Source organism: Rhinolophus sinicus, chromosome 2, assembly GCF_057876585.1.
Source record: "Rhinolophus sinicus isolate RSI-liver-muscle chromosome 2, RSI-T2T, whole genome shotgun sequence".
Classification (NCBI taxonomy): Eukaryota; Metazoa; Chordata; class Mammalia; order Chiroptera; family Rhinolophidae; genus Rhinolophus; species Rhinolophus sinicus.
The window spans coordinates 49586766-49730944 of record NC_142502.1 but is presented as its reverse complement, the minus strand read 5'-3'; the positions used below and the strand labels follow the sequence as shown (position 1 = coordinate 49730944).

General features: G+C 35.3%; 1 protein-coding gene and 1 pseudogene across 5 annotated transcripts; one reads left to right on the top strand and one right to left on the bottom strand.

Annotated features, from left to right (window-relative positions):
* The first annotated feature begins 37189 nt into the window (after positions 1–37189).
* On the top strand, positions 37190–38809 carry LOC109449064 (piezo-type mechanosensitive ion channel component 1 pseudogene; annotated as a pseudogene).
* A 6439-nt stretch (positions 38810–45248) lies between these two features.
* On the bottom strand, positions 45249–139360 carry HACE1 (HECT domain and ankyrin repeat containing E3 ubiquitin protein ligase 1). 5 transcript variants are annotated; one of them, XR_012496697.2, is made up of 25 exons: positions 139017–139359; positions 132665–132719; positions 131746–131835; positions 131092–131196; positions 125088–125163; positions 119709–119840; positions 108597–108679; positions 100094–100190; positions 99155–99256; positions 98418–98524; positions 93194–93440; positions 87193–87527; positions 86005–86073; positions 85668–85755; positions 79500–79611; positions 79307–79404; positions 79035–79122; positions 74779–74928; positions 74065–74261; positions 65386–65517; positions 59843–59941; positions 59499–59569; positions 50029–50142; positions 48410–48474; positions 45249–47023 (listed from the first exon to the last, which is right to left on the bottom strand). XR_012496697.2 is itself a non-coding variant. In XM_074333343.2 (24 exons), the coding sequence occupies exons 1-24, from the start codon at positions 139090–139092 to the stop codon at positions 48465–48467; spliced, it is 2733 nt and encodes a 910-aa protein (XP_074189444.1). In that variant the 5' UTR covers positions 139093–139359; the 3' UTR covers positions 45249–48464. The 5 variants fall into 5 exon arrangements, 4 of the variants coding, with proteins under 4 accessions (XP_074189444.1, XP_019590562.1, XP_019590563.1 ...); XM_074333343.2 differs by having other exon boundaries at positions 45249–48474; XM_019735003.3 differs by lacking the exons at positions 45249–47023; positions 48410–48474 and adding an exon at positions 48646–49490 and having other exon boundaries at positions 139017–139358.
* Between the last annotated feature and the right edge of the window lie 4819 nt (positions 139361–144179).

Here is a 144179-nt window from a genome sequence, read left to right as displayed (position 1 = left end):
ACAAAGTGAAGACCAACATTATTAGCTTGTTACCACTTTTGTAAAAAGCAGAGAATATATAAATATAGATATAGATAAAGATATATAGATTCCTTATATATTTAGAGACTTTCTAGAAGGAGACTAAGGAAACTAGTAACAGTGGTTAACAGTTGGGAAGGTTTTGAGAGATTGATAGTTTTTGGTGTATAACCTGTTTTGTTTTTAATATTTAGTCTTGGTATGCACTAATATTTTAAGTAAAAAATTATTTAAAAAAATTAGTGTCTCACCACAATGACACAAAGAAAACCCACATCAGCTACCTATATTAATCAACCTTGTTCTTTATTCATAAATCTGAGCAATCAAGCATTAACAATATCTGAGGAACAGCAGCAGTCCACAAGAAAAGAAACAAGATGAGCAAAGGAAACAACTGACATAATATGAAACAGAACTACTTAGTATTCCCAGAGATATTTAAGATGATATTATAATCTTCCTGCTCCCTTCCAAAAAATAAGGAAATAGAAAACAAATTGCTCTTGAAAACAAAAACATGATTGATATATATTTTAAAAAATCACACATATTATACAATCAAATCAAAAAGAGAAAATATGAAAGAAGAGTTGATGCATAGATACAATCCTCAAAACATGTATTTATCTAATAAAAGTTTCAGAAAATAACAATAAAAGCAATAGAGATAAAATAATTAAATAAATTATTGAAGGAAATCTCTTAGCGCTGAAGAAAGACACGCGTCTTCATACTGGGAGACCCAGTGAAAGCCAAACAGAAGACAGGAACAAATGCTCATGAAATGTAAGAAAAACAAGGATAAAGAGAAGGTTCCAAAAGATCTTCCTATGGATGAAACAAACCAACAACAACAAAAAGTTTCTTACACAGGAAAGAGAAACAAATGGCATCAGATGTATCATCGATTAGACCACAGTTGGCATCAGAAAACCAAATAACAGTCTCGAATTCAGAGAAAATAATTTTGAACCTGAAATTCAATACCCAAGAATCCTATCAAATGTGAGGGTAAAGGAGATATATTTTCAGATATTAAAAAAAAAAAAAAAACTGAGAAAGTTTATTTACCTTGTACCCTAATATGGTTCCTACTATGGCTAATCCATATTAAAGAAATATTATAAGTAAGCACCTGGACAATCTTAAGATATGATGTCTTTCTTATATAAAAGAAAAAACAATCAGAAATGTCAGGAGAAACAAACAAATATAAAAAAGAATGTGGTCCAAATAAAAAGTGGCATGATTTTAAACACTTGATAAAGAGTGTCTGAAAAAATTAAAGTCCATTTGAGCTCTGTGCTTAGTAGAACATTCTTTTATGAACCCAAGTTTTGTGACATTAAGATTATAGCTTCTCCATATTCCAATCATATTATTTGGTTCTGCAAAAAAAAATATTTACATCATCAGATTGTAAAAACTTTACTAATTTTAAATTTTTAAAATCAACCTACAGACCAACATGGAAGATGTAAATATAATTAACAAAAAGAACATACATATGATATATCTTGACAATATAAATGTTGCAACAATATCTGATGATAGCTGAAGTTGGTTATATGGGAAAGGGAATTGGAAAGGATAAAAGTGCTAATGTTAATCGTGGGGAGCCAGGATTTTGTCTAAAGTTTGACAGATTAAGAAATAGGGCTTCAGTACATAATTTAAAGATATAAAAGTACTCAACAAAAAAACTAAAATGCAATTAACCCAAATGGGGTTAGTGGGATAGAGTTAGAAAGAAAATATGAAAGTAGGCTACGTTTACCAATTTTTATGACATGGAGTCAATTGACACTTTAAGGTTGATAAATCATCTTAATAAGTGGAAGATATTTTACATAAAAATGTTAAAACATTTCTCAGTCGCTTCCTCTGGGAAGTGAGGTTAGGCTATGGGCAACGAAGTCTTTTCCTTTTTGTTTTATTCACATTTATGCTGTTTGAAATTTTACTTCAATGTTCTTGTGCTTTTTTTTATGTTTTGGAAAATGTATTGCTTGTATAAATTGGCTGCCTCATAAAATCTAATCATGATATTTATATAAGTATTGTTATTATTGATTATAACAGTAATAATGAATAATCACTAAATTTTACTGAGGACTTTTTATGTGCTAAAGGTTTAATGAAGACTCCTATGGAATCATCAGAATTATGACATAGATATTATTATCTCCTACATTTTATGCACCAGCAAAATAAGACTTAGAGGTCATTTCCCAAATAAGAAGAAATGGGATGTAGGGCTCAAACCCAGGGTTGTCTGACTCCAACGTTCATGCTTATAGCCACTAAACTCCTGTACTTATCCTGTGATTTTGAACTTGCATCTTGCAAGTCTATTGTTTCTGAAGGGTATATCTGCTCTATAGATCTTTATTTGAATTCAAGTGTGGCTCCTTTAACTAGAGACAGTTTCCAAGACCAGCATTTTATATATCAGTTGCACTCAATGCTAGAAGATAACAGAACAATAACCACAAATTCAGAGAGGAGATGATTTTGACGAAAATTCAATATCCAAGGAGCCCATCAACCGTAAGGGTGAGACAGATATATTTTCAGACATAAAAAGGACTGATAAAGTCTATTTACTTTGTACCCTTTCACAAAATTTACATGAAGATTTATGCCAGAAAGGGGGAATACACGAGTCTGCACAACTGAACCTCTCAAGTTGAAAAAAATTCTGTCATTCTCTTCGTAGGTTTACAATCAGAAAAACAAAATCAGCCCGTGTTACTTCATGTGACAAATTACTTAGTTTCTATTTTTTGCAAATAGGAATGGAGTCTGGTAATTCCATTATTCGACAAGTGTTTACAGTCATATTGCTTGGTGCTGGGGATATGACAGTGAACTACAGTTTTGAGAGACTCACCATAAGCCAAGCAGTGGCTTGAGGGGTACTGGAGACCCCGTCATCTCACCAGCTCCCATGGCTACCCTCACTACCATTCTTCTGATTGTTCACAATTATTTTAGTACTGAAAAAAAAAAAAAACTTCAAGCCCTTCACTCATTTGCCTTTCAAAGCTATTGCTGCCCGAATCCCATCCCATGTAAAAATTCAGAAACCATCATTAGAGCTTAGAGTCCAGTGGCTGACAAGCAATTAACCAGAATTACACAATTCGTTACACATATATGAGTGATGACGTAAAGGGTTCCGAGTTTCTGATCATAAGATTTTATTATATTAAGCGGAAGAACAAGAAGTTATGGGCCAACCCATACAACATAGTTACAAAGTAAAGGATAAGAATAATCAATTACATTTCTTTTCTTCAATATACTTTAATAAGTTATGAATTGCATTTTTACATTTCAAAAGTATTGACAATCTCCATGTTCTCATATAGGTATATACTGTAACACCAAAATCTCTTTTGGAAGTATGCTTCTGTTTACCAACTTTAAACAAGCCTCAGGATAGTACATATTATTAAGATAACACAAAATGCATCCTTTTCTGAATTCTTTTGATAAACTCCATGGCCTGATATTTTGCAGAAGGCTCTTCAGTTTAAAATAGAAATTCTCTTCTAGAGACAGCTAGAGAAAGATTTGAGATGAAGATTAACCTCTCTTTTGTGGGTCACAGCATTAATGTGCTTCAGCCCTCAGAGCACAGCTGAACTTTTAATCATTGACTTAGTCCCATTTCTTCTTTCCCTCAATGTCTATAAACTGACTTCATTCTGGCACACTGGTTTATTTACACATGAACCCATATATGGTATATTCATTTGATAGTTCCAATCCCTTCATACTTAATACTGATGTTTGATTAGAGATGGAAAAATAATGCTACCCATTTAAGAGACCAAAATCCAGCCCTCTCCTCCCCTTTGCTAAAAGGATAATGCATTGTTTGGGTGCCCCATCTCCTCTGTATATCCTGGCTCTCAAGAGAGTTGGGGGCCGACTCCACATCCCCCGATTTACTGTTCCCATTGCCAAGGGTTAGTTTGGACATGGGCATGTGGTATAATTCTGGATGCTGTGATATATGGGAAATCTGGGAAAGGCTCTCTCCTTATTAATAATAAAAAATGATAATTGGGGATAAACATCCCCTGCTATGGGATGTCATTGTACTTATTATGACTTCAGGAGCTGAGGCAACCGTCTTGCAACCTCATGGGTAACTAAGTCAACAGATCCAAGAGGGCAAAACAGGAAGATGCGAAGAACTTAAAATTTCCTGCTCTTGTTGATTAACAAATCAACCAATCTGGAGCTGCCTCACATTCATTCTTCCTGTTATGTGAGATAATAAATGTTCCTCCTTACTTAAGCCATTTCGAGCCAGGATTTACTCTCACGTAGCAGATATACACATCCAAACGGGTACATATAGGTTAGTTCTCTCTGTTATCCCTCTCTTCCTCCACTCTGGCAACATTTTAAATATTCTGAATATAGTTTGATTGGTATTAACATTTTTACATAGGTAGACTTGAGCTTTCCTTGGTGATAAATTTAAAGTTATCCTCACGTTTTACACTTTACCTTGGCAAACTACTTTAAGAAACTGAATCTTATCAAAGATATCTGGTTACCATACCCATGGGGCACTAATTATATTCTTAGATCATGGAAATAGCAGTATGAGACTACACTGTTTTTTGATGGACCAATAAATCCATTTTGACCAAAGACACATTTCCCCTATTAAAAAGAAAAGAAGAAAGAGAAGAAAATTATTGAGTTATATGTGGAAGCTTTCTAAACCTTATTTGAAATTTTTTTGATAGATTTTCATTACAGCAACTCCTTGAAGCCTGACTATTTGGCTTTCACAGTTTAATTTCTCAGCTTTGAGTTAATATTTTTCCCTTAATCTCACTAATCCCCTAAGGAAGATGAACATAATGGTGAACTTCATATAAGAAACAGTCTATTAAATTTTGAAATGATTAAATTGTATATATAAAAATAAAATACGAATCCACATTGAATTTATATAACTTCCTGCCCAAATTCCTGAATTTTAAGCCATTTTCCCCTAATACCATCTCCAAATGTCTCCCTATGTGACCTTCATCACGTGTCAGAATTCATAAAATCAATCAGAATAAATTGAAAGGTCTATGTTAATTATAAATCGTAATACAAGTCAAGGTTAATCACAATTAGATTTCAAACGTTTTGCTTGAGGGTGCTAAGTTTATTTAGTCTGAAACATATTTTTAAAAAGTAGATGCTTATGTATGAAAGATATACTACAGCTGCAGAGGTGGGGGAGGACGCACTATGTAGCACTATTCAAATATTACACATTCATCTAAAAAGTAACACAAAGAAGCAGTTTGAATGTAAATTATTCTCAGGCCTTTTTAGCTGTTAAAAGGAAGTGTAAAGGCCATAAATCTCTTAAGCGCTTCTGGGCACTAACAATTTTTTAAAATTCTAACTGAGATGAAGTTAAAACGCCAACATTCATTTTTGGAGTTTGAGGCCAATTTTGTCATACAAGTGCTTTACTAATATTTTTTCACTCCTGCGTTCTGTTCTAAGAGGAGTTCTCCAGAACAAAGCCTTAAATTTAAATCAAAGGCAAATTATTCAGAATCTACCCTACCATAATTCTAGTGGCTCTCTAGTTCCTTATAAGGAAAAATATTGGAGATGGGATTAGAACTTTTAGATGTACCTATTAAGGATGTGATGTGACACAGAATAATCTCACCCAGTCTGGAAAGTGGGCATGGGATTTTTAAAGTCCAAGAATAGCAGAGTCTAATATGAAAGTGAATCAAGATACTCCTTAAGAAAAAAATGAAACACTTCTCCTTAAGGAAGATTGGAAGGAATTTTGAAAATTGTAGTTTAGTTATGCAAGATGTAAACATCTGATGGATCTGGGTGGAAAATGTACAGAGCTCTTATTTTTGTAATTTTTTTAAAAGTGTAAAATTATTACAAAATAATTTTTTTGAATGCTTTAAAAATATTACTATTTTGGCGTAAGAAATTAATTTAATTGTCTAAAAGATTTTACTTTTCTAACCAAGGTCATACTAGTTCACAAGACTATTGTGCTGGAAAGCCTTCCATCAGTTGTCCTGGGCCTCAGTTCTCATCTTAGTTCTCAGTGGTAGTTAAAGACATCAATCCCCACAGATAGATAGATTTTTATTTTCACACAACTGAGTTCTACATAGAGGAAACACCAAGAAACTCAATGTGATGTATGTCAATTATTTTTCAATAAAACTGGAAAAAAGTTTCATAAACATAAGCATGAGTTTGGTAGGCATCTGGAATCTGACTTCAATGCATTAATCTTTTATTTGGTGGTTGATTGAGTTCCTTTCAAATTACTGCATAACATTTCTACGTTGAGTCTTCCTTAAAAAGAAATCACAAAATTATAGTTTGAAAATGACCTATAATTATAGACTCATAGACTGTAAGAGCTCAAAACAATATGATAGATCATCCTGCACAGCCCAGGAATGTAAAGAGACATACACAAGGTCATACAATACAACCTAACACATCACATCACACAACATAACACGTCAGCCAGTTGCAATGCGGGAACCCAGAGTGGCTCATATAAGAGACATTCTTGTAACAATTGAAGGAATTTCAATATGAAATGGCTACTGAATAATGTTATACAATCATCATTAATTTTCTTAAGTATAATAAAGTATTTCCATTGTTTTTACTCTTAGATGATGCATGTTGAAATATTTACGACTTTGGAACTTACTACTAATTTTCATATAATATAGTGCCAGTGTGTGTATGTGTTAATGTGTGTGTATGTTATTATATTGAGAGGGCAAGATAAAGAAATTATGGAAAAAGGTTAACAATTATTTTATTTAGGTAGAGGGCACATAGGAATTCAAATTTTCCGTATGTTGAAAATACACGGTAGCATAATACTTCACCAAAAGCCACAAAGGCTCTCATAAAGATTGCAGTAAGGACTTTTCTTAGCACTTTACTCTTTTTAAACAGACAGTTAACAAAGTTGATTTTTCTGTTTTTTCTAGAGTACAACAGATTAGAAGCAGAAAGTTAAAAGAAAGAAATGGATGTTAGAGACAGTCAGGATCCATTTAACAAACATTTATAAGGAGGCTATTAGACTTAGGAGACATCACTGGCCAGGATATGATACTGGTCTTAAAGGAACCCACAATTCAGCTGGCGACAGATACATGCAAACAAGTAGCCATAATGATAACTGAGATACTTAATATAATATTAAGCTGTAGATACAACTGTGTTAACAACCAGTGAGCAATACAACTCTCAATGATGATCCCAAGTCATAAGGAAAAGGTCAAATTGTAATTCATATACATTTAGAAGTTTAGAGAAATTAACATTATATTTCATAAACATTGTTGTGAAAGTATTTTATTATCTAACTGTTTAAAGCTTACAAACAAAGCGCAAATTAGTAGACACAATATAGCTATGGGGATATGAAATATAGTATGGGGAATATAATCAACAATGTTGTAAAGATTATGTAAGGTACCAGGTGGGCACTGGACTTACCAAGGGGATCACTTCATAGGCTGTGTAGATACATGACCAATGTGCTGTACAACTGAAGCTGAAGTAGAATAATATTGTATATAAATATTGTATGTATGTGTGTGTGTGTATATATACATATATATATATATATATGGTCACAAGAGGCGGAGTACAGCATAAAGAAGATAGTCATGGTATTATTGTAACAGCTATATAAGATGTCAGAGGGGTAGTAGCTTGGGGGAGAGATTACCACTTTGGGAGGGGTGTAAATGTCTAACTATTATGTTGCTTTGTATACCTAAAACTAATAAAAATAAAAAGTTTTTAAAAAGCTTACAGATGAATGTTTTTACATGTTAAAAAATGTATTTCCCTGAATAGGAAGATTCAATATTCTTAAGATGTCAGTTCTTCCCAAGTTGATGTATAGATTCAATGCAATCCCAATCAAAATCTTAACAAGTTATTTTGTGTGTTAACAAACATATAAAGTTTCTATGAAAAGACAAAAGGCCCAGAATAATCAGCACAGTATTGAAGAAGAGTGAAGTCTAAGGACTGACACAACCTGACTTTAAGACATACTATAAAGCTATAATACTTATCAAGACAGTGTGGTATTGGTAAAAGAATGGACAAATAGATCAATGAAGCAGAATAGAGACCCTAAAAATAGACCCACACACAAATATAGTCAAACAATCTTTGACAAAGGAACAAAAGCCAATGAATGAAAAAGAACAGTCTTTCCAACAAATGGTGTTGTAACGACTGGACAACCACATGTTTAAAAAGAAAAAAAATCTAGACACTGGCCTTACATCATTTGCAAAAACTAACTCAAAATGGATCACAGATTAAATATAAAACACAAAATATAAGACTTCTAGACGATAACACAGGAGAAAATCTAAGTGACCTGGGGTTAAGTGATGAGTTTTTATATTGAACACCTAAAGCAAAATCCATGAAGGAAAAAAGTGATAAGTTGACTTCAAGAAAATCAAAATCTTCTCCTCTGCAAAAGAGAATGTTATGAGAATGAAAAGACAAGCCACAGACTAAGAGAAAATATTTGTAAAACATGTCTGATGAAGGACTTATACCCAAAATATACAAAGAACTCTTAAAACTCAACAATAAGAAAACAAACAACCCAATTACCAAATGGACAAATGATCCAACCAGATACCTCACTAAAGAAGATATACAGGTGGCAAACAAGCATATAAAAAGATGTTCAACAGCATATATTACTAGAGAACTACAAATTAAAGCAGTGCATACCTAAAAAAATGGCAAAAATACAAAAAACTAACATCAAACGTTAGTATGGATGTGGAACAACAGGAACTCTCATTCATTGTTGGTGTGAATGCAAAATGGCACAGCCACTTTAGAAGACAGTTTGGCAGTTTTGTACAAAATACATAGTTTTTACCATACAATCCAATAATCACACTCTCAGGTATTTACCCAAATGAGTTAAAAACTTAAATCCACACAAAAACCTATACACAAATGTTTATAGCAGCTTTATTCATAACTGCTGAAAAAACTAGAAGCAAACAGAGATCCTTCAAAAAGTGAATGGATGAACAAACTTTGGGACATCCATAACAATGGAATATTATTCAGCAATAAAAGCAAATGAGCTATCAAGCCATAAGAGAGTATAAAAGACACAAAGGAATCTTAAATGCCTATTGCTTAGAAAAAGGAACCAATCTGAAAAGTCTGTCTACTATATGATTACAACTATATGTGTAACACTCTGGAAAAGCCAAAATTATACTGACAATAAAAAGATCAGTGGTTGCCAAGAGTTCAGAATGGGGGAGAGATGAGTAGGTGGAGCATGGGATGTTTTTGGGGCAGTGAAATTATTCTATAGGATACTATCATGATGAATACAAAACTTTATGCATTTGTCAAAACCAATGAAAGTGTGTAACACAAAGAGTGAAACTTAATGTAATGTATGGACTTTAGTTAATAATAATATATCAACTACGGACTTTAGTTAACCATATGGAATCAATATTGGTTCAATTGTAACAAATATACCACACTAGTACAAGATGTTAATAAGGGAAACTGTGTGGTGGGCTGGAGGGGGGGGACAGAGTATACGGGAACTCTACTATCTGTTCAATTTTCTGCAAACCTAAACTGCTTTACAAAATAGTCTATTAATTCTTTTAATTTATTTTTTGTGTAATACTCATTTTCCCCAAATGCCAAATAACAAAGCTCTATTGGAATAAGCATGTGTTGCTCACAGTTAAGTCTTTATCTACACTAAACTGACTTTTTATGAATTGTCAGTCACTTTTAGATATGCTCAATAATGAGCACATAAATTATGAGTAGGCCCTGGGCAGTTTTTAAAAAGTATGGTCTTTAAACTACCTGCACCAAAATCATTTGGATGCTTGTTAAAAATCATATCCCTACTAAATCAGAACCTCCAGGGGTGGGCAATCTGCATTTTTAACAAGTTCCCTGGGGATTGTGATACACGACAAGTGTGGAAAGCACTACATTAATAGTGTATAAGGATACTTAAGGAATACTCCTATTTTACTGCTTATAAAAAGCAAACAATTAAAACACACCAGCTGCCCAGTAATTGAGAACAGGTTTCCCTTCATCTCCCTGGCACAAGATGTCAATCAGTGATTCATTTTGCAGTTTCAGGAATTTCAGCCATAAGGACTAAATTCTCCAAAAGCACTTTATTATATAACATCATGTTTTTAAAAATGCTGGTTTTTCAGGAAAGAAATAACTAGGTGGGAAATACTAGAATGATGCGTCTGGCCCTTTTGTACATTTTTTAATTGAAGACTTATGAATCATAGTTTTATTAAAGGATTAAAGAAGAAGCTTTCTGATGCTTTATCATTTATTATTCCCCAAATTGAATAAATATCTTTAATAAAATTTTCAGATGACATTGCCAATTCCTTATTTCCCCTAAGAAAATTAATTTCTATGAAATAATTTCAGTCTTGCTCTTTTCAGGAAAACATAATTTTACTGTCTATATCAAAGAAGGTCACAGAGTCAGAATACAGGGCAATGTTTCACAGTGCCCTAGAACAATCACAGAGTGGGCCTGATCAATCCTAGCTGTCATCATTTCTTTCAGACTCTCCACCTTGCCCTTTTGTGACCTTGGCAATCCACCTTTAAGCTGTATAGTCTTGTTACTACCCCATTTATCCAGTAGTCAAACTTCAAGAAATCTTAGCCATGCTGAACACAGTAGACATGTATGTGTCTTGCAAATCTTTGCCTTACCTTTCTGGATCCTTTTCCTCTCCCACCAACATGTCCGAGTCCTTCCTCAGAGGAAACAATCCCATGTGAGTCACTCACAATTTAAGGCAGTGCTGCTGAAACTTGAGTGTGCATCACAATCACCTGGAAAGCTTGTTAAAACACAGGTTTCTGAGCACTACCAGAGTTTCTGAGTCAGTGGGCCTGAGATAGGACGTGAGACGGTGCATTTCTAACTAGTTACCAGGTAATGCTGACGCCTCTAGTCCAGGAACCACTCTTTGAGAACCACTTACATAAGGTAATTTGCCACCTTGGTCCAAATAATGTTGTGCCAGGTGTTGTGATTTATGTAAATTGTTCCAAGACTCATCAAAGTAAGAATCCAAATTAACAACCCCTAGAAGGTATTTTAGAGATGATACAAATTGACAACACCTTTTGACAGTGATCAGGGCTACCATACATAATTATTTTTCTATTTTCCCAAAGACGATCATGCAAAAAAACATTTCAAGTTAGCACAGGAGAACTTTGGCCTTTTATTTGTTAAACAAATCTTAACTAGCCAGATTGCTAGTCTGTCTGGCCTAAGCACTTTCACTCAATTTCCCATTGCCTACCTCGTAGTCTTGGCTAATCTGTTGGACTTGGACCCACTCATGAAGACCTGTCTCTTCCCATCATGAATCGATACCCCCACTGCCACCCCATCAAACCCAATCTGCCTTTCTGATCTCTAGTCATGGATCCTCTCCATCTTGGCTCCCTGAGGACCTGAGAAGTTCCAGCCCAACTCCTTTTAGGGCCCCAGGCTTCTAGGTGTGTGATAAATCCCTGGCATCAGCCCTCTTGGCTGCCTCCTCCAGTGTGATTTGGAGAAGGATGTTAACTCTCTTTTAAAGGGAACTAGAAGAATGCCAAAACAGAGGTGAGGCAAAGGCCACCATGGGAATTGGGTAAGTGAAAGTGCCCCCTCAAAAGATGTCAGGAGAAAAGGTAGCTTTCACACATAGGAGCATATTGTTGAAGAAACATCATGTCCTGTTTTCTTTGATTTTCTCTGATTTTTTCCCTTAGTGAAGTGCCAACCAAAATGGCTGCTCGCCTTCATAAAAGAGTGGCACTTTCTGCCGAAAGATATTGCACGAGGAAGATCAAGATGAAATCCAGAGGAAACCAAGCAATAAGAAAGGTCGGCTATGTTGCCAGCAGAGGGCGGCAGACCCCATTACAAGAGGGACCCCACAGGAAGTCCAAGTCTGTAACTGCTGGTAACCATGGGGACGCCCAAGGGAGTAAATACATTGAACTATTATTCTTGCCTCCATGTTTTTATTTCTCATGGCTGGAATACTAACAAGGAAATGTCAGTATTATATAAGAAAAGAGCACAGGACTTGGAGTCTGAAACACGGGATTCCAGCATTTTCTAGCTGTTGAACTTGGCCAGCAACCCAGAGCGTCCATTTTCTTAACAATGAAATGGTGGGAAAGAAAATAATACAACCAATAGCAACCGCCTCTAGCTCATCAAATGCATAGGTTTACTTTGGGGGCCAATAAGTAAAAGGAAACAATCTGTATGCACAAACATTAGTTATTTCCCAGGTTGTGAACTCAAAACAAAGGAAGTTTGTTAACCCCAAAAGGCCACCTCTGCTCTTCATTCCACAGGTTTTGATGCCTGAGAATTCTTTAACCTTATTGCAACTGTGGAAAGATATTCTGGACATTGGCCTGCTGAGATAGAGGGGATTTCTAGAATAGGAGTCCATTCAGGGAGGCAACAAATCCCGCTCAGCAATTAATGGCACAAACCACTTCGCCCCAATCCCAGGTACTTAAGTGAAGCTGGCAAAAGAGAAACCAGGAGTCACAGTGCAGAGAATTGAGGGGGAAAGATTTAACAGGAAGATCACATGGAGGGCTGTCTTTTCTAAACAATCACTGGAAAATTGCAGAACCAGTCCGCCCCAGGATACCTCAGGGAAAATATTACTTTGATTGTGTGATTGCACCTTTCACAGAGCACACAAGAGCACTGCTGGGCACTGCAAAACAGGCTAAGAGATCTGGTAGTTATATTATGCCTTTATGGGGTTGCTATGCTTAGCTAATGTTGAAAGAAGCACAAAAATTTAAATGCCGAAGTTAAAATCACAAATTCTGGACTAAACTACAAAACAGAGTTCCAGATGATTTCATGCTATTTTTATGTGACAGGCTATTAATTGCAGTCACTGCACAAAATTTTTATTTTAGGACAGCTAAGGATTCTCTTGCCTCTAAGTCCCAACGAACATTGTCCCCTCTGCTGGAGAAATTTCTCTAACCAATCTTTCTGTCATTTGCCTCATGGGCTTGTTTAAATTGACAGTTGAGAGTTAATTTACACCTTCCTATTTTAACAAAAACAAAGGTACCAAATGATCTATCCCATTTTAATTTAAAGTATAAACTCTGCCACAGATTACTAAATGGGACCCCTTAAGGGGGCTGCTCAGATAAACTAGGAAAATTTTTCTACCCTTTAAATTATTTTCTCAACATATCTGTGCTGGTTACTTTCAAATCTACCTCTATCTCTTCCTTAAAATCCAGCTAACAAACAAATTATTACAAATATTGCCTTTTTAGGGAAACAAAATATATCATCACTGAATTCTTCTATAAGGAAGTCCTTAATGTAGGTAACTGAATTAGAACAATCTCTAGAACAATCTCTATCTTTTTTGTACCTTATCTTAAGTCATATCTTTTTTGAACCTTAGGACAGAACTAGGGACCTTTTCAATTGCAGCGAAAATGTATTGTAATTTATTAAAACAAAAGCATATTTTAAATCAACATAGTTTTCTTTTAAATACATACTATAATGCTATTTACTGACACTGCCCGTTGCCTGCCTTTCCGGAACATGGGAGGAACACACTTCCTTTCCCCTGTGAAATTAGGCAAGGCGAAATGAATTGCTTTGGCCAATGAAATGAGCGAGGAAATGCACATGTCACTTCCTGGCAGAATGCTGTATAACAGCCAGTGTCTGACTGGCCCATTCCCTTGCCTGGTGATAGTGTCCAGCTATGCACACCAGGCTCTGAGAGAGGAAGTCATGAATCAAGGGACCCTCAGAGCCAAAATGGACACACGGTGCCAAGGACTGATAATAAATCTTTGCTGTTTTAAGCCACTGAGATTTGGGGGTTGTTTATGTCCCAGAAATATCCAGCCTACCCTGATACCGTATCAGAAAATTTTACCTCAATAATGCACAGGACACAGCCCTCTGTACCTGGCAGAGGTCAGGAAAAATGTCACCACCAGGCATAACTGTAGAGGGGTTTTATTCTCAAAAAATGGTAGGGAACTGGAGGAAGAGCTAGGCTTTTAAAATCGAGACAGTCCAAGTTCAAAATCTAAATCTGATACTTACTACCCTTGATTACACAGACATCTTCGTAAATTCTCTGAGCCTCGGTTTCCTCTGTCATAAAATTAGGGTAAGAATACCTTTCTTAAATGAGAACCTACATGCAAAATACCTTTCACATAGTAAATTTTCAACATAGATTAATAATAGCTGCTATTATTATCACTTGTTCTTATAGAAAAGAATCAGAAAATGGGCAGTGCAAGAACAGGATAAACATTTCCGCTTGTTCATCTTTGAAAAATGTTATGTTAAGCACTGCCATTCATATTTTCTAGTTAAGCAAACCCTGTACAGGAAATATAAATTTTATTAATAGCAGTCGTGGCATCTTACGAATGCATAAAATAATGAATATATAGACTTTAAGTACACAGAAAGTCATGATAGAAAAGGACTTATTTATTTACTCAATTTATGAAATTGTGACCTTGAAACTCTTATGAAAAAACGCCATTAATCCCAATTTGTAAAGTACATGAAACTAGCAACAGAAGTGGTAACATAGATAAAGAACAACACAAGAAGAATTAGAATGGCTTTTAAAGCAACATTTCTGTGCTCTGTTCTCATTAAGCCTGTTTTAAAAGGTGAGGTATATTCCTGACCTTAAAAATTAAAATTTCTCACCCCAATCAATCTGGTTTGGTACATTGAGATATATTGCCTTCCTCCACAAGTTCTGAAAGATTTCATAAACCCCAGGGTAACCAGAGATGAATTTCTTAATAAAAATTCAATTTGTAGGGTTTAGATATTATTTACTCCTTGATTGGAGAGCAGTATGTGAGCCTTACCTAACATGGCTACGTAACTTCTTCGTCTGGCAATAGGAGTAAAATTGATTGGATCTGTTCACGGACTAACACATGGGTTGATCCAATTTTTTTTCTCTCACATCTCACATATCGCCTTGCTATTTATTTTCTGTCAAAATAATCCTAGCACACCAGCCACAAGGCAAAAACATAGATTTTTATCTAAGAATTTTCATCTTTGTTTAGTAAATGATTCTGTCTGTAACAGATTTCTTCTGCTCACCAAATCCACATAGAACAAAAACAAAAACTCAGGCTTGTCCATTTGTTCCACCTTAGATAAAAATTTGCTGACCCAAGTGCTTGCTTCACATTTGTACAAAGAACTCCTTTCCTCCTTATGTACTTCCAGGGCTATTAGTTCTCTTCAATAATCACTCAGGGCTTAATTACCCCCTCAGAGCCAGAAAACACCATCTACTAGGCACAGCCATGTGACTGCCTGTTAGTGACATGGGCCAAGTGGAGGCCCTGATGCTTTGGACTCAGCAATGTTTCACGAAGCACTGGCCAGACAAGATAGTCCATATGGTCACTGCCACGCAGGACTTGCAGAGCCTAAAGGAAAATAAATCCTATCATGTTCTCTCTGAATTTATCAGTTCAGGTCATAAATATTTGGACAGAGCCCCTCTTTCCCATGAGGGAATCATTGCCAGGAATGGTAAGCATGAACATATGTGGCTCTGCAATGGCATTCTCAGTAAGCTGGGATGTCCCTGAATGATCTTTCTGACCAACTGTTAATCACTCAGCTAAACTTAAATGGGGGAGGGGGTGGTGGGGGGAGAGAATAGCAATAATGAAACTAAAACACTCAACTCTCATAGCACCTTTTAGGAGAATATCATACAGCACCCATATGCTAAATAATGTAGATAGGGTATTTCACAGTTGAAAACTGCCTTTGAGTCCCTCTGGGGCTAGGACAGTGGACACAGTAAAGGAGATATGTGATAGAAACTTCCCAGAAGGCTCCAAGTGCTTCAGGCTGAAAGTTACCAAGCACGATGTGGAAATTGGCTGGAGAGTCTGCATTTCCTTTGGGCCACATCCTGGGAATCTGGTTGTAATCATGGTTGTTAATGACCAGCACTGGACTTTGGTTGATGATGTATGAAGTGGTATAAGGATGTGGGCCCTTGCGTGCAAATGTACACACTTCATTGACTTGACTCTCAAGTTCCCACACTGTGCTCATCAAAGTGGTATAGGAGCTGCCCCAGAGAGGAATATCCATCCCAAACAGTCAGTTACAAGATAGGCCAGGGAGACTGCAGCCAGAGAAAGGAATTCCAGCATGACAGATGTTTGACTGTTAGAAGTTCAGAAAAGCAAAGAAAATGAGAAACAGAAGCATGAAGCTGAGGTTAGAAAGCCTTCTCTCCTAAAGGCCTAGACCACAAAAGCAGTTGCTCAGAAAGCACAAGTGGCCATAAAGGCACCTCTAAGAAGATAATCAACAAGAAGGCTTTCCCCTAAGTGCTGAAAATCAGAAAACGGCAGGTGACTTGGTCCCATCTTATAAGATCATAAATCAGAGCGACCTGGCTTATACACCTCTGGTAAGAAATGATAATAGTTTACTTTGAGAACATGCAATCCAAATAGAGTTGTGCCTCCTCCTGCTTTAGGACTAGCCTCACTACAGATCTATTAAAAAAAAAAAAAAAAAAAAGCCTAACTCTGGATCATTACTGAAGATTTTCATTAAGGGGGCTGGCTGGGAAGAAACAGAGGTATAAATTACAATACACACCACACAGCAACAGCTTCTAAAAATCCTCTCTACTCATCTCTGTCCCCCAAGTCCTATTAATTGGCACAGCTGCCCCATTCTCATTCTCTGTCTCTTAACATATTCCAACATTAGTAAGCTCAACTTCTCACTAACCTGTCAGCGTCTTTCCTTTATTACTTAGACAGTTTCAGGCTCTTTCTTATGATCAGTCGTCAATTCTCTGCCGGCTTCTTCGGTCTTTATCGCCAATCATTTCCCCAAAAAGATTCAGTATCTCTGCAAGGAAGAATCCTGGCTCCTGACAAGAGAGAAGACGGAAAATGTTTATAGGTGTAAACTGCTCTTTGAATATTCATTTTTTTCATTATATACACACACACACACACACACACACACACACATACACACACTGGTACACACTACCGATATACCACAGTTATAGGCTATATGGAGAAACTAAAGTCATTAAAATATTCAGTGATGATCTGACTCTGTGTAACCCACGCTCCTCATAACATCATCTAGCCACTGCCGTGCTTTCTGAGGTCAGCATTTGGGTTAGCATCTGGCTGTATTCATTTCATCTGACTACACACTGAGTGCCTTAAAACACCACAAATGTACTGTCTTACAGTTCTGGAGGTCAGAGTCAGAAATGAGTCTCGAGGGGCTAATATTAAGGTGTTGACAAGGCTTGTTCCTTCTGGAAGTTCCAAGGGAGAATCCAGCCCTTGCCTCTTCTCACTTCTAGACCCGGCAGGCGGGTTTCCTTGGCTGCTGGCTGCATCACTGCAATCTCTTGCTTCCATCACCACCTTTACGACTCATTCTGATCTCCCACCGCCCTCTTACATGGACCTTTGTGGTTACAATGTACTCACCTGAATAATCCAGGATAAGATCTCAAGAGCCTGAACTCAATCAGATCCGCAAAGGCCCTTTTGCCGTATAAGGTAACATTCACAAATTCTAAAGAATAGGATGCTGTCTCTCTGTCATAAAGGGATTGATAGACTGACTCAATGTTTAGACAGTGAACTGTGATAGAAAGATCAAGAATGTGAGGACAGCATCCAATCTAGGCCCTTTTCAAACTATAAGTAAATCCTGAGCCTCGGGGGGAGGGGGATTATTCACAATATTAGATGTCACAAACTTTATAAAAATCTGTACAAATTCAATGTAAGACACTTGCAAACTGAAACTGCCAGACTTGCACAAGATGAATGAATTCATAAAGTCAACAAAAGTTATGGGTAAGACTGCTAGAATTATGAGCAAATCGTTGACAAATGATGATTCAGCAGAGACAGAACCCTTTACAATTGAAAAAACAGAAAATCAGTAGGCATGATAACAGCTGGCTACAGCAAAGAAAAATTATTTAAATAACACCTGATTAAGAAAGAATCTTGGGAAAACCGATGAATCCCTCAAATTTTTGCTTATGATGCAAAAATGTGAAATAAATGATATTTAATGATAGAACTGTCTTAGCAAAAATTTTTACCAAAATGAATCAATCCTGATTAATTTCTTGTTCAATCTTTTATCATTGTAATTATCATGTTGATTTTTTTTATTTCAATAAGACTTATTTTCATAGTGCTTAGTTTTATTTTCCAAGAAAAATAACCTTTTTCACTATTTACTATAAAGTTTTGGTCCCTAGTCTGAGCAGATTCATTTTAAATAGGTATTTGCTAGTAAAAATTGGCCTTAGCTTCCAATGAAGACAAAATGTAGTCCACAACGGCAGGCAAAAGGCCTGAAGCCATAAAGCAGCTGAATAGGGAAAGCTATGGAGAGCAGGACCACGTGCCACCTTAAACAGAGCCCTTTTCCCTATCTGAGCCAAAAAATTCCCCTTGCTACAGCCTGAAACTTTAGCTGTGGGGGGCGAAAATCACTAGTCTGTTAAACTTCACAGTACAAAGTGATCATAAAAATTACAATGTCACATGGGAAAGTATTAACATTTCTCGAGGATGGAAAAACAACCAAACAAACATTTATTGAGTGCCTCCAACGTGCAAAATAGGATAGGTGCATTCTCACTAATCCTCTGCATTTTAAGTACCATCCATTTGTTGAAGAAGAAGCTAAGGTTCTACAAAAGTTGAATAATTTCCCTGAGATCTCACAGATAGGAAATAGCGAAGTCAAGGGAGAACTGGAGTCTTCCCCATCCTAAATCTGTTTTTACTACACCATGTTTCCTAGCATGATCACATGCCACGGCAGGTGCACCCTTCGTCTCCAGAACCTGCCTCTCCCTGTCATAAAGGGATAGGTTGACTGACTGGATGTGTAGAGAGTATACTCTGATAGAAAGATCAAGAATATAAGAGAGAACCTCTGATCTAAGCCCTTTTCAAGACTTGTCATTTTTGAAGAATAAGAATGTTTGGAGCCTCTCAGAAGACCTCTGCTTCCTCTATAAAATGAGAATATTATTAATACTTGTCCGCATAGATTTGTTGACTTCAAGAAAACTCACCTTAAAATTCAGATACATAGCAGTAAGACTCAGTATTAAGTTAAAGATGTCTATTTCATTCTATCCCAATAAAGACATCAGCAGAAATATTTGGAGGGAAGCAAGCTAATTGTAAAATTAATATGGAAAAACAAATGAGCAAGAGTAGTCAAGAATATTCTGAGAAACGAGAGTAATGAGAAACCAAAGAGGAAAATATATTATAAAAGTACACTAACTAAAGCAGTAAGGTATGATGCCTGTAAGGATAAGACAATAGAACAGAGCAGAGAGTCCTGAAATGGACTAAAATACAAACAGGAATTTAAAATATGATAAAAATGTCTATCTAAATCAGTAGGTAAAAGATGAGTTGTCCAATAATATTGTGTCAGAACAACTGAGTAGCCATCTGGGGGAAAATATATATCTACTTCTGACCTTACACAAAAATAAATTATGGATGGATAAATAATTTCAACATACAAAATAAAACCATTATAATTGCTCAAAGCTAACGGGAAAAAACTTTTACAATCACAGATTAAGATAGTCTTAAAACTACTTCAAAACTTAATACTTTCCTATGTAATATAAAAAATAAGGACTTCTACTGTATAACAATTTTTACTTTCTACTTGAAAAGAAATAACAAAGTGGAGAAAAGTAGCCCATTGTTCTTTCTATTCTTCTTGCATACCCTCAGGGCATTTTTCACTTGCTGCTCTTTCTGCGTGAAAATGCTCTTTCTCCACTGTGCAAATAATAAACAGGAGAAAATATTTTCAATACATATAAAGATTCCAACAAATCAATAAGAAAATATCCACAGCTCAAAGGAAGAATTGAGCAGAAACAGTAAGTCATCGAAAATGAAATACAAACAGTTTTCCAAAATGTTAGAAAATAGTCAAGCTTACTCAAAATAAGTGAAACTCCAAAAACACTATGATTCCAGTTTTTAACTATCAGACTGGAGAAAAACAAAACTTTTATTGTATTTTATATTGGAGAGGTGAAATAATTACTTTCATGCAATGTTGGTGGGAATATAAGTAGAACAACCTCTTTATAGAGAAATTTGGGAGTATCTATCAAAAATATATGTAAATCTACAAATTTTTGACATACAAATTACACTTATGTCAACATTAAATATCTGAAAATTTACATGTACATATTCTTTTTATTAAATTTATTGGGGTGACATTAGTTATTAAATTATACAGGTTTCAAGTGTACAATTCTATAATGCATCATGTATATATTGCATTGTGTGTTCACCAAAGTCAAATCTCCTTCTGTCACCATATATTTGTTGCTACTTTACTGTCTTCTGGTAATCGTAAACTGTTGTCTGTGTCTATGAGTTTTATTATGCTAAGAGAAATAGGTAAGACGGAAAAAATTGAAAACCATATAATTTCACTCATATGCGGAATATAAAACTGAAAGTAACAAACGAAGAGAAAACAAACACGTACATAGTCTAATCCTAATACATCCTATAAAAATACTCACATATATACGTAAGTATGTAAAGGAAAATGAAAATGTAACTTTTTTTTTTGTAATAGAAAACAATGAGATAAAAATCAAATACCCTTCAGTTGAGGACTGGTTAAATAAGTGATAACACATTCATAAAATGAAATATTTTTCAGTTGTTAATAGGAGTGAGATATGGTAAGCTACCCTTTACTTTTTAAGGGATATATGTATACAATTACATGTATACTTTATAGGATCAAGGATTCATAAAAACTTGAATGTTTTTATCATGTTCATGTATTATCTATTCAAGAAATTGAGAAAGAAATGTTCAAGCAAGGCATTGAAACGTTTGGGCAATTGCCTGTGATGTACTATTGCTGGCACCACTTGGCTTTGTTGTTGACATAGATAATGAGGAACTGACTGTATATAATCCTTTTTTGTTTATTGAGCATTGAATTCAGTGAAGTCTGAAATTTAATAGGAGATAGTATAATACAATGCAAATGCATAGTAAGCATTTGGAGTTAGAAGACCTGTGTTCAGTTCCCAGCTCCATGTCTTAAAAGCTGTGTGATATGGGAAAAGCACTTACATTTTGAACTGCAGCTTTTTCAACTATCAATAGGGACAAATGCTATCGGGGCTTCTTGTGAGGTTCCAATTGGGTGGTGATAAAATTGAAAGTGTCATGTAAACTTCAAGTGACATAAACACGCTAGTTAAAATCTAATTAATAAATATCTGAATTTTTCCCTTTTCTTTTCTTTTTATTGTATCTATATGAGAAGATGCATGTTAGTTGAATCTACTGTGGTACTCATTTCACAATAACTGTAAGTCAAACCGTCATGCTGTATGCCTTAAACTTGTACAGTGCTGCATGTCAATTATTTCTCAATAAAACTGGGAAATAAGTAAATAATAGCTGAGAATTTAGTGTCCTATGAACTTAAAGTGACATAAGCAAGCTAGTTAACATATGATTACATTTTAAGAATTAAGAAACTCAGTAGCCTGAGGAAAAGACAATAATCTGGAAAATCTTGATGAAGGCCACGTGGCAATGAGGATAAATAGAAAATCGTCAGCTGCAGCAGTCAAAGATGTTCAATGAACCCAAATACAGAGTGCCATTCACACATTTGTCCAAAGGGGTGGGAGTGGGACATACATTTTTTTCTTCTCTCGTTAGCTTGAACTCCAACCAAGACGTTATTCTTCCTCGTCAAGGAATCCATCTGCCCTGTCAGATGTTGACACAAAAAGATACAACTCAGAGGCAGCTGGCCAGAGAGCAGAGAGTTCACCGAAAGGCAGAAAACTGACAAGCCATTTCCAGGTGGGCCAGAGCATATCGTCAAGAACATCTTAAACTCATATTTCCATACAATTGTTAAAGACATGTTATTTAAAATCTAAATTTGACTAACCTCAAATAAAAACCGGGAATAAAAATGTGTGAAGAGTACTAAGGAGCCTAATATAAGGAAAAGATAATAATACACAGGAAGCAAGAATGAAGAGAATGCTCAGCAGAACACAGACAAGTCAAAGAAAGAAGGAACCAAAGGAATCTGGATGTGAGGATTTTAATACATGTCTGCAAATTCTCTGACACTCTTGTCATCAAAAGGTGGGTTCTATGTTTCCTCCCCTTGAGTCTGGGTTGACTTTAGTGACTGGTTCATCAATAGAATCTGGTGAGAGTGACACTATGTGACTTCCATCGTTGTGGGAACTATGAAGTTCATAGAGGGCTCAGAAAGGTTTAATGCTCTTCTGTTTCAATCTGGAAATTCTTCATAGTTTCTGAACAAGGAACCCATGCTTTCATTTTGCATTGGGTCCCACAAATTATGCAGCTAGTCCTGCTTCTGAACCTGGGTCAAAAAAGCCAACGTGGCTCCTGCTTGGTTCTCTGGAACACTGGTGCTCTACCCTACGCCACCACAGGAGCACTCTGAATTACCCTGAGGTCACCATGATGGGAGGAAATCAAACTATCCCACCCAAGGAGACCACAGGTGCTCAGACTGCATGAAGAGAGAGGTGCCCAGCCAGCCCCCAACTGCTCCAGTTCTAGCCACCATCTGATTGCAAGAACAAGAGAGACCCAGAGCCAGAACTGCCCGGCTGAGCCCTTCCCAAATTCCTGATCAGAAACTGTGAAAGATAATAAAATGGTTATCAATGTGCTAAGTCTTTAAATTTTAGGCTGCCTATTTTTTTCCCAAAACAGCAGTTGACTGGAACATTGGATTATGCCATAAATTCTTAACCTTTGGGGGAGAGAGGAGTAGGTAAGAAAGAGATTTTCTTTAGATTTTTTTTCTCTAGCTATTAGACATTAAAACAAGAGAGGGAGGTACTTTAGGGGAGAGACTGGCCTGGAATCCAGGAAACAAGGCACATTCTGACAAGTCACTGCTTGTGATGAAGCCTCCACCTGGAGCCTGGTGAGCCAGGCAGGGATGCGTCAACTCCAGAGCCTAATTGAATGAGGTAAAGAGAGTGAAAAGGGACCATATCTTATTAACCTAACTAATCTCCATTTGGTTTGTGTGTCTCCTGGGATCGACCCTCACACTGCAGGACCCGCCCACAACTCCATCCTCTGACACGGTCTGCAGGGCTAAGCGATAAAGGCCACTATTCATCAAGGACTCATCCTGAGCCAGACTCTCGACCTACGCTAGTTCTAAATCCACGAGCAACTCCATGGGGAAGGTTTTACTGCCCCCATTCTGGGAGTTAGGAAAGGAAGCTTAGCGTAATGAAGTAACTTTTCAAAGCTGGCATCTATTGAGTGCTGATTATGTGCAGGCTCTGCTGAGCGCTCCCTAAGCATTATCCCACTGAATGCTCACAGCTGAGCTCTAAAAAGGGAATAACGTCACCCCCGTTTTACAACAGATGTACCTAGTTTCAGAGATGCTCGGTAACTTGCCGAGGGTCACAGAGTAGTCTTGAGAGAGCAGAGACGCTGGTTCAACACCCTGCTCAGAGCCTCTCTGCTACGGCAACTCCAAAGGCTAGGCTCAGCCCCCAGGGCATGTAAAGCTCCTTCTTCAGGAGAGGGAGGCAGTGACCTCAACAAGAATATGGTCTTTGGAGAGGGGAAAGGGATATACCTCCCTCAACTCCCAAGGCCCTCTTACGAAATTGTTGAAATGCATGGATGTTACAGGCTGGGGGCTGCATGAAGCCAATTTTATAACAGATAACATCATAAAACTTCAGAGAGTTCATTTTGTGCCCTACCAAGGCTCCCAACAACAGAGTCTGCCATTCAGACTCTCTGTAACTAACAGTGTAAGATTTGGCAGCGGCCTGGAAAAGGCTCTCTGGAAACACACAGGCTCATCCTCCCTCTACCTGTGTGAAATGTCTTTGTGTGGTTATAGACCTGAACATTGTTTGGTTCCACTTCTCTCAGAAGAGCAAGGCAGCACCTCTGAAAACAAATGCAGTCAGCTGTCCTGTCCAGGCTGTGCCCTGTCACCATTACAAGGGTAATGTGGATCGACACAGACCCTAAGCTTTACCTGTCTCTTTGGCTTATAGTCACAAGTTTTTTATAACTTTCAGGGCTGATTATGCTGTCAGTTCCTAAGGTTAGCAACATCACCCCCGATCAGACACCTCTTCTCCATGTCCTAGATGGGATCTAACACCATCTATTCTCAATCATGGCTTCTTGCTTATTGTGTAAATTGCATTTATCACTCTAACAGGACTTGAAACATCTTGACTACTTTCTCCTATGTGGAACTTGAAATGCATCGATTTCTGTTGCTACAGCCCTAGCTATTGTTTATTATCTGTCAGTTCTAGTTTACTTAGAAGTTGCCTCTACAGAACCTCACAGTTTAAAACTAGCTGACAAAAAAAGAGACTCAAAAGCCATATTTCACCCACATGTTGACACTTGCCGTTGTCCACCTTCCCAATTGTACTCAATTTGTTTCTACAGGAAAGGCCCCTGGCATCTGAAGGTTCTCTCTCCTTCAGTGGCCAGCAGACAGGCCCTCTAAATGCTTCCCGTTGCTAGAAGAAAACAAAGTTGTCATCTTGTGATCAAATTCAGAACTTCTTGTTATTGCTGCCACCATCATGAGTGTATGTCACACAGCAAAGCCATGTGAGCTTCAGTTTCCAGGACTCCCATAAAGTCAGGAATATGCTTATTCCCAAGTCGGTCCTGGGGAATCACCTCAGAGAAGTAAAGGCAGGTTTAGAGCACAGAGGGGGGACTTTGGAGCCAGAGAGACTTGTTGACAAAGTCTTTTAATTTCTCTTGATGGGTAGTTTTCTTCTCTATAAATGGGGATGATAATAGCTCACTTTCAGGGTTCATGTAAAAATTGGAAATAATGTCTGAAAAAACGTATTTTCATGCTTAACAGATGGAAGGTACTCAGTAAACAGTAGCTGTTATTGTTAGGAAAAGAAACTGCTATAACACCTTTCTTTAAAATGTTAGTTTTATTTTTAACAAAGTTACACATGCACATTTTTTAATGGTCAGATGGGGCTATCAGTCTTATTATAAAAACACTACCCCTTCTGTATGCCTACTTTCTATGCACAGGCAATACCAAACTATTTTCCAAGTTGATTGGATCTGTTTACACTCCCACACTCCATGGGCTCTTTGATTCTAGAAACTCCTGTCCTTCAATACTGGGATTTTTTAAAATTATTTTTTGATCTACATTCTGGCTGATTTCTTCAACTTTGTATTTCTGATCTTCCACTGAATTTTTATTTCTTCTTTCACAGTTTTATTTGTCTAGATCTCTTATTGTTTTCTGAATGTTACATTTTTATAGCCACTATTTTTTGTCTATGGCTGCAATATCTTCTTTCATCCCTCTGACTATATTAATAACTTTCTTTGGTCATATTTTCTTCTCCCTGTTGCCTTTCCAGTGCCTACTCTCTCCAAGATGCTTCTTTAGGTTGTTTCTGTCTCTCTGCCTTATTGGATGCTTTCCTAAAATCTCTGAAGATGCCTGGTTATCTGCCTCTATTTAAAAGTGTTGTACTAACAAGTTTATTAAACTCTGTGTGCATGGGCAGGGCTTGGCAAGTTCGTTCTTTTGTGTAGATCAGTCTAGACTGTTTCTCTGGCAAACTCAATGTCAGAAGATAAAGGTGTTTTCTCCTGGGCTGGTCAAATTTTTCAGACAAGACTCTTCCAGGCTCCTGCATGTAGGTGCGGCTGGACTCTACATTCTGGGAACCCCTGGGAGAAATAGAGGGAGAGTGGAGTCAACTGTCAGTATGTAAGCATTCCCTTAATCTCCCCGTTTTTAGTTATGGTCCTGCATAAAGAAACCTCCACTCTCCTGCCAAGGTTGTACAGAGAAGGAGAAAAGATGTTAAGATCTGTTTCTATGTTCATTAGGAAGATAGTTTATTCCTTTCTCAAAAAATAGTTCCGAAGTAGGCAGGTGGTCCTGGATGGGTACACGTTGCTCCATGAGATGATCCAAAGATCCTAGTATATTCTATTTGTTGCTGCTCTTGTCCTAGGAAGTCCTCTTCATCCACATGGTCAAAACTAACTCATCACCTGATATCTACATTCCAGTCCACCAGAAGAGAGGAGAGATACTGAAGGGCAATTAGATTCTTTTCGAAGGGCCTAACCTATCACATCCCATTAGCTAGAATTTATTCATATAGCCATATCTCTCTACAAGACTGGGAATGTAATTGCCAGCTGGGCAATATGTGCTCATCTAAAACGTGATTAAGGGATTCTATTCTAAAAGGAAGAAAGGGAGATTGGATTTGGGGATAGTAGCTTTCTCTTTCACAGCTTCTCAAACAGATTTTCAAGCAGTCCTATTCTTGGCCCCACCACACTTCCCCTTCTAGAAGAATCTGTGACACCAATTCTGTGGCTTTCTTGGGATTTTGCAGTGCTAATCAGATTGCTTTTTTAACTTTCCCAACTCTGGGTCAGAGTTCAGATTTCTCAAATCTGCTTTGCCATTTGCAACTAATCCATCTGCTCTCCAGATTCCAGAATTTCATGGCTGTTGTCTTCTTTCTCCTTTTCCTTGGAGATTTATTCCTTGTTAAAGAAAACCTTTCACTCTTATTTTAGTGCGGAGGTATTTGGGGAGGGAGTGGTGGTTAAATATAGGTGCTCAGCAATTTTAAACAATTCTCATTTCACCAATTCTGACTTTTAGTCAGGATTAAAGGTGATACGTAGGCATCTGCTTTTGGTCTTTCACTGGTCATCTTTCATTTGCTCATTTATTCATTTTATAAGTATATATTAGGTGTTTGCTATATGGCCATCATTGTGACAGGCACTAGAGATAATGGCTTTATTAACCTCATAGCCCAGAGGCAGAAACAGATAATAAATAATTAAGAAGTAAACGTAAAAATTAAGAAACATGAGATAAAGAAAACAAACATTACACTGGAATGGACAATAGAGATAAGAGAAAGCCTCTTTGAAGTGGTAACACTGCAGAGAAGCAAGGTGCATGTGCTAAATTTGCTTTGTTTGAGGCACAAAAAAGACTCCAATAACTTTATGGCTTTCTAGCTTTACAACTTCTTACTTTCTGACTTCTAAACAGTTCTGTAAAATTTCCTTTTTTTCCTTCTCAACTTATACGTGGTAGTGTTATAATGAATAGAACATTACGCTTTGACTGAAAAGACAAGGGTTCAAATGCCAACTCTGCCATTTTCTAGCATGTGACTTAGCCAAGTTATTCCACTTCTCAGAATTTAATGTCCTCAGTTGAAAAGTGAAAAATTACAAAAGGCTTCTAGTGAGAACTAAATTAGATCATTCACATGGAAGTGCCTGGAGTATAGTACGTACACAGAAATTGTTGAAACTAAATCTGAATACTGAATACATTATCAGCTAACATTAAACTTGGATTCTCCCCCAAACTGGCAAAAGACTCATGAATTAGTTTTCTACTCAGATGAGGAAAAAAAAGAAAAACGCAAATGTTACAAACAAGTATCCTAGGTAATGAAACCAGAATGACTGCATCAGATCCATGGCTTCTCCATTTAGAATTAAATCTCATGGTGACTTACCAACCATACTGTGTATGGCAGAGTTATGCCTTTGGACTTCTATTTCAAAGGTAGGGATGTAACATGCCTCAACACTATCTTCCCATAACCTACTACAGAACTACAATTAATGGACTTTCTAATGTGTTTTAAGTAATTTTTTTTTCATCACATATGAACTCTTAGAAGACATAAAAGTTTGGATTTGAAGTACTCATTTATTTTTCCATGACTTAATGTCTTGAATATCATGAAATGCCCCTACTGGTTTTATTTACTGTTAATTCAACAAACCCTTGTCATTCATCTTGTAGATATATAGAATACTATGTTAATGTGCTGGGAAGAATACAAAAATGATCCCAATATTTGTGGTTGAAAATATAATACAGATTACTCCAAAGTCTTTTTTTTTTTTCAGTGATTCAGAGGGCACTTCATGATCTTACAACATCTCAGAGTAATCATTATGAACAAAATTACAACTCTGTATGAACCTACTTGTAAAGAAAGACTGAGTAAGATCTATAAGACACAAAATATTGGCAAAAGAGTGAGTTACTCTTTTCTCTGTGCTGCCACAGCACTCTGTTCGGTATAGAATTTGGAGATTTGTATTGTAGTACCCCAAATATAGACTGCCCCCAGATTCTGTTCAGTGGCCAGATCTGTGTCCTGTCCGTTTTTACATCCACAATACCTAAAGTCAGGTGAGTCATGCAGTGTACACTCAATAACTACGGAGCATTGGATGGATGGATGGATGGATGGATGGATGGATGGATGGATGGATGGATGGATGAATAGATAGATGGATGTGTAAAGGCTTTTGCTTTCTAATTATTGCCCTAAAAAATGTACAGTAGTAAATGTTGAAATTAAAGACACCCTACTAACAGAATGAAGCTTAGCATAGCATTAGACAGAGTGATGCTACCATTTCTCAGCAGCATATGTGAATGTGAATAAAGGGTTAATATCAGGCCTGATGGAGGCAGGCCTGCCTGAGAATGACCTCAGTCTCCCATTGCCCTGTTTCCTTGGAAACAGCAGAGTTAAGATAAATGGGGAACAGTTGTCTCTCCCTCTGTATTGTATGAAACAAAACCCTGCTTTGGGGGATCTGTGAACTGGCATGCAGACTTTAGGCTTGATGAAAACCATATACGAGATTGGTGGGGGAAGGGGACTGTGGCCTCTCTGTGACAGGTGACCCCACACACCTTGGTTCTCACACCTTGGCCCTGACTGGGTGAGCAGCAAAAAACAACAACAAAAAAAAGGGGAAAAAAAAGAAAACAAAACCTATACTAGGGTAGCTGCTGTGCCTCCTCATCAGTTGACCTGCTATATCTCCTTCCTATCTTCCGCTGTTTCCTTCCAGAAAGCTCAGTAAGAGTAGTTATTAGACAAAAGCCTATCTGTCTATGTCTCCCGAGTGTGATTTGCCAACTCTGACTCATAACAGCAGCTGAGGTATGGCAGTCAGTAATCTTCATGCTTGGCTTTCCTACTCCCAAATGTCACTCGCAGCACAGAGAAAAGGGATTTTAAAAAGAAAAACAAAAGAGAAGAAAGATCTCCAAATACTTTGTTCCCAAGGATGGAAAATAAATTGTAAATTTGGGATACCATGAATCCCATGCAAAACCCAAACTGGCTCCCAAACCGTCAACATCCTTGATGGTCAAGTCCCAGCAAAATTAGAATGGAAGGGATTAAAATGTATCCAAGTGGCAATGTCTGAAGTAAGTAAGCACTGCACAATTTAAACTGCAGCACCAAAGAAAGGCCATTTGGCAAAGGAAGTGCAAAAGAGAAAAAGCAGGATGAGGGTAATTTGACGACTAGGAAAAGGTCAAAGGGGCATATTCACTGAAGGTCCCACTGGATTGGTGAAACAAGAGGGAATAAAAGTATATGCATGTTCGTTGAAATTAAAAACCCTTTTAGGTTGTCCTCTCTGCTAAATTCTTATGGCTTGAACATGATTTTAAATTGCTAAAGCAACTCTTGCCCCTCTGAGTGAATGTTTAGACACTTAAGATGCTTTACCTGGGAGTTTGGTATGTGCCTTAAGCCAGGAAAAGTTTTAACAGGGTTTAATATTCCTTGCAGGCATATATTTTTTTCAAGCATCAAACAAACAAAAGAATCCATGAAGCCTAATAAAGCCTAAAGAGACCACATAGGTGACAGAATATCCCACGAAGCACCTGGCTCAGAGCCCTTGGAACTCACACCCACTAGGCTGACCATCTTCACTATCATTCATTCATTATCATTCTTTTTATAAATGTATTGAAAGTGCACCATGAGCAAATCAAATTGTCTCTAAATTTCTTTTGCTTCCTTTATTCTATGTGTTTAGTTCCAAAAAGAAGTGCATTATCGGTCACTACTCTCCATATATTTAAAAACATTTAAACAACCTGCAGTGGATTAATCCAAGAAATACTGATAATTTTAGTTACATCAACATAAAATTAAGGTAGATGTGAAATGATACATCTTTCTCCAATCAAATCCTAAGTGCAATATATTCAAAGTAGTCTATACATACTAATATTGTTTTAAGTAAAATTGCTTATACTCCTTTAATCCTTTATACGCCTAAACATTTTGCATAAATCATTTCATCTGACACTTTCAATAACCCTGTGATATAATAAGGCAGATATTATTATTACTTTTCAGCTCTCTTGGAAACAAAAAAGTGGTTTAAAAATGTCCATAGGAACACAAAGTTGTTAAACAACCTTAAACTACAACCCAGATATTCTGACTTCTAGCAAAATACCTTCTATTATAGAACTTAATAGAATTAATACTTTTTTCAGTTCATGTCTGCAAGATTTCAAAGTTAGTAAAAACAAATAAAAATTGGTAAACATCTCTCTCAGTAATAAGGTAAGTAAGCAATTCATCTGTAAGCTATTAATTTAAAAATTCAAGCTTTTGAAAAATATGTAACCATTTTTGTGAAGTTACTGGGTGACGAACTTATTCTATTTCTTTTTTTTATTTCCCAGGAGGGATTTATTAGACAAATACCAAGTTTAAACATTCATATAATTCAAGCACCAGTTCAAAAAATTTAATTCCAGCAATATGAATACTTTCATTTCCTGAGAATAAATTTTTTTTTTTTAAATCAAAATTGGGACCTTTGGTACTTATTCTAACAGTTCACCAAGGTCTGTATTTTGTTTCAGAACAGATCTAGTGGGCATTTCAACCCATTGAGGTAATCTTCAGATTTGCTTTAAATTCTTCTGGAAGATTCATACTTTTATCGTTGGGAAAGGAAATTAATAACTTCTGTAAAGGATAGAAAGGAAGTATTTATAATGGAATGTAGGGCAGGAGCTTTGCAATTAAAAATACCATTTAAACATTCTACTTAAATCCAACCAAACTGGAGTGTCAGCGCAATTCTATTCGTTAATTTTGACATGATTTACTGAGTGTAATCCCCTTAAGTCAGAAGCTGACCTCAACAGCATTCAAGCTTCCTGTGGGATCAAAAGGAATAATAAGAAACATGTTACTACTGTAAAATAAGCAAGTCTGGTGTTGTGTGCAGGTTTGTTCCTATGTTGTCAAGTAGACAAGCATGCAGCAAATACTCAGCAATAACAAAATAAATGTCCAGAGAGCTTTTTCCAACCAATAAGCCGACAACTCAGCAACTTCAAACAGATTTTTTTTCTTTCAGAGCCAATTCACTTGCAGTGTAGGCTGATAAAGCAGTATTAATCTCCTGCTTTAAATCAAGTTTCTGTCACTGGGCTCCATTAATCTCCCCCCTGTTATCAAGTGTCTCCATGGCAGGAAATTATATTTCTAAATTGAATTTTGTTCTGTTTCGATGTAGTAAGAAATATTTTCCAGACTACTAATAGGATGCATAAAGATGGTGACTCTGACAATACCGTTAGATAAATAAAAGCTATAAATTAAAACCACCTACATTCTCTAGCCACCATAATAGAAAAATAGAAAACATTCATTACCTGAAAAGAGTAATCAAATAAAAGATTTTAAATGAAAAGTAAGGTAGCAGATGGTTAACTTTTTAATTTACCTTTTTATAGCAAGTGCCCATAAAGGTAAAAAGAAAAAAAATCAATCCAATGAGTCTCTTAGTGCTAATAAAACACATATTGATTCTTAGTGCATATGCTTACTCTATAGGGCGCCTGAACTTGGTCTACCACCGGTAATGGACGCAGATACTATTTACGAGCACTTCAGTGGAGACAAATTTACAGTAAAGAAATGTCTTTGGGCTAGATTTATTATGAAAGAACAAAAACTTATAACTATAAGCAACAAAGAGATTTCATTTTATGGGCAGAGATTCACTCACAGTAGGCCAGGACAATTCAGCCAAATGGCAGTTCAGTGACGGGAAGATGCCTTCAAAATTAGTCTCCTTTTTTGTCAGTGAACAATACAGTGATTTCAATAAAGTTTGCATTTTTTTCCATTGATATAAATTGCTTTGTACTGCCTCCTTTAATGCAGGTCTAGGTTCTCTGACAGTAGCAATTTGGGGAAAGTCTCTCTAACATGTTGAAAGCGTCGTCCCAAGGCAGTCCATTTAAAACTTCCCATATTTAAAGGAACCTTGCATGAAAGCAGCTTCTCATTGTGCATCAGTGTAAGGAGTTTGTAAAACATGTAATTAGTGCTACCTGTATCAAGAAGCTTAAAGGATAAGTAGGATTTGATAAATACAGACCAGAGGTGCCCTTGGCACCCTTGAGACCCTCTGTATACAAAGGAATGGCGGAAAAGTTTTCCAGACAATAAAGAGATGAATGGATAGATACCAGCACCTCTTTCCCACTCTAACCTATAGATCTTGGCCTGAAGGGATATGTGCATCAAATCACTATACCCTCTTCAACTTCACATTCAGAATATTTCAAACCGAATGATCATGGCAGACTTAAACCACTGTTCTACATACTATCTTCATCAATTTAAGTGTGTTGAAGCTTCAATAGATTAAACACATAAAAGATATTTATAATGGATAAAGGAACAACAATAATTTTAAGTCACAGACCTTAAGTTTTACAAAACTAAAATTAGGAATATAATGATAATTATGGAGAATACCTTCAAAATAATAAATAAATATTAGTCAAAACTGGAAAGCAAGCTGAAATGGAATAAATTACATTCAGAAGAGGGAGAAATACAACATGTTCTTTTTTATAAATAAAAGCAAGTGATAAAAGGGAAGTCAGCATTTGGAAAAAAAATTCCTCCTTTACACATGGAACAGATATATCTCTATGCGTGAGAAAGAAACTGCAGCATCCCAGAGTAGAAGCTGCAGGTCACATTCCTTAAGAGCAACCAGCTGAGAATGGCATGTTTAGAAAACTATGAGGCTTGCATTTTATTATATTATTATTATTATTGTTATTATTATTTAACTGAATTTTGACAGGAGAGCAAACAATAATATGCTCCTGGGAGGAATGGGGGCAAAAGAGAATGACAGTCATTATTTTTCTATATGCTGCAATTTGACAATGTGTTTTGCATAAACACCACCATATGTATGGCCTCTGGACTCACTTTTTATCAGAAAGGTCAGCCATTTCATGAAGTATGATGTACATTTCAAACATTTACACCATGCTCTGTTTAATGACGAAAGGTTTGGTGGGGTTCCACATGGAATTAATTGGTGATCCTGAAAGCCAGTTTGGGACAGTTGCAATTTTATGCTAAGTTCCTCTGCCAAAATGTTGCTTCACACATGAATGTACTTGCTAGTGACTGATTTTCAGAAGTATCTCGTAGCCACCTATTGGCATATAAAATGTGTATACTTCAATTGCTATTCATTAAGGGCGAAAACATCTGTATTACCTAAACAGAGTATAAAACAGAGGTCACAAACAAGGGTGCAAACGCACTTCTATCTTTCAATAGAGATTCTTACACTGCATTTATTAGTGTTCTCCAGCTTCAGGCATTCTCCTGGGCTGAATGTTCAAGATTTTCATTTTCACCATTAAATGGTCCCATTTTAAAAGGATTGCCTTACTTGGCAAAACATCTTTAGATATCCAGTTGTGTTGGTGGAAAGGCTTCTAATTCTGTTTACAGGTAGAAAAGAGAAGTGTTAGGCACCTACTTCACCTTGCCTTTTTCTGAGAGCTGAAAAAAGACTGACCAACCACACACTAGAACATCAGGATGTGGCCAGAGGCTTCCTTCTTCTGCCATGAGACAGTTTCCTCAGGAAGGACATATTAAGTAAGAAAGGTATCAGGAAACTAAGGACTATGGCAATCACCTGGGAAGAGCTCAAAATCCTTCAGAGAGCAGAGTGTTCAACCAAGCTCTTTTTCTGAATGGAGAAATTAAATCCCTAAATCAGACAAGGAGAAAAAGATCACAAGAAATACTCTACCTCTAGCTCTCCCCCAAAATGGCACCCATTATCCATTTTTAAAACATCAGTATCTTTAGTCACTTCCAGTATGGCTTTAAATACATTGAGAGCTTTGCTTTGAGTGATGGTGCTGGGGGGATTCTCCATGGGCAAGTTTCCCAAGCCACTCTCTTTGAATGTCAAATTGTCCGGGATGCTTCTTATGAGAGCCTTACTTCCAAAAGGTATCAATCCTTAAAGCTTGAGCTGAGTAGAATAGATGCTTGATTTTAAAGCATTTCATCAAGTTCTAGCTGAGTAGAAGGGACAACACCCAGGGCTACCATAAAGTGTCTTTGAAGATCCAACTTTATAAATGACGAGTTAATCAAGTGTGAAAGCTTAAGGAGAGAAGAAAGTTCACTGCCATGACTTCTTAATAGGCATCTGGTTCCAAATAACCAATATTTATATTAAAAGGCTGAAGCTAATCATTTTTCTTGTCTGCATCAGTCTTAAAATCTAGCAAGACCTACAATCGCCTAGAATCCCTTTAACTATACTCTTCAACGACACCTGTTACCAATTGACGATATGCTGAGGACAAAGGAAGATGCAAATAAACTAAAAGAACAGGGTCCTGGACCTTAAGAGAGTTTTAAGAGTTTTGAATTCACTGCTGCCATGTAGAATAAAATTTTGGAGATTTCCCATAAATATCCAGAGTTCTGGCTTTTTTTAAAAGTTGGAAGATCCAGCATCACTGGGTCCTTATTGCAGCCTGGCAATAATTGATTGGCACTGAGTGGCTGCTGCTTAATCCTTGCACCACATAATCTCCAAAATCCTTCCAGAAACAAAATTCTGAATATTAAAATATAACTGCAGTAAGTTTGGTATTCAACTTTGTATTCAAATAGAATTAACAAAACAGAATTCATAAGTGGACACCAAGAACATTTCTCTGAAGTTAAAGTGAATTCCAGAATTGTGATTATTTAGGATGACAGGGCAGTTCCTCTTATACCGAACATGATTACCATGGCCACAACACATCGTCAGTAGGGTAAAAGTAACCTGTCTCAGCACAGTCTAATCCCAACTCATGTTCCCCAATAGTGGGTGAACTGCCCAATGGCTGGTGAATTTTGCTTCACAATGATAGTAAGAACCAACACAGAAGGATCAAAAAGCAAACTCACCGTGAACGCTTTGCCGTCACAAGCCAGTTATCCCTGTGGTCACTTTTCTGACACCTCTTGCTTAAAACCCAAAAGGTCAGAAGAATCTGAGGCCCCACTTTCACTGCCTGTATTCATACTGAAAATCAAGATCAAGTGAGCCCTTCTGCCGGGTGGGAGGTTTCTGTCCTCCCTGAGCTTGCTTTAAGATAACTACATTATCATTTGATAGGTGTACCCTCCCAGTCTTGGACAGCGGCCTGCTGGCCTGCAGTGCCAATGTTTTTGGAGATGATGTGGGGGGAGGGGTAGCGATTCTTAGTACTCCATCATGTCGAACAGGGCTGAGGCACCATCTTCCTCCGGGTTCATCTGCTCAAGATCTACGACCTTGAACTTCAGCCTCTTGAAGGCCTCTTATGGTCCAGCTTCTGAGCATTACTCTTAAAGCTCCACACACACCACTCCTTCACAACAGAGAAAAGAGGCAGCCGGGAGCTAGGAGGTGTAGGAAGTTGTGCTGACCAAGGTGGACCAAGTGGCCCCAAGGCTAGCTGTTCCAACACCCACAGTGCTGACACAGAGGCCGACAAGTGCACGACCTGACTGGCCACAGTCTTGTCCGGCAGTGGCCCCTGCACCCCAGGCTGGCTAAGTCTAGAGAGACATGTCCACTGCACGGCCTGGGCCACCTCATCATGGGCTGGGGCTATGTGTGTGCCCACGTCGCCATGATGGTGTGGAACATCACCTGCCATAGCTAGCTGACTTCTGTGCTGTTGTTCTGACCCTCGCTCTGCACAGATGCCACCCACTGGCATGCTCTGATGGTCCTTCCTCCTGCTCTGCAGGCTGGCGCTACATGTGGGCCATGGACCTGCATCCCCAGCTGCCCACCACAGTGGGTCCCATCAGCCTGCGCTAGCTGGGGCTGGAGCAAACCCACTCCCCCTGCCTAGACCTCAGTGCCATGTTCCTTTCTGCTATGCCAGTTTGTCAAGGAGAAGCTGCTGAAAAAGGTGAAGGCCCCCACTGCACTGATGGAGGTCACGTGGCACACACGGAGCCCTTGTGGACACAGATGCTGCTCCGGTTATGGGTCCATGCCAAATACTGGGTCTACACGTATGCCGGCATGTTCATGGTGGTCAGCTTCGCTGGCAGCCTCATGGTCTACCAAACTGTCCACATTCCTCTTCCTGCTGTGCCTCCTATGGCCTGTGGCGGAAGCCGTTCAAGGTGTTCTGGTGGCTGGTGTTGGTCATGCTCGTGCTCACTGCCATCTGCCGCTTCCAGTTCCAGGACTTCCCCCTGTGCTGGCACAGTCTGATGCGCTTTGCTGGTAAGCAGATGGGGAAATGGCCTGGAGCAATTCAGCGTGTCCGAGCGTCCTCTCGAGCATCCTCTCGAGCATCCTCGTCCTGGCTGCTTGTGGCACACCCACATCCTGCAGCTGCACTACTTCCACCAGCCCTTCCCGCAGCTCACCGACCTGATGCATGTGTCCCACCCCTGCCCCTGCCCAGTGCTACCTCCCCCACTGGGCTCACAGGAGGTACAGGTGTAAGACCACACTGCTCTAGCAGCAGGAGGAGGCCCCCAGAAATGACAGGCTGAGCATAGCTAGCCTCTGTCAGGCCATGCAGGCCCTGGAAACTATCGCTACAAGTGGGGCCTGCTGGCCAAGTGGCTGCTAGACCAGGCCAAGGTAAGGCTTCTGACATCCTTATCTGTGCATGCAGGTGTTTATGCAGCACCTGTTGGAGCTGCACATCTTCATGTTGGTGGCCCCGTATACCATCTAAGTGGCCCCGAAGGTGGTGCTGGTGACGTCCCTCCTGCTGGTCCTGCTCTGGGCCTTCCTGCTGCCCTCCCCGCACCTCTGGCCCATGGCCCCCGGCCTGTCCCCCCTATGGACCTGCATCATCATCGTGTGTAAGATGCTCTGCTAGCTCAGGATCCTCAGCCCCCTGAGGACTCCAGCAACTGCAAAGAGCCCCCCAACAGCACCAACCTGCAGAAGATGGCGATCAACCCAGTCCTTGCTGTACTGGTGTCCCATCAACCCCACAAACTGGTTTATGGTGCAGAAGGGCTTCCTGAACCTAGGCTACATCCAGAACCATCTACAGATCCTGTTGCTGCCAGTGTTCCATGCATGGTGTACGGGTGCCAGGAGCACCACTGCCCACAGCACCTCTGGTCTCACTGCCCGCCTAGGCTGTGTCTGCGCTGACAACACTGCCAGCAGCTGGACCGGGAACCTGCTCAGGTACCTCAAGTACTTCATCAAGTTCTTCCACAATTCGGGGTTGGAGATCTGCTTTCTGATGGCTGTGAACATGACTGGGCGGCTCATGAACTTAACAGTCATCCTGCACAGCTGCTGGCTGGTGGCCGTCCTCACCCACTGGCACTGTGGGCCATCCCCCCCTGTGGCCCCATTACTGCCTCTTCCTAGCACTCTTCCTGCTGTCCCAGTACCTGGTGTACCTGGGCATCTCCCCTGCTCTGTGCACGGACTACCCTTAGCACTCAAGTCAGACCATCCCATAAACTCCACACTCATCAAGTGGCTGTACCTGCCTGACTTCTTCAAGGCCCCCAAGTCCACCAACTTCACCAGTGACTTCCTTCTGCTGTTCTGAGCCTCTCAGCCATGGCAGCTGTTCTCCACCAAGTGCACTGAAGAATGGCAGTGTATGGTGGGTATCAACACTGACCACCTGGAGCGTGAGGGGCGGGGAGCCCAACCCTGTGCCTAACTTCATTCACTGCAGGTCCTCCCTTGACGTGCTGAAGGTGGCCATCCTTCGTTACCTCTTCTCACATGTGCTGGGGGGTGGTGTGCATCAAGGGAGCCCCCCACATCAGCATCTTCAGGCTGAGCTACCTGCTGGCCTGCTTCTACCTGCGTCTCTTTGCCCCCAGCCTTCAGTATTTCAGACTGCAGAGTGGAAGGGACCGAGTCCTTCTGCTGTGACACCAGAGGGGTGTGTGTAGGACAACTGCCCTGTGTCAGCTGCCAGGGACAGCCACTGCCCATGAGTGACTGATGTGAGTTAATATTAACCTTGTTCTGTCTCTTCTGTTCTGTGAGTAAAAGTGTGGCTCCATCCAGTGCTCAACCGTGTTGTTTTCTCCTTGGAGACACTGATACCAAGATGTGGTGGGCAGAAGTGTTTGGACTTCTCTTCCTGATGGCTGGCGTTGTGATGGTCTTTGCTGTCTTCCATGTATTTGGAGTCCTCCCCAGGCACTGACTACTGGTACAGCATTCCGCTTGACAGACTGCTATCGGATACCTGGGTTTCTTTTGGGTGATGAAAATGATCCAAACTTAGATCATCATGGTTGCAAAACTCAACAAATACACTAATAGGTGGACACGGTAACAATGTTTTTTGAGAAAAATTCACTAGAATGAAAACTGTATAACCAATACTTTCTGTAGTCTACGTCCATGTAAAGATTATACTCTCAGGGGACTTATACTCCAAAGAAAGAAGAGAGAAACTAGCCTGGCTTCTCACCTGCTCCCCTTGAAACATTCCAGTCAGCCTCCATGTTCAAAGAAATCAAGGAGCCCAAATGTCACAGGACACCGTGAAGAACGGGAGGTATGTATGAGAATTTCCTCTTCCTCATACTAGGTTCAACACTCTATGTATTTGCTGATCCACAGGAGGCAGGTTGTGTGTCTGCCTAATGTCAGCTCAGCCTCCACTTTAGCTCATGCCGGCTAGGAATGTAATATTAGGCATTAGACTTAAATTTCACTTAAATCAGATATTTGTTTTTTAAAAGGTGATTTCAATTTTAGCACACTTCTGTTTCAGTCCCCTTGATGGCTTTTGTTTCTTCTATTAAATTCCTGGGCCCATTCAGAAAGAGGGAAGAGGGAGATACCTATGTCCCAAAACACTGCATTGTCCAGCCCAGAAAGCGAACCTTTCTCCTCCAGTTCTAATGGTGGTCAATGCTATATGAATGTGGAGCAGAGTGATACCACAAACAGTTATAGACTGAGCAGGACACTGGGCACAGATAAAGTTGCAGTTAAAAGCAACATACTCTTCCCTCTCTCACATATGCCTGGCGTCACTTTTTGTTTGGCACAAACATTCCTTCATGTTATTACAAAACCATACCTCCAAGTATTGCTAACTCAGTTTTCACGGCATGCGATGTAATTTTCACATCAAGTGTTTCTATAGACTGGACAGAGTTAGAGTTCAGCTTCTTCTAGCCAAAGTGTTTAAATTTGACTAGACAGCAGCAATTGCTTTTTAATCTAAGCAAACTGATCTGTCAAAGGCAATCAACTCAGGGAAGTTATTCCAGGAGGACCCTAATAATCCTGATGAATCACACTGCCCTATATGAAATTCAGCCGCTGAACTCTTGACATAGTATGTCACAAGTACTTAGAGGAATAAGTACATACAGCTGAACTCTGTGTTGACACACACACTCTAGCCTCTGGTGCATAAGTTAATAATCACCGCATTTGGTCTGGCAGAGGAGCACACTGTTGTGTGTGGTGATGCCAATTCATGTTTAATGATGTCACATCAACTAGACTTCATGTTGCATAAACCCAGTGTCCTCACAAGCATTTATCAACAGTGTGCTTGATTCCTACAAATGTAAATAAAGGTTTGTTATTTTTTAATCACCTCTTATCTTTTAAATGAGGGTTCCCACCCAACCTCTTAATAATGCCCATACCAATTTAGGGCTTCACAATAACCCAAATCTTTCAGTACTTTATTTTGTTTAATTATCGCAACACTGGGAGAGGTGAGTAGAGATGGTAGCATCATTTACATCATTAGTAAATTACAGAACTGAGACTCAAACCCAGATTTGATGGCTTCAGTTTTTGCGATCTTCCCAATGCTGCAAATGTTGTTATTGAAGCTTTTGTTCTAGTGTTAGGATTCCTAGGGTAGGTGGGGTAAGGTGAGGTAGCAGTATTCAGAGTCCCATCCCTGAGTAGGGCAGCAGTGTCAGAGAACACCTCACAGAGAACTCGACCACACTTTAGATAAGGAAACAGAGAGCAGATGGGGAGGCAGCAATAATGAGTGGGTCTGGTGGAGGGCAAGGCTGAAAATTCTCCCTTAGAGATCGAACAAGAGTTCTTGGAGAAAGACCTCTTATTACGAATTGGAGGAGAGCTTTAAGAGAAATAATAGCACCCACTCATATTAATCAAAGGACAATAAAAAGACTAGATTGGCTAGAAGGTAAGCTTTCAAGAACAGTATTAATAATAGCTAATGTATACTGAACACAGTATTTTCCACCATTCTAAGTGCTTTATGTGTATTTATTAAATTCTCATCACAACACAATGAAATAGGTACTGTTGTTCTGAGAGTAAACCGTGGCAATGGGGGGTTGATAAACTTACCTGTGACCACACAGCTAGCAAATGTTAGAACCAAGATTCCAATCTAGGCAAAATGATTCTCCAACTTGTGTGTGATTATTCGGTGGCAGTAATGATGAATTTGGAGACTTCCTGAATTATTAGCAATTTTACTAGCATTTCTGACTTAAAAGCAATAATGAATATTTCCATTTCAGGCAGTATTGCAGCCTAGATAATCTGACTGAGAACACCCAAAATTGATGCATAAAATTAAAAGGAAAAAATATTTTTTAAAATGCTAATAAGCTGGCAAGGAAGGAAGAAAAACGGAAATGCCTAAAATTACATGAAAGTGTGGATCCAGAGACGTGAGCTGATAGTTTTAGCAGCTATTGCAGGTAGTATCTAATTTCCAATTAAATTTTCTGATTGGTTAATGCCAATAAAGACTAATGCTATCCTTCTTATCTCCCATTAGCTCTAATAGTTTTGTTCAATCCACTTATTTCTTATGTACGTAATCAGAGTATCTGCAAATAGTTGCAATTTTGTTTTTCTTTCCAGTGCTGATTTCTTCTTTTCCTTACATCATAGCACTGGCCAAACTTTCAGTGTTATATCAAACATTAATAGTGATAGTGAGTATTCTTGTCTTGGGGCAGATCTTGAAGAGCAAATTTCCCACAAATATGGTTATTTGCTGTAGAATTTTTGGTATATTGTCTTTATCAAAGTAGTTCTTTAAAATTTTGAATTTTATGAGCTTATTGATGTAACCATATGATTTTTCTCTTATTCCAATACTGTTGACATCCAGAACTGTTAAGATAATAAATGTGTGGTTTTAAGCCACGAAGTTTGTGATAATTTGTTACAGCAGCAATAGGAGACGCAATATGTAATTCTTACAATTTTACATCTTGTTTATAAATTGTAGCATGCAGAGGGGTTAAGAGATGTACCCAAGGTCATACAGCTGGAGTCCGGCTCCTAGTTAAAAACCCGTGTGAATTTTCAGATCTCTCCAGAAGCAATTACAAAGGCTGTACTTGGCGGCCTCCAGGGGGACGGCTGCCCACGCTCCCGCCACACACACACACACCAGACTCGGTGCACAAGCGAAGCACTGCAGTCTCTGAAGGCAGTTGCAGTCAACCCAAGCTCCCCTCACCAGTCACGCTCATCGCCAGTCACGCTCTTTGCATATTTCTAGCCCTGACACCTTCATTCCTTAGTCTTTTTATCTAAGGCCTTGAGCAGAGATCTTCTTCAAGTGCGTAGGCTGCTTCTTTATAAGGGGAGAAGGAACTGTGGAAAACTTTCCCACTCAAGACTTTTCCACTCCCCCTTCACTCTCTTCAACCATAGGGTACATAGAACTGCTGGAGCTTTTAGGGCTTCCTTAACACAGATAATCCCCACGTCTGTGCTGCTACACCTGACTCAGGATAAGTGCACCCTTCCATGGGGAAAGGGAAAAGGTGGGGGGATGCTTTCTCATTTGAGACTCCCCCTTATACCACTGCCATAGGTGATTAAAAGGTTAACTCTTTCATTTTTGGTTTGTTAATCAGGTACTCCAACAGCTAACATACCTGACAGCTCAACTCTCTCCCAGCCCAACTGAGCTCCTGACAACAGGCAATACTTTCCAGTATTCAAACACAGGCCGTGTAAGTCTGTACTCCAACCATTATGCTTTATTTCGTTCTTTTGTGTTAAACCACTGTAGTCCAACAAACTGAAGATGGCAACTTGGACAGGGAAACAGGAGTTGACTAAGATATATTAGACAGGTAAACTCAGCAAGAGTTGGTGATGGCCTGAATGTAGAAGATCAGAGAAAGGGAATAAAGGATGACTTCTTGATTTGTAGCTAGACCGTAGTGCCCATCTACTGAAATAGGAAAGATTAGGATAGGGTGACAGATGGCAGGTGGCGGGGGACAATGGGGAAACAAGAAATCCTCTCTGGACATATTTATGGTTTGAGATTTTTAATAAACATCCAAGTGAAGATGTCACATAGGCCACTGCATACAGAATTTTGGAATTTGAATGCAAATATCCATTTTACTTTTTTTCTCTATTCCTAGATATTAGGAAAAGAGAATACTGTACAGACACCAATTTAAGCACCCTCCCCACTCCTACAATAAGCTTTTCAGAAAGAATCAGATATTGACACTCTTCTAAGAAAAATGGAGAGCCACCTTTCAATATGATTGGCATATGAGCACAACAGTCTCCAAATCATGGAAACTACCAGATCAGAGTTCTCAAGGACCTAGAACTAAGCAAGCTAATAATTCACTAATTAAAAATTTGAGAACTCAATGACTGCCACACATTAGTCTTATTTAACTGTTTTTTTAAAAAATCTTTTCACTTATTTGTTCAATCAACAGGCTGATCAATGTATTAGTCTCCATTCTAGAGAGCAATTTAATAATCCAGTTAGGCCGAATATTTGAAGCTGTCTTGGACACTCAGTTTATATTAAACGCTTCTTCCCCTACACTAATACATTTCTGTAGCTTTTCTGTAGGCTTTTCTGTTGGTTTTTACACTTAATCATATGCTACACTGCACAATCTTAAAACCTATTTCAAATATGTCTTCCCTCTAACCAAATGAATTTTATTTCCTTTGAGAGTAGGGATGGGTCACAGTCCCTAAACCAGTATTGAATACATAAGAGGCATTTAAGAGGAATTTGTTGAATTGAAGTTTTCTCTACTAATTGTATACCCAGCACCCACCTAGGACTACTTTCTTCTATTGCATTCAAGGAAACTTGATTCACTCACACATGTATACAGTAATAGTCATTGTGTTTTCAGTTTGTGGTTTTAATGGTTTTGCAACATTACATGAACAACGTATTTCCAAGCACCAAGTATGCTTAAAATTGAACATTTTTATAAAGATAATAAAAGTTAATGACTATCCATGATCTATGATCTGACAATACATCTGTTCTTTTTCATCTTGAGATGGTAAAATACCCGCCCTAGCTTATTGTCGCACAGTGGGTAAGAAGAAATATAGTCCTATTAATCACTCTTAACTATCAGCTTATTAAGTTATAGTTTCCCAAAAGGCTTATCCTACATGACTGTTAATAGGCTGCAGGTGTTTTTCTAAAAGAGTCTTTTTATAATGCAGTTATGTCATAAAGACAGCATGGAGTAAAAGAAAACCTAGTGGAGTAAGAATCAGAAAACCTAGGTTCTAAATTCTAGTTTGGTTAAGTAGCCCTGAAACCTCAAGCAGTTACCACCTCAATGGTCTCCAATTTTCTGATCTGCAAAATTAAAGGACTGATTATAAATAAATTTGTGCCAAATTGCACCAGACTAACAAGCAGGTAACCAGGACCTAGGAATTTCACAAAGGACCTTCTAATAGAAATGTGTCCACATTAAAATAGCTTAAACAAAACTATAAAATTGGGATTTCTGTTACTATTGTTAACCTTAGAAGTAAATTTTGTTGACTAACAACTATGGAAGTACACAGGAACAGAGAAGCATGATGTTTCTCATGAAAAAAAAATGACTCCTAATATACATTGATACACCTAAACTGTGGTAAAAATAACCAAAAAATATTTTTTTTTAATATTAGCTGAATACCCACTCATTAGAGACAGGTATTATAAATACATTCTCCAATGGACAAAAAGATTGCACTTCAAAAGCTTGTAAGTAGGGAAACTTTATAAATGGAGGCTAGGGGTTTCCAGTTTAACCCATAAGAGCATAAATAACCCTTGATATAGCTAAACTATAATATAATGGAAACAAATGCTTGAGTTTGGGGTCCTGAGAATGGGGCTTATGCCATATAAAAGACGAGTTTCCTCCTGTTCTCGGGGGAAAAAGACTGAAAGTAAGCAATTATTAAAACTAATTTAGTTTTGTTACACGTTTCTATCTAATTTTCTTATCCTTTTACACTTTGAGAGTGCACACAGCCCTAATTGTGCTGCTGGAACAATCCTATCTGGTCCTACCTACCAAAGGTTCTGCGTTCCAACAGCCCTTTCTTGAGGCTTCCAACAGTAATTCCGCAACCATGGAGCAACTGATAAACATTTTGATAAATAACCCAGAAAATGTGGCCACTCCTAGACTGTAGTGCTGAAAGAAACCACATGTTATTTATAAAAGCAAAGTATTAGAAATCTAAGTGTTAAAAATTTTAGAGACATGGTCAAGGAAATTATGATACATTGATACAATAGAATACTATGCCACCATTTGAAAAAAAGTTCACAAATAAGCTGTAATAACATGGAAAATGTTTAAAAGATAATGCTGAATAAATAAAGAAGATACTAAATGCTATGTTCTTTATGAACTCAACCACGGAAAAAAATATGCATTGAGAAAAACTAGAAGAAAACACTATTGTTGGGAAGAATTATAATTTATTGCTTTTTTTCTAGCTAGTACACAAATCCATGCTTAGCAGATTTTTCCATATTAAATAAATACCACTTTTGTTATTTAAAATAAAAAGTAAATGGGGGAGAAAGTGTAAATTCAAATAAATCTCTACAAGTAGAATTTTAGAGAGCTATAAACAGTGCTAATTATCAGGCAATGTGGAAATAGAGCTTTACAGGCAAGGGAGCATTCCTTTCTTTTTCACTTTGTTTGCAAAAGAGTTTAATTGTAAGACTTATTTAAAAAAACACATTATAAAATAAGTTGTGATTATGAAAATACTGCTTATCACCATGGTTACTGCATTTTATAGATTCAATAAAACCTATTGCTGATACTTGTTTCCCTTGATTAAAGATAATGGATGTTTCTTTTAATGTATCTATCATATATTAATAGAAAATAACACAGCGTTGAGATTTAGACAAACAGGAAAAAAAGGTTATATATTGAAAAGGTCTTTATCCCATTTTACAATGGTTTCAAATCTTTATCCCAGATACAGGCATAGTCTCTGGCCCCAAAACTTTTCTTGAATGTAACCATTGTGTGTATATTGTATTTACACACAAGTTGCTGTTCTATACACCTTATTTTCACTTACCAACTTAGAAATATTTACATATCAGTATGTATAGACCCTTCATTCTTTATAAATACTAATTAATATTCTATTGTATGGATGTAACACAATTTGTTAGTAACCCCTCACTGAGAGACATTTAACTTATTTCCAATTTTCTCTGTAACAAACAAGGCTTCAGTGACATTCTTGTACAAATATCTTTATGTACATGAACAAGTATATCCTTAAGATAAATTCTTAGAACTGTTGACTCAAGTAGTATGTGTACATTTTAAAATATCTGGTATTGCCAAATTGCCTTCTAAAGAATATGCACCAATTAATACTCAAGGGGAACATTTCTAATCAACACAGATTTTTTTTTAAAGCAAACTCCCATGCTGTCAATAGCCAAGAAGGTAAATTAGTGAAGCAGGCTGGGGTAAGAAAATGTTTAACTGGAGAGCACATTAGGTCACTGAAAGCAGCAGCTTCTACTCAAGTCCAGCCTCCTAATAATGCCTTCTAGGAATCTGTGCTCAATGTTGTCAGATTGCCTAAAAGCCAAAAATCTGGACATCTGCATGAAGTCTCTAGATTTTTTTTAATGTTGATAACTCATTAAAATTTTAAAATTGGTATAACAAAACACATGTCTGAGTGGGAATATTAGTACGAAACCTGGGGAGCTTCCCCGGTGAAATCTGAAACCAGATTCTACACACAGAGGGCAAGGAGAGACCCAAGGAAGAGGAAGACCACTCCAGATTGGTAGGTGCCAGCTTTAACAAGCAAGTGAACTTACTTACTAGCTTGTCTTGGGCGGCTGCAAGATAAGTAGATCTTCATACCCACCTGCCAAATCCTGGAAGTTTATATAGCGGCCTTACCAGGGCTCAGTCACATATACCTTACAGATCGTCTTAACACATTCTCTCAAGACTATGTCCTTGACAATGGATCTCACTGTGGCAATGGTGGGCAAAATGTACATTCCAAGGAAAGGGGAAGGGGAGAGGAGCTTCTGACTGCCCAGGTCCACTTCTCAGGCCAGCTGGTGGCGAGGTCTTCTCGATTACCTCCTCCAACAGGGAATCATCATTGGACCTCCAACTTGTGACCTATGCTTTACAACTTTCATTCTTCCCCATGCGACATCCATGGCAATAGGCTGCATTCAACATAGTGTTTTAAAGCTGGGATTTCCTTAGAATACATTACATTTTGTTTTTGGATGAACTATAAGATAGGTTTTATTAACTACATGGTCACTAACCACTCAAACTATTTGAATAACAACTCTTGCCAGATGTTTTCATTGATCAGTTTCCTACAATATGCTCCCTTGATTTACATTTCTATTCCTTTAGAGTGCTGTGTTTCTGTTTTCTTCCTTATATGGAACTACCACACTTTTTAAGACTTGAGTTATTTTCCTATTAGTGCAATCTTCTTTTACCCAAATGGAAAGAAAATCTTTAGTCATTTTTTTATACTACCTTCCATTCAATATATCCATCTATTTGCAGAAGAAATTGTGGAAGTAGAGTAAATTTAAAAGACTTACTGCCTCCAGTTTAAATATTGTTTTAATCCACATAAAATCTTTTTATATTAACTATATTTTTATAGTTTAAAAACTAAAAACAATGTATAAGAATAAATCCTAAAACTGCTAGATCTATATAAAAAAATATTCAAATTCATGGATAAAATACCACGAGATTTTTAATGTTTTATCTCTTCTACATAAATATTTGCAAAAGGACCAATCTGACAAAAAAATGTATAATTATAAACAGAAATTAATGTTTGTAAACACTAAAATTATAAGCAATGTGGTATTAAAGAAGTCAGTTACTTATTTGAAAAGACAGAAGGCAAATGACCTCTTGTACAATTAAATTTTGAAAACCAAAATTTAAAAAATTAACTTCATTTACTATAAAAAAAAGCATATGAATCTTGTAAGAGATAATAGTAATTTTTAAAGAATTCCTAGTTTTTAATGTAATCTGTGGAGAGATATTTTCTTAATATTAAAAAAAGAAAACAGCAACAAAAGAGGACCTAAAAACATGTAATAGAAAAGCTTTATAACTTAGCAAAATTTTCAATTTGTATGTCCATATACATACTACCATGTTTCGCTGAAAATAAGACCTAGCCAGACAATCAGCTCTAATGAGTCTTTTGGAGAAAAAATTAATATAAGACCTGGTCTTATGTTATATTATATTACATAAGACCCGGACTTATAGTGAAATAAGACCGGGTGTTATATTAATTTTTGCTCCAAAAGATGCATTAGAGCTGATTGCCTGGCTAGGTCTTATTTTTGGTGAAACACGGTACATATATACATAATACGTATTTGTCTATACGACATATATATTGTCTACATTTGTCAGTGACAAATATACCAGCTGCTCATATTAGAAAATATGCATGGAGATGCATATCCATGGATGTGCTACTTTCAGTTTCCAGATACAAGGACCTAAACATTACAAATTCCTCCATTAGCATTTCTCAATATGTACATGTTCCTACTTACCTTTAAAAGGCATGCTGTAACTACTCAAGTATGTCTTTTCAAAATAAAAACTGATTTAGATCACCCTAAAAGTTAAAACCAACACTCTGTATTAGTATATTTCACTGGAACTAAACATTTTAATCCTAAAAAACAAATTTAAGAGAAATTACATATTTAAATTGTAATCTGCACATCGGATTACTTCTTTATATGTGTCATCAGAACTCACAGATAAAACAAACGTAATTTAAAAATATGGTAAAATATTGTATTTTAATTTTACCTAAAATATAAATTAAAATTAGGCATAAGAAAACCTTTGAGACCCTATATGTATGGAAAACTGACCACTGAAAGATGCAAATAAATCATACAATATAGTGTAAGCTTTAGTATATAAATTTAGATGTTAGTCACATCAGTCTAAATTTTACATTACATATTAAAATATTAAAAAGCTAAAAAACATCATTGCAATATACATTCAAATGAGAAAATACATATTTGTGGCTTTATACACAATCTCAACTAATCCATTCTATACAATAGTTTTCCAAAATATAAGTGGCACTTTACATGCAATAGAACATACCAGGCTGGATGCTCTAATATATTTTAATATATAGTAAAATAAAGAGAAAACATTCTTTCAACAAGACAGTTACATAGTAGAGGAGGAATGTATTAATAAAATTTTACCTTAACACAATCTTGGATAAGATTAAAGAAATATCAATAAAGTCATTTTCTAATACTTTCAATTAGCATTTTTTAAAACGAAGACTACTGTGATTTTATATTTTCTAATTGTATCACAAACTGAGAAAACACAAAAAGGAAAAAGGGGTGGGAAAAGAAAACCTGATCCTTTATGAATTTTAAACATCTGCCCTGCCTATCGGCGGCATTTAGGCTGCTTTTCTGTTGACAGTTTCCTAAATTACTTCTGCCACTCTGATTTGTGCATCAGTAGTCAGATGAGTTCTCCAGACTTCATTATGCCATTGTGTAACCATAGCTGCCACAATGTAGTGCCACTAGAAGTCTGTCCTTGAGTATTTCTTTACTTGGGTATTCAGGTAACTTGAGCATGTTGATGCTTTAAAAGAAAAATGCACCACTATTAAATAGGAATTCTATGAAGTTTCTGATTGTTTTGTCTAGCAGTGAAAACACTACACAAAATTAACATAAGACCACCCTCTGAAATTTGCATTCAAATTGGAAAACCCTGAAGTAGTATTTGAAAAGTAAAAAAAACAAAACAAAACTGCTGTATTGCAGTTTCCTTTAGCATGCAAATGTAGTGGAAGAAAATAGGTTCCTTTCAGCCAAAAATAAATAAGCAATAGGGCTATTTAGTTTGAAATGATGGTATAACTCAGTGATACTATGACAGCTTAACTTTAGTGATAGTTAAACTATATTCAATTAAATTATAGTTTCCTCAAACATATTCCCTACCAAAAAAGGGGGAGGTAAGGAACTACTAGCTACTTATTTACCAGTGATTCCAAAACGCTGACAGAGATCTCTATTGAAGTTTTCCTTTCAACGTAGCAATACAGTAGACTTCTGATCATTCAAAATTAATCAAAACAATTGAAAATGCATTTATGTAAAACAATTTAACATACCATGTGCTTGAAGTCGGTAGAAGATTTGGCGTATATGGCACAGCAGCAATTGTAAAGTTTTGCAATCCACTTCCACCCATGATATTAGCAAATCCACCATGTGGTACCCTGGAACTAATAGTTCATATCTTAGTAAGTTGTAATCATGAAAGGAAAACCTTTGTGATAGATATATTGCAAATTCTAAGTTAGGGTAAGGATATATTCAATTCTAGGTTACTGACAAGGTAACATTTTTGAATCTGCAAAATTCTTAACTAGTTACTAAAAGTTGCTCTGTGGCCAGTTAGCAAGCTTCCGTAGACACCCTTCCACATTTCTATAAGCTATACTAAGCTTTTAAATGGCCACAGCACATATCTGTATTATTGCATTTAACATACTACATGTACAATTATTTTCTTTCACGTGTCTCCCTACTAAACTGGGACTGATTTGAGGGCCCAAATACGTCATAGTTGTATTTGCGTCCTGGGGCTAGCAAAATGGCATCAAGTAGATGTTCATTAAATATTTGCTGAATAAATGAATGTTTGCTTAATTATAGCAACAGAGGCTTTTGCATGTAATCCAAATAAAGTATCTAGAGGGATCTTGATTTGTTTCTCAGAGTGGAAAAACTAGAAAATTCTTTACATTTTCCTTTCCAGAGATTCACAGTATCAGATGTATTTTTTTCTTAAATGTCACCTAACATAATGAGACCACAAGAAGGCTAACACTTAATACATAAATACCAATAGAAAAATTAATCTTGGGTACACAGCTATAGAGAATGTAATTACAACTTCTGAAATGCTATTGTTTACATTTGAAAGAAAATTAATATTTCAAATTAGCCTTCGCATATATATCATTATTAAATAAACTGACCCTGGAATGAATTATGTTGTTTTTAAAATGAGATGCTATAGTGCTTCTGGGGTAAATTACAATGATGACAAATATTTAATGTACAGGTATTAAATGCATACTCAAAGGCAGTAGACAGTCTAACACTAAAAATGTTTTCTAGCATGATTCATCGTACAAAGCATAATTCAGTTCACTTAAAAAAACTATTGAGGGGTGGCCGGATGGCTGTCAGTTAGAGCGCAAGCTCTCAACAACAAATTTGGAGGTTCAATTCCCCCCACGGGATGGTAGGCTGTGCCCCCTGCAACTAAGATTGAAAATGGCCACTGGACTTGGAGCTAAGCTGCGCCCTTCACAACTAGATTGAAGGACAATGACTTGGAGCTGATGGGCTCTGGAAAAACACACTGTTCCGCAATACTCCCCAATAAAAAATTAAAACAAAACAAAACAAAAAAACTATTGAAACTTTAATAACCAAAACAATCTTAAAAAAGAAGAAAAAGGTCAGAGGTCTCATAGTTTCTGATTTCAAAACTTAAACTACAAAGCAACAGCAATCAAAACAGTGTGGCACTGGCATTAAAGATAGACATACAAACCAATGGAGTGGAACAGAGAACCCCAAAATAAACCCTCACATATATGGCCAAATGATTTTTGACAAGAGTGCTAACAACATTCAATGGGGAAAAGACAGTCTTTTCAACAAATTGTGTTGAAGTTGGACCCTTACCTAAGACCAATTACAAAAATTAACTTCAAATGAATCAAAGACCTAAACTTCAGAGCTAAAAACTACAAAATTCTTCGAAGAAAATATGGGGGAAATGCTTTATGATACTGGATTTGGCAATGATTTCTTAGGTATGATACCAAAAGCACAGGCAACAAAAGATAAATTTGGCTTCATCAAAATTAAAAAGTTATATGCCAAAGGATACCAGGAACAGAGTAAAAGAGGTAACACAAAATGGGTGGAAATATTTTCAAATCATAAATCTTATACGGAATTGATATCCAAAAATTATACAGAACTCCTACAACTCAACAACAGCAACAAAAACCCAATTAAAAAATAATAAAGGACTTGAACAGACATTTCTCCACAGATACACAAATGATCCAAAACCATTTTTGAAAAGATGCTTAGTCGCCATCACTAGTGAAATACAAATCAAAACCACAATGAGATAACCACTTCATATACATTAGCATGACTATTATTAAAATAAATTTAAAAACCAAACATAAAAACACCCAAATCCCCCAAAAACAGAGAATAAAAAGTATTGGAAAGTATTATGCAAAAGAACTGAAAGCAGAGACAAAGAGATATTTGTATATCCATGTTCTTAGCAGTATGCCTGAATCTTGCTAATAAAACACTAATGCATCAACAATTCCTACTTAGGGCAAAAGAATACCTGAAGAAGGCCTGAATATGTCTGTAAACTGAAATAAAATTCAACTTTAGTTAATCTGTGCATATTAACCTTTGCCTAAAGTATTAACTAAGGCAACCAAAAATGAAAAGAGATAAAAGGCCAAGTTGTTCTCAATTTCCTATAGAGGCAGAATTTTAAAACAAGTGTACGTACCACTTGATCAGGACAAGAAGAGAAAATGAGCCTTGACACTGATTCCTACACAAATTATTGCACAGTATTTCAATATTAGGATGATCAATGTAATGTCTTTCATATAACTAAATTTTAAAAATAAGCTTAAAAAATCAAAGATTTCCCAATTTTAATATCTAAATTGAAATTATTCTGTAAACTGATATTCACAAGCAATCCCTAAAAACTTACTCCTCTTCTTCTAAACTAAAAGCAAATATAACTGTGTTGCATACTTGAATAATCAGAGGATCTTATGCGAAGATCATGGCTCATCAAGCTTAAGTATGTATGAGAAAAATAAAATAGTTTGGCTGAATATTATGACACCTGGGTTATACAATGTAAAATTACAGTGAATAAAAATGACTTGTCCCTTGGTATCTGCAGGGGATTGGTTCCAGGACACCTGAGGATACCAAAATCCACTGATGCTCAAGTCCCTTATTTAAATTGGTGTATTATTTGCATATAACCTATGCATGTCCTCTAGTATATTTTAATCATCTCTGGATTACTCATAATACCTAATACAATGTAAATACTACATAAATAGTTGTTCTACTGTATTGTTTAGGGAATAATGACAAGGAAAAAAGTCTATACACATTCAGTACAGACACAACCAGCCAACCATCAAAGGCTTAACTACATAGAACACATCAGCAACAACGTAACGTTTTTTTCAAATATTTTCAATCCGCTGTTGGTTGAATATGTGGATATGTAAAGCTACATTTACTTTATACACAGGGAAATCATCAAGTCTGATGATTTCACTTTTCTTACAAGACAATGAAACAAAAGAGTAAGACATTTAAGACAGTCTTAAAGACTAAGAAAATAATGTCACTACCATAAAAATATTTAAAAACTACGTTTTATACTTATTCTACAATTGAACACATTTAACTTTTCAGTTAAGTTTGCACTAAGTTATACTATGGATATGGAGAAAGACATTTTAGTATAAATATAAACAAATGGATAATTAGAATTATGAAAAAAGGACTAAAGGAAAAAAATACATACTTTAGATTTAGAATGGCATATGCTATACCTATACTAACTGCAGGTCTAAGGAAAGTTAAGGTTTAAAAGAAATTAAGACTTACTGTTTGAATCAAAACAAGGACTCTACGTAGACTAAGTGTTGAAAGGTGAATTCTTCAATATGAAGGTAAAGCTTAGCTGTGTTGTTCCCCTCAGATTCCTTGGCTTATACTCTTTACCCACATCCTTCACTTCAGCTTAAACAGATTCACATGCTGTACTTCATGACCAGTTAAATAACAAGCAGAGTTCTTTTCAGCACTGCTAACAATGATTCTACTACTGACACGAGGGGCACTGTGTATTACTAATCCAAGTGATTTTTCATCCTATGAGTGCCATTTAACAGACATTTTTTTAGCACCAAAGAACTTGAGTAATTGTTTTCTGCATTGTAAAGACACTGACCAAATTGTGGAGTGGGGGTATAATAATTCAATAAATGGTGTTTAGATATAAACCACTTAGAAAAATAATAAGAGTCCTACCAACTTCACAACATAAACCAAAATAAACTCCAGTTGGTTTAAAACTGGAATGTATAAAAGGACCCTATAAAAAAATTTACAAAAAAAATGTAGATAAACATATATTTGAAATCTTGAATATAACAAAGGATTGGTAAAAACTATAAAGGAAAGTACTGACAATCAACTTGCAACATAATTTAAAACTTTTATAAATTTTATAAATTAAATTTATAATTTGAATTACATGAAAATCTCCACATTTAACTTAATAAAGTTAAAAGGCAAGTGATAAACTGAGAAAACTATTTAACGTACCTAATATAAAGAGCACTTAAGACCCATTTCCGGTCAAGATGTCAACGTAGGTAAATGCTACGCTTGCCTCCTCTCTCACGACTACATCAAAATTACAACTAAACTACAGAACCCGTCATTGAGAATTGTCTAAAGTCTAACTGAACAGAAGTTCTATAACTAAGGATATACAAAAGAACCCACCTCAAGAATGATAGGAGAAGCAGAGATGAGGACAGAGCTGGTCCCACACCCGTGTTGTGGTTAAAAATCAGGAGGGACAGCTCAGCTGTGGAAAGCCTCCTGGAGGAGCAAGAAGTCCCAGCCCCACACCAGATTCCCCAGCCCAGGGTTTCAGTGCCAGAGAGAGAAGTCCTCACAACTTCTTGCTACGAAAAACACTGGAGATTGTGGCTGAACAAGACAGAGAGCGGATGGAGTCCAAGATGTTTCTCTTAAAGGGCCTGCACATGGACTTACCCATTGATGGACTTACTTGTTCTGCGCTCCAGTACTGGGGCAGCAACTGCAAAGGTGCAAGAGCCATATGGGGAGAAACTGAATTGTCTGGCATCAGGGCACAGGCTGGAAGGGCAGCTTTCTCCCAGAAAGAAATGCTGCCAGAATCCATTGCTTCTTTGATGAGCTCTCCCTCCCCACAGTGTGTAGACACAGGCACCATATCTAAGTCTCCATCAACCTGGTTAACACTCTTCACCCCACCCTGCTGATTCCAAGATCCAACCCCAGCCAACCTCCAGGGACACCCAAGTTGCTCATGGCTCTTCCATACAAACGGACTGTCTTGGCTCATGGTCAGACTTTCCTAAAATCTCTCAATGGTTCACAAAATCCAAACAAGCAACATATGGCCTTGGCATGCCCCATGCCTTTTGCTGAGCAGCCCCAAGCCCAGCACTAATGGCAACAGGCCACAGTTCATTGCTTTGCCTCTTGAAGCACCTCCAAGCACAGCAGCGTGGTGGCAGCCTTCTGCAGACTGCTTTGTGGCTCATGCTAGGTGGCCCTGTGCAGGGCACAGGATGAAGCTGAACTTGGCCTGTGGCAGGGCCACTCCCCAGAGGTCCTGGAGCTAGCAAGCCCAGTAGCAACTTCAGACCGAACAGGAACATCACCTGGTCACCGCTGAAAATGACACAACCAAAGGGCAGACTGGACAGGCAACAGAGACATGATAAAGTGAATCCTGCTCCATAGGGTCAGCTCCTGCACCACAGCTCCTCCAGTGTCGTCACAGCCAGTTCTCACAACCAATCAGCCGGAGGGGCGATCCCTCCACTGATATGCAATCAGCAATAAAGGCTCAACGACAGCAGGAGGGCACACACAACCCACACAATGGACACATCTAGAGCACAAGGCTCAGGTGACTAGTGAGACTGTGCCATTAGGCCCCACAGGTCACCTACTACATAAGGCCACTCTACTAAGACCAGGAAACATAGCAGCCTACCTAATACACAGAAACAAACACAGAGAGGCAGCGAAAATGAGGAGACAAAGAAACATGTCCCAAATAAATGAAAAGAACAAAACTCCAGAAAAAGAACTAAACAGAATAGAGACAGGCAATCTACTAGACATAGATTCAGAACACTAGTTATAAGGCTGTTCAATGATCTCAGAGAGAGCTTCAAAAAGGAGATAGAAAACATAAAAATGGAGACAGAAACATAAAAAGAACCAGATAGAAATGAAGAATACAATAAGTGAAATGAAGACTACATTAAAGGGAATCAACACATTGGATGAAGCAGAGGATCAAACAGCAGTTTAGAAGATAAAGTAGCAGAAAACACCCAATCAGAACAGCAAAAAAAAATAATAATAAAAAAAATGAAGATAGTTTAAGGGGCCTCTGGGACAACATCAAGCATAACAATATTTGCATCATAGGGGTGCAAGAGCAAGGAACTAAAAATGTACTTGAAGAAATAATGACAGAAAAGTTCCCTAACCTGGTGAAGGAAATAGACATACAAGCCCAGGAAGCACAGAGAGTACCAAACAAGAAGAACCCAAAGAGGCCTATACCAAAACACATCATAATTAAAATGCAAAAATTAAAGACAAAGAGAGAATCTGAAAAGCAGTTAGTTACCCACAAGGAAGTTCCCATAAGACTGTCAGCTGATTTCTCAACAGAAACTTTGCAGGCCAGAAGGCACTGGCACAAAATACTGAAAGCGATGAAAAGGACCTACAACCTAGATTACTCTACCCAGCAAAGCTATCATTTAGAATTGAAGGACAGATAAAGAGCTTCCCAGACAAGAAAATGCGACAGGAGTTCAACAACACAAAACTAGTATTACAAGAAATGTTAGCGGGACTACTTTATGGAAAAAAATAAATAAATAAATAAATATATATATATATATGTATGTATGTATATATATATGTATGTATGTATATGTATATGTATATACAGATATATATGAATAATAAATGGCAATAACTAGACATCTATCAACAATTACTTTAAATGTAAATGGATTAAATGCTCCAATAAAAGGGTGGGTAAGTGGATAAAACAAGACCTTATATATGCTGCCTACAAAAGACTCACTTCAGAGCAAAACACACACACAGACTGCAAGCGAAGGAATGGAGAAAGATATTTCATGAAAATGGAAACAACAGAAAAATCTGGAGTAGCAATACTTATACCAGACAAAATAGATTTTAAAACAAATGATATAACAAGAGACAAAGAAGGACCCAGTAATCCTACTTCTGGGTATTTATCCAAAGAAACCCAAAACACTTCTTTGAAGGTACATGTGTGTCTGTATGTTCACTGCAGCATTATTTACTACAGCCAAAATATGGGGCAACCTGGGTGTCCATCAATGGATGAATGGATAAAAGAAGAGGTGGTACATATTTACAATGGAATATTACTCGGCCATAAAAAAGAATGAAATCTTGCCATCTGCAACAAAATAGATGGACCTAGACAGCATTGTGCTGAATGGAGTAAGTCAGACAAAGACAAATGCCGTATCATTTCACTGATACGTAAAATCTAAACAAAATAAACAAAACACAAAAAAAACCTCATAGATACAGAGACTATTTTAATGATTTTCAGAATGGAAGGTGGGTTGGGGAGGTAGGTGAAAAAGGGGAAGGGATTAATATGTGCAAATTGCCAGTTATGAATACAGTCATGGGGATGTAAGGTACAGCATAGGGAATATTGTCAATAATATTGTAATAACTATGTATGGTGTCAGATGGGTACTAGACTTATCGAGGTGATCACTTTGTTAGTTATATAAATGGCTAATCACTATATTGTACACCTGAAACTAATATAATATGGTATGTCAACTGTAATTGAAAAATAAAAAAAAAATGATTAAAAACACACTTAAAATTGAATTTTCGAAACTGACAGAATGCATAAAAAAATAAAGACTGGCAATTCACACCACATATAAAAGTAAGAAGTTATATGAAAATAAAAATGATTACATTTGTATTAACAGAATAAAAGGAACAGGCCCTCCTATTCCCTGCTGATATTTTTCTGAAGGGTAAATGAACAATATGTACCATGGTTGTAAAATGTATATACTTTTGTATCCAAAATTTCCCTTCTAACAATTTATCCTATATAAATAAATAGGATATTGGCCTGCAAATATGCAAGCACAAGAATTCCTTATTTGTTCAGCATTATTCATAAACAGTAAAATTTTGCAATAAAGGACAATATCAATTAAAGGAGGTCCATAAATTGAAGAATAGGCAGTGATTTAAAAAAATTAGATCTATAAATAGAACAACTTTTAATAAAACAGGAATGTTTTTAAAAAGTAAAAATTTATATATAAGAAATATTCTAGAATAACCAAGGTGTTAACTGTGATTATCTTCAGTGATTGAGATTAACAGTGATTTTTTAAAAAATCTGAATTTTCTAACCTTCCTACATAGAAAACAGAATTTTAAATTATTTTTATTAAAGTACTCAAATTATTTTTATTAAATTACTCGTATTTCTTGCCACAAAGGAAAAAAATAACCCAAAACCCAAAAACTTAACATTTTCTTTCATATCTTTAATCTACAATCTGTGAATAGTCATGTTTTATTTATTCTTTAAAATGAGATGTATAGTGTGACTCCAAATATTTTTCTAATTATACAGTTAAAAAACTAAGAAAATAAAGCAAAATGTTGGAAGTGTTACCTCTGTATAGCAGAGTTATTTAATAAGATTTTCATTTTGTTCTATCTATATTATCCATTTTCCAAATTTTCTATAATCGTTATATATTAATACTACTTTTAAATTAGACAATAGTGGACTTTAAATTATATATATATGTGTGTATATATATAAATACATATATTTTGTATAGATATATGTATTATATCTATACAGAAGTAAAAACAGAAGTAAATAACATCAAATTGTTTATAGTAGTTATTGTTGGCAGGGGTGGTTTTCTTATTCTTTCTGTGTTCCAACTTTCCCAGGAGAACCATGTAAATTTATAATGAAACAATTGAGCTATATTTTCATAAACAGAAGGACACAGATGAAATTCTAAGTTATCAAGAATGAAAACCTTAACTTTTTTTTACATCTTTCAGAAATATAACTTAAAAGAGGTTAAAATCATCCAGTTTTCTAATTATGATATTTAATTGGTTGCAAAAGTAGACTTCTCAAAGAAATTTGGTATCACAAATTATTTTTCAGGCCATTTGAATCTTGAGAATTTAAAATAAAGTCTGATAAGAATTAGAGAAAAATTGCTGTGTTTGGGTATTACATGTGTTTTATGTGCGTGTATTTTGTCCAGCAACACACAACTATTAAAAATTTGGCTACTATCATTGCCTTATTCACAGAATAAAAAGATTACCAAATTATAAAATACAATATATATGCTGATAGTCCTCTTTGGAACACAATTTATTTTTTTATACATTAAATAAACATTTATTGAGAACTACTATATACTCGGATGTTTTATCTTAAATGCTTGAATAAATCTTTGTTTAATACCAAAAAAGTGGAAAACGAGGTGAGAAACTGCCAATTCAGGATAATAATTCATTTTGGTTGTTTATCTTTAAGCCATTAGAAATGACATTCATTGAATTCTTTCCACATTATCATAAAAACACTTTTTACCTGCCAGTAACAAATTGCAGGAGAAGAACTCTCTCCTCTGGTGTAATATCTTCCACAACTTCCCAGAACCACTAACAACAAAAAAAAACTTAGTTCATATTTCAGAGTAATTGTAGACTTAATACCAGAAAAATATGCAGCATTCATAAAGCGTATTTTATTATAAGAAACTCATTTATCAAAAACGATTTTGTACAAAGCTTTCATATGCAATTCCCATGAGGAGAATTTAGGGTAAAACTTTACTTTGTTAATTAATGTAGGTTTTCATCCAATAGTGCTGAAAAGCTTACAAAATTAAATGGCAAAACTTAACTTCATTCTAAGCTCTAGAGAAATTTTACCTGAATAACTGGATCTTCTCTTTCATAGCCACTTGTGTATTCTGTATTTTTTATCCAATCACTCACATCAATTTCTGGCATGCCAGAAAGCAGTAACTCCTTTGGGGAAGAAGAAAATATTTCATTAATCTTCTTTGGGGGAAAAGAAACCTATTACATTTAAATAGTAAATTTGCCATAATTAGAAACTAATTCCATGTAAAACTGATTTATTTTTCTGACAGCTTCTGCATGTCATCAATAATAAGTGCTGCATGGGAGAGAACCCTTGACACTGATAATCTCAAATACTGTGAGATGTGGAGATGTCTCTACATTGATACAATTAAAACATAAGAGACAATAATTATGTTTATATATAAATGCACATGCAACAACAGTTTATATGTGCAACAATTTTATGAACATTATCTTTGTTTATTTTTATTTTATAAATTTGTTAAATTCTGTAGAGACCATACTTTCAATATGAAAGTGGTAACAAAGACCTGAATAAATCCTGGGTTAAGCAAAAGAAAAGATCATCAAGAAACCCTAATCATTGGGGAGGGGGGGAAGGTAATAACAATATTTAAAAAAAAAACAGATTCAGGCCTTTGAAGAACTCAATTCTGGAATAATTTGGATCCTTTAAAGTCAACTTTCCCCTGGATAAGAAAAAAATGCAATTTCCCTAGTAACTTTTGGTAGCCTTCTTTTTTCCAGTGAGATCATCAAACAAACAAAACAGCAATCAAATAACTAAAAATGAAATAAAAAATGGCAAAAGTATTTACCATTGTTTTCCAAGAGGAAAGAGAATATGAAAAAGAGCTTGTCCACATCTCTAAATCAGTCCATTTCTCACAGCTGGATGTGTTTACACAGTCAGGTGAGGTCATAACTAGCCTACACTTAACTGAAACACTGATAAGCCAGAATAGCAGGGTTTGTTATTACAGAAATACAGATATAATGCGGTTCAAAATCATGTTTCCTACAGCAACTATTTGTAATACATACCTGACTAACATGAAGTGTGTTAGAAGATTAATGAAGGTTAATATAAGGCAGTGTCTGAGAACTCTTGTGGATTTCTGAGATCTACTCAAGGATCTGCAAGATTCTCCCTTTTCCAACTTATCTGAGACTATTTTCTCGACATAGTTCGACCAAAAAAAAAAAATACCAAAACAGATAATGTGCAGAAGCAGATATGAGAACCCAGTTGACTTCTAAGCCAGATAATAAAGCAACTTGCAAAAATGTACAATGCCACTCCTCACTATTTTTGTTTTATTCTGGAAAATGCAGTTTCCATTCAAAAAATGTTATTTATGTTAATATGTAATGAATTACTTTTATATGAATTAATAATATACTTTACATTTTCTGTTTTCATTTCAAACACACTAAATATCAATTAATGTAACTCACATAAACAAAAAGGCTTTTTTTGTAAGGGTGTCCTAAGACCAAAAAGTTTAAGAATGGCTAGTGCTTTTGCTCTCCTTGTCATAATACTTGTAAAATACTTGTACTAGACAAAGGTGTTCTGGTTGGTGTCCATTTACCACATTTTCCACCTTTCTTTACACTGTTCTGTGCCCTCGGAGGCTGCTTCTAGCACAATGGAGCTCTTGCCTGTTGGCTTCAGGTTGGGCCCATCACTGAGAACAGGCGAAAGTGTGGAGATGAGAGTATTTTCTGCTCCCTCCCTGCTTCAGCACATCTTTTCAGTAGCCATGTCTCCTCATCACAGGGCTCCTTACAATAATTCTTCCACCTGCCTTTTCAATTCTAGGGGTGATAAAGGCTTTCTACTGTTGCTAGTCTCTGGATGCCTCACCAAATCTTGTTATTCTTAACACTGTCCACACCTCCGGAATAATCCCTTTGTAAAAAAGCTTTTTTATTTGAACCATCTGGGGAAATTCTGTTTTGTGGCAGGACCCTGGTATGGATCTGAGTGAGAATGCATTTTACACGTTTCTTACAATCTATGAGTTTAATCTTCTTCCCTGCTCAACTGAAGATAAGCTTTTAATAATCTTAAAATATTATTGTTAATAATAATGGATGCTTTCATTGTTAAGAATGCTTTGTTAATAATTATGAATAAAAATGACCGAGGCTATATTCTCTCAAGAAATTTGAACTATTTCATGAATACCATAACTTTTTATAAAGAGTATGAAAGATCTTTATTATCCTATTTAACACCTGAGCGAAAAAAAAAGTTATTTAATTAACTGAAAACAAACAGATGAAAGGGGAATTCCATAATAGCAAGTACATATGCTAAAAAGATTTTAAGTCCTCATTAATAATTATTTTTAAAATATAACAAAATAACTGAATTACTCTGTTGGAACTGGGTGCAACACACTATGTAACCCATACTCTTGGGTAGAAACTGAGTCATGCTGACCTAGTAGTCACATGGCTCAATGTTTTAATATCTTGGTACCACAGATACATTCATAAACAACATGGTATAAAAGAAGGACAGTCCCTCAGACACATGGTAGGAACCCCTCAACTGCAATATTATTATAGATGTATTATAACAGTGTTGTCACCATTTTTGATCTGCTAATCATCTCCTGACTTGGGACTGCATCTGTCCGGTGGATGAATACACCTCCAGTTCAGGACACTAACGCTCCTAGATACTCTTTTCTCACTAAAACTCTAGAATCTAGCCTGCATCCTTTACCTCAGATGCATATCAAAGCTTAGCTGTCTGCACCAACTTTTTAAAAAAAAACTTCCTATCCCAGTGTAGCACCCAGTTTTCCCATGAAAGACACAAAGTCACACAAAAAGTTCTAAAACCAAGTCCCACTTAGAATTCATGCCACTGAAAGGCAGTTTGGTGACATTGATGCAGAGACACTGGTTCTGGGTCAGAGAACATGGGTTCACAGATCGGCTACAACACAGTCTCCAGGAACGTGGGCAAGTTCCGCACCTTCCTTGGTCTAATGTTCCTCAAGTGTAAAACGGGAATAATAACACCTCAGAGGTTCGTTGTGAAGATTTTAAAAGTTAATACACATAAAGCATTTGGCAACTACTAAGTGTTTAATAATAAAATTATCATCACTGCATAAATCAGGGTCATATCTACAACACTGCTCCTCGCAAATAATCCCACCATCTGAACCAGCTCAACTAAGTAAAATAAAGCCGAAGTCTAAGACAGTCTAGGAATCCTGACCTAACTTCTAATATAAGAACCACAATTAAAAACGTACCAGTAGCAGACCTGAATGTGAAAGACAAAGGAATAATACTTTTAGAACAAAATATAGAAAAATATCTTTATGACCATGGAATAAGAAATAGTTTCTTAAACAAAACACAAAAAGCTCCATCCAATAAAAAAACAAAAGAAGAAAAAAACAAGTAACAAACTGAACCGTGTTAAAAAAAACTAAATTCACTAAAAGACACCAGAGTAGATGTTCACAAACACATATTTAACAAAGACTCCCATAAAGAATAAAGAATCCTACAAATCAGTTAGCAAAAAACCCAAAAAACACAATAGAAAAAATGACATATTATTTAAACACTTCAAAAACAGAGTACACAAATGGCTAATACACATATAAAACACACTCAACTTCGTTAATAACCAGGGAAATGCAAATTAAAATCACAATGAAATACCACCTACTGATCCACCAGAATGATAAAAATGAAAAGACAGAAAACATCAAATGCTTACGGGGAATGGGAACACCCAGGACTCGCATACTACTTGTTGGTGAGAATATAAACTGACATACCACTTTAGAAAACTATTTGCTAGTATCTACTCTAATGGAATAAATGTACACCATATATGCCAGCAATTCTACTCCAAGGTATAGGACCTACAGAATACCTATGTACGTTCTCCTAAATACATGTCCTAGAGTGTTTGTAGCAGCACTATTTCAAATGGCCTAAAAACTAAAAAGTACCCACCAAATGTGCAAGAATAGAAAAGACAAAAAAGTATACTGACACAATGAAATACTATTCAGTAATGAAAATGAACAAACTGCAACTGCATGTACGATTCTCACAAAAAAGCTGAGCTAAAGAAATCAGATATATTCTAGGTGATTATTCCATTTATATCAAGTTCAAAACCATGCAACCTAACCTATGACATTAGAAGTCAGGAGAGTGGTTACCCATGAGGAGGGACAGTGAGTGGACGAGGGCATGAGAGGGACATCTAGGATAATTTCCTGATCTGGGTGCTGGTTTCATGGGCATAGTCAGCTTGTGAAAATTCATCGAGCTATACATTTATGATGCATGTACTTTTTCTCTATGTATATTGTAAGTCAATAAAAAGTTTCATAGAGCTTATTACCAGTTTCAGCAAATTACGTGGCAAAGCTTTTCTCAATTATTTATGTTGTTGCTTTTCGTTTATTACACCATAGCTCAAGAAATAATGTAGTTCTCTGTTAACAGTTCACAAGTATTCCTCCATTTTTAAATACTAAAAATAACTTTTATGGTTGTGTAAAAATTAGACAAGTCTATGCTAAACAAAACCATTAATCATAAACCTAAAAGCACACCCAAAAAAACTCAAAACTGGTACTTAATGAAACTAAGTCACCAAGTACTTAAAAATTAATTAGCAAATTCTGTCCACTACTGTGCTAAGATACACTATAAGTGATGTATTGAAATACCAGTATACATATAAAATCAAAGGTACATACCAATGTACTTATTCATATATTAAAATGAAAAGCATAGGGTAAAACTAATTTTATGAGAATGAAAACCAAAACATACTTCTCCATTGATCTAAAATTATTGCAAATTATACTTTTTAAAATAAGAAAATAGCTGTACTCTATTTAAAACACTGTGTTTTATTAAGGAGTTAGAAACTCAAAAAATTTGAAAATAATTTACTACCAAAAATAAAAGAGAAAAAAAAAATGGGGGGAAATGCAGACACAAATAATATAGAATTACAAATTTCATTAGGTAACAGTAAAAGGCAGGCAAATTAAAGGAGCATAACAAAACATTCATTAGAGACTAGGGATCAGCAAGGAGAGTAGACTCTACAGAGGTTTAAAGTGGAAAATTATAAAATTATATATATGATGAAATAAGCTGGAGAAGGTAACACAAACACAACAAGACAAATACTCTTAATTAATTCTTCTTTTTGGAAGTACAAGTATCAGGATCCTTTACCTCATATGGCCAAATAAAAAATTCAGAATAATGCGAATATTGCTTCTGGGAAGACTGGCCTTCAATATCTCCCATGTATAACACTTTGGAAATAATATTCCATTTTTGTTTATCATCACCACACTCCATTTCACATTAAGGAACTGCTAATCTGCTTACTGAGCTTAAGTGAAACCCAATCACAAACCTTTTAACAAATCTCTAAGCATGAACATTAAACCACGTGTCTCATTATACATTATTCCATTCATCATAGTACTCCAAAATTATTTCTGAATTACATCAATTGGAGTTTTATATGGTTGCATAACAAGAAAAGAACTGATGTTTTCCCTTACCAATTCATATTCATCAAAAAGTTGTATGAGGGAAGGTGGAATGAACATATGAAAGCCCTGTAAAAACGCATTGATCTGAGGCTGAATGGCTCTTGTCATTCGAAGTTCAGTAACAAGCTGGACATACTCCGCCTATTAAAAAAAAAAATTTCTGATGACTTTTTAAAATTCCACATACTTAAGATAATACTGATACAATTATTTCTCATTTAAGAGGTAAAGGTTTAGAATTAATTTAGCACCAATATTCAGACATCTCAGCAAACTAGTACTCTATCCTTCACTAAACTGTTTGGGCCAAAATCCTAGTAATCAATCACCCATGATTTCTCTCAAACCCTGTAACAGCAAGTGCTATCAGATCTACTTCCAAAAAATATTCTCAATCTGGCTTTGTCTCACCACCTCCACTTTCAGCACCCTTGTCCAAACCATCACCATCTCTCACCTGGATTATGGCAACATCTGGTGTCCCTGTTTATATCTTGCCTCTGGACTGCTTCTTCTCCACATCACAGAGTGATTTGTTTTAATATATGTTTTATATATAATTTTATATATAATTCAGATCGCAGAGCTCTCCTGCTCAAAACCCTACAATGACTTTCCATGACACTTAAAGTAAAATCCAAATTCCTTTCCTAGTCTATAAAGTCCTAAATGACCTAGCCTCTGCCTTGTTCTCTCTCTCATTTCCTTCCACGCTCCCCTTTGTTCACTCACTCTATTCCCTCAACACAAGCTTGTCGCAGTGTCTTTATACTTCCTGGTGTCTCTGACCAAAATGTCGCATTAGGAGGTAATCTCTCTGCAGGCTGGGGTTCTGTCTGGTTTACCAGCATATATCCTCAGCTCCTAAAACAGTGGCGGTCACTTTGTAAGTGGTCAACAAATACGTGATAAATACATACATTCAACAAATTCATTTAATACACACTTAGAACTTGATGAAATAGCCCATTTAAGCACAGCCGATTTGATTCTGAGTTAAGGCAAGCTATTTTCACACATTTTACTTAAAAATACATCATCGCCATCATGGAACAGTGTCACTTAAAATTTCACTGGTAATAAAAAATGTTATTTTGGCTCAGACCAGAATGAATTATCATATCTATAGATAGATAGATAGATAGATAGATAGATAGATAGATAGATAGATAGATAGATAGATAGATAGATGATAGATAGATGATAGATAGATAGATAAACTCTATCAATTGCTATCATTTATATATTTTAAATTACATTTAAGTAAAACTTTGTGAGTTAAAATCAATGATAGTTCTCACGTGCCAGGAACAAATGTTCTAAACACAAAGGGGAGAAAGCCTGTTTAAGACCTTTCCTTTATCCTTTACTTATTATTATTATTTTGGCACTAATCTGATGCTCTGTTCCTCAGCACCCCCCCCCCCCAAAAGAAACCCACAGGCACGGAACCAGCAAGTTATATATGACTGTTTATGATTACTGTTTATGATTACTGGTTATGAATTCTCCATACGTCTCAGAGCTACAGAAGTGTCACGGTGAATTTCTTACAGCTTTCCCAAAACCCCATGTGGCTCCTTGTACAATCTGGAACAGGGAAAGCTGCCATCTCTACTATTTAATCTATTCTTACCCAAATCCCACTCCCTATCACCCAAAGGTTTTTCCCCACTACATAGGAATTAATGTTACCACAAGTTACATACAGGTAGTTACTAGAGAGAGGGAGACAGAAATGTATGCCAAACAATCAAACAGAGATATAAAACTAAAATTTCAGGGTCCAATCAAGAAATAATAAAGAATAACACACTTCTAAATGATAACCACCAGTGATTTCAGCATTAGCACCTAATTATCTTTTAATTTATGTCTGCTCTAAAATTGCTTACTAAACATACGACAATTTTTCTGCTCCATTCATTCATTCATCAATCAAATGTTTAAGGTGCTGTATGAGACCCCATCTTTCCACTTAACAAGAACAGCTTTTTCCCAAGAGGTTTTACTTTTATCCTCTCAAAGTACCATTCAATAGTCATTGCTCAAGACCTTAATAAATTATGAATACTGAAAGAAAAAGATTTGTGAATTGCTCTAGTACACTTGAACTATTTTAATTTGCCATTACATTCCATATTTATAAAAATCGTACATTCTTTTTTATCAATTCCTATTATTTCTGCATACACTCTATTTTAGAAATTAATTTTCAGAAGTATACTAAACTTTCTTCACATGTTCCCTTCTATTCCAACTAATATTAGTTATATTTTACATTTATTTCTGCAACTCTGGCCCATAGTTATTGGATATCAATTTTTGTGAAAATTAGGTCCTTCAGATACCAGACTCCATACTAAGTTAATTTAAATGTGAACAGATCTTGTTCTAAATTATTTCTCAGTAAAACAATAACATCCTAGCCATTACAAATACTCCTGAGTGTAGTAAAATAAGTTTTCCAGATAGTTGAAAGATAACTGTGTTTAACAGTTAAAATCTACAGAAAACAGAAAAAAATCTACATCTAACTGCTTCTAAAATATGACACTCTGCCTCCTTAAACAGCACATCCTTAAAACAGAATAACACACATTAACATTTTCATGATGATACAATTATTACTATGAATATCCACTGTTATTATCCACTAACATTTTGACTGTTCATCCCATGCTATAGAAACATTGGCTGCATTCCCACTTCCTATGATGGCAGCCACATGACTCATCTCCACATTTTATGCCCTCTCATAACCACATCAAATATCTTTCATGTCTTAAGGAAAACAGTGGACATGTAGACAACAATCAGTCTACAAAACACTGGCATAAAGAGTTGCACAATTAAACACTAAATATAAACCAAACCTAAAGTGTCATTTTGTTCTCAGGTATTAAAACGGATGATATAACTTGGGGGCCGGGGGATCTTTTATCCCCAACAGATGGAATATTTGCTCCCACCTGAATTTTGTTATTAATTCTTTAAGGGCATACAATAATACCAGATGCCATAGACTTAAACTGGAGAGTTAACCATATAGAAGAATCTGAGTAAGTACTTGTGTTAACACAGAAAGTTTTCAACTTAGAAAGCCTCAGCATGGAGATAAGAACAACAAAAAGCCCTAGCAACTTTCTTCTAGTTCAACCTCTGAGTCTGATAACTGATATAACTTAGGTAAGCAAAAAATAACTGCAATGGGAAAAATAACACTAAGATTAAGATGTAACTTTCGGACATTATGTTCTAGGTAAATTACATATCTAGTTACAGAAACATTCTGTTTAATGGTCTCCTAGTTTCTGAATGTGTGGAATGAATAACATCACCTCTCAGAAATGTTCCTTAAAATCCTAACTTATTTTCAGGCTTTGGACCTACATTACGTCTGCTTATTAGGGGTAGTGGTGATGTTGAAACTTGACGTATTTTTTGAAGCTACTTTTCTTCTTGAATATCTTTTTATTTCTAGAAAAAATATCTAAATAATATTTATTTAAATAATAGTCATACTTATTTAAATAGTCAACTTTTAATAGTGAAAACAAGATGCTCTTCTTCCTCCCCTCTAAACAGACCGATAAGTGTGGCCACATTTGTAAAACTGTCTGCCAGTTATTTTTTTTTTAGCAATTAACAGTTTAAATGGCATTATTATTGGCATAATTCAATTCACTGAATAGAAATCCTTTGGTAATATAAGCTCTTTCCTGGTTTTATCTACTTGATTATTGTTGCTCTGGTATATAGGAGTTCACACTGAAAATTTCTCCACCTAGAACTCAAAATATCTGGTTTCTTTTGTAGGAATAAGTAGATATAAGAAAAAGGAGAGGCATGTTCTTACAATGTAATGTTTTTCAATCATTTTTCTTTACCAGTATATTCTTATTTTTAAGGTCACAAATTAGTTATTAGGTTGGTGCAAAAGTAATTGCAGTTTTTGCAATTATTTTTAACCTTTTAAACCACAATTACTTTTGCACCAACCTAATACAAAGACTGATAGTCTGGTAAAAATCCTATTACTTCAGTTATCTTGAAAAAAAATTTAGTCATTGAAAATAGAGATGCTTCAGGTTACCATTTCATAGATTGGGTGAATTTTTAGATACTAACTAAATACTAACTAAAATGCAAGGAAAAGTATGTTCTCCTTGTTGACAGGAAGCTATTAAAGATCATTTAAAACCCAATTTAATAATACACACATATATTCAACATGGAGAATCTCAGACCTGAACTGTTTTAAAAGTTTTCAGAGTAATAAAAAAATCTCTCACAGTATACTTTTATGAAGACAGAAATAATGAATTCACTTTAAGTCAGTAATATATATACACACAAGCCTTTATTTTGTGCTTATATGTGCATCAAATGTGTTTGTGTGTGAAATAAATCAAGTGAAACTAGCAATAAAATATAAAGGTATTAACCATATAAAAACTAAGTAGAGGAAAACATGCTAAATTTGTATTTGCTACCTTGTTCATATTCACTGACTTAGTAAATGAGAGGCCCATCAGTTATACAATCATAAAGACCTTGATTTAAACTGAGGGTATACCACTTACTAATTCTGAACCCTTAGACGGTTAACTTCTAAAGAAATATAGTGTCATAGTTACAAGCTCAAGTTTGGAATTTATAGTCTGCCTGGGTTCAAATGCTAGCTTCAATACTTATTAACCATGTGATCTGGAAGAAAGCTACTTAAACCCTTTATGCTTCAGTTTTCTGACCCATAGAAAAGGGTATCTACACTTCATAGGATTGTTTCAATGTAAGTTAATATAAAGCACTTTGAGCAGTGCCTAACACATTATAAGCACCTAATAAATGTCAGATGCTTTTAATATTAAAGTTGTTTCCACATTCAATAAATGGAAATAACTATCTCAAAAGGCTGTTATAGTAAATGAGAAATGCACAAAGAACACATCTCAAATACATGAAATATATACAAATTACTCAATAGGCAATAGCTTTTATTATCACTAGAAACTAGAACTGATAGTCATGAGGTTGATAAAAAGGAGGATGGCAACACCACTAGTCATTCTGGGGGCCAATCCATGTAAGTGGCAGTCATCCTTGAGTAGTTACTTTTCACCTTCCCAAACAATTAATTACCGAGTTCTATAAATTATATATCCTTGAAAGCTATCTCACTTTCTCCATCCTCACTGCCACTGACTTATAAAATCCCTCATGCACACTCCACAGACCAATGCCACAACCACCTATCAGTTACCCTGACTCCAGTACTGCCCCATTTCAATCCATTTTTCACACTCCAAGTTGAGTTTCTTTTTCTTAAAAAACAGAAGTTCGATCATGTCACTCTCCTCTATAGCATCTACAATCATCCCCATAGCCTTCAGAATAATTTTCAAATTCCTAATTGTGAAGGCAAAGCCTTTCAGAATTTGGCCCCCGTCTATCACCCTGACCTTTTTTTCCACTCACTTTGCAAAGCTAAGATCTACATCTCTCACCTATCTGTGGTTCCCCAGACACATGCTTGGTCAACTTGGTGCCTTCCTGTAAGCCCAGGACACTTCCTTCTCCCCTTCCTTACTCCTGTCTGACCAGTTCAAGTTTCTTCTCTGTAATTCAACTTCCATGCCAGCTCCTCCATTCTGATATCCTGTCCTACCCTACCCTACTTTTTCCCCCTCCCAGCCTGAATGAACTTTATGATTAGTATTGTAAAAGTGTTGTTAACATTTAAAATCCATATAGCTTACTCTTTAGTTCTAACAGTTAGAACAGGTGTCACTTTTAACTCAAGATTTTATGGTTCTACGATTTCAGCTTTTTATTAAGAATTTAAAACTGAAAGTAAAAATATAAAAGCAAAACTTAAAAAACGAAAGATGAAAATACATTTAAATGTAAATGGTCAGCTCCTGGTAATTCAGCCATTTTCAAAAGTGAAAGAAGGGGTTTTTTCCCCCTTTAGATTTCAAAATAAATCATTGACAGATACAAAATTAAAACAGCATTATAGTTTAAATGTGGAACTGATAGTCTTCTGGCATACATTACTTGCATTTTTTAATGTATTGCTTTTTAAACAAAGATATTTTCACCTATTTGGTTTCACTCTATAATTATCAAAGCCTTTCAATAAAATTTAGGAATAAATGACTCCCCCATGTGGAGATCAGCTTACATAGACCTTCTCTCACTAACAAGCTTGGAAAGTCATTTAAGCTTCAATGTGCTTATAAATTTTGAAGTTGAACTCCAAACATGACAATTATAACTTTATACCTATAAAGACCCTACAGTAACAGAAAAGTTCACGACAGAAATGTATGTTAAAAAACAATACCTCTAAAGAACATGGTTTGAAAATTTTATTTGTAAATTGAATACTTTTTAATAATTTTAAAGTGAGATGTAGGTATGTTTTCTAAAGACTTTTAATATTTAAAAATTAATCAGGTAGCTTATTGAATAAGCATTAAACGTTTAAGCATCAACAATTAGACATAAAATTATACTTGACTCTTACTGGCAATATTAGAAAATGAAGAGGCTCAATCATTGTGAGAAATGTTTATACCAGAAAAATGAAAGTTGAGAAGAATTAACATATTAATGATTGAGATCCTGCTTTTACCTCTATTACCAAATATAATCATTAAGAAAGAAGCCTGTAATCAATCAACCAGGGAATTAGTTCATGTAGTTAAATAAAAATGTATTAAACTTACAAACAAAAGTTTCAAGTTATTTAATACTGCAATAGTATTCCAGCCTCAGACTAGACTCAAGATGAGGGGTATACCTTCAATGTGAATATATTATTTGTTATTATTTTTTCAATATCTTCCTTCTTTCTGGATTTCAATAAAAGACACAAATGCAAAAGAAGTAATAAAATATGAATTAAAAAAATCTAAACAAATATCATGTCATAGTGGGAGGGAAGGTTTTTAGGAGAAAGAAGTATAAACAGCTATCTGTCACGTAACTGTTAATCAGTAAAGACCCACTGTTAATGGGAAAAGACCACTTTCTCATATAAAATGTATATGAGAGGAGTGACAAATTCACTCATCAGATACAGTATTCACAGACAGGACTCATGTTTGAAGAGTTCTCTCATGAGAAGCAATCACTTATTTATAATAAAGATTCTATGACTTTATTATCCTTAATTGAGAGTGGGTCTCCAGTGTAAAATAAAGTAACAAATGCACTACAAGGTGGACAATCTAATAATTAGAAGATTTAAAAAAATATTTTCATTCACTAGCAAACTCAGATTTAAAAAATTTAAGCATTTTACTATTTTAATCTTCTAGAGCTTCACCTGACTCATTGTATTACAAGTCAAGTAAGCGCTTCCTCGACATGATTAATTTTGCAAACAATATGAAGAACATTAGACATGAAAGTAGGAGACCTGGGTTTTGGCCCCAGCTTTAGGCTTCAGTGTCTTCATGTGTAAAATGAGTGAGTAGACTAAAAAATTTCTAAGCATAAATGTGCAAAATTACTCAGCTCCTGATTTTATGTTCAAAAATTAAACTTCATGTTTTTTTTATATGTAGTAGCTAAGTTTCAAAAAGTAAAATTATGTAGCTTAATAAAGGTCTCCAATTCCCTGTATACCAGGGGTGCCACAAAAAAACGTATACACATTTTAAAATGTGTATACATTTTTTTGGCATCCTCTGTATATCTGAAACGAAAACCTATTTTTATAGAAAACCATCCAATTAACTAACTTGTATTGTGCTCTTCAGTTTACAAAATGCCAGTAACAATTCTGTATGGGAGGCATTATCCCAATTTTACAGAAAAGAAAACTGAGACTCAAAGAGTATAGTTAAAACTTGGCCAAGTCTTTTGGCCTTTAAAAAAAAAATCTACATTTTACTAAATCTCTAGTATACAAAATGGTTCAATGAACTTTATTTTTTATAGTTGATTCTGAAGCTATCTTGGATGTATAAATAACTACAGGAAAGAAAAAAGGTCTTGTTTAACCATAAGCTGCTACTGGTAAGAGACAGAACTGGAATCTTAAAACCAGATATTCTGACTCCCAACTTCCTATATATCAAAATATAAAATAAAACTGTATTATATGTTAGACTAACATGATTTTCAACAGTGTAATTTAAAACATACGCCAAGATTTAAAAATAATATGCACAAACAGGAGCTATAATAATATATAAAAATAAGTTATAAAGTTAAAAAAATACCAAGTTCAGTGACAGATTTATTGTATCCTAAAAGCATGTGCAAAGTTTATAAACACTGGGAATTCTTCTTTTCTCTATTGAAACTCTTTAATATCTTACTTTTAAAACATGAAATAGTGATCAGTGCAAACATGATCTTCATGTAAGCTTTATTTCTAATCAAACTATTTAATAAGTAGATGCCCAATTTATACAATCAACTGAATCGTGCTCTAGGTTGCTTCAGGAACTGCCTCAGCATATCTAACACAATATTGAAATGATCCATTCTAATTTCAAAGTTTGATGTTTGATAGTTTAGTTAACTTAAATATTTTCTTTTACAAAATGTTATCAAACTCTAACAGTAAAAGATTTTTTTAGCTAGTGACAGGAGACTTCAGAGTAATTAGGAAACTAGCAGGGCCAAGTTACAAACAATGGCTAAGGTAAAAATTCAGATACTCACTTTGTTATTTTGTGTCACAAGAATACTTCCGCCCCCAGGTTTCAGAGGCACCTCTTCCATTGCTCCAAACACATCAGTCTCAACAGAAAAAGTTAGTTCTAGACCCAGATCACTAATATCATTATCTAAAATCCACTGCAAATTTTTGGCATATTCGGGATCAATAGATGCCACATCTTGGTAATTTACAGGAATACCTAAAAGTGCAAACATATAGCAGTTATATTCTAAATATTTCTGCTTTCCTTCTCTGTTTAATGGTAAAATACTGCCCTCTGCAGATACTCTGCAAAACTGCAAAATATAACCCAATCCACAGCATAATTTAAATGGATGCTAACTCCTGAATTTAAAGATCTGTTAACTGAAGCTTATGTTTCTTCCACATTTTTCTTTGAAGTAGCTATTCAGGGAATAATTATAAATTTCAAAAATTCCAATTCTCTTAAGCATATTCATATTAAAATGCATTCTTAACATAAACATAAACACACTAAGATTAAAAAAAAAAATTTTTTTTTTTTAGGAAAACGTAGGGTGTTTTTTCTTTCCCTCAGGTCTCCAAATGCCTTACACACATAGGCAGTCTCCAACAGAAATAAAAACTATCTCATCCACACTGCCCCCCCCCTTATCTATCTACTTAGTTTTCCCTAAAGACTATAGGAAAAACACTTTAAATAAATGCATATGGAAAGAACAATAGAACCACACCAAGAATGTGCTTGTAGAATGATCTTGTGAAATAAATGTTGACCAGTTGTCTATGGTTCAAAGCCAATCCCAAGATCTGTCCAGCAAATCGGAAATAGTTCAAGTGATCAGGATTTACATAGGAGTTGCTATTAGGCTGAAAAGTTGTTCCTATTAAATAAATACAAAATAATTTATTTTTAAGAACTTATATGCAGAAAAATATCATTTCAAAGCAGATAAATCAGTTCAACAAAACTTTAGCTAAGTTTACATTATATGTAAACTTCCTCAGGAATACTCTTTGTTGAATATATAATAGGCAGTGGACTTGGAAATACAAAAGATAATCATTAATTCATACACACATACCACAGTAAGTCTCTATGCAGAGAGAAGATTTTAGAATACTTTTAAGTAAAAGTAGTTGGAAGATGTGTCACAGAGATCCTGAAAATAATATATTAAAAGATCACTCACACAACACACACACACACACACACAGTTTTCCTAAGGGGAATAACCACTAGGCTGCGAATTAGGGCAGACATTGTCTCATTCATCTATATAGGCCCAAAGCAGTAGATATTCACTACTTTTTGCTCTGTAATGAATATAGTACTACAAGAGAATAACTAAACATTTTAAACTGCTTTTAAGTGATAGACTTAATCAGTGAATTTGCTGCCTTTTAACAATTATCAGAAAATTACCGAAGACCACAAGTCAGCCATTTCATCCTCATGACAAATAATCAAGGTTAAATAAGTACCACTGAGGTATAAAAGTAAAAATGGCAAGGGCAATAGTTACCGATTACTGTCAAAATGTACAGCAATGGAGTATGATTCCACTTATATGAAAAAGGTCTGGAAATAGATAGCGGTGATGGTTACACAAGACTGTGAATGTACTTAGTGCCACTGAATTATATACTCTACAATGGTTAAAATGGTAGAAAGAAAAAGTCGCAAAAGAAAAAATCTAGTGCAATGGAAAATTCTAATACCAAGAGCTCAACTTTAAATAACCCTCCTTCCTTGTTTTTCTGTGCTGATCCCTAACTCAGATTATAAATTCTCTCATCATTCAACAAATATTTACTGAGCTCATGCTATTTATTACTCTACTAGGCACCTGGGCTTAAAGAAAGAAGAACTGATACACCTAATGAAAGAGCATGAAAGAAAAATAAAGGAAAAATGGAAAAGTATTGAAAAGTGAGATGTTTGGTCATTTAGTATACATATTTTCACAATAATTCAAATAATTCACTTTATGCTTCATTTGTCTTTGATTTATCAGAGTTGACACTAGACTAAGTTTTGTGGCCAGTTTACTTTGATATAAGGTATAAATTTGGAAGCTTATGGCTGAATGACTTAAAAGACACAGATGAAGCCAGCTAGTCATTTACTGCTAAGTACACCTTTGAGAATCATTCCCAGTCATAATGTAAGAGTCAAAGCAAAGTTCTGTGAGATAAAGAAAGACTTCAAAGACAAATGTAACCATAATTTCAAAAAATATAATATTCTGAGAATAATCACAAATATTTTTTACCTATTAAATTAGTGATGTTTAGGGTTACTGATGAACCAGCAAAGATTTTTGATGACTCAACTTTCCTCCCCTAGGTGTGTGTTATAATTCCTTCTCTAAGTACTTTCTGGGCAGTCTGGGTTATTAAAAGAATAGATAAAGAGAAATCAAAAGAAAAAAAATGGGAAACAAATGGGGAAAAATCTTCAGGAAACAAATAATAGTTTTTAATTTGAAGACTAGTTAAAACAAAATATAAAGTTTATGTTTCAAGTTCAAAATAAATGTAACTGTGACACTCCCGGGTATTTTCATCACTTCAGAAAAATCTTATTGCACAAGGAAATATCATTTTCACAGAATAATACCATCTAATAGTTATTTCTGCTTTCTATGTGCCAGGTACTGGACTAAGCATTTTTATACAACAACTAAATGATTTCTCACTATATTACAAAAAAATAGGTGATCACCATTTCAAATAAGGAAACCGAGGTGCAGAAAGTTACATTTACTGGCCCAAGATCATAGCAAAAACGGGGCAGAGGCAGGATTCACGTCCAGTGTAAGACCAAAGGCCAAACTCAGCCACTATACTACATTACTTCTCTAGAGTAAACACCTTTTAATTTAATTAGAAGCAAGTTTTAAAGAAATTATTATAGACATTAGATCTATTCAAACATTTCCCACATTTAGGAATTTTTTAACTCTTAAATGTAATTCTCTTCATATCAACTAAATAAAAGAAGAATTTCATCTAAATTTTAATTTATCAATACTATGATCCCAAAGAGAACACTCATATGGCTAAAGAAAAGGACAAATCATAATCGTTATAGACTATGTTCTTCAATATATGTTCTGCTATAAATTTGTAGTATGAATAAGTACCTCAACTAATGATTCCACACCAAATCTCTTTTTCAGGTATGTAACTAAATAGACTCAGAAGGGGCCATAAAGAAAATAAATAAATCTTAAAATGCAATGTTTTTTGTTTTTTGTTTTTTTAAGATTTTATTGGGGGAAGGGGAACAGGACTTTATTGGGGAACAATGGTCAAATTGTTGTCCTTTCAGTCTTAGTTGTGGGGGGTTCTGTTCAGCTTCAAGTTGTTGTTCTTTCAGTCTTAGTTGTGGAGGGCGCAGCTCAGCTCAGCTCCAGGTCCAGTTGCCGTTGCTAGTTGCAGGGGGCGCAGCCCACCATCCCTTGCGGGAGTCGAACCGGCAACCTTGTGGTTGAGAGGACAGGCTCCAACCAACTGAGCCATCCGGAGCTCAGCGGCAGCTCAGCTCAAGGTGCCGTGTTCAATTTTAGTTGCAAGGGGCGCTGCCCACCATCCCTTGCGGGACTCGAGGAATTGAACTGGCAACCTTGTGGTTGAGAGCCCGCGCTCCAACCAACAACTGAGCCATCCGGGAGGCAGCTCAGCTCAAGGTGCCGTGTTCAATCTTAGTTGCAGGGGGCAGAGCCCACCATCCCTTGCGGGACTCGAGGAATTGAACTGGCAACCTTGTGGTTGAGAGCCCACTGGCCCATGTGGGAATCGAACCGGCAGCCTTCGGAGTTAGGAGCACGGAGCTCTAACCGCCTGAGCCACCGGGCCGGCCCAAAATGCAATGTTTTAATGCTAACCTCTTATATCAAAGATTAGGCCTAAATAACTAAACTTAGTGCCTCATCAACCTTTTCAAATTCAACAAATTCACCTCAGAGCAAACAATCAAAAGTTACAGAGTTAAACCATATCTCTAAATAATTTTGAATACACCAGGTGTACCTGAGGAGCCCAGCCCACATCCCTTGCCTCTCTTAAAGTCACCCTTCTTATTCAATGGAGATTTGCTGCTCCTTTAGTTGGATGCAATCAGGAACTACAATTAATGAGGCACTATATGCTTACAACAGAATTGAAACACTTGGAAAAAAATTTTTCAGGAAATAAAGGCAACTGTGCAAAGCATATGAAAACTGAAATCCCACCTTCACTTGGGTATGGCTTTATTAAGTTACAGAACTCTCACGTATACCTCACACAAACAAGGCAGTATTAACCATTTCCATTTAGCCTACAGTATCAAACTATAATTCTTTAGATCACAAACACCATTTCAACAAAGAGTTTTTTCATCTGTATTATATGGTTAAATAAGAGCTTTCTACTTGTCAGGTCTTGATCTCTTAAAAGGACTGAAAACTAAGTTACTATACATAGATGATAAGATTTAACACCACGATTTCTAGATTTTGTTTTTATGACCAATATACTTTAAGACTTGGAAACTCAAAAAAGGGTTACCAAATTTTAATTTTTCCAAATGAGGACTTGTATTTTTTTTTTAAGTCCATCTACTATCACTATTTCACAGCAGGAAATTTTAACTCAAAAAAGTCAACTATAGGACAATCCTTAAAGGGAATAAATTTAGTTTTAGTTTACAAAGGGCCGATGAAAACGTCCTTGAGGCCAGCACTAGTACATGGGACAAGCATTTGAGAACCAATTGTTTAGAGGAAAGAATGCTAGACTGAGTCAGGTTCCACGCATGAGCCCACCACTCATTAACTATGTTAACATAGACAAAAACTCTGAATTTCGATTTTCTCTTCTATGGAATGAGAATATCCCTACCTATCCCACAGGCTACTATGGGAATCAAAGAATAAAATGCACTGAAATAGTCTGAAAATATGACAAGTCACAGAAAAGTCATCTAGACTATACAACTTACCATCAGCTGACTGGGTAAACAACGCATAATCAGGATTGACTATCTCATTAGACAGAATATCAAACCACTCGCGCACAACACCTTGACCCTGAGTTCAAGAAAATAAAATTAAGTATCAACAGAAATATATAATACGGGGAAATTTTTTTCTAAATAATAAAATTAAAATCATATTAACTTTCTTCCACTATCAATTAAGTATTCTATTTTATTCAAGTGCATTGCAATCTGTTATACACAATGATCATCACAGCACTTATTTTTACACCCACCATGCCTTCTTCTCCATGGAACCGTACAGCAATTCCTTGCTTTAGTTTTGCACAATTTGCTTTTGACACAACTTCACAGCTACTCCTAAAAATAGAATCTAAATATGTAGCATTGGTTAATTTTGCATATTAAAATTTACAATAATTGGTATTTTGTGCCTCACATACACATCCGTTTCTCCATTAAACATACCTCTGTGAACCAGCAGGATATCATTTTCATTCACTGGCCTGTGCACCATGTCTGAATCTGGTTGTCCTGAATGCAAATGTTCATAGAACCATTCACAGCGATCTTTAAACGGCTACCCCAACAAATAACAGTAAAATATGTTAGCACTATTTCAGTCACCTACCGATTAAATTTACTTAACTAGCATGCTAAATGCCCTTTCTACAAATAATCATTCTTAGACCTTTATTTATAAGTAGTTCTAGATAACGTCCTGACATTTCAACAACTATTCACAAAAAGGCAGAGTTTAGCTGAAATAGTTTGATTATCTAAAGTGTATTTTTAAAAATTCCCCATATTTTCAACAGAAAAGACTTGATAAATTAGGTTATACCTAAGAACTTACTATCAGATATCAGATATGTAACTGAAAACATTTACTTTCGATTTCTTTTAAACCCAACAAGGCTTACAAAAATGAATTTCCAAACCCAGAAAAATTATGTTGCATGCTTCATTTAATTTTTCATGAAAATCTTTTATACCTAACTTTATTCTTCTATCTATCCTTTGACTATATGCAGCAACCAGAAAAGAATTTGTCATCCTTTTTTCTTTCCTTCTTCCTTCCCTTCCTCTACCCTAAAAATAAAAGAGTAAGATCTCTTAAACGGGAAGAAAGTCTCTCTACCTTTTGTTCATTTGCCAGATATGCAACTACAAGGAAGTTGCAATTTTTTATGACTAATCAAGAAGTATTATTAAGTACTTCATTTGTGCCAACACTGAAGGTAACAAAAGAGCTGTAAAAATCTCAATTTCACTGCTAGAAACCATTTCATACAGTTAAAGAGATGATACTAACATTAGAACAACACAATATGTATATAATATTAAGTTCTAAACAGGTGCAAACAGTGAAGTGCATTAAGAATTTAGAGATTATGCAGATTAATGGAGTACGAAGGCTTCATGAGGTCATGGTTTGAACTAGGACTTAAAGCTGGGAAGGACTTGCTCAAGGAGGAATAAGAGCACAGCAAGCTAAGGGAGAGAAGGAGAAACTGTGTCTCCCTGGAAAATGCAGTGAAGGCTCTGGCATAACCAGAGTTCTCCCTTTCACATGCTGAAGGAAGTAAGTTTGCGCACGTAAATCGAAGACTTAATTATGGACCCCGAAAATCAAGTAAGAGATAAAGGGGTCATTGGGGATATTTGGTCAGAGGAATAACATGGTAAATGCAATCATTAAAATGAAGTAGCACAGTATAAAGGGAGCCCATCTAGGCAGCAGCTGAAATAATAAGTATTGAGTGATAAGGTCCTGGTCATGGTAGGAAAGAGGAATAACAAAGTAAATCTGAAAAACATTACTCCTTTGAATAAAGATGAAATATAAGATTTCTAGGGATAGACCTTAATAAAAGAAATAGCTTAGAAGGGGAAAACCCTCCCCTGACAATCTACCCCAATCCTAGGAGATACTGGTGGGAAGATCATGAATGAGGTTTTATATAGTCCGAATTTAACGTTATTTGGGATGTAACTACTAAGGACTTAGAAATAAATACTGGATTGTACTGCAGCTGAGACACTGGAAATAGCCATGAACAAAGATGAAGCTGAAGACAAGTAAGGTCCCTTGTTGAAGAGATTAAAGATATAGGTAACAAACACGAAGAACAGAGCAGTTTATAATCACAGGTCAGGACTGAGCATTTGCTTAGCAAATGATACACACAGCTAGAAAAGTCAAAGGAGAACCAGGGTGGTGCAATTATCACAAATGCCAAGTTTCAGGAGATAAATGTGATCAATATCCAACACCACAAAGAGGTTATCTTTCAGGCAGTTTTTAGGACACTAGTAAACTTCTTCATCTGAGCTAAACTAAATATTAGTTTTACTTCAACAGACTTAAACATTACTTTTTATTAATTCTCAATAAAAACATTATTATCATAAAGATAACTGGTGAGAGATTAACTTCTGCCTTTTACTATATGCTTTCAGTAAATGTTACCGTTTAAAAAGTTAAACATATAATTTTGTCCATACTTCTAATAGTCTTCCATATTTTGAATAAAGCACTGCCATTATCATATTCACCACTGGGCATATAAATTGAGTATTTCATTTTAAGTAAACAGACTAGAATGTAAAGTGCTTGAAATATTAATGCTTATTATTTCTGAAACTTTGGTAAAAGAGGAAAAAAATTATACAGAAGTAATTATTTAAGTATGGGCTTTGAAGTTTGATAAACATAATTTAAAATCCTGGCTTTGTCACTCCTAGGTTTGGGAAAATGATACCTCCCTTCAAGGGCTAATTGTGAGGATTAAATGAAACATGCAAATATAGAACATAATAATGATAATCATAAATTAGCTAACACTTATTAAAGCACCTCTAAGCCAGCTACTGTTTTAAGCACTTTAGATGCATTTTGACATGTAATCCTCACAATACTATGAGGAAAAGGGACTCTTACTACCATTTCACAGAAGAGAAAAATGCAACACCAAGAGGTTAACTAGTGTAAATACTCAACACCCAATACTCAATAAAGAGGTGCTGTTCTTATTATCACTCGTAACAATGTTAAAATTATTGTAAGCATTTAAAATTGACAGTAAACTTACTTGCCATTATAAGATTAAATATTAAACTCTACCTACAAAATGTGAACCAAAAAATAAAAGCAAATTGCAATTTTTTTAAAGTAATTCAAATGAAACATTAGAAGGTACAAAATGCTACCTTCAAAAGCTAATAAAGTATTTGTAAGATCAAAACATCCACACATATATACACAAAACTACAAAGACAAAGGGCACATTTTTGTATGTAAACTTTCTGAGTACCTGCATCTCCATAAAATAATTCACAAACCAGAACTGATTTACAGAAGCTCCTCTTAATAGTATCTGTATAGCAATACAAAATGTTTCTCCCTCTAACTACAGGCACCTGAAAACTACCAACAGAACAAGAATTCAACCCCTTAGCAGAAACAGTTTTTATTTTCACTTTTTTGGAACAGCCTCCAAGTTACAGAAAATTTCTAAGTAAAATAGAATACAAAGTAATTTTTTTCCTGATGTACATTGCCAGCATCATGGTCAGTCACCCCTAAATACTTCAGTGTGTATTTCCTACAAACAAGAGAATTCTCCTACACAACCAAATAACAACCATCAAAATCAGAAAATTAACAGACACATTACTATATAGCTAATCCTTAAACCCAATTTTAAGTTTTGCCAGTTTCCTAGTAATGTCCTTTATAGAACAATAACTCATGAATTGCATTTAGTTGTCCTGTCTCTTTCATTCTGGTAGAGTTCTTCAGTGTTTTCTTAATTTTCATGACCTCAATACTTTTCAAGAATGCAGGTCAGTTATTTTGTAGAATGTCCCAACTGGAATTAGCCTGACATTTTCTTATGATTAAATTCAGGTGTGCATCTTTGGCAGGAATGTCAAAGAAGTTATACCATGTTCTTCTCAGGGCATCCTATCAGCTGGAATACTTACATGTCTGCTTTCATCACTGCCAAACTTGTCCACAGTAATGTTCCTTTTTAATCTTTGTAATTAGTAAGTATTCCATGGGGAGATACTTTGAGACAGTAAAAATAGCCCACACATCAAACTTTCCATTTATTGATTAATTTTTTTCAATACAGACTCATGGGTTCTGACTTTATTTATAATATTTTGCCATCATTTATTTTGATGCTCAAATTGTTCCAGATTTAGCCCATGGAAAGCTGGTGATGAGTCATCTTTAACACAAACCCATCATTCTCTAAACAACTTTCTTGCACAATAAGAAGTTCCAGGCTCATCTGTACTTTCCCTGACCCAGCCCTGGAATTAGCCATTTCTCCAATGAGTCATGCTTCATTGATAATGATATATAGAGGCCAAGAACTGGGTGCCAGGTTTGTTACATCTATCTAGCCACATTAAAAACTATAAGTTTGCTATATAGTTAGCAAACACTGCTATCTCCAATTCCAATCCAGAGGCACATGGTTCATTCTATTTTCCTCCATTTTGTAACTCCTTTCTCCAACAGCGAGAAACTAAGCTCCCATAATCTTTACTATACTTCCTTATTTGAGCAACCTGTATATAACCAATATCCTATCGCTAACATGAAGCCTACAGTGCATAGATACCCTCCATCTCACTTGGGCTCTGTCAAACTACTCTGAGCGACTATCACCACCCCCTCCATTGGACATGCTCCATATGTCACTTCAACCCACATACTCCATGCTGAGCCCCTTTCTACACAGATACCTCCTTATGACGCTCAAGCTCCAAAACTCCACACTGCAACACCAAGATACATGTGGACACCTTCCTCACCCTGGTCAGGCAACAAAATCCCCTCTGTGGGTCAAAAAGGTAGATAGCTAATGCAGACTGAATTGTTCAGGAAGAGAAGGGGGAGAAGGAAGTGAAAAGCAGAGATAGTATTACAAAATAGCAAACTACCTCTTTCAAAAATTAAGTTTGTTTCACCTATAATCTCATTTCCCTAGAATGGAGTCACATAGTATAGAGTAAGAAAATGAACTTAAGAACCAGATAGATTTTAAATTCTGGTTCTCCCACTTAGTCGCTGTACAACTTCAACAACTTACTTGACCTCTTCAGCTTCAGTTAAGAGTACCCATCTCACATGATTGTTATGAAAATAATGCATGTAAAGCAAATGAATAGTACCTCACCTAAAGTTAGCACTGAATAAATGTAAGTTATTACATTCTACCTTCTCCTTTACATTATCATCATTAAACAGATGTCTAAGGATACCTATATATGTGTGTATAGTTTTGTAAGAATTAATTCTTAGCTTTCTTTAACTTCTGAAAGGTTAATGTCCCTAAAGACATTTAAAAACACCTATAGTATTTATCTTATGACTACTAACCAAATCATAGCCTCTGGTCTATCCTACCTTTCGGACAAATTATTTCCTAAAAATTTGCCAGGATCATGTCATTCTCCTGAAGCAGTTATGAGTGACTCCTGACAGCCTACCAAACAAAGAAGATCCTTTAATCTGGAAATCAATGCTCAACACAGTACGACCTCAATCTACCTTTCCAGAATTATATTTCATTCTTCACTTATACAAAATTTCTGCTTCAACCACTGTAGTTTTATACACTTTTCCACCTACATGCCCTGGTCCATATCTTGGTTAGAATGGTCATCTTCCCCATTTACTCCCATCAAAATTTTGCATGTTTTCCAAGGTCCAGTTTAAAACCCACTATCTCTTTGAAATTTCCCTTGACTATAGCAGCCAGAAACAAGCTCTTAATCCCTTAAACTCCTGAAGAACCAGGTAATACTGTAATTACTACTTTATTGGTGCATGTTATCCCCCTTGCTAGACAGATTAAGTCAGATTAAGTAAGAGTCTCTTGGAGAAAGGATATATGTTTTCTATCTCCAAAACAACTACCATTTATTGGTATATGTATGTATGTATATGTCAGTATTTAAAACTGATTCTTCAAAATAATTCTATGAAGTTGGTATCATCATCTATTTTACAGATGAAGAAACCAAGGCTCAAAGATGTTGGAAATGTGCCCAAAGTCACATAGTTGTTAAGTACGAAAACAAGCTTTGCCTAACATGTTTCACAAAACACGGTATATGGAAGGAACCCTGGCAGGGGAAAGGTTCTCAGGTCAAATAAGTTTGGAGGGTTAACAAAGTTAAATCACTATTTTTACCAAAGGGCTTCTCAAAGACTTTAACAAGCTGCTGATAAACTTTATAAACCTCCAAAAGGGCATATGTTATATTTCCCAAATGTATTTGGGGATAAAATCCTTTTCTCAAGGACTATGAGCCTTATAGGACTCGTGTTCCATGAAACTCATTTCAGGAAATGTGGCAACATCTTCTATTGTCTTTGAACAAATCTGTGCACATAGTAGGCCCTCAATACACATTTCTTGAAGAAAAAAATTACTCCTCACACTAAAGTAACATACTAATGTAACCCCACATACTAAAGAATAAGGTACTTTCACTCCTCTTATAGCAGGAGGTCTCAAGTACAATAATTACTTCATTACACAGTACTCAAATTTTAAAAAATTAATTTTCATGAGACAAACTAAAAATAAGATTAAGAGAAATTTCTACCTGTGCTTTTATGATATGCATGAATCTTGACATCAACTCCGGACATTCAAGGAGGAAGTGAAAGTGGTCAAATATAATTTTGGGATTTCTAAAAAAAAATACATATTTTGTTTACATGGACAGGAAGGATGAGTGGAATTAAGTGAAATGCAGATTCACATACATAAATACTGAAACAGAAGAGTAACATATATTAATCCACACATACTATACTTTCACTTGTCAGTGCGCATTTTTTTCAGAGTTTAATAGAAGTAACATTTTTTTTTGTCTTGAGATGAAAACTATAAGAGAGAAAAGGCTGTAAGGACAGTCCATGAATCTGAAACAGCCTTACCTGTTAACAAAGCATTTTAAAACTTCATCATGTTTGCAGACAAATTCAATGAAACGGGGTGAAGTCATTCTATGGGGGGAAGAAGAAAAACAATCAGAACACATAAACAAAAGTTGGTGATACAGCAACTTTGATAACTATATATTGAACTGGACTGGCTTCTAGACAAGAAAAAGGGGGAGGGTGGAGCGTCTTTATAAACTCGAGAAATTGAGGCTTGCCTAGTCAATCTGTAAGATGAAAAAATATATATGTTTTCATTAACAGATGATATATAAACGAGTGACCTTAAAAACCTTGAAATGTTAAGCATCGCTATTCTATGCATTCTGAATACATAATGAAGGGATCCTATATGACAATGGGATTCACCATTCTACATGTTAGTAACTTACACAATGTTTAAAACTCAAATATTTTGGACTAATTCTAGATCAGTCCAATGAGTATCATAAAAAAGATCAGAAAAGAACCTAAAATAAACAAATCATTTTGTTGTTACAGAAATTACAAAACAATCACAGCATTTCTTCATCTATCAGGGAAATAATAAGCATATAGTGTAAGTGTTGACAGTTAGGTTTTCTCTTTTTTGTAATGCAAGCGCCTGACTTAAGTTTTGGTTGCCAAGGGTTCCACTTCAAAGAGGCATACACTTCAAAGATGGCTATTTTTAATAAACACATTGCCAGCCACACAACTAGATAAAGAGCCAGGCCACCTCTCCCCACTGAGGCTCCTTTGTTTGAGAGATCTTGGTTGATTTCAATAACTGACAACTTGGCCTACTTGTTTTTTCTCTTCCCATGCTTTAAATTCCCGCTCTTATGTTTTAAATTCACCAACAAAGAGTGAGCCCCAGAAACCCTAGGCCCCCCACATTCTCAACCCCCCAAAAAGCAGAACTCCAGGCCCATAGGCACACCCATGGTGCGCTAGCTCTCTAGTGGGCCCGCGCTCTCTCACTCTTGCTCTCTCCCTGCGACCTCGCTGTGTGGCCCCAGGTGTGCCATGTAATTTCCAGACCTTGTAAGTAATAAACCTTTTTTTTTTTTTCAAAGTTTCCTGATGGTTATTGCTGAAGGGCGCCTTGGAATTATAATAAGAACCACAAGGGCTAGTCCAGCCACAAGATTGGTTATTGATAGGCTGAGACCTGCACACAAAACAAAGCAGAAACCCTCTTACCCTGGAGGCATCTGACAAGAACAGCACATGTAAAAAGCTTGAATGACAGCACTTAGCCGATTAGCTGTCATAGAAATAACATCCTGACAGTCTGCACTGGCTTCCTGTTTCCCTCCTAGAGCATCTGGTTTAGATTCCCTGGTGCCAGTGGATAGATTTTCATAGCTCCCAGGTCCTGGAGGTTCAAATGGAGGAATGGAAGTACCATCTTGATCTTGGCCTTTTTGTTTTAGTAAAATAGAAGTGATATCCGTTGAGTCCTTTTTGTTTTTCATCAGTTCTGTAGCTATTAAAACTAGCCATTCATCTAATGAGTGCCAAAGCAATTCAAGAGGCTAAGAGAAAAAGAAAAGTGTTTTTTAAATATCATTCTGAAACTCCAGGATAAAAATCCACACAGCCAAACAAATATTATAAAAGAAAATTTACTATAGATACTTCTATTTTGCAAAGTTAATGTGACCGCAATGCCTATAGGTTAAGTAACAAAAACATGAATGTCCTATAAATGACAATTTCTTCATCTATAGAAAAAATTTAATTTGCATTTATTTAGTCCTTGGACTAAAAAGGGAAAACTAAAACCTAACAAAAAAGGTATAAACAATCTTTCTTCTTGTAAACATTTTCAAATACTTAGTTTTAAGAGCACACATTACTTTTATATATACAATCCCCTTAACCTTTACTGTATTATAATGTGTCAACAATTTTCGATTATAAATTTTTTCAATTAAAAAAAAAATGAGAATCCCTTAACAGCCTAATAAACAGTTTAGTTTACTGTGCTCTTTTCTTCACAGCTAATTCCTAGAATTTTGAAAATGTATGACAAATTTTAAAATGACATATTTATATACACACATAATACACATACATATACTTACACATACACACACACACACACACACACACACACACACACAATCCATCTCTAAGAAACAGTAACAAATACTGACTACCAAGTTCTTGAATCCAAATAAAGAGTAATAGCTTAAGAAAAAAAATGTGGGGACAAAGTAAATTATTTCTTATTTCTACACTATTTAAAATATTCCTTTGGAGAATAGTAAAATGTCTTTTGTAAATTAACAGAAAACAAAATTTTATTTTTTAAATATTCTGTGATCACAAATGCTACAACAGGACTAAGTACTAGAGAAGATGAAAAATATACGTTGTCTCTAATAATTAGTGGTTTTTAATACAAGCAGAAAATAACTACTATTAAAAGACCTGCTACCTGGAATCTAATGTACAGCAACATGACTATAGTTACTATAGTTATCAATACTGTATCATAATTGCAAGTTGCTAGGAGAGTAAAGCTTTAATGTTCTCACCATAACAATAACAAAATGGTAATTATGTGAGGTGAAGGATGCATTAACTAACCTTATTGTGGTAAACATTTAGCAATATATATGTGTATCAAACAATCACATTGTGTACCTTAAATTTACACAATATTACATGTCAATTACATCTCAATTAAGCTGGGGGGGAAAGAACCGTCAGAACATTTTTAATCCCAAATAAAGGTTAATAATGGGGGTTAAGGTTAAATGGTCCTTCCTTCCTACACTACTTTAAATATTCCTATTGAGAATGATAAAATTTCCTATAAATGAATGTAAAAGTTAATCTTACTTTTTGATTCTTATATGATCACAAAATGCTACAAACGAGGACATGTACTTTGGAGAGACCCACCCTTAAAATACTTCAAATCAAAGAAATAAACTTACTTTCAAAGACCACTATGGAGATTCCACAACCATATTTGGAACCTTAGAAAATGTTTAAATAACCTGTTCTGCCAGAAAATTGCTTCCAATTGTTATCTAACAAATCCCTCTGATATATCTTCAGCCTTCTTCAGGTTTCCAGAACATTCTTTTTGAGAATATTTGACTTAACTGAATTTGAAAACAATTAAATCACCCCTAAGTCTTCACTTAAACATTAAACCAAAAAGCAGAAAACAAAAGTGGAAAGAAAAAAAAAAAACCTACCACCATCAATAAAATCTAATTCACTCATTCAACAAATATTTAGTTAGTAAGTATTAGGTAAACAGGTAAGCAAAGGGAGAAACTAATTATACCCTTCCTGAGGTTGAATTTAGCACCCCTCTCACCCACAGGAGGGCTTTTTCATGATTAGGCACAGACAGCAGCTGGAAGATTCAGGGTCCATGAGCTGCTCAAAAGGTCAAAAGAACTGGCTGCCATAAACACTGACATGGTACCTTCACTGAAAATGTCTTAATTCTAATCATGATCCAAATCTGAGTCTATAGTTTCTCTTCATGAGCAATACATTAAGCCTACTGTCAGAGATGAAAAATAACTTTTTATGTCACCAAAACTATTTAGTTTTACATAGAAAATGAACTTCCAAGGAAGAAAGAACGGGTGGTGGTGATGTAAAAGTGCTTGAAACAAAAAGAGTAAATTGCCTCTAAATTAGGGCTAAAACCTAGAAAATCAACACACTGTATAGAGATGAGCCTAAGGCACAAAATGATACCTGCTACTCCTACAGATGACAGCACTGAGCCTGAACCTACAGCAATCCTGTTTTCAAATACTGGCAATGTGCAAAAATTAAAGGCGAATTTTTAATAATCCAGAAACAATATTAAAAACAGATCTGTGTAAAAATTATAGTGACAATAAAAATACTGAAAACCTAGAAAGAGTTTTCAATAAAGGAACACAGCAAAGAATTAAAAGAGAAGAAAAAAAAGAGAAATGGTTAAGTTATCTTAGACCCTTCTCTTTTTCCCACCTTTTCTTCATTCACACATGTACTAAAACTAAATCTCATCCTGGAGGTATTTTTTACCTAGGAAATTGTCCCTTTGAAGATTTGTTCAGAAAACTCATTCCTCAACAGCAAAAAGAATACTGTGAACATACCTTTAATTTCTAACTGTGGTAGCAGCCACAGACATAAAGGATTATAATACACTTTTAAAATTAAAAATAAATCATTGCCAACCATAGCTATGATGCTTCCTACATTTAAATAACGATAACAACATTAGATAAGATACAAAACACTGTATACATCAATTGTTGCTGAAAAACAAGTTGATGACTATGGAAAATATTAGCTGGCTTCTTTGCTGGCTGTGAAAATATTGCTTCATTTCATATTACTGAGTGATCTTCACCACAGAATTACATTCTCCTTCATATATAATTTTCAAAACATTTCAAGCTGTATTTCAAAGCTATAATACATAATCCAAAATGTATCGAACAGTTAAAAAGTTTTTCAACATCCATGGACCAAAGTGAGATACAAATTTAACAGGAAAGCATTACTAACTTAAATTCATTAGTAGTATCTTGAAATCCTGTTAATCTATTTTCAACTTGATAATGTCAAATGCCACAACCAAAAGGATAAGATCTTAAAGTTAAAAGTTTCTCAATCTTCCTTGGCTTCCAAATTTTCCCATTTATACCTCTATGAAACTGTTAACAGTCACAGCTTATTACTCACAAAAAAGAGCATATCCAAGTTCAGGAAGCTGAAACTGTCTTCCCCAGGCTCACCCTGCTTCAATAACCAGAACTACCTCCTCTTTCCAATGCTCCAAAGGCACTAGATAAAAATCTCTTAACATGGAAAAAATGGCTAAGTATTAAGATTAATTTAAAGGACTTCTAAGATAAATCAGAAAACTAACAGGATGCTAAATAATTTCACCTACTAAAAACACATGACCTATAAACCCACTCATATTAATGGAAAACTCATTAGTTAATCTTAATAAAGTGACATGTTAGAGTATCTTGTTAACGAAATGGAAAGTGGGGATCAATTGCTACCTTGGAAAAAAATGTGGTAAAAATTAAAATGGTATTTCCAGTCTAACATTATAGCAACTCAGCAAATGTTTAAGGTTTTTACAACTTGAATCACCCCATAATGAACTGAAAACCTTATATACATACATGACAATGTAATTTCTATTTTTATCCTTTTAAGTAGAAGGGTAGAAAATTTTGTCATCCTCCAAAGAATCCCCACCTAATTCATAAAATTAGATGGAAAGAGACTAATAAATTCCTAAAGAGTAACACTGTCACTTAAAAAAAATTTTAGCTGAATTTTATAAAATGTTCTAACAATGTGACAAATCAAAATTTAAGAGAAAGTAAATGGTCAGAGGCAAAAGCAGTTGTCACTGATGCAAAAACTAATACCTTAAAAAAAGAAATAAAGACACTAATAAATGAAATAAAGTAGAAATAATTTTTTACATTTATAGTTGATATATGACAATCAAAACAGAATCTGGATTCCATAACATAGCTTTAAAAAAAAAAAAAGAGTGATTTTTTTTTTACTCAGTTATATCTGTATTGACTCGGTAGGTAGAAAACTAACATTTAAATCAAGCATTAAATGCCTATAGAGAGGCTATTTAGCACATACTTATTTTTTGCTATCAGCAAAAAGTGGCAGATTCAAATTTTAATTAAAAAAAAATCAGACAATAGTGAATATAGATAATGGTGACTATATCTCTACCTGATTTGATTTTTCTATTCATCATTATAGATGAATAGAAAGAATGAGTAGAAAATCAAATCGGGTAGATTCAGTAACTACGTAATAGCATGAGCTACAGCAGAACACATTAAGAACAACTTCATGTAATGTGAATGCTTGAGCAGCAAAACTGACTTAAAACAGCGCTGACAAAACACTGGATCAATAATTTAGATTAGAATTTTACAAAGATAGTTCTCATTCCTAACTAGTGTTCAAGGAAGCAGCATGTGAAAAGCCAAAATCTGAATTACAAGAAGATGCATAACTTCCTTCTTCCAGGAGGTGGCACAATAGGGGAAGAAAAAAGAAAAGAAAAAAAGGAAAAAAGTCACAGCTGAAAACTCTTTCCTACACTGATTAAAAAAAGAAGAGAGTGAAGCAGAACAGATACACAGATACTTATACATACCTTCCTAAAAAGCTATCATAACCTCTCTAGGTATTAAAGAATCTACTAGTGTCAAAATGCTTGCAAACCATTTATTTGTGTCTGCCAAAAATTTTCCATGTAAGAACCATTTAGCATAGTTCATTAATTTAACTTCAAATTTTTACAGACAGTAAAGGTATCAAACCTAACGAGTTTTATAGGAAGTGGCACATAAAAGGGGTTTTGTCTCTTTTTGGACAGATAATCCATATTTATACTAAAATAACTGTTTAAATAACTATGCGTCTTCATGAACCCCAAAGCAAATTTTATGCTAGGAAAATCTCCTAAGATAAATTACCTTTTAAAAAAATAGCATGGAAAAAGTTATTACACATCTGTCCAAAATCTGAGTTATCTGAAAATATAATGCCATGAAAAAACATTAACAATAGCAATTACAGCCTTGTTCACTTTGTTTACTTCATTAAATTATAATTTACCACGGGTAGCAACACTGCCTTGGGTTTTGTATGGAATCATTCTTCCAAGGGCGCTATCCACAAACATGCTTGTATAGGAGATGCAACTGAAGCAATACAAAATATTTCAAGAAAATATGTATCTCAATGATTCTTCCTTGAAATGATCCCAGAAATTAACTGATGGTAAGACCAGTAACTGAAAGTAATCATATTTTTAAAAACATATATGTGGACACACACATAACACATACATGATAACAAAATCTAAATTTAAAAAAAACTGAATTCTTTTCTTTCCTTCAAATCAGAAATAATTTTTTTTTTTTTTAGAAAAGCATTATGGCTGTATATTGCCACATTAAAAAATCTAGAATCCAATGAAAAAGTAAATTTAATTAGATTTAAACACTGAATATCCTTACCCCTAGAAAAAAAGACTAATGGAATTAAAACTTTACTTGTAAGAAAAATATAAAGGCTCACCAATTAAAACTTGCTGTTGATTAGACAGAGATGAAAGGAGAAAGGTGTGCCTAACTTAAAAAGTGTTACAGGTATGAACCAAACTTACGTTCTGTGTATGAGGTTTCTGATTAATGAATGCATGCTTTGTCAAATTCATCTCTTTTACGTCTATCTTCCTAACAACGTCATATACTTTTCTGACCTTGAACACCTGGCTTCTTGGAGTTTTATTCCCGTTGTAGCCCATATCGATTCCATTACTGGGAGAGGATGGACCAATTCGAAAGACATGACAAAATATCCTCACAATCCTTAAAAGGCTCTTCATTTGAGCATCATAATTACTAGATAGGCTAAAAATAAAAATATGAACAGATTAGATGAAATAAAACAAATTACATCTTAAAATACTTTAAAACATTTTCATCAACTGACCACCTGTTTCATGAGTAAAATTCCTTTCCTATTATGATAGAGGATGGAATATTTTGTTTAATAGGAAGTTACCAAATATATATTACTTGGATTGCATATGAATAAATGATTAATTTTTAAGTCACCAGACTACAATGAATGATCAAAGCATAAAACATGAAGAAAAGCACCACTGTAGAATAGTTGGTTTCTTGAGATACCAACTTCAAAGCAATCTCAAATTTTCACTTCCAAAAGTACAGTTCTAAATTAAGTTGATTCTTTAGAACTCTGGGAACACTTCACAGAGAAGCAATGGTAGAAATGTTGGCCTTATGTTTTTAGGTCAACCCTCAACTCAATTGCAGAGGTTGAACTCTGTACTGTTCTATCCATAACCCCACTTCCCCTCCCCACCCCAGAATAACCACCAATTGTCTTATACAGAACATTCACAAATTGAATAACCTTAAAGTTACTATCTGTATCAGGGTGGTTCTCTATAGAACGGGTTGCCTTATGACTCTACATAAATATAGGAAATACCCCATTACAAAAAAAGAAGACTCAAATCCAGTTAACACTAAACCATACTAAATACAATATAAACTTCCTTTGACAAATCACAACACCCTACAAAATCCCATAGTGCCTGGGGATTGTTCATCATCATGAATTACTCTTCGACAGAGAAACTGTAGGAGACAGGCTAAATTTATATTGAATCTAATGTTACATCGTTTTTTTTTAAATTGCTGTTTAAGGGGTAACTTTATTTCAAAAACTCTAACATCAGTTAGACTGTATTACAATGGCTGCATAAAAGCAGAGTAAAGGGCTGAACAAACTTTTGGGCAGAATGGTATGAATGTCTTTGCATAAATTTAATTATCAAAACTTACCCTATCTTCCCTTAAGTGTATTAAAATCAAGTTCATTAAAATCTTCCATTAAGATATTTTTAAGTATCTTTTCTAACATTGAAAAAATAAGGATTAGTAATATGGAAATAGCAAATGCCTACTTCTAAGTATTTCGGTTTTATAAGTGCCTGATGACATGTGAACCAAAATTTCCTGACATTTTCACTTCAATATTCATGTTGTTTTCTCATTCTAAGAATGATTAAATTGTTAAAAATAGTCAATAAAAACGAACTATCAGTTACAGGTATTAGCAAAACATAATGGACATTGACTGGGACAGCTACCACATAATAACAAAACTCTTAGTAACTTTGAGTCAAATTTTACAGAATCATTAGTTTGGCTTGCACTGATTTTTACATATTTTTCTTTACAAAATGTTTCTAATTTTATATTATAAGATTGTTGAGATTAACAAAATAGAAAGGTAGTCTGGTTTCTGTTTCCTTCTTTTATTATGTTGCAGCTCTTGGAAAAGTTAACTACAATGAGGCTCAAATTCTTCCCCATGAGAAAGGTGTGATTTGATTTTCCTCTGCAAAAGTACCATATATATGTATTTGTTTTAAGTACCTGATCAAGAGATATCTTAAGTTAAGAAGTATTGTCTTACAGAATGCAATCTGTCTAATAATAATCCCTCTATTAACATAGTCTAATAATTTTATATAACTTTATGCAGTTTAAACTTCTTCCAAGTTCATTGGTTGGTCTAAAAATGTCATTTTTCACTTTCCAACCAGTGAAATATCTCTTTTGTATTATACAAAAATATTATGAAATCCAAACTTGATCATATACTTCCCAAGTTGATCATAAAATAATTTCATCCAAGCCATCAGGTTCCCAATATAAAAGTTTAAAAATGATGGTTCATAATTCAAAGCCCTAACAATGTACCTACCATCTGTGGTTTTTATATGAGAGTATACTTTCATTCAGTTTCTTACTTAGCAAATAGCTGTGATCTGTTCATTTGTACACTGATAGCTATCTTCACCTTCAATCATAAATATATAAAAAGCAAGATAACTCACTTAATGAAACATATTATGTGCAAAACGGCCCTCAGTAAATATATTATTTAACAAATATTTCCAGAATCAGACAAAAGGCTATTCATTTTTCCAAAAGTATGCTAAATAACATCTTAATTGTCACTAATTAATACATATTTGAATCATTTTCTTAATTAAAATTTCTATTAAAATGGCCCAAATTAGATCACATTGTGGTTTAAGAAACAAAATGATTCACAAGTAAATGAACAAAAGAAAGACAATCTACAAAAATACTATTAAACATATATTGGCGAGGAGAATGATTTGTATTTGAGAGCCTCTTAAGAATCTACCTCGGTAGCTCTGAGTTCTGTGAGCTGTTCTAGGAAATAATCGAATTCAAGGGGGTGAAGGTTATCAGAACTTCCAATCTGCAATCAAGTCACACAGAAGTTGTGGGTAACCTGGGAACGTACTACTTGCGATCTGAAGTGGAGGTACAGTCCTGTGGGACTGAACCCTTAACCTATAGGATCTGACGCTATCTCTAGGTACTAGATACAATAGTGTAAGAAGTGATTAAAATTGTAGGACACCTAGTTGGTGTCGCAGAATTGCTTGGTGTAGGGAATAAAAGCCCACACATCTGGTGTCAGAAGTGCTGTGAGTGTGGTAGTAGTGTAAGTAAAGGAGAAACACAGGAGGAGGACCGGGTTTTCCCCTAACAGCAATACAATAAATTCTAACACAACAACCAATAGTCACTACTGATCCCAAAAGGTATTTGGTATTTGCAGGCCCAAAATGACCATAATAAAAGCTTCTATAAAGCATCTGAGAAGCAACATTGTAAGTGGTGAGGCAGTACAGTTAGGTTAGCAAAGTAGCTTTAAAACTTGTGCTGGCCATGGATCCCTTTTTCTTACCGTTTCACCTGTTCCACTAATCTCCCTGTAATTTTTAAGAGGTAATCTGGAACCCAGGACATACATTTTTTTTTTTTTTTTTAAGTGAGGAAATGAATCCCAGTTCCTCTATGTATTAGCTTGGCAAATCATTGAACTTTAATTTTCTCATACGTAAAATGGAGATAATACCTAAATCACAAACTTACTATGAGGCTTAAATGAAATAATGTATTTGAATGTTCCTTAGCTAGTGCCTGCTTAATAAGTGTTAAAGGTGAACTTAAAATTAAAATGCACATACATAAAAACATAAATGCTTTCTGATAACTGTGAAAAATTAAAAGATTACAAAGTTTAAGTAGAAAAAGCAAGTAAGTCTTCTAATGTAGAAAAACTGGTTAAAGGTATTAGGCGGTATTTAAAATAATAATCATCATTACTGCAACGTTTTTCATTTCTATCATTATCATCATCTCCTTTGCTACATGCCAGACACTATGCTTTAAAGCACCAAGCTTTATTTCTTTCTTACACCAATTTCTTAAGATATTTACTGCCATTTTCCAAGAAGGAAATAAAATCCTGACTAGACTGTAAATTAAACACAGGGAGAGATTTTTGTCTGTATTAATCATGATCACCTAGCAGGTGGCCTGGTGGATAGTAAGCACTCAGAAATAAGAATTAGATGGATGATGGGTGGATGATGAAAGGAAACTCTACAAAGTTACTTGCTGAGGTCACCCAGTAAATGGTGATGTCTGGATTTACACGAGTCTGGCTGACTCCAGAGACCATGCTTTTACTTAGTAGTGTGTCTAAATCTTAGATTAATGGAAATGACTAAATAAAAGAAGGGCATTACATAAAGCTGGAATTCAATGACTCTTAGAGACAGTCTAAAGGATTTCAAAGGCAGAAAGAGAATAATTTTAAAAATTAGCAAATGGTATTGAGTGAAACTGCTGAAGAAAGACTTCATGGCTAAAAGAACACGAGAAGGTGACCTCGGTAGCATGATATATAAGGGGTCTAGCAAAGATTCTTCTAAGTAAATAGTATAAAACGTGATTCTGGTCTAAAGTATATGAAAAGTCTGAAGGAAGACAGAAATAAAGGGCTAACATGATGGATTTGATAATGTAGTTGATTTATAGAAGCAGCATGGAGATCGGAGGAAGAAAGTCCAGTTGGAACTAACAGAGATAAGAGAAGAACATGACCTATTCTTAAGACTGCCAGTGTATTAAGAATATAGGTTCTTCCATGACCCAATGGGATTTATAGATGATGTAATACAGAATTGTACACCTGAAATCTATGTAATTTTACTAACAATTGTCACCCCAATAAATTTAATAAAAAAAATAAATAAATAAATAAATAAATAAATAAAAAGAATATAGATGAAAAGAAAAACTACAAAGGGGAAAGCATCCAAATTAGAAGTAGGCCAAATGTGTAAGCCACAAAATACACATTAACCATTTCTAAATGGCTCTTTATTCCTAATTGAGGTAGCTTATCACATACAAAGAAGTGTAGTTGCAGGAAAATGTAATACATATATAAACGCAAGTATTATAAAGGCATTAATTCCATGGGCTTAGTGATGAGCCATTAAAAACACAGAATCTTTTGGAAAGAATAAAGAACTGAAATGAGGGGGACAGTTCAGGGAGAAAACTTTGTAAGGAATCATGAGATATACCGAGGGGTTGAAAAGTAGCTTATACCCAGTTTTATAATTAATGATCAAGATTCCTAAACTACTTTCTTGATTCTTCTTTATGCATATTTTATTTACATGACTTACAATCATTTTATAAAATTCTAGACACACATGCCCAAATCCATTTAAGTAAGTCTCTAGTTTTAGTCTCTTTAGAAACTAAAGTCTCCTCGATAAAAATTGACTGCCTGGTCCTTTAAAAAACAAACGATGTGTCAGCAAATTCTGAGAACATCTTATCACTGACAAAAGGCATCCAACAAAATAAACTGTTCCCAGAAAGCTTAAAAGGAGACAAAGCTGACAGATACTGCTACCTATTGATCTGTTTATATTTTGAAACACTTACCTAAGCAGTTTATGACCATTTGTTGTGGCAACTTCAGCAAGGCTTGTTAAAATCTTTAGGTATTGGCTTTCACTTTGCTGAGACAAATGTTCTAGAACTTGCCGTAACTAAAATTTTCACAAATAAAAAAATGTGATTATATAATAATCCATTAAACTTTATCAAGAAATTAAGTACCTATTAGTTTAACAAGTATCCCAAAGCCAATTAGCTGCAATGAAGTCCTTTACATTTTGCATTGCATGTACGTAGAGATGACATAAAATCTTTGTTCAAATCACCCAGTAAAAAAGCAATAAAAAATATAAATAGAACAGAAATCACCAAGTTTACAGAAATTTAATTCTACAATTTAAGAGAAAATTAAATTCTGCAATTTTTCAAAGAGTAAACCTATTCTAAATACAAAGCTCAGTAAACTAGTGATTACCAATCATAATATAATATTCCTCCTTAGATTCTTTTCCTCTACCTATGGGGAATATTCTAATTATCTTAAGGAGATAGCAAAGACTCAGAGGACAGAAGATTCATAGGGCCAAATATTAGCACAAGGTTTATTAATTGTTATATAATTCATACTTATCCTACAATGCAGACAAGTAAATTCACATATTATTATAAATATTAACATGTTTATAATAAAATTACAAAGCACATTTGTACACTGCCATATACACACTAAGCATGAATAAAGCTTGTTCATTTACAAGATTACATTTACACAATTACATTACCATGTTTTCTCGGAGATCTTCACTCTGTGTCATTTGAATAATCGTCTGGAAAAGCCTAGGATGATACTGAATTAATACTTCACAGGTCTCTCCATATCCACCCTAAAAAACATATATATATATATTTAAAATTATCTAGATTTAAAAACAAAGTTCCTAAAGGAAAACTTGTAGACCCCACAGGTTAGGTTACTCCCACAAGACTGCCCCCACTTCAGAAGCCAATTACAAAGTTCAGGCCACCCAAACTTCTGATGAACCAGCTATAATTAAGGAGTTCCCACACCTCTCCTTGAGTTTGATAATTTGCTAGAAGAGCTCACAGAACTCAGAGAAACACTTTACTATTATCTGTTCATTATACAGGCGACAACTTGGGAACAGCCAAATGGCAGATTCATAGGCCAAGGTATGCGGGAAGGACACTGAGCTTCCATACTTTCTGGGCATGCCGCCCTCTCAGCACTTTGATGTGTTCACCAACCCAGAATCTCTCCGAGAACCCCCGTGTTTAGTGATTTTTGGGAAGTTCCATTATATAGCCATGATTGAGTAAATTATTGGTCACTGGTGATTGTACTGATGCTCCAGTGCCAGCTACCTGGGAGTGAAGTCGAACAGGCTGCCCTCTAATCACATGGTTGGCTCTTTTGGCAACCAGCCGCCATGCTGCAGCTACCTAGGGCCGTTCAGCCACTAGGCATCTCATTCAACACAAAAAGATATTATCACTCTGCAGATTCCAAGAGTCTGAGAAGGTCTTGTGTCAGAAACTGGGATAAAGTCAACATATATTTTTTATATCATAGTTCCTTATAAAGATCATATTCTTCACAAAAAAAATTTTGTACCACCCTCTAATTTGAGAAAAAAAGTGAGTTTACCAGTCTCAGTTTCTATTATAAAGCAGGGAGCTAAGAATATATATTAACAACATACCTGTACACATAAATCCAGAGGGGTTACTCCATTTTTATCTGGCAGATATTTGGCTCCTCGTAATAGAAGAATCTGTGCTGTGTCTCTCTGACCATGACTATATAGAAATAGAACCAAGTTAAAAATATAATCCTTTTAAATTAGTCTTTCTCTATGAATTAGGGACAGTTAATATGAGTAAACAGAGAATTAACAATTTCAAAAAATTGAGAGGACGATCTGAACTATATCCTCAACAATCAGGAAAACTTTTCCCAATGTTAAGTCATACTTTCACTATGTCCTATTAATTATCAGAATTTAACATAGGACACATTATCTACAATAAATCATAATATTTGGGGATAAGTAGCTGCTACTCAAGTTTATGCTTTATTTTTTTCTTCCAATCACTTTCTTCTCAACTCTAACCTGACCTTCTTCCTATCACATACATCTAAAAGAACCTCAATACACAAGGGTACATTTTATGGCATTTTTATACTTGGTGAAAAAATAAAAAGGAAGGAGAAAAGAAACATCAAAGTTGAGAGAATGGGGGGAAGGGGAGAGTTAACTAGCTAAAAATACTCTCTAGTTATCCCATCTTTGTTTTATCAACTCACTCAGTTTGGCTTCTGCTGATAACTATTCAATCTGAGCTAGAATGGACAACTCTTTTATCCACATGCCCCATTCTCTCCAATTTACTCTCCAATTTACTGTCTAATGCAAGTAAAATTAGTTAACTACCATTCTTTCAGCTAAAGGAAGTTACTTTGGGGGTAGCGACCACTAGACCCTGGGTCTTGTTACTCAATGAACTAATCTGATCCTAGATACAGGCAATAAAAAATAAATTTACAATCCAGGGCATTAAAGTTTAAACCTAATTTTACAAAACAGCTAAGGAAGTCATATAGTTTGGAAGACTATCTGATCAAATATTTTATTTTGTAGATGAGAAAAGCTACTATCTCAAGCACACGTGAAACTAGAACTCAGATCTCTGGTCTTGTAGACCAATACTCTTTCCATAATACCATTTCCTAAAAAGGTATGTCATTTCACAAAGAGAAAGACTACACAGATTTCCCTGAAACTTCGAAAAAAACAAAAAAAACCCCTATTATTTTCTATAAAATGACACTGCATAAAGCATAACTTATAACCAATTGGAATTAAACTTAAAATATAGGATCCTGGGGCAGCTGGTTAGCTCAGCTGATTAGAGCGTGGTGCTCTTAACAACAAGGTTGCCAGTTCGATCCCCACATGGGCCACTGTGAGCTGCACCCTCCACAACTAGATTGAAACAACTACTTGACTTGGAGCTGATGGGTCCTGGAAAAACACACTTAAAATAAACAAAAGTTAAAAACAAATTAAAAAAAAAAAAGGATCCTACTATATATCTGGTGGCATATAATCAGTTACCTCACTCTCTTGATACTTTATTGTAATACTGATTATCTTCCTTAATACAAATATCAATAGGCCAAAACTAACTTAAGAAAAATATCTAATTTACTCCAGAAAAAGGAGAAACAAGGTATTTAATATCTACATATCCAATTTTTCCAATTAAATCGTAAACGTATTTTTTTTTTAAAGATTTTATTGGGGAAGGGGGACAGGACTTTATTGGGGAACAGTGTGTACTTCCAGGACTTTTTTTTCCAAGTCAAGTTGTTGTCCTTTCAATCTTAGTTGTGCAGGGTGCCATTCAGCTTCAAGTTGTTGTCCTTTCAGTCTTAGTTGTGGAGGGCACAGCTCAGCTCCAGGTCCAGTTGCCGTTGCTAGTTGCAGGGGGCACAGCCCACCATCCCTTGTGGGAGTTGAACTGACAACCTTGCGGTTGAGAGGACGTGCTTCCACCAACTGAGCCATCTGGGAGCTCAGCGGCAGCTCAGCTCAAGGTGCTGTGTTCAATCTTAGTTGTGGGGGGTCGCTGCCCACCATCCCTTGCGGGACTCGAGGAATTGAACTGGCAACCTTGTGGTTGAGAGCCCGTGCTCCAACCAACTGAACCATCCGGGAGGCAGCTCAGCTCAAGGTGCCATGTTCAATCTTAGTTGCAGGGGGTGGAGCCCACCATCCCTTGCGGGACTCAAGGAGTGAGTCCCAGTTGAGAGCCCATTGGCCCATGTGGGCATCAAACCGGTAGCCTTCGGAGTTAGGAGTATGGAGCTCTAACCACCTGAGCCACCGGGACGGCCCAAATCGTAAACTTCTTGACAACAGAACTTATTTCATAGCACTGGTAGTGGCTTATAGTATGTATTCAATACAATTATTGAATTATATTACAGGTTTTAGCATTAGATACCATTCACTTGACAAGCATTAGATACCATTCACTTGACAAGCATTTAAGAAAGTGTGGCACTACAGAATAAATAACGGAGATCTGAATCGTAATTTATTTAGAATCTATTAGATAACAAGCATAATGTTCAGGTCTTTGTATAAAGTCTGATTTAATCCTTACATTGTTATTTAAAAAAAGCATTCACTCCATTTTCCAGTTGAGAAACCAATATCTCAAGAGTATAACGGAGTAGCTTAAGGTCAACAGTTACAAGGTAGAGCAGAATCTAAATATAGATCAATCTGATTCCAAAATCCTTTATCCGTATCATTCTATTCCAACCAACATGAATATACAGAGTTTACTCTCAAACAGTAAACAATTTATTACTCAAGAAAATATGATGTAATGTACAAGGGGATGTATATATACTATGAGAACAATATGATGGGGATCACACAGTATGACCAGACAAGATCACCATGTAAAAATGGGATGTTATTCAATAAATACAGTTTTAAAAAGTCTCAAAATAATTTTGTACCATATATATAGCAAAGGAGATAATTAGCATGAAGAAAAACAATACCACTATGACATTTTTAGAAAGATGGGGTAATTTCTAAAACTACATTAAAATAACATCTATGATCAGGTGACACTTCATTTCAAAAATATATTAAAAGCAAGAAACAATAGCTAATAATATACAGAATCTGCATAACCCAATTAGGGCCTCAAGTACCACACTGTAACACGGCAAGAGATTAGACTACGCTACAACAGACTGCTCAGTGTTGCATAAAAGATTTTTCAGTTCAGATAACTGCAAAAATTTGCTCAATGAATAATTTTTCTTTACAATTCAACTTACTTTTAAATATTAATTAAGATAATACTCCCTTCAAGGAAGTGCCAATGTATTTTCTGGAAACTAAGAAGTTGGCAAAGATTTAACTAATAAGAAACCTTCTAAAGCACTTAATAGTACTGATTTCTTAAGCACTTTCTTTCAGTCTCTTAACTTTTTAGGTTTTTCAGCAATATGATTTGAAAACTTGGCTAAAGTGCATATAATACATATATTGCCATATTTCTTCGAACTGATTATGAAACAGAGACCATATTTTCTAATGGTTCTTTCCTGTCCTAAAAGTTTACAATTTTGAGTCTATGGACTGCTTTACGTGGCTACTTTTTTAGTTCACTAATTGAAAGGAGTTGCTTGGTGGTAGCTACAAGTCTATGTGTAGAATCTCACCTATTTCTCGCTTTATCACAAATCTCTAAAATTCCATAAACATCTTATTAATTTACTCTATCTACATAATCCCAGCTAAAACTTTGCTTTTCCTAATAGAATCTACAGATACAGAAAATAGTTGAAAATCATTACACATCCAAAACTTTATTTGAAGAACTCAGTTAAGGGAATGGAAAGCATTATGACTGAGTATAAAACCAATCTAATAATTTAAGGACTTGAAACATCTGTAGAGACCATATAGAAGTCCTAAAAACAAAGGTGCCTAAAGATAGGGGGGAATCAATGTGTGCCTATAATACTCATGAAAGAAAGTTAGTTAATTATAATATTTTATGCAAAATACTTAGAGGAAAAAAAGTGGCTCAGAACAAGTTCCTGTAATTTTACGTCAAAATCAGTCTAAAAATGACTCACAGAAATACTACATTATTAAATAGTGCTCAGAATTAGAACAGAAGTAATACGAAGAAAAACAAAAAAGGTATGCATAGTGGGAGAAAATTCGTATTTCTTAGAAAGACAACTCTGTATAACATGAAATGAAACTGAATGAGGACAATACAACTTTGAGCTCACTGGGGAGTGGAAAAGTGTGCTAGTGAGCTACTTACCAAGTACTAGGGGCAAAATACTCTGCAGGATGTTTTATACAAGCCATCTCATTTAATTCTCACTATAGTCCCACAAGGCAGATATCAGCATTTCCATTTCACAAAGAAGGAAACAATGCTTCAGAATTCAAGAAACTTGACAACTTGTATAGCTTTGGGGCTGGGATTTGAACTCTGCCTCCAAAATCTTGCTAGGCTCTTTCTCCTACATATCTCAATACCTTTTGAGTTTAATTCAAAATTTTAAAAAATAGTTCTGATAGTTGATCTTTACTTAAGATATATGATAATATATCTAGCAATATCTCTCAACAAATAAAAACTTACATTAAGCTTAGCTTTTTAATCTCAGAGCCCTATAATTTGTCTGCAGGTTCAATCTGTCCTATTTCCCATATTCCTTTCCCTTTCGCTTATCACAGACCATACATAGGGAATAATTTATATTTTTAACATATACCTATATCTAGATAACACAAGTGCAATTAAAAGTTTGCCTACAAATGAACCATGTTCCATATCTATCATCCTGCCACAATAATGAATTTATTTTCCAGTTTCTATTTTAACCAGATTTGCTTAACCATCTTTGTTCAAAGAGATCCAATGTTTGTTAGATTAAAACTTAATGATGGCAATACAATACTAGCAGTTAAGTACTTCTAAAAAAATTATTCTACCATAGCCCTATGCTCAGACTAATTATATAAATATCCCAGTTCTGTACAATACTAATATACTTACTTATATTTTACCATTATATATAGCATTGTTTTACATATTTTTCAAAGATGTAATTACAGTGATTCAATAAAAAAACATTTAGTAAGTATTTAAGCACTGTACTACACATTGACTATAAAGTGGTGAATAAAATAAACAAAAATTCTTGCTTTCATTGAGCTTTCGGTCTAGTAGTGGAGACACGCTGTAAACAAGGAAATAAACAATTACAAAATACAAAGTACTATGAAGGAAATGATCATAAATTCTGTGATGGAAAATTTGGGGAGCGGCCTACCTAGGCTAGTCAGGAACTGCCTTCCTAAAAAGGAACAGTTAAGCAGTAACGTGAAGGAGTCAATCACATAAAAAGCCTTTCAGGCAAAAAGAGCACATAGGGAAAGCCCACTGGAAAGAGTTGCTGCGTTTAGGAACTCAAAGGGAACCAACATGGGTGAAGCACAGTGAACCAAGCAGGGGTCAGACCACGCTGGTCTCACACATGAAGGTAGAGTTTATATTTTATTTGAAATGCAACAAAGAGGCACTGAAAAGTTTTAAATATGGGGTTTAAACACAAAGTGACAGAAGTTAAAAGATTACTCTGGCTGCTGAGGAAAGAACAGATGGGAGGGAAACATAGAGGAATCAGAAGACTAGTTAAGAGACTACTGCAGTATTCTAGACAAGGGGTAACAACTTTAACCAAGGTGGTTTCAGTGAGCTGCAGAGAAGAGAGTCAGAATATATTCTAAAGGTGGAATTTATAGAACTTACTAATAAATTCCAAATTGAGGGTCAGAGAAAGAGAAAGAAATAAAAATCAATAATCTACCATATTTTGCTGTATATAATGTGCACTTTTTTGCCCAAATTTGTGAGGGAAAAATAAGGATGTGCATTATACATGGGTAGTACTAATTCCGTATCTATATAAATGTTTTTAATTTTTTTATTTACGCTTATGAGTTAAAAGTATAACTCTAGAAATCAATAACAATATCTGTATGCAAAATAATACCCTTGAATACGATAATCAGTTTTGTTGAACTTACGATGAGTTCTTGGCCTTCTATGATGCATAAATATTGAAAATTTATTACCGGTACATAAAATTTCTTGTACCTGGTATCTGTTCATTGTGTTCTGTAATTACTTGTTACATAAAATTTCTTGTACCATAATATGTTAAAAAAAAAAAGCTAAAATTCCTTATAACACAAAAACTAAGTACCTAAATGTAAACAAATAAAAATTTGCATTAAAAAATTAAAAGATTTTTTTTTCCCTGAAAGTCTGGGCCAAAAACGTAGGTGCACACTATACACAGGAGCTCATTATACATAGCACAATACGGTACTTTCTGCTTTGATCAACTGGAAATATAAGGAGTCCAACGACTGAAATGAGAAAAACTAGAGGAGGTTTCAAAAGGAAAATCAGCTCTATTTTGGACATGATAACATCTGAGATTCTGTGAGACTTGCAAGTGATGATGTAAATCAGTCTGGTGGACATTCAAATTTGAAGCTTCAAAGAAAGCTCTGATCTAGAGATAACCCCTCAAGATAGGATATGATATCAGAGAATCAAACAGTGATATCATTCATAAATTCAGAATACGATGGAAGGAATTGGTTTTAAGTCCTTATATTCTAACTCAAAGTTGTTCAATAATGATTTGAATCAGTCTTATCAAAGCAACATCACAGACCCTAAAGAGAATCTAAACAAGAAGAAAAGCAGGTCTTTCAGTCTAAAACAAATCTCTAACAAAATGTTATAAAACAGGAGAAAGGAAAAGAAAAGAACAGCTTTCTGGAGAGCTCTATATTTGAATTTAAGGACTTAAATAAATATTACAAAATACAACTCAACAACAAAAAGACAAACAATTCAATTTAAAAATGGGCAGAAGACATGAACAGAAACTTCTCCCAAGGAGACATACAAATGGCCAACAGATGTATGAAAAAAATGCTTAACTTCACTAGCTATTAGAAGAAATGCAAATCAAAATCACAATAAGATATCACCTCACACCCGTTAGAATGGCTATCATCAACAACACAAATAATAACAAGTATTGGAGAGGCTGTGGAGAAAAAGGAAGCCCCATACCTTGTTGGTAAAAATGTAGATTAGTGCAGCCTCTATGGAAGGCAGTGTGGTGGTTCCTCAAAAAATTAAGAATAGAATTACTATATGACCCAACAATCCCTCTCCTCCCAAAAAAATCTGAAAACATTTATCAGTAAAGATATATGTGCTCCGATGTTCATTGAAGCTTTATTTACAGTGGCCAAGACATGGAAACAACCAAAGCGTCCTTCAATACATGACTGGATACAGAAGATGTGGTATATATACACAATGGAATACTACTCTGCCATAAGAAAAGAAGAAATAGTGCCATTTGTGACAACATGGACGGATCTTGAGATTATTGTGCTATGTGAAATAAGTCAGACAGAAAAAGTTGAGAACCATATGACCTAACTAATATGTGGGATATTAAGCTGAAAGCAACAAAGGAACAAGACAAACAAATAAACAAAAACTCATAGACACAGACAACAGTTTAATGGTTACCAGAGGGGAAGTGGGGAAGGGGGATTGTACAAGAGGATAAAGGGGGTCAAACATATGATTATAGAAGGACTCTGGGTGGTGAGTATACAATGTGATATACAGATGATGTAGTACAGAAATGTACACTTGAGACCTATGTAATTTTACTAACCATTGTCACCCAATAAATTTCATCATAAATAAACATAACAATTCATATATTCTAAACCAAAGAAAATAATCACTAGTGTATTATGAACTACTCCTAACTGCAAACTACATTTACATTATATATATACGTACTTTATTTTATATATACATATATACGTATATATATATATACATATACACACATATACACACACACACACACACATATACACACACACACACACACACATATATACAGTGTGTATATGGGAGGAGGGGGTATATGTGTATAACCATAATATTGCTACCTCCTTAAGGACTAGGGTATATACATTCCAGTATCACTAATGTCTATAACAATGCATGGCACACAGTGAGTACTAACTAAATGTTTGCTTACTACATAAATGAATCAATGAACAAAATATATGCTTCAAGGAAATGAACCAAGACAGAGTACAAAAATAATTTAATGCATAACTTAATATCTAACAAGAATGATTCAAGAATTTTTTTTTTAAAGTTACATCCAGAGAAAGCAAAGACATGGCTCTGGACTAACACATACTTTAAACAGCTTATCCTACTGGAACTGACCTGGTACTTAATAAAGAATATAGGAAGTACTGATTATGTCTTCTCTTATTACTTAATAATTAGTCTAAAATTCAATAATGGAGTAAATGAAAAACTCCCACTTATACCATATAAAAACACTGACACGAAAATACTTTTCTCATGCAGTTAAGTAACAGAACCATAGTGTTATACTTCATCTTAAAATAGAGCATAATATTTGTAGGAAAATACACAGAAGTGTTTGTGTTTGGAAATACAGCAGACGATACAGCATTCTTTAATGAGAGCATCTGGAAATACAAAGTATCATACCTGCAAGCAAAGTACAATGGAGTGGCTCCTGATACGTTTGGCCTGTTAATATCAGCACCACTGTCCAGCAAGCACTGCACTGTCTGAGGGTAGAAAACAATTAAATGTAAAGCCAGAAAAGTCAAAGACACAATTATCATCATTTTAATTTAAATAAGGAAAGTTCTTGCCACACCTTGAAGCTTTAAAGAAGAACAAGTAGGAACACGACAATTATGATGGCTGAACAAATCCAACTTTTGGTAAGCTCTCTGAGCCTCACAGACACTGCACAATATATGTGGTATTATCAATGGAATATAAATTGTATTAACCTGGGAAGACTCCAGAAAGCTGACACATGTAGCTACTAAGGACTTCAAATTTGTCTAGTAAAACTAAGAGAGTGAATTTTTAATTTTATTTTATAATTAATTTAAGTTAAACAGCCTCATGTGGCTAGTAAATTGGACAGTGCTGCTCTAAATGCCTGAATTTATAAACAAGAATTTTTTGCCTCTTAAAAAATAGCTACCAAAGCTGTAACTCTCGCAAAGTCAAAGAGCACAATATTTAAAACACAAAAATGTTAACAAGCTAAGAGTCATTTTGCTATTAACAGTGGTCAATCCTGACTGTTTTTCTGATAGTCATTCATATATATTCTGTCCCCTAAGCTTTAGTTCTGCAATCATCTAATACTAACAAAAAGTAATCTAATATAAATCTTAATATCTTAAAAATACATATCTGATGATTAGGGATTGAGCAAGGCTCGCCGAAAACCTTAAAAAAGAGAATCTTTTCTGTTTTTATTCCTATGATCCTCATTTGAGTTTCTTCTGCAAAAAGGAAGAAAATGCATAAAAACTTAAAAGCTTTTGGAATTAGACAGTTTAATATTACTTCTGTATTGGACACGTGTTCATCCTTGTTGCTGCTCTAAAAACCTAATGCAATGTAAATAAAATAATAAGGCTATAAAAATCCACAAGGAAGAACAAAAAAGAATACAACAGCATACTAAATAAGTCAAGTTTTGGGAAAATGGCAAGCAAGCAGAGGAACAGTACCTGACTTAGCAGATCAAAGAAAGCTAAAGTTTAAGTTCCTGCAAATGGGGATCCCAACAATAAACCACCAATTCTCACTATAGGACACATACACAAAATACAGGACCTGGAAGTACCAACTACCATGGAAGATGGGAATAGTTACATAAAGTTAAAAACAGGAGTAGTAGTTGAAAGCCTATAAAAGAAACAATTGGACCGTCCCCCAGGACCCTTCCTCCCCATCCCATACTGTTAGCTACTATTCCTCCCTATACTGTCTCAGAAGTAGAGAGGTTTATTCTTTGGATAAAATGAATAGGGAGGTTCTGGACTGGCAACAAGAAATACATGTAAGAGCAGGGATAAGGAGCCATGCTGAAAACAACTAATTAAGTGAAAACCTCCAGCTTCCATATTCCACCAGACTCCCAGAAATCCAGTAGCCAGACTTAAAAACTCAAGCAGGAGACTAAAAGTTTCCTCTCGAGACTGGCACCAAAGAATTCTACAGCTACTGGTGTTACAGAGTCACCAGTGAAATTGCGCAATTGTCCCCTAAGGGGCATTTGGTAATACTAAAATATTTTTTTGATTTTCGTGACAGGGAAGGTGGAGTGCAATTGGCAGCTAGTGGGTAGAGGTCAGTGATAAGTCTAAACATCCTACAATCTACAGACAGCCTGCACAACAAAGAATTTTCAGGCCCAAAATATCAATAGTGCCAAGATTGAGAAACACTGGCATACTATAAGGCCAGTCAACAAACTCTGTCCATGTACACAATGCTTTCAGCTAACATTGTAGTGCCTCACCACTATGCACGAATGGACAGACAATATTTAAGAGACAACTTGAAGTAGGCCTGTAACATGAAAAGCAAAAATAAAAAAATAAACTAATAGAAAAAGGAAGTCAGAATAATAAAGACAAAAAAGGGAACCAAAAAATACAATAACAAAAATTAGAAAAGTAACAGATACTCTCAGAGAAAAAAGAAAAAATTTTAAATGTGAAAGAAATAAAAATTCAATTGAAGTTTAGAAAGGCAATGTTGAAAAACTACAAAGGAAGTAAAACAAAAATAAAATAGAAAAAAATGTGAAAATTAATAGATCAATCCATGATGACATCCTGTAGAAGTTGAGAATCAAGAAAAAAAAAGGTGGGAGACCCAAGGGAAATAATCAAGAAATACCAAAAAATTCCCCAGTACTGAAGGGCATGAGCTGCCAGATTGAAAAGGCTTAACACCTACCCAGTTTAATAAATTAAAAGACCTTCAACAAGGGACATCAAAGTGAAATTTTACAATACTGGGGATATAAGATTGCAGAGATAAACAGAAATAGGACTGATATTAAACTTCTCAACAGTAACACTGGAATCTAAAAGATAAAATGCCTTTAGAATTGTGAGGTATATGACTGCCAATGTAGAATTCTATACCTAGCCATACTATCATTTAAACATGGTTTTAAACAACAACAACAAATGCTTAGCTATGTGAGATTTCAAAAAATAATTACCTCCAATGTACCTTTTCTCGAGAAGCTAGTGGAGGATATCCTCCTCTAAAACAAGAGAATACAATAAAATAGAAGATGTGGAATGCAGAATATTGGAGCTCAAACATAGGAAAGACTAAGAAATTCCCAGGTTTACAGAAAAAGAATGAAACTGACATTATCTAATGAATTTGCCTTTGTAGAAAACAGTACTGAGATATCTCTCAGATCTTATTTTGTAAGAACATATAAGAATTACTGATTCATAAAAAGAAAACTGAGCAAAGCCAATTATTAATTTTAAGAAAAAGTCACCCTAGATAGGAAATGTTATTACAGTTCACTACTTGACTCAGCAGTAAACAATATTTACCTAACTATATATATATGTGTATATATATATATATATATATATATATATATATATATACACATATATATACACACATATACAACTGATATTGTCTAACCAAAGTTTGTGATATAATTTTAGAAATTGAAGGAGAGGGCCTGGGAAGAGGACTTAACTTAAATCCTCACTCAACATAATGAACAATGATTTGGTGATATCTAAAAGTCATGAATTGAGAAAGAGCAGTAGAAACATATTATTTGGAAATACATACCAGAAGGAAAGCTAAAAATGTTGAAAACCGCTGCCTGGTGATCATCACTTGACAAAGAATGAGAGTTTAAGGGACTATCATTTTTTTATTAAAAACATTTTCATAAAAATGAAAATTTTAAGATATAGTATTAATGTTTTGTATTTGAATTTACTTCTATCTCAAGAGAAATTCTGAAATCTATGTAATATAGGTAACGTTATATAATTTATAACATAAATTATATATTGTTACATAAAATTTTATTATCAGCTATATAATTTATTTAAACTGAGCACAAGTGGTCAAGTACAGCTTTCAAATATAAGAAAAATAAGCATTTAGGTCACTATAACATAAGGCCTATTTGAGCCTTTTAATCATGACTTTCCCCTTTTTGATTTTTGATTTAGAAACTATGTATGGTACCAAATAGATGGACAGCAGCAATAATGTTCACTACCTTACAGAAATTATAGTCAATAAACTATCTTTCAAAAGGCTCAGGAGAGATGAAAGCAAATTATCAAAAATATATGTTAATATGCAATTAAAACCCAGCAATCCAGAGACAGAAGCTGAAACAAAATAACATACTATGCATTCATAAAAATTATTAAAACTGTAATGCTATATAAATACTATGTAAATACTATATAAAACTATAAGCAAAAGTTGTTAAAACTATATAATGATATAATAATATGAATAACCTTAACATATTCCTGGACACTGTACTAATAAGCATTTATCATTTTATTTAATACATCCTATGAGGAAGTTGATATTCTATCCATTTTGTACAAGCAGGAAACCCAGTCTCAAAGAGTAATGTGCACTCCAACACAAATAAACAGAGAAGCAGAGACTAAAACCTAAGCCCACATTTATAAGCACTGATATTTACCTAAAAGTAGGAATTCTAATTTTTCTGAATTTAGTTTACTAAATGTATTATGGCTAATTTGGAATATAGTCTTCATAAGCTGCATTAATCATAAATGATTTAATAATTCCTATTAAATAAGTATTTGAGAGTCAAGCTCAAGCACTTAGACATCTATTTGTGTTTAGTTTTTAAATAATGTCATTTCTATACTTTTTACAGTACTTCTCTATTTTTATTTATACTGTAGAGCTTATAGTATATAAACAATTTAGCCCTTAGACTAACATATTCCTCTACTGTTCTCTTCAACAAAGTGGTGAGACAAACTTGGAACAAATAACAGCAAGAAAGCATGATTTACAATCTGAACTGTCATCATATCCTTGTCTACAGGAAATATTCTACAAAGACAGTAGAAATAGTTTCTGTTCTTAACAGAGAAAAACACTTAAGAAAGTGGATATAGCTCATTCCAGCATTTTCTTTTCCATTATAAATCTTTCTGCTTTCCTGTTTTAACAGAATTATCCCAATTAAGGCCCTCAAAATACGCTACTAAAAAACATATTTTCTCTAAAAAAAATACGTTTCTGTTCTTAAGAGAGAAAAACACTTAAGAAAGTGGATATAGCTCATTCCAGCATTTTCTTTTCCATTATAAAGATTTCTACTTTCCTGTTTTAACAGAATTATCCCAATTAAGGCCCTCAAAATACGCTACTTAAAAAAAAAAAAAAAAAAAAAAAAATAGATTAAAAAAAAAAAAAGTTTTCAATGTTGCCTGAAGACAAACAGGGAGGAAAAACCCATTTCCCTCAGAGTAAAGATAAAAAATACATAAAGGGATTTGACTGTGAAGAATAAAAAATTGCCTTGCAACACTGAAATGAGTGAAAAGTCATCATCGATCTTGATGATTAAAAAATTTTTGCAGATTTCTTTTTGTAAAAGCTCTGAAACAGGAGGAGAAAGTGTAATACAGAATTCAATTATCAATGAAATGGCATAATGGGAGAAAGAACAAGAAAGTCACAGAGAACCTTAATCACAGTTATTTAAAAAAATTTTCCAGTCTATGTCTAATTACATACACACACACACACACACACACACACACACACAATAAAGTAACTTTGAAACCAGTAAAACTCAGGTGGATGAAATTATTTATTAAATTGAAATAAATACGTAAAAGCTCTTCAAGAAACAATACTGCTTGAAGATTTTAAACTATACAGAAGTATAAGGCAACAACATAACTTGAGAGAATACATTCTGGATGCAACTACTAAAGTCCCTAAGGAATCCCCAAAGCAAAGATTTCCAACAATAGATACAAACAAATCAGATATGACCTTTTATAAGAATCAGCACTATCAATATACACTACAATTAAAGGTACAAAAGAAAAAAGTGACACTCAGAAATGGAAACAAAATAGCAGGAAAAAACAGGCCGAAATGATACTGCATTTCACTAGTCCATTCCACCTTTCAACAAAAATTTCAAGGTCTATTATGTGCTAGGGACTACTCTAAATGCTGGAGTTACATCGATAAACAAAATAGACAAAAAATATCAGCCCTCATGAAGCTTACATTCTAATGGAAAAGGAAGACCAAGAGACAAAAGAATTAAATTATGTAAATGGTAATTAAACCTACCCAGAAAAATTGATAGCATTCTCTAAGACAGATTTGAATTCAATTTGTTTTAGCAAATTTCTCACCCCTAAACCCCTGCGTACAAATACTTCTGTGAAAACTGCACTGTGTCTGCTTAACAGACTACAAGCCACTAAGTCCAAAAAAACACAATTGTGATTTACAGTGGTCCTAAGCTCTTCTGTTTTCAAAATGTTATGACGTCTCATTTGCAAATATTAAGCTCAGCAGTTTACAATTTAATGTAAACATGTAAAAATATACCAACATAAATACTTGTGACTGCTAGCTACCATATTTTTCAAGTTATGGTTTAACACACAATTTTAACTACACTGAATTGAAATCATTTTATATGCCTAATTTAGATCACCAAAATATGCTTTTAAAATAATTCAGAATTTCAAATTCCCTGTCCAATCCTCTCCCCTTAAAAAAAAAAAAAAATAGAAAACTATTCTCCTGTTCCTAGATAATCAACAATGGGTGTCTTTCACCACATACACTAAGAAACTGATGGTTAGGAACCTTGAAGGAAAAGCATTGAAAGGGGATTTTCATATGGCCTTCAAAAAATACTTAAGAAGAAACAACACATTTTCAACAGACTTCGTGACCTTTCAAGTGATAAAACAATATCCTGAGTAGAAAACTAATGTGCAAAACTAATGTTCGGGTCAATCACAAAAGTCATTTAATTGAAGGCAATGACTAACAAAGACCACCTGTGTCCAATACACTGCTAAATTACAAGGTAAGAAATCCAAGGCAGCTCTATTTTATCAATGTCAAGTCTAAACAGCACTGAGCAAAGTAAAAAGGAATAGATATTCAATATTAAAACTACAAGTAAAAATCTGACTGGTATTATTTGCTAAAAGACCAAACAACAAAAAAAACAAGCATATTTGTTTTATCTTTTGTTTAAAAATAATTCTGGTTATTAACCAATGTTATCCCAATAAATTAAATTTAAAAAATCCTGAACATTAAAAAAAATTCTGATGACATGACTTAACAGAAATGCGTAAGTAGCTTATGCACTAAAAAAAAAAAAAAAAAAAAAAAATGGCCAACTCACTACTCAGTGACTGGTTTTATAGGTCTTCTCTAAAAATTTGTCCACCTAAACCTATAGAAACTTTAAACTCTTAGGTAGTATCTAGCAAAAAATCAGTATTGTCCAGGTGTGCTAGAAAAATCAGAGAACAGGACAACTTTCTACTATTTGCTTATATTTCCCAGGAGTGATAAAAGAGAATTTGAACATTAGAATACATAAAACTACTCTGAATCTAAAAATACATTATGAAATGTTAGTCTATCTACCTGTGTGTCTCAGAGCCGAATCCAATTAATGTTTTTGCAAAAGCTTTCCATTAACCATGGCTGTCCTATAATCTCTGGATGAAAGTTGGAAAATGGCTAAAGGTACCAACAATCAATACTTGGAAGCTGAACACAGGGAAGCACTGTTCCTTAATAAGCCTACAATTTCAGTAAAAAATGCAGTTTGGTTCTATCAAACAACTGCTTTTAAGATTCAGGAGCTTAAATTTGCTCTAAGCAGGGCTCAACCATCATTTTATATGGTTGTGAAGCTTCATATTCAGCTATATAAACTTAGCAATATAAAGTTTATTCTGACAAAAATAGATTTATTTTATAAATGAATTGAAATTCGTCCATAAACTAATCCTGCTATGTACTCTAACTTACATAAATTGAGATTGAACCATTTGACAGCTCTCTAAGGTTTCTAAATTCAAGTTATTCCAGAAAAACAGTAAGCAACTATTTGTGGTAATTCAACACATTAATAAATCCTAACTAATGACAAAGAAAAAAGTTAGCCATAAAGTAAGTTCAATTTATGGCCAAAAAATTGGAATCAATTATACCTACGTACAATAATATTAAGTTTTACTACTCTTTCTAAAAACAAGATTAAAACTCAAACAACACACGGGACCTAGCTTACTGCACAAGAATAAATGAATTAAGGATCCAGATGCTGCTCTCTATGCTTTTCTTGCAGAATCACATCATCATGTTAATAATGGTAGTAATAGTACCAATACTATTGTTGCTCTTAAGTGTCTTCCAAAGAGTCCACAATACTTTCCTTAATTATGTAATCAGTAGACACAATATACCTTAGGAGGTCGATAAGAGCAGGGAAAGAAAAGTTGCCAGAGACTATATAATAAGCTAGCTGAATAATCAAACTCTGAAGTGATTTGTTAAAATCAATATCCAAAGACTAACCATAATTCTGGTAGTGTACAGCTAATAACTGCTGACCTAAGAAAAGTTATAAAGAATTACATTATTAAGGAGTTGTTACGATTGTTTCTTTCATCTGATCATTTATAAATAGTAATAGAAGTTGTTTAAAATCATAATGCTATTATGTTGCAAGGACAAAAAAAGGTCAGAATGCACTCTTCAATTGCCCACACTGCTTCCTTCCAACAAAAGGATGATGAGACCTTTATCTCGGTTTACCTCTAATGAAACAGATGCACCTATATGAAGTCATGGCAAAGATTACTTGATTTCTTCGGTATGACAAAAATGAATGAATCTTCTAAATTTTTTATCTTTAAAAAAGTAACGTAAATCTGAAAAGCATTTCTTGTCATTAAAGCAATATAGTATTCAATTATAAGTTCTATAAAGCTTTAGAACTCTTTGCCAATTACTCAAAATCTTTTCATGTACTCCTGAAATGAGATTAGAAGGTAAATTTCAGAAGATTTTTTTATCACATCTGCCCCTTCAATTTGCAAAGAAATGATATGCTTTAAAAGTGTTTTTACATGGAGTTTCTTTCCCCTTTAAAGTTTTGTATTTCGTTTTATAAAACATAATATGCAAACTTTTAAGCTTAAAAATAAAACAATCTCAAAACCTATGTCTACATGGATACAAGTATTGAATACCTTTTAATAAATTTATGCAAGAACTGACTACTTTGAGACATTAATGAAAAGGCTATTTTCACTTGCCACTAAAATAAGTCACTATGAAACCTGACAATGCATTTTAGACTCAGTATTCAACTTATGGAAAGATATACAAAGTGTTTAAAAAAATCAATAATCCCTATCGTGTAATAACTTTCTGTATCTCATAGCCCAGTAAATCACATCAAACTCAAGACAAAAAGATATGTTTGCCTACTGAGATTTGAGCACATCCCAAAAATATACGAGTAATTATGAAATATAGGTAATATCAGCATAACTATCCACAGATTTTTTTAGACGTATAATGCCTCCTGGAGGCTAGGAGATAGACTAATTTTTCAAGATTCCTTCTTGCCCTAATTGAAAAAGGATTAAAGATGAAAACAGTGATTCATAAAATAGTTTTCAACATTATCTGTATATGATCCTTGCAGATAACTATAACTGATCAACTATGACAAAATGAAATTCATTCACCAATACCATAAACCACAAGTTAACATGGCTTTTGTACACTTCCTCTTTTACTATATCTGCAAAATCTCACCCTGTGAAATTCATCACCACAGTGAAGTCAGGCTCCCTTTAAATCTTCTGAGAATACAATTCTTCAAAGGCATTTAACTATGAGGAATTCTCCCTTACTTTACCACACCTGCTTTGGGTTGCACACCATATGGAATATATTATACTTACACTAACTACTCTTCAATAATTTCAGAAGGCAATTCTAAATTTCTAATGCAGCCTGCAATGCTCATGTTTTGAGCCAAGGTCTTCTTAGTAATTCTTGCTTCTTCACTGATTCACGGCAGCTAAAAATTAGCTTTTGTACCTCATTTCTAATCTGAACTCCAGTTTTTTCCTGCACAAGTTCCTGGGCAACAAGTAAGGTTTGCAATCTTAGTAAATGACACTCCACTTATCTGTTAATAGCAGACAGTGTTTATATTGAAGTAGATGCTTTTCTGGTCCTATGAGAGCTACAAGCACAATTCACTCTGTAATATGTAAGAGTTGCTTAAAAACCTGGGCCATTCAAGATTAGCACATTTCAGATAATTTTTTTCCACATGGAACATTTTTTAAATTTAATAATGTTAATTCTGAGAAAGTGAAAACTAATGGGAAAGAACACTCATTCAAAATACTGGGCTAGTTTTCAGATGATAAAAGACAGAAAAATAAAAATGAATACTGGTGTTCAGAAGAAAGTTCAGGAGAAAAAAAAAAATCCTTTATTCCTCCTTTTATCCAGCTCTTAGTACTCATATAAGACTGTCAACCATGGCCTCACTATCTTAAAGAAGTGAAATATTCTGTGAACTGAGGTCATTATAAAGTGTCTACACATGTAGGATCCCACATCCTGAACCCAAGTTGGGAGAAATGTGTTTGCAGAGATGGAAATTCAGAATTCCACTGGGAATTCTCCCAACAAAAAAGGTAAAACAGTGTATAAAAAAATACATGGGGCTGCCAGATGGCTCAGTTGGTTAGAGCGTGAGCTCCTAACAGGGTTGGTGGTTCAATTCCCACATGGGCCAGTGAGCTGCGCCCTGCACAACTAGATTGAAGGACAACTATTTGGAGCTGATGGGCCCTGGAGAAACACACTGTTCCCCAATATTCCCCAATAAAATTTTTAAAAAAATAAAAAATAAACAGACTTGTATCTTTGTAGTGTTGGTGGTGATTTTTTTTGTTTTTGGCTGTATTTTGTTACTGTTAGCAAGTAAATAAATAACATTCTATCATCAATAACATTAAATGTGGGTGGAAAAAAACACCCTAAAAATAACCAGGATAGCAAATTATTGCAAAGCACAAATTCATCTAAAATCTTAAGCTAATAACCATATAAGGCAGCAAAGTCTCCTAATGAGACAGAAAACTACTAACAATTTTAAAAGCCAAACGTTTGTACATAGGAATAACAGGAAAGTATTGCTATAAAACAGATGCATGATTTTAGAAATCAAACATCAGAAAGAAAACAACTGTCACTCTAGTCCTTGTATCATATTCCAAGACAGTAGACAAATACGATAACCCAAGTTGAACTATTTTAGCAATGTCAGTGCTCATTTTTTTTACTATCTAATCCCAATAGAAGCTTAATAGTAAAAAATAAAATATGAAAAATTTGATAAAACTGAGAACGTACATTTAAAATTTTAATACATTCAGCTATTACAATCTATGAATCAAAAATAAAATTGAATTCCAAATTATAAATATTTTGAACAGATTTAAAAGCACTGTTTTTCTATTCCTTTTATCCACATAAAATACAGTAATCAGAAGTGTGTATGATATAGAACATGTTGTAAGAATTTGCTATGACACTTTACGTTCCCAGTTATTCACAATGAAAAACGTTTCATGGATACAAAGCTTTCAATAAAGACATGCAACTGGGAGCTCTCCCCGCGAAGCTTACCGTCTTGTGACCGTTCTGGCAGGCCACGTGCAGCGCCGTCTGCCCCATGGCGTCCTCCACATCGACGTCACTGACGTGCTGCACAAGGTCGTGGAGCAATTCCGTCCGCCCGTTCACAGCCAGCCAGTGTATCTGTGCAGCCATTCAGTTACTTAGCATTTATGCAAGAGTGTTTCATATAAAAACAGCAGATAAATAATGTGATTATTTCTCAACTGTGGGTATGATACGCACAGTAAAGACCAAAATTAATATTTAAGCCTTTATACTTTTTCCCTATATTTTTATATGGGGAAAAATACGCATCAAGGTGTAGGTTACACCAAAATCAAGCACTTCATGGTTAAAAGTAGTTAAGTATAGACTTAGAATAATCAAATATTCTGCTTCTTAGATGACTCTGGACTCTATGCATAGCTTCTCTCTAGAGAAAAGGCAATGGATATTTTTCCTTCCCCAGAAGTAAACATCAGTTAAAAAGTAACAGTACATGTCTTAATCTTTACAAATCATGCATGTATCCTGTATTTTACAAGTAACACAGGCATCATATCTAAACAATAAAATATATAGGAAGGATAAAAATATAAAGCACGTATAAATCTACTGCTCAAAGACAGTCAATGTTAAAACTTTGGACTATGCTATCCATGGATTTTCATTTTACTTTTTTCTATTAAAAAATATGCCATGGAACTTCCCCAAACACCACTGAAATAACAGTAAAGAGCACTTTTTCTTAAAGGACAGACCCACTAAGATAAAGAAAAGAATACAATAGCAACGAATTTTGGAAGCTGGAAGCTTTTGACTTGTCAGAAACAAAAGCTAAATCCTAAACCAGAAGCAGAAAAAGCCAAAGAGGAAGGTGATTCAGATCACAGTACTCCCAAAAAGCTACAAAATCAGTAGTAAGCACCCTGCACCTCTTGAAGCAGGGGCAAATACAGGACTAAAACCACATCAGTTGAAAGTTTATTTCATAAGATTTAGACCCACAGATCCCCATCCCTTCCCAACTCTGCATGGCGAATAAATGCCCCTCCCCAGTCTGACAGGACACAAGAGGCTTGAAAATAGAGATGTCTAGATAAGAGACACCAGGCACACTGATGCAAGAGTATCACACTGAAAAAACAGATAAAGTGCAAGTTTACACACTGAATATTGAAATCCCAAAGCATTCTCCTCTACCCAGCATCAAGAACGCCAGCATTCTCCTGGTAGAAGAGCTTTCTCTGAGGAATCTAACCAGCTCAAGAGTAAATGCCAAAGAAACTGACATCTGGAAGGATCCTAAAGGCAAATACCCAAGAAGATCCCCCTATACTGAAGCCAACAGTGTACAAACCTCACTCTTTCTAAGAACTTTTTCCTGTTGTCCTATCAAACATTTGACAAATGCATCTAATTTGAGACCAAATAAAAATAAATAAATAAATAAATAAATAAATAAAGCAAAAAGTAGAGGAAAAAAGGGACCATGAATATTCAAGAAGAAAAGTTCCCAAAAAAACTGTATTTAATACTCTGAGAGAGAAAATATACTGACTGCAACCTTGAAACAAGAACAGGATACTATTAAAACAACAACACAACAACAACAACAACAAAATAGTTCAAAAAAAAAAACAAGAAAAAAAAGAACTCTCAGAAATTAATACTGTGTTTAGAGACATGTAAACTCAAAAGAAGATTTAGAATATTGAGGTCTCCCAGAAAGCACAAAAAAGACAAAGAAATGGAGAAACAAGAGAAAAGGTAAGAAAATCAAAAGAGTAGCTCAAACAGGTCCAACATTCAAATAACAGAATTCAAAAACAGAGGAATGGAAATCACTAAAGAAGTAATTTATGAAAATTTCTCATGAGCTCCCACTGCATGAATTTCCAGGTTGACAGAACCTCAGTATTACCCAGCCAAAGGGATAAAATTAATACAAAACAAGACATATAATCATGAAATTTAGAACTCTAAGAACAAAACAAATTTTATACGTTTCTAGAGAGAGAAAAACAAGTTTCCTAAAAAGAATCAGAATCAAAATGGCACCAAACTTCAAAACTGAAAGCCAGAAGCAATGCTTTTAAAATCCTAAGGGAAAACAACGTCTAGCCTAGAATTTTACTGTCAGCTAAATTATCAATTACATAATCAGACAGACTGAAAGACCCAAGTAATAATCAGTCATGCAAAGTGTCAACAAATTTACCTCCTGTGCACCCTTTCCCAATTAACTACTTGAAAATGTGCTCCCCCAAACTGACAGAATAGCTGTGAAAAACAGAACCTATATAACAAAGAACCCAAAACAAGTGAAAGGCCAAAGGAATCTCCAGAATGATGGTGAAAAGACATCCCAAACAACTGTGAAGCGGCCTAAAAATCAACCAATCTGGCGTAGAAAGACAGAGGCTCTTCTTCATGAGAGACTCCTTTAAAATGAATCAAGATGAAAGGTACTGAATATGAGGATATTTACAAGCTCAGGGAAAGTTTGGTATGGATTAATAATTAAGTACTTAGAAAACTTAAAAAAAAATTTTAAGCTGCAATAAGGCAAGAAACAAAAATAAAAGACATACAGATTAGAAAGGAAAAGATAAAACTATCTTCTATTTGCAGATTACAAAAAATCCCAAGGAATCTACAAAACACTCCTAGAACCAGTGAATTCAGCAAAGTCACAAGACACATAATCAATTCCTAAAAAGCAACTGCATTTCTACATACTATCAGTGAACATGCAGAAATCAAAATTAAAAACACAATGCCATTTATAACTGCTCCAAAGAAAATGAAATACTTAGCTTATACACTTAACATATGCACAAAGTCTGTATGCTGAACAGTACGGAATGCTAATGAAAGAAATCTAAGACCTAAATAAATGAAGAGACATATTGTGCTAATAGATTGGAAGACTAAACACAGTAAAGATGTCAATTCTCCCCAAACTGACCTATAGGTTTAATGCAGTTCCAATAAAAACCCAGCAAGGTTTTTTGTCATAGACAAGTTTATTCTAAAATTTATATGGAAAGGCAAAGGAACCAGAATAGCTAACACAATCTTTACAAAGAAAAATAAAGTGGGAAAAATTACTCTGCCTGATATATAGCTACAATAATCAAGAGAGTGTGGTACTGGCAAAGGGACAGACACATAGATCAATAGAACAGAACTGAGGACCCTGAAATAAACCCATACAAATATGCCCAACAGATTTTTTGAGAAAGATGCAAACCCAATTTCATGCAGGATGAATAGCCTTTTCAACAAACAATGCTAGAGTAACTGGACTTCATAGGCAAAAAAAAAAAAATGAACCTCGATTTAAGTGTCACATCTTATATAAATATTAGTTCAAAATAGATCATAGATATGTCATTTGTTCAAGCGTCAAATTATAAAACTTTTTGAAAAAAAGGAGAAAATCTTCAGGATCAAGCACATAGTAGGTATTTACGAAATTCCTGTTGAAAGAATAAATGAAGAAACATGAAGGGTCCTTTGTGAAGGAAACCAGCCAGGAAAGCATGTCGTCAACAATTCTCTCCTTTTGTACAAAAAATCCTGGGGCTCTTGGCTCCTGGCTGAAGGTTTATTCCTCCTCAGGAGCCCTTGGCCTTTCTTCCCCCATGTATGTGGCAACTATTCAATTCTGCAGCAGCATATTTTTGCCATCCCAGCTTCTGTCAGCTGATGGGGTCAATGAGCTGTACTATGGAGTTCATTCCACCACGGTGGTCTGGGACTAGGCAGGAACACGCGTGGCGGCCAGGATGGTTTCCAAGAGGAGGTACACCACACCAATGAGGGCCACACGAGAGAACACCAAGGTCTATTCCAGGCAGAAAGACAGCAGACGCTGTTTTGCCATAAGAAGCCTTATGGAATCAAATGACTCTTTAAATATATGCATGAGTAATTTTTTAAATAAAAATTTGATTTAAAAAAAATTTCTCTCCACTTCCATTAAAGTTCAGAAGTGAGGAGAAGAAATTAGCAGATAAAAACTTCGGTGATTAAACAGATTATGTGAATTTTGGACATCTTACCTTGCTTATACTAGATAGTGCCCTAAGGATAGATCTGTGTCAATTCCATCGTTTTATAAACCTCTGTGGTACCTATCATATCAGTAAGCATCCTGTAGATATTCAAAATACAGTTTTCCTTTACAGAGATGGTGTTATATTGTTAATCTGCAACAACATCTGGATTATCACAGGAATTGTGGATTCCATATAATCATGATTGAGCTTCTTCTTTAATAAGTCATTCTTAGAATAATTAAAATCTTAGGGAAACTTTTTTTTTATGCTCCACCCTCCAGCCCCCCAAGCAAAAATTTTTAACCAGAAAGGTCTTGAAAACTGTCATGGTATGAAAATACTCAATGTTCTTCTTCATTCATAAATTAAAAGATTTAAAATCTACAAATACTACCAAAGGGAGGTAAAAAAAAATTTTTTACTGAGTATAGCTGACAAATAAAATTATAAAATATTTGAAGTATATAACATGATGATGTGATTATACACTGTGAAAGGATTCCCACCATCCAGTTAATTATTAATAATACATCCATCACCTCATATATAGATAAGTAAACTTTAATAAATAAAACTTAATATCTTCTGTCACGACTTCAAAACAATTTCCAATAATCACATAATTCTATTTTATCTCTACTTCTAAAACAAATAATGCACCATTGAATAATAACAACTTGATTAAAATTTTTGGACTTCAATCTCTTCAGAAATATCACATACCTCTCTATAATATCTATGTGGATCAAAAACATAGTAATTTGTTTTTTAAAAGTAAGTGACACGGCAAAATGAATAAAAATACTAAGTAAGACCTAACAAGTCTGAAAGGCTATAGGCCAAAATATTGACAGTAATTAACTCTGAGTGCAAGGAATACAGGTAACTGATCATTCCCTTGTTACCTTTTTTTTTCCTTTTATGCCTACCCATCCAATTTTCCCATCCAATTTTCCCACAATGTGCATATTAAAAGAATTCAAAAGGACAGAATGAAAAACAGCTCTCCTATAATGACACATTAGCAGAGATGTTCCTAAGAACTCCCTTGAAAGTCAGTGACAAAAGCTAGGGGAATTAGACTTAAAAACAAAGAAAGGGCAGAAACTTAAAAAGAGGGGAAAAGGAGAAACATGGTGAACCAAAATTTCTCTTAACAAACATACCTAAGGACTGTATCTCACATCATTCCACATCTTCTTAATTACCACAAAGAACTAACCTGTAAAAACACTTGTACTACATTTTGCATTACTATCACCTTCAATATTATTTTCTAAAAAGTATTTTAAAAATCTCACATAAAATACTTAGCACTTACTGCCGTAAGGCCTTCATTATTACAAATGTTGACATCAGCACTGTATTCTAATAATTTACTCATGCATTTCTTCTGCCTGAAAAGAGAAAAAGACAGTCACAAATAACTGACGCTAGAAAAATAAAGAAATGACAATTATTTTAATGAAGTATTAACTACGTTCAACACTAGTTGATGGTAAGTATCAGTCCATTCCTGCAATATTTAAATAAACCCTATAACATCTGAAATAAAATACAAATTGTTTCTATAACTCAAAGATAAGATAATGAAAAAGCACAATGAGATTTTCATGTCACTGGGACAAATTCGTCACTCAATATGCTGAAATATCTAGTATTGACTGAATATTAGGAATAGTAATCTTTATTACAAATACAAGACAAAAAATATAAGTCTAACAAAAGGGGACTAGGTACAGCAAAAGAATGTCTGAATGTAATATTATACATTCTTGATTATGAAATATTTAAAAGTTAATACTAAGATAAATTATAAAAACATAACCACAAAATTAATAAAATGCATATATATATATATATATATATATATATATATATATATGCATCCCCCTACCTACTTCACTTTTTTTTAATTATCTTTACTGTGGTAAAATACACATAACACAAAATTTATCATTTTAACTCTTTTTAAGTACACAGTTCAGTGGCATTAAGTATATTCATATTCTTGTGCAACCATCACCACCATCCACCTCGAGATCTCTTCATCTTGCAAAACTGAAGCCCATTGATCAGTAATTCCCCATTCTCTCTGGCACCCATAGCCCCTAGCAACTACCATGCTACTTTCTGTTTCTATAATTTGGGCTTATCTAAGTACTTCATAAAGGTAGAATCAAACAGTTGTTTGTCTTTTTTTGACTGGCTTATTTCACTTAGCATAATGTCCTCAAGGTTTATCCATGTTGTAGCATATGTCAGAATTTTCTTCCGTTTTAAGGCTGAGTAATATTCCACTGTGTGTGTGTGTGTGTGTGCGTGTGTTTGTGTGTGTGTGTACCACATTTTCCTTATCCGTCCATCCATCAATGGATACTTAGATAGCTTTCATTTTAGTTACTGTGAATAATGCTGCTATGAATATGGGTATACAAACATTTCTTCGAAACCCTGCTCTCAATTTTACTTAGCACATCCCCAGAAGTGGGATAGTTGGATCATATGGTAATTCTATTTTTAATTTTTTTTTTTAATGTTCTGCTCAATTTTTTTTTTTTTTTAAAGATTTTTTTATTGGGGAAGGGGAACAGGACTTTATTGGGAAACAGTGTGCACTTCCAGGACTTTTCTCCAAGTCAAGTTGTTGTCCTTTCAATCTTAGTTGTGGAGGGTTCTGTTCAGCTTCAAGTTGTTGTTCTTTCAGTCTTAGATGTGGAGGGCGCAGCTCAGCTCCAGGTCCAGTTGCCGTTGCTAGTTGCAGGGGGCACAGCCCACCATCCCTTGCGGGAGCTGAACCGGCAACCTTGTGGTTGAGAGGACACGCTCCAACCAACTGAGCCATCCGGGAGCTCAGCGGCAGCCCAGCTCAAGGTGCTTTGTTCAATTTTAGTTGCAAGGGGCGCTGCCCACCATCCCTTGCGGGACTCGAGGAATTGAACTGGCAACCTTGTGGTTGAGAGCCCACTGGCCCATGTGGGAATCGAACCGGCAGCCTTCGGAGTTAGGAGCACGGAGCTCTAACCGCCTGAGCCACCAGGCTGGCCCCTATTTTTAATTTTTTGAGGAACCACCAAACTGCTTTGCAGAGCATCTGTACCATTTTACATTCCCACCAACAGTGCACAGGGGGTTCTAATTTCTCTACATCCTCTCCAACACTTGTTATTTTCTGTTTTTTTAATGAGTGGGTATCTCATTAATAGTTTTGATTTGCATTTTTCTAATGATTAGTAATATTGAGCACCTTTTCATGTTCTTAGTGGCCATTTGTATATTTTCTTTGGAGAAATGTCTATCCAAGTCCTTTACCCCCTTTTGAATTGCCTATCCATTTCATTCTGCTCACGTTTCCTCTTTGCCTGATCCATTACTAGTCACTATTCAGTATTCATCTCAATTTCCCCTTCATTAAATAATGAAATGAAAATTCATGTGGAAACAAAGTGATATGCACAATACATATGTGTGTATGTATACATACATGTACGTAATATCCATTTTACACATATATGCTTTGATTAAGAAACTATGATATCATCCATGGCATGAAAGTTGGTGATCTAGTTGAGTAAATAGTTATATATATATAACATAGAGTGTATATGTAATAGTTTATTATGTATAGTACCATGTTTCCCCCCAAAAATAAGACCTAGCCAATCAGCTCTAATGTGTCTTTTGGAGCAAAAATTAATGAAAGACCCGGTCTCATTTTACTATAAGACCAAGTATAATATAATATAATATAATATAATATAATATAATATAATATAATATAATATAATACAATAATATAATAATACAAATTATATAATATACTTTATATAATAATATAATATAATACCGGGTCTTATATTAATTTTTGCTCCAAAAGACGCATTAGAGCTGATTGTCTGGCTACGCCTTATTTTCAGAGAACACGGTATGTTTATTAATATAATATAGTACTGTACATATATGTATTATGCATATATAGCATTGATATAAAATATACGAGGACAGTATCTGCATATATACTACATGGTATATAGAGTATTTAGTACATATAGTATTAATACGTATGTGTATACTCATATATTACTATTTACTCAATTAGACCATAAGTTTTTCATGTCATGGATTATATATTTCTTTAATAAATTCAATACTAAGCATAGGTACTTTCAATAAAACTTTATTAATTATTAATTATCTATAAGTCAATAGCTAAAATTTTTATTGACTGAATAAATCTTTTATAAGAAAACAAATTACTTTTCTTGCTTTGACTTTTGTATCTGAAATGAAGTTAAACATCATTTAAAATCAGCATTATAATCAAAGTAATGAAAGAAAATAAAGCTCTGAGTAAACTTGTAAGTTCGAACATTTACGAAGTTCTTTCATCTAACACACTGTTTTGAAAATCTTAGAAAATAAATCTTCAATAATTATGAGACAACAGACTAGTCCTATTAAAATAAATATATGGTTTGAAGTGTGTCTGTGCATGCCTGTATCCATATTGCTAGATTTCCAAAACCTCCTCAGAAGCCTGTTGTGGACCATCAGTCTGATGCCAAAACAAGCACATAGGTGGAAATGGGCCAGTAACATAGTCCCAAAGAAATGTTAAGGGTAAGGGTTGGTAAAGAAAAGCAACAACCATAATGTTCCCCCTCCCAAAAATGAACAGTAAAAGGTACAAGGCAATAAGAGAGAACTATATCCTCTTTTTCTTAACAATCATTATTGCTATTTTTCCAGAACCTGAGTAAGTCAAAACAACCCACTAAGTGAGCACCTATTTTGCTAAAAATTGGACTTAAAATATTAACTAACAAACGAGCTCTGCCCTTTATGAGCTCACTATCTAGTCCAAAAAATTAAGAAAAAATCATGTTTCAAATCTGACCAATATGAAACCTAAGGATACACAATAATTTTGAAGTCTTCCCTTTAACATTCTCATACAATCGTGAATACAGAATCCTCCTAGACAGAAAGCAACTATTTTTCTGCCCTGATTTTTCAACAATTTTAGGAAGCTTATGGTAACCCAAATGACACAGGGACCAGTCATCCAAGTGCTCTGTGGCAGCTTAATGGATCTTCTACTGGAAAGGACGGCAATTTAGTACTAATGCACCCAGCACTAATGGGTAAAGAGAAATGTTAAAACAGGCCATCTGACAATGATAGCTGAGGGAACAAAACAAAAACCTAACCCCCAAAAAACAGATGGACCAGCAAACGTGGCAAAATTCCCCTACGACTTAATACTTTAGTCTACACAAATATGAACTCATGAAGAAATTGAAGTAAACAGCTATTTCTGAAAACATGAGAAGCAAACATTTATTGAGTACCTCTAAGCTATACAAGGCACCCGTTCAATAAATAATCAAAACTAAAGTATTGAAAGTTAAGTATTGAAAGGCATCCAAACTGATGTTGTTAGTGTTATGAACTCCTCTTATTCCTTTTCTCTTCACTGACTTGCCATGTGAATCATGCAAAAGCTCTCATATTTCTTCATCTTTAAAATGTTAAGTCTCCAACTTAAATGTTATCACCAGAAAAAAAAAGAAAAACATGTGAGGTGATGGTGATGGATAGGCTCATTAACTAAATAGGAGGAATCCTTTCACAATATATAGTATATCAAATCATTACAATGTACACTTTAAAATCTTACTATTTTGTCAATTAAACCTCAACAAAACTGAGGAAAAAGAAGCAATAGTCTCCTAAATGACTAAGTCTTCCTACTACAAAGGCAGTAGACATTTTATTCCTGCTGTGTACCAATCTGTCCTTTCATTTCCAGTTGTTAAGGAAGAGTACTCAGATATTTTTCGATATGTAACTTTTTCAGACCTTTGTCACTATCCTACCAACACTTGGGATGAAGTATCTAGGTCTGAAATTAATTCACCAAGTTAATGAGTGATTTACTCTATGACCTTGGGTGTGATACCCTACAACGTAGCTGATGTGACCAATTATTATTAATATTAAAAACAACTGTTTAATCAGCACACTATTACCTATTAGAACAATGGGCAATTAAACTGTTTCCCATGCTAACTCAGGAAATGGGACAGAGCAGATAAGGTCAACACTATGCCTTTCCTTGTCCAACAAGACATCACTAAGGTTCTTGTCTTTTTGATTTCACTGTAATCCTTGTATGCAAAAATGTGGCCTGAGATTGACAATTTTAGACAATTTTAGTCCCATACTCATCTCACTTAGACAGCTATGTCAACTACTTAGAATCCCAGTTCAAAATAGGAAACTAAAATATTTTTAAGAGTAATCAAAAGAAGAGACACAGAGATATACCTTCATAAGGAAGTTTTATAGCATTTGAAAAATGTTTATAAGTTCCTCAAGTCCTGAATCAAAAACTATTTATTTTCATTTTAAACATATTCCAACCATTTTTGTCTGTCAATCCAACAGAATGTTAAGTGAAAAACAGTGGTAGACGCAGACAGAAATGTGACATCTGAAATTCTTTTTTTTTTTTTTAAGCAGAGTGCAGCTCACAGTGGCCCCTGTGGGGATCGAACCGGCAACCTTGGTGTTATCAGCACCACGCTCTAAGCAACTGAGATAACCGGTCACCCCTGAAATTCTTTAAAAAAAGGACAAAAAAAAAAAACCCTATAAAAAAATCTAGTAGGATTTAAAATAGCATACAATAACATAAGGATGTTCATGATGACGACCAGGGTTACCAGGAAAAGGCAAAAATATATTCACACATTAGAAATACTTTCATATGGGAAAATTTTTATTTAATAAAAAAATAAAAGGAGGGCTAGTAAGCACATTATTTATTGAGAAACTGTCATAATTAAAATGAAAACTAGTTTTGGCACTGAAAAGAGTAAGCTACCCTTACCTAGAAAGCTTACTCTAATACAGCTCATTCTCAAATAATTACTACAAATAAACTGGGTATATTTATTCTGTTTTTAATTCCATTAATAAAATTAACTAAACAAGCAATTTGGAAAATAAGACATGGAGTTAGATGTGGCAAAAGACTAGCAGGAAAAAGGACACTAAAACAAAAAGGTGAAAATTATACTTTTCAGAAAATAAAATATCACAAGTAAAAATGAACTTTGACAAACACATTTTCAGAAAGAAAAATATCAGTAAACAATTTAATAAATTATTAAACATAATAGTTATTTAAAAATTGAATATAATGACCCAAGACCCTCTTCTCAAGGTAAATACTAGGCAAAAAAAAATATCACATCTATGTAGAGTACCTTGAATATTGATAATACAACTTAATCTACTTAAGAAAACATAATATTTACCCATTTCTAGCTGCCAAATGAAGGGGCGTACAGCCTGAAATATCTTGATAGTTAGGATTTGCTCCTTTCTTTAACAGCAGAACCAAGCATTCCACTGATCCACAACTAAAATAATATTAAAAACAGTTCAGACACATTCAACAAACAGCCTAAGTTGATACAGCTTAATTAAAAAACAAAAAGCTCTATTAGACACATTATTTTTGAGGTCCACATTAAACTAAAATTTTACTTAACTCTGTCACAAATACATATCCTGTCACAAATAATATATATCCTCTATTTTAAAATATAAAGCTAATGACTTCATGTGCGGTTAGCATATAAATTCTCATATTGGTTGGATAAAAGAAAAATTTCAGTGAATGTACCCTCTTAAGCACATCCAGGAAAGACAATTCCCTTGCCTAACCTACTCTCCTCTGATCTAAAACAAGCTAAGACAGTAGTTATGAGACTTGAGTCTAATCCCAGGGTTAACAATTTATTTAGAGAAAGAATGCAAGCATAGCACACTACACCTTAAAGAGAATAAAGAACCACTCAGCTGTCTGTCCTCATCTCTCTTCATAACTACTGTAGACCAACACTGATTCAAAGCTTACTGATCATTACCCTGGACCAGAGTTTAATCCAAAATATCTTTAGTCTTACTTTGCTGCAATGTGAAGCAAGCTTCTTTTCACACGTCCAAACGCATAATTAACATCAAACTTTGAATTTGATAGTAGTTCAGAAACAGACCTATGCCAAAGAAAATTAAAGTTGGTAATTAAAAAATTTTAAAAAACATCATAGCTACAGTTCTTTAATTACTCTTACTAATTATTCAAAAGATTCTGTCCCACATAAACCAAAAAAACAGGCATTATTCTTGAAGTGTAGCATGGCAGCCAGCATAGTATCATCCAGAAACCAACTGCCCTGTCCTATAATTAGTGCTGAAGGTTTCCTTGTCTGTGCTCTATGTCACCTGCTCTGAGGACACCTAAGTTGCCTTCAGCTTCCCCTAGATTCTTGAGAAACAACGAGAATACGGCTGGCCTCTCCACTTGCAGAAAGCTTGGCCCATCTATATGAATTTTGGCAAAATAAGAAAAATCAGAGACAAAAACATATTTTAATTGTATCAGATAGGAAGTTTAAAGCAAAAAAATCATTTACACATTATACAAATACAAGTTTATTGTTTCAAAATATAGTTTGTCTTCACTTTCTTCTCATTACACTAAACTACCCAATGCTAACCACAGCAGAACCGTCTGCTATTAGTGTCAACACCTCATCCCACCGTCAAATAACTGTATCTTACATGAGCAAACAAGTACTTGACTTAATATCTGCCTATTCATTTAGGAAATCTCGTACCATAGAATTTTACATAGATTTTACAAGATCTTAGAAAATCTTGTTTCTTAATTCACAGGCAGAAAATTATAATGGAGGTTAAATAACTTGCCTCAGGACAACATCTGTGTCCAAAGCCTGTGTGTGTGCATGTGTGTATTTACCTAAAATTTTAGGTAAATTTATACTTCTCAAAAAAGTACAAATTCGTGAAATAGCCACTTACCTGTGTTGATCAGCCATAACCATTGGCATTAATGTATAAACAGCAGTTTCATTATCTGAGTAAAAAACAAACAAAAAAAACAGAAAAACAATTTATCTCGTACTTTTTCCAAAGGATAAAACTTAAGACTATTTTAGAGTTGTCGTAACTCCACATAAAAAATGAGAAGAAGAGGTGAAAAAAGGTTAAGGATAGTGCAGAATACCAGAGGTATTGCAAAACTTGCAATAATGCAGAATTTCTTATCCCGTGTAATGCTTGTCCCCTTTCCATCACCACAAAAGTGCTTAGCTTCTGGATTTAAGGGAAAAATATTAGAGACCTAATATTTTCTGTAGCTTTAACAAATTTCTTTTACTTCCAATGAAGTGTTTATTGACTTCTGGATTTAAGGGAAAAATATTAGAGACCTAATATTTTCTGTAGCTTTAACAAATTTCTTTTACTTCCAATAAAGTGTTTATTGACTTAATATTCTATCATACACGTACTTTGGGGGAATTTTAAATATATGAGGATATTAAAGATATATATGCCAAATAATTTTTAAAACATTAAACATACATAGTACTTGCTTTCTGCCAACATTATAACAAAAGAAATTATTTTTGAAGCTTTTAGTCTTACTGACAGCAATAAAGTCTTACTTATTGGTTTAAACTATTCAGTTTCATTTATATCTTTTATAGAATAAAGTCACAGAAATATAATCCCAAAGAAAAGGTTAAAAGTCAACAACATCCATGATGCCATATTATACTTAGATAAATTTCAGCTAGTGTTTGAATTTATTTTTATTCATTACTAATGGTCATTTCTCAATTCAATGCATTTTAGATGTTATGTTTTTTAATAAGTTATTTACAGAGAAGTAACTCTGATAACTCCCATTTATCCCTTAAAATGTTATTACTGAAGCTAAAATTAAAGTTTGAAGAGAAAGATACTAGTTGTATAATATCCAAGTATCTCCCCAAAATATTAATTACAAAGGAAAAACAGTAAATTTATAGTGGAGAACCTAACAGATACCACCTTAATTAAGTGATAAGTGGTAACTTCACCAAAACTAACACTGTGTTTCCCTAAAAATAAGACTAGGTCTTATATTAATTTTTGCTCCAAAAGACACATTGGAGCTTATGTTCAGGGGACGTCGTCCTGAAAAATCATGCTAGGGCTTATTTTCTGGTTAGGTCTTCTTTTCGGGGAAACACAGTATACGTATTGATATCATGCAGCTCCTGATATAACGCACTGAGAAGGGCACATCACTTTTGTAATACTCTTGCCAAAAAATGCATAACTTGAATCTAACCATGAGAAAACATCAGACAAACTCAAATTAAGGGGAATCCCACACAACATCTGATTAGTACTCTTAAAGTCTCAAGGCCATTAAAGACAAGGAATAACTGAAGAATTATCACAGTTTGGGGGGAGGCTATGGATGTGAAACCTGACAACTAAATGCAACACGGTATCCTGGTTTGGATCCTAAAAAAGAAAAATGATATTAATGAGAAAACTTGTGAAATTCTAATAAAGTCTGTAATGTAGTTAATAGTATTATACCAATGTTAATTCCTTAGTTTAGATAACTGTACTATGGTTGTACAAGATGTGAACATTAGGGGAAGACAGGTGAAGGGTGTATGGGAACTCTGCACTATTTATGTAGTTTGTATGTTAAGTCTAAAATTACTTTAAAAAGCTAAAAAAAAAAAAAGAAAAAGGAGGGGGAATCGTTATCATTAAAGGAGTCTTAAGAAATGAATCAACCAAATACAATGCATGTACTTTGGATACTAACACAAACAAATCAACTATTAAGAAGTATTTTTGAGAAGGGAAACAATATGGACTGGGTATTTGATAATAAAAACATTATTGTTAATTGTGTTAGCTCTAATAATGGTATTGCATTTATGTTTGAAAAAACTTATATATTTAGAAATATATACTGAAGTATTTAGAGGAGAGAAGGAAAAAAGTTATTGCTATTTCTTCACATTTTTTGTTGTTGTTGTTATTTTACTATTTGGGAGTATATACATGAAGAGCAATATAGTCCTAATCCACATTCGCAAGTTCAGTGTGCAGACCCAATAACTCTTTCAGTATAAAAATAAAATACCAAAGAATCCTATTAATTAACTGCCACAATGTTTTAAGCTATTATCTTAAAGGCATTATTCTAAACACTATACATGCCTCACTTCTTTTACCCTCAGAACTACCTTATGATGTAGGCACTATTATTATCCATCCCCATTTTACAAATGAGAAAACTGAAGCATTAAGTAACAAGCTGGGTGATGGTGGCATTAAGTGGCTGGAATCCAAACCTGGATGATTCCAAAGACCTCACAATAAAAATCTTACAGTGCACCCAGTATACACTATATATAGTAACCAAAGGTCTAAAATACAACACTCATTCTTCAAATATGCAATACATTCTAATTTTTTTATTCTATTTAGTTTTTTAAAAGTGGTAACTGCAACTACTAAATTGTTCTCATTCACTACCAGTGAATCACCATCAGGCATTGAACAACACTAAGGCCCCGGGGCATGGCGACATTCTTTATGTCTCATATAATACATGTCCCAATAAAATCTGAACCTCTAAACCATGACAATTTCAATTAAGTCACTCCATAATAAATAAAGTCATGAACAGGAAATACCTTTATTTGTGAGTTAAAACTTACATATCAAGATGGTATGTAATTTTAAGTGAGCATGCGTGAGCATCATAAAGTTCACATGGGTTTTATTTACAGGGTGTTTACTTAGATAAAATTTAGATGTAGATCTTATTTTTTAAGTCACATCTAACCTTATGAAAATAGAGCTCACATACACCAAAACATATGAAGAAACAAATGTCACCACAACTGTGGTGCTAGAAGGAGACTGTCCAGGAAATACTATACTAAGAACAGAATAAAATTTGTTTTCAGGTGCTTCCTTCTCTACTCTCATGAAGACACCTTGAGAACTAGGTATATAATTAAAGTTTTCAGAGTGATAAGAAAAGTTTAATCTTTCACTTTATGAGATATATTGCCAATTTTTATTGATGAAGTTTCAGAACTCAACAACTAAAAGGAAAACCTTAAAAAAACAGGAAGCTCACATTTATTATATTTTATACAATTTCTCCTCAAACCATCAAATGGGAGTAATTTTTTAAAAAATATATAATTATCCTAATCACTATTCAAATATGTACTAAAATAAGCTCAAGTTATATTTTATTAAACAAAATATATTCACTGTAATGCAGGTTAAGACTTTTTCCACATAAGTGAACAGTATACTCGTAAGCCAACCTTTTAAAGTCCACTGAGAATCCACATCCTAAAGTAATTTCCCCTCACTTCCTCTCTCATAAGGAAGATTCCTATGTCAGCCCTGCCTAGGATGACTCAACAACCTGGCCCCTGGAAGTTAATGGCAATGCTCAGGTTTTCATCATCCCAAGGAAATATAAACATGTCCTCCCCAGTATTCAACTCAGTAAATCAAGTATCCACAGTTTAATTCTACGCAACGAAGTTAATTTTAAAGGATGATTAAAATTTTCCAACCTTAATAATTCGTTCCAATTAGATGCTTAATCACTGAATTCTAACACAGAAAGTATCTGATTATTTCCTAAATTTAGAGAGATCTCCTAACTTCTGATCAGCCTTTAAAATGCAAGAACAATAATCTGGATTTTTATAATTAGAATGTTGTATACATACATACATACATACACAGACACACACACACACAGACACATAGACACAGACACAGACACACACACACACACACACTCACACAACACTTGAAAAAGAGCCAATCTCAAAGAATTCAAAAAGATTCATCAGAACTTAGGGACAAAGATAAAGGAACAAGATGAGCAAACTCATTATAATCAAAGAAAAAAAATGTACGCAAGATGTCACTTTTGCCTAGCAACATGGGAAATAGTTTTATTTCAGCTTCTCTAGTTTCCAGGGACTCTCAGACTACTGGTAGAAACTTCCAAAGAGTAAGTTGAGAGGTGGATACTCAAAACCTTAAAAAAGTTAATATAATTAGATCTTTTTTGTTCTTTTACATATTAAATTCTAAAGAAGTATTTATAGAGGCAGAGTATGACTTTAAAAACTACTAAGCTGCTCCTCATAAAATCTATTATAAAAACAAAAATTAAAGATTCAATATCTGTTATATATATCCTATAAAAACCTACAAAGTCATAAAGCATATTTAAAGATACAAAAAAAGTGATGTTTTCTAAAAGCAAAATAAAATATGATATACAATATGATCTTATTTTGGTAAACAAAGAAATAATGGAAGGAAATGAAAATATTAACATTGTTTATTACTGGGTGGTGGAAAAACAGATTTTTTTTTACTTTCTTTTCAAAATTTTCTACAGTGAAAATATATTACTACTTTTAAAACCAGGAAGAATCATCAGTCTTCTAAATCACATTTATGTAAAAACCATTAGAAATTAAACTAAGCGATACAAATTGCTATCAATGAACCTACATATGCAGTCTTCTACATCAACCTATACCAATAATTTGACCATGGAAGATGAGCGCAGTATTCAAGAAATGGACTCGGGGCGGCTGGATGGCTCAGTTGATTAGAGTGAGAGCTCTTAACAAGGTTGTTGGTTCGATTCCCACATGGGCCAGTGAACTGCACCCTCCACAACTAGATTGAAAACAATGGCTTGAGCTTGGAGCTGAGCCACCAGTGGGTGACCGTGGTTAGAGTGCGGTGTTCATAACACCAAGGTTGCCAGTTTGATTCCCACAATGGCTAGAGATTGGAGCTCAGCTGCTGGTTGGGCGGCCAGTTGGCTCAGTTGGTTAGAGCACAGGGCTCATAACACCAAGGTCACCAGTTCAAGTACCAGATGTGCCAGTAAGCTGGCGCCCTCCACAACTAGAGTGAAAACAACCACTTGACTTGGAGCTGAGCTGCCCCACCCCCCATAACTAAATTGAAAAAACAACTTGACACCCTGGAAAAACACAGTTTCCCAATATTCCCCAATAAAAAAAATAAAATAAAATAAAGAAATGGACTCAAAGGTGGAAGGTGAAAACAGAAAGAAAAAGTTGAAGCTGGATACATAATCACTAAAATTTATATATATATAAATTTTATATAAATACTATATATATATAGTATTTAGGTTACTTTCAGTCAACTACTTCAAACTAGCAAAGTATCAAATATAAAATTATTTTTGATAAACAGTCACCACAAATCATCCCTGTTCTGAATCATAAGTAGAGACCAGGGAAAATTTTTTCAGGAAAGTTATCCCTAAAGTCCCCAATCCCACATTTCTTTGATGACTCTCTTCCAAGGTCTCCTTCCCTAACCTACAAATCCCCTCTCCAGCAGCAATTCAAGGCAAGTTCTGAAAAAAATAAGACTAATAAATTCATTTTAAAAAATTACCAGCTTTAACCCCTTAACCTTTCTCTCATTTGGGCATACATAAACAAAAGCCTCTTGGAGACAGACTGCCATCTCCCACTGCCACTAAAACGTCTGAATTCATGAGGGTGCAAACAAAACGGCTTTCTTCCTTCACCTCTTCTATTACTAGTGTTTTACCTGTCCTGAAGGAACCCTACCTAGCACACTGAACTAAAAATTCCGGAACTACAGGGATCGCGCCTTTTTCCTCTGTAGAAGCTCCCGAGCCCCCACTTAGGTCTGACGAATAAATAATGAAGGCACGCATGCATATTTTTAAAAAGTGTAAATATGTACACACAATTTTAAGAGTACAAGTTTGATATCTGACACTCTTATTTATCTGTTTATTGTCAAAATACAATAGTGTGCTACCTTTTAAAAAAAGAAGACTGCTTAATCCCCCGTCCCCTCTGCAGTTTACAGTAAATAGTACTATCCTGGGCGCATCTCTATCCCCAGCAAGCAGCGACTGTAAAATGGCCCACAACTGTAATGTTTCCTGAATCCGGGTCTCCGTCATCCGGCTGGTATTTCTGCCCCTTCGCCAAAACCCCTAATTGACAGTCGGGAGAAACTTCTGTCTGTTCTGCTTCTTCCACCAGCAGCAGCCGCACTGTCCGGGCCCCTCCCGCAAATTCCCACCTGCCCGGGCCGGAGCGGCAGGCGGAAAGTGGTGGGGGGGTCCCAGTCCGACCCCTTCCATCCCAGGAAAGTAAATGCGGGCGTTTTCTCAGCTTTCAGTCAGTTTTCCAACCCGACCTCGCCACGGCCCGAGCCCCGCCCCGGGTCCCCCCTCGCCTCCGGGCGCCGGCGTCCCCTGCCCCGCTATCCTGCTCACCGTCGGGCAGCTCCACGGTACGAGCGCGGCGCAGCGAGCGCGTCAGGCGGTTGAGCTGCTCCATCGCTCTCTCCATCCTCGGCGCGCCCTCCGTTCTCCCCCAGCCGCGCCGGCGGCCTCTGAGCCCAGCGCCCTACATCCCGCCCCGGCCCGTCTTGCGGGCGGAGGCGCCAGCTCGCCCTGGCCACCGCCGAGGGTTGCGGGGACAGCTCGGGGCCGGGTCCTCCGTCCGGGTCTCGGGGGCTGCCGGACCGACCACCGAGGGGGACACCCGTCGCCACCGCCGCGCGAGCCCTTCCTGCCGCCACCGCCGCTTCCCTGCTGGACTCGCACGGCCTTCTGGGAACAGTAGTTCTGAGCCTGCGGATGGGGGCAATCGGGGCGGAGCCACGCTGGGTGCGCCCGGGACTCGGCGCTCCCGCCACGCTTAAGACTGGGAAGCGCGGTGCGTGCGGGAAGCAATGCCAAGCCTGGGCATACCCCCAAGTTCCTGGAGAAACTTCCTGGGTGTCCCCACGCCCCCTCCTCTTGGTCTCCAAAGTTGTACGGGAGCCGCTTCCTTCAGCTGCCATTAATTCACTGCCCTGTACAGCAGATTGGGGATTTGCACAAGTTTTATTAAAATAAATCCACCATCCCAGTTTTGGTATATTTGTTTTTTACATACATAAACTGTTGAAATATACTATTTTCATATGTAAAATTTAAAGAATAATAAAGTCAAGCAAAAGCAGAACACACATTTTTCTTCCGTGCAAGTAATTTAACCATAGCTTAATCATTTGTCTCCCCTGCTGGGTGACGTCATGAGGGCAAGAACACCACTCTATCTTGTGCACTTATCACAGCACCTGACACCAAGTTAAACATTGGGGAAGCTATGTATGATGAATATTTTAGTTTATTTGGTACAATGCTGAAGTGTCAAGGTGATGACAGATCCCAGTGGGAAATCCAAAAACTCTGACTTGTAAGTTGCAAAAAAAACTTGACAATGCCAACAAAGTATGGAAGAAATTAATTATAAGAAACTCAGTTGGGGGGGTGGGTCAGAATCATACTTACCAGCTCTACACAGAAGCTGAGCACAAGGCAAAGTCAAAACAGAAATTTGAACAGCTGAGAGGCAGCTGAGACATGAAAGAATTAATCCATGCAGGTAAATATGAGCTTGGCTAACACCACTGACAAAGAAAAGTTAAGGCGGGAGTTTTCTCTTCTTGGCTATAACCAGTACCAAGACAGTGCCAGAGTAAGAGAGAAGCAAAGAGCTTGGACTTTCCCAGCTTCTCCTTCCTCAGAGGCAAAGTTGCTCCAGGAATGAATGGGCATAGGTGTGTTGATAACGTCAGCTAGCCCAGAGGAAGAAAGCAGTCTCACCAGCCAACCCAGTCTGTGCAGGGGCAGACAGTGGCAGGCATGGGTGTGCCTTGCCAGTGCCGTCCTAAATTAGTTCCAACCTGCAGCTATCAGTAACTTGTGCCAGTGGTGCAGCAGGCTCAGGGTAGACCTCCTAACCAGTTGGTTCAGATGAGACCTAACCAGTCTGGCAACAAGGTGGAGAGGTTAAAGTTTCAAAGGAATGCCAAATGCTATGAAACAATCTGGGCCATGCCCAATCCTTTGCAACCTGGCTTCAAGTGGAAATGCTCCAGCCTTTCTTGGCCTCCCCATTCCATTCACAAAGTCAAGATCTTCACTGCTGTACAAAAGTTAGCACATCATTCCCTGTGATCACCACCACTCCTTAAGCTGTTGCTCTGTATAAATCACTTCTAATGTCCTGTGGGCTCCAAGCCTGGAGCGTGTGTGTAGGGGCAAGAGCCCCCGATAGCCTCCCTGGTGGGCATTGCTCCCCATGCTTGCCACTGTTTGCCACAGAAGCAGGAGATGCTGGAAGAATGTTACAGAATGCTGCTGTAGATTGTCAATGATAAATTCTGTAGTATGATGCAGTCTCTCAAATAGCTCTGTTTCAAGGTGTACAAAGCTGCAGTATTACTATAGGTTTATCAAGGACTGCCGAATAGGACTTTTTGCAATGGTATAAATGTTCTGTAATCTGTTCTGTAATCTATAATCTGTATTTTGGATTAATTAATCTGACTATTAAATCCAAAATAATAGTCACTAACCAAATGGAGCCACTGGGTACTTGAAATGTGGCCAATGAAAATGGGTTTTAAATATGTATTTAAATGTAATTAAATCAAATAGCCACATGTACCTAGTGGCTACCACATTGGATAGGGCAGCTTATCACACCAAGAGGGAAGCTGCCCAGGAGGACAACAAAAAAGCCGTAGTTCCTCATAGGTTATTAGCTAAAGAATTCTTAAATATTTCTTAAATAATTCTGAAAGAATTGAAGATTTTCTCACTTGTCTTGTGGAAGCCATCACCAAGAATATCAGATGAAAGCTTTGAAAGGTCATTTCGTACCATAAATTCTACTATCAAAAGCATTAAGTTTTTCACTTATAAGATTCCAGATTTTTCTGTAGTTTCAATTTTCTTTTTTCTAATTCTGGAATTTTTTTTCTTCCCTGGAAATTGGTTTGATTGGAATTACCCAAGCTTAAGCTTCTCCATTTAAAAGAAGAAAACAATCACTTCAACAAAAGGCAGGAAGAGAGCAGGAAAAATAAAAAGCCAAGAACAAAGACCAATCATTGTAAAAACAAAACACAAAAATAAGATGGCAGAAATAAGTCTAAATATATCCATGGTCATAGTCACAGAAAGTATAAACAGAGTAAATGCAACGATTAAAAGACAGAGGTCTTAGGTTGTATGAAAACGTAAAACAAAAAAGATACTTGCTATTTCCAAGAGACCACCATTTCCAGGAGACCACCATTTCCAAGAGGAAATGGGAAAAAGGATCTACCTAATAAATATTAACCAAAAAATTTGGTATTGTTGTGTATTAGTCAGGGTTCTCCAGAGAAACAACCAATAGGATGTATACCTATATAGAAACAGATTTATAACAAACAATTAACTCATGTGATTATGGAGGCTGTCCAGTGTGGGCTGGCAGGCTGGACACGCAGGAGACCAAATGGTGCAGATGAAGTCTGAAGGCAGTCTGCCGAAGAAATCCATCTTGCCGGTCTTTCTGTTCTATCCAGGCCTTCAAATGATTGAATGAAGCCCACCACTTATGGAGGGCAACCTGCTTTATTCAGATTTCACTGATCTAAATGTTAATCTTATCCAAAAACATCCCCCAAGTGGACACACAAAATTAACCATCACAAACAACATTAATATCAGCAAAGCAAACTTTAAAGCAAAAAATATTACTAGAATCAAAGACAATCACCAAGAAGTTTATAATAGTCCTGAATCTATACCTAACATAGACTAAAAATAAATCTACACTTGACAGAATTACAGGAATAAATTCCACCACCAACAGTGGTAGATTTTTAATACCCTTCTCTCTGACACTGACAGAGCTAGCAGAAAAAGATAGGTAAGGAGATAGAAAATTCAAAAATTTCAACTATAAGCCTCACCAAGGGCATGTGCATGTGTCCAATATTTCACTCCACCTAACAAAGAGGGAATACACATTCTTTTAAAAGCACATAGGTTACATTTACAAAAACATAAATGGTTGTAGTGCTAGTCTTCAGAACAGTGTTAGTCAGAAGGCAACTAAGGATACCATGACTGAAGCCAGGCTGGAGTTGGGTGAGAATCTCAAGGAATGCAGCAGACAGAGGCAGCTACCAAAGAAAAACAAAGAAGGCTGTGGGTCAAGAAAGGCAGGGGACACAGCGGGGCAGTAAAAGGAACTGTGGAGCTGAGCCAAGGGAGACAGCCACGGATCTCACCAAACCACACTCTCTCTTTCAGTACCCAAACAACAGAATTTTTAAAATTAAAGTGTGGGATTCTGTATTTGCCCTGTTGGATTTCATCTTCTAATACTGAAGACATTGTTATAAACCTGCAAAGATCTTTTTTGGATCCTGCATCTACTAATTAGGTTCTTGGTATCCTTCTGTAATGTATATCATATGCAGATTTGATGAACTCCCCCTCTTTAGAGATTTAAGTCACATATAAAAGTGCTGAAACAAGAGAGGGCCAAATAAAAAAGTCATTAAAATTACCACTTAAAACTTTTCCCAGATTATTTTTGAATGATTAATGAACTCTTTTGGGGAGAATGTTTCATCATGTATTAATACATCTAATTGCCTATGTACTGAAAGCTATTTAAAACTAGTTGAGCACCTTTTGATCCATTCATTTCATCACTGGGAATATAGCCCAAAGAAATAATCTGAAATAAAGACAAAGACTGATAAATAATATACATTAATTTATTCTTTCAGATGTGTGTATTAAATACCTTCCATGATCCAGGCATTATACCAATAAACAAAAGTACCAGGCCAGCCCAGTGGCTCAGGCAGTTGGAGCTCTATGCTCTATGCTCCTAACTCCAAAGGCTGCAGGTCCAATTCCCACACAGGCCAGTTGGCTCTCAACCACAAGGTTGCCAGTTCAATTCCTTGACTCCCACAAGGGATGGTGGGCTGCTCTCCCCTGCAACTAACAACGGCAACTGGACCTGGAGCTGAGCTGCGCCCTCCACAACTAAGATTGAAAGGACAACAACTTGACTTGGGAAAAGACCTGGAAGTGCACACTGTTCCCCAATAAAGTCCTGTTCCCCCTTCCCCCAATAAAAATCTTAAAAAAAAAAAAAAAAAAGTACCAGCATACTGTCTATGGAAGGACAGAGATATTTCTTAATAGTTTTCAAATAATTATTCATGAATAATATAATAACAAAAAGAGATAAGTGCTCTGAAAGAAAGAGGAAAAACAAAACATTGTGTGAAAGACTAAGAACATCTAGAAAGGCTTTCCCAAGAAACAGACACTTAGGTTAAGAACTGAAAGGTGAGCAGGGCTCTCTAGGTAAAGGAGAGGGAGTGGTGAGGAATGTTCTGAATGGAGAAAATGGAATTTGCAAAGATCCTGTGGTGCATAGAATGCTAAAGGAATCTAAAGAAAGTGGTCTTTCAGCTTTGTCACTGAAAGTCAAGGAGTCAACCGGAGTACATTGTAAGATGAGACGAGGGGAAGCAGCCCTGCAGAGCTCTGAAGACCATGGTCGTGCCTTCAGCATAAGAGTGG

What these genes read in the sequence shown, in the direction of transcription:
- HACE1 (XM_019735003.3), bottom strand. Translation starts at nt 139,092, where the DNA reads ATGGAGAGAGCGATGGAGCAGCTCAACCGCCTGACGCGCTCGCTGCGC. An exon ending in GTTATGGCTGATCAACACAG is followed by an intron (nt 131,836 to 132,664) that starts GTAAGTGGCTAT and finishes TCTTTGGCATAG; the next exon opens with GTCTGTTTCTGAACTACTAT. An exon ending in CCATTGTACTTTGCTTGCAG is followed by an intron (nt 100,191 to 108,596) that starts GTATGATACTTT and finishes ATTTCTATATAG; the next exon opens with TCATGGTCAGAGAGACACAG.